Below are 133,963 nucleotides of genomic sequence, written 5' to 3'. Positions count from 1 at the left end.
CCCAGCCTCCTGTACTCCATAAGAGTCTAATCCTGACCCCCTTTCTCTTTTCCACAGCAGTAAAATCCATGGCACAGAGCCATTGTGTGTGCACCGAGTGTGCTCAGCCAGTCTCCTGTTGATGGACACCTGGTCTGTTTTCAATCTGCGTGTGATCACAAGCAATAAAATGAATAATCTTGCTAGTGCCTTTGTTCACACATCAACAAGTTACTTAAACTGTGATTCAGTTTCTCATCCATAAATGGGGATAAGCATACCTACTCAAGGGTGGTAAGAATTAAAGATCATATATACTGAAGCATTTAGTATGATGCCTGGCATCCAAGGGACTTGATAAGCTTTAGCAATTATTATTATTTGCAAGGGCAGCTATAGAGGGTTGGGGGATGAATGCCTCTTCAGTTTTGATCCACACTCCCTGAACCCAAAGTTCCCCACTGGCAATGTCTGTTCCGGCCTCTAGTCAGTTTCCCCAGCCCCCCACCCAATGGCACTGCTCTCAGCTGTTCTGTGCTCCCAGGCCTCTCCAAGGGTGTTCAGGCATTCAGTCCTGATGCTGGAGCCACACCTGCTCTGACAGCATGAATGGCCCCTAAGCAGGGCCTCTGGGTGCGGGATGGGTACATGCAGATATTTCTGTCAAACCACCATTGCTGCAGTATGCAGGCAGGTCACCTTAGTCACCACACAGATGCCTCCCCCTGGGCCCTCAAGTGACATTTCCTGGATGTCTCAACCGATTATGAGTCCTCTCATAAGAAACAAGAGAGGCTGGGACTTCCCTGGTGGTCCCGTGGTTAAGACTCTACCTTCCAATACAGGAGACGCAGGTTCCATCCCTGGCCTGGGAACTAAGAACCCACAAGCCGCAGGGCAACTGAGCCCACACAACTGCAGCTTGAGAACGTGCACCACACGGAAGACCCAGCAGAGCCAAGACTTTGGTCAGATTTCCTACTTTGAGCAGGAAGCTCTGATGCTGGGCAAGGATTCCCAGAAAAGGGTCCTCTCCTCCAGGCTGAACTACAGGGGGCTGCCCATGGCCCCTTCCCTCCAGCCATTCCTGGGAGCCCCGAGAGCCCCAAGCTATTTGCACCCCAATGCCTCCCCACTGTGGACACCCCACAGCCAGCTCACCCAGGCTGGGCTGTTCTCTCTGCCCAGCTAACAAGGATGGGAAGAGAAGGCAGCAGGCAAGCCACCTGGATCACTGTGCTGCTCCTACGCCGGGATGCATGGGGAAGCAAGGAGAGCTCCACCTGAGCACATGTGACTGACCCTCCCACCGCCCCAGCCAGGGCTGCTCTGAGCCACTCAGCTCCTCTCCATGCCCCTCCTCTCAGCCAAGGGCCCCTCAGCTCCTGCTGTCCTGCACAGGGGCCCTCTGGCAGGTGGCTGGCTGAGACCAGAAAACATGTTTATTTAAGTGAGCCTGTCTCTCTAGACTATGGATATCCAGGGCAGGGACCATAGTTAATTTCTCTTCCTGTTTTTTTTTTTTTTTTTTTTCTTTCCTCTCTTTGTTTCTGGAGTTCAGTAAACACAGACCAACCCAAGGGCTTCAGGAAGACACCGATTATGTTTTGAAAGCGAAAGTGTTGGTCACTCAGTCACATCTGACTCTTTTCTATCCCAGAGACTGTAGCTCACCAGCCTCCTCTGTCCATAGAATTCTCCAGGCAAGAATACTGGAGTGGGTTGCCATTCCCTCCTTCAGGGGATCATCCTGACCCAGGGATCAAACCTGGGTCTCCCGCATATGAGGCAGATTCTTTGCTGTTTGAGCCACCAGGGAAGCCCGATTGTGTTTTAGGATCCAAGTATCCCAGTCAGCTGCCCCAGCCCTCCCCAAACCTGAGAGCCCGAGAGGATCAGGGAGGCCCCTGCCCAGAAAACTCAAGGCTCACTGCTTCTCTGTTGGAAGTTTTATTGGTTCTGGGGAAAGGGAAGCAAGCAGCCCCCTGCCTCGGGGGAGAGCACCGCAAGCCCTCACTGTTTCCCGTTGCCGTTGATGGGCCGGTTCACGTGCTCTGGGGAGGCCAGGAAGGCCTTGAGCTTGGGCCGGGAGTTGAGGCGGGCCACGTAGGCCGAGAGCAGGGGGAAGGAGTCCAGACAGCTGGGGGCCAGGACCTGGTGAATCCGAAGCAGGTCCAGCAGGTTGTAGTCCGCAAAGGAGATCTGCAGGGCAGAGCAGGGTGGGACTCAGAGGGCGTGGGAGTTGGGGGGCAGGGCGCCCGAGGCGGTCTCCAGCTTCGCTGAACCCATGACTCCCGTGCTGTCTCTGCACGGCTGTGCCATCTGGACAGAGCAGGGTGCAGAAGGGGCGGGCAGGGCCAGCTTACCTGGTCGCCCACAATGAAGGCCTGGCCACCCTTGTTCTGAGACAGCAGGGTCTCGAAAGGCTTCAGGTGCTGGGGCAGTGCCTTCACATAGTCCTCCTTGCCCGCCTCCTGCCAGAGAGAGGCCACTGGGTATCATCCTCCTGGCCCTGGCCTGCGGCCCACCCTGTCCCCGTCCCCCGCCCCCGGGGATGAGTGGATAGCCACCCGCCCAGCCCCGCCCTCCTCTCCTCCCTCCCCACCCCAGGCTATTGCCACATCCTGTCCATTTCAGAGGCTGAGTCTTCTCTAGTCTACTCTGGTCATGATCACTCCCCAGATTTGCAAAAGCCTCACATTATCTTTCCAGATTGCACAGACACCGCCCTGCTTAGACTCCCCAAAGAGCATCTCCAAGCCAGCTGGCCAAGGCCTTCAGGAGTGGGCCTGCCGTCCCTCCAGCTCCATCCATCTCCTGACACTCTCCTTCGCACACACACAGAGGCACACCCTGCCTCTGTGTTAACTGCTCCCAAGTGCCCAGATGTGCCCTGTGCCTGCAGACTTGTTGCATCTTAAAGTACCAGCATCCCTTCCAGAACCTCCTCCTTCTACACCTGCTCCAGGAAGCCCTCCTGACCTCCCCAGGCTGAGGATCAGGGAACCACCTCTGGCTGGTTGTCTCCTGTCCTAGCACAGTTCTGCCATGGCCTGCTACCTGACCAGTCCCTCCCCCAGGCAGGGAGGCAGAAAGGTGTGTCCAGTCTACAGTGGCTCTTGATTCCCACCACCCCCTCCCCAGAACCAGAAGCAGCCCCGGGGGGGATCAGCCAGAACCACAAGAGGGGGGTGGTATAGGGTGAGAAGGAAACAAGCCCCTTTCTTTCTTCGTCCTCCGTGTCTACCCCTGTGCCTGCGCTTACGTAGTTGGTGTAAATGAGGGAGACGTATTTGCAGCGAAGGTCCTCTACGCCATCATTCACCATGTCCACCAGGGCTGCCTCCCGCTGGTCCTTCCCATACAGCCCTGGGGTGGCGGGAGAGCAGAGGGCGTGAGTGGGAGCCTGAAAGCCGCGGCAACCTGACCCCCCCACCCCTGCAGCGAGGCCACGTGGCTGCTGGTGTGCATGGCCAGGCAGGAAGGAGGGGGATGCGTAGGAAGGGGCTGAGTCCACAGGTAGAATTCAGGGGCAGGTGGCCCTGCTCTAGGGCAGGGATCTTCCCAACCCAGGGATCGAACCCAGGTCTCCAGCACTGCAGGTGGATTCTTTACCAGCTGAGCCACAAGGGAAGCCCAAGAATGGGTAGAGTGGGTAGCCTATCCCTTCTCCAGGGGATCTTCCCGACCCAGGAATCAAACTGGGGTCTCCTGCGTTACAGGTGGATTTTTTACCAACTGAGCTACCAGGGAAGCCCTAGATAACCTCTGCACACCTCGATTCCAGAGGGTGGCTAGGCGATTTGATTGACATAGAGGCTCAGCAGGTGCTCAGGAAGGCCGGCTGATGCCTGCAGACCAGGCCTGGGCTGAGCCGCCTGCAGTGCCAGGACTCACCGAGGGTGCGGCCCAGGTGTCGCAGGATGGCATTGGACTGATACAGCGTGAGGTCTCCGTCCTGGAACTTGGGGAGCTGCCCGTATAGCTGAGGGGACGCACAGCTCTGTCAGAGGTGCTGAGCTCGGCTGCCCCTGACCCAGTGTTGCACCCCCCACCCGCCCCCACAAGGCCCAGCCCCTGAGCCGGGGACGGGACAAAAGTACTCACGCAGGAGGCCTTGAGTGGGCCCTGCAGCCAGCTCTGCATGGCTACCACCTCCTCCTTCCAGCTCTGGTCCTGGTCGGCCAGCAGCATGCGCATGGCCTCGCAGCGCCCTGGGGGAGGGGAGAACGGGGCAATGAGGGTGGGCAGTGCCCTGGGCAGAGACCAAGGGGCCGGGGACTGCTCCGAGGACCCCACAGCACACGGCGGAGGGGCGGGCCAGGGCCTAGAAGCTAGAAGTACGCTAGCCCGGGCAGCTCTGGGGCCCAGGAAGGAGGCTCGAGTTAATAGCCACGGGATGCCAGGGGAAAAAACGGTGGTGTGGGCTGCAGCCCCCAACCTCTGGCTCCCCTCCCGCCCTACCCCCGCCGTCCCAGGCCCCTACCTTGAACCGGGAAGTAGACGATGGTGTAGGGCGGCACTGCAAGATGCACAAAGAAGCCAGTTAGCGGCGGGAGAGGCCTGTTCCGGGGGGGACGACACCGGCCCGTCCTCCCCGGGGTCCCATCCCTGGCTCTGGGCGCTCCAGCCCGCCCCCTCGAGAGCCCCAACTGCCCCCCAAACACCCTGGGCGCCCCCTTCGGAATCCCTGGGAGCCCCAGGCAACGGGGAACTCACTCCTGGCGACGGGGAAGTCGGTAAACGTGGCGGCGGCGGCGGCAAAACTCCAGCGCGCTCGGCGGCTGCCTGAGCCTTATAGCGGTGGGCGCGCCCCGCCCCGCCCCGGCCCGGCCGGCCGGCCCGCCCCCCGTGCTGAGTCACGGCGCTGGCCAAGAGCCGCTGCGCCGCCGCCCCCGGCCCCACCGCTTAATCTCCGTCCCCTGGGGGCCCGCAGCACCCCGGGGACCGACTGCTGAACGTCTGCCGGGCACTGATGGCCGAGGGCTTCCAGAGCCCGGAGGGTCCGCGCGGTCCGACCCCTAGTGGGGTCGCAGACCCCAGACACGCAAACCCCTGCGTGTGGACACTTGTTCCACAGACAAAAGGCAGGTGCTGCACACAAAGACGGAGACACACCCCTGCGCACCGACGCGCGCACACCCAGCTCACGCCCTAGGTTGGCTTTTCAGACCCATGGACCGTTTGGAGGCCACCGTGAGGTTCTTGTATGACTCATGTGCCCTGCTGCCCCTTCCTAACCATTTTTCTCTAAATTAATTAATTTAAAAATTAACTGGGCTTCCCAGGTGGTGCTACTGGTAAAGAACCTGCCTGCCAGTGCAGGAGGCCCTGGTTCGATCCCCGGGTCGGGAAGATCCCTTGGAGGAGGTCATGGCAACCCACTCCAGTATTCTTGCCTGGAGAGTCCCATGGATAGAGGAGCTTGACGGGCTACAGTCCAGGGGGTCACAGGGTTGGAAAAGACTGAAGCGACTGAGCACACACATAAATTAATTAATTCTAACTTCAGCTCAGATATGCCTGCAGAGGGAACCTATCTTACTCCCCTAAGTGGAAGCAAGCACCGCTTGTGACAAGCACCTCACCATAGACATGCGACCCGAGGACAAGATGGTTTTTTAAATCCCAGACAACGGGACACTGTGTGTGTGTGTGTGTGTGTGTGTGTGTGTGTGTGTGTTAGTTGCTCAGTCCTGTCCGACTCCTTGTGACCCCATGGACTGTGGCCCACCAGGTTCTGTGGTGCATTGAATTCTCCAGGCAAGAATACTGGAATGGATTGCTATTTCCTTCTCCAGGAGATCTTCCCAACCTAGAGATCAAACTCAGGTCTCCTGCACTGGAGGCATATTCTTTATGGTCTGATCTCCCTTTTCAAACAAGGTTAGGTGTTTCTGGCACAATAACACCCTGATAAGCGTCCTTCAGTTCCATCAGGATTGAGAGTGATTTTAAAGGATTCCAGGACAAGCATCCAAGCTATTTAACCCCAACTGTCCACCTGGGAGCCCCTTTCCAAGTTGTTCAGGCCCTACTCTGGGTCTCTCTGATGGCAGTGATGGAGAAAGCTTCAGAGAGGGGTGTCCAGGTGGTGTTTCATAAGGACCCCTCCCCTAGAGCTGGCTGAGCTGGCTGACGATCCAGAGGAGCCAGGCCCCAGGCAGGACACCTTAGGTTGGGCCCTGGGCAAGTTCTCCAAGCACATCCAGGTGGAAGCTTCAGGACTTGGTGACTGTGTGGGGAAGGAAGCCTTATGGGAGACGGAGAGGGGGACCCGGGAGGAGAGGCAGCCACTGGGAGGACATCGAGTCTAGGTGTTTGTGGGATTGGGGTGGCGGTCGGGGCAGAGGCAGAAAGAAAACCCAGACAGGAGTCAGGAGAAGCGCATTCCTGCCTAAGGACCAGTGCGCCTCTCCTGACCCCCTTGACATCTCCTGCACCCCCACCCTGCCCCACCCCAGCAGGGATTCTTCAGGGGCCATGCAAAGCTTGAACAATATCGTCAATATGTAACTTTCTAAGTGGATAATGAAACAATCATTTCCTTATACATCACCACGAGGTACAGGCAAGGACAGGCACTGCTCTGAGGCAGTCAGTTCTGGCCCCCGGAAGGGCTGGGCCAACCCATCACCACAGTCCTTGGGCCTTAGCACACGCTCCAGGTTCCCACCCGCCAGGGGCCAGCACTTAGGGTCTCTACTCCTCCTCTACTCACGACCCTCTTCCCTCAGGTCCCCACCAACACTGTCTTCATCCCTTAAGGCACAAAACTCTTCTTTGTCTTCTTTTTCTTCCAGAAGAGCTCCCTTTGCTTATTTGACCTGAGCTAAAAGTCACCTGAAATTTTCCTCCCTCAGTTCTTAACATCCTGTATTCAATGAGCTACAAAGAGCAAAGAAAAATATAAACAGTTGCAATTTTATGTCAAAAACAACCTTCCTGTACTGTTCTCTTCCTGCTACATTCTCGCTTTGCAGCACATTCCACAGCCCTGATGAGGACCACATGCCCCCACCTGCAAAGACACACCCACACCGGCACAACCCTTTCTCACACATCACACACACTCAGACACACCTGCACACCCCCACGCACAATGATCGGGACTAGAATCTCACCCGGCACTGCAGAGGCCCCCTCCTCTGGGCTCTCGAGGGCCTGAGAGGGACAGCCCGACCTCAGTCTTCCTGTACAGGCAGGGTCCCCTGGGGGAGGAAATGGCAACCCACCCCAGTGTTCTTGCTGCTGTTCAGTCCCTCAGTCGTGTCCGACTCTCTGCGACCCTGTGGACTGCCGCACGCCAAGCTTCCCTGTCCATCACCATCTCCCGGAACTTCCTTGAACTCATGTCCATCGAGTCGGTGATGCCATCCAACCATCTCATCCGCTGTCGCCCCCTTCCCCTCCTAGGTCTGGGCAATTGAAGTGGGGGGTTGAGGTGGAAGATGTTGGGGGGTGACTCTGGCTGGTGTTCCCCGCTGCCACCCGTCCTGCTGTGGCCCCAGCCCCAGATCTCTGTCCCTTTCCCTCAGTTCTGAGTAGACTTAACTCAACCTCCCTGATTACCCTGAGGCATACAGGAGCATTTGTCTACCCCTACCCTCCTTCCCTGTGCCATGTGAACCTTAAGAGATCTCCAGGGTTAGTTTTATTTTTTCAGGCAGGGCTTTATTGGGCCCTCTACCCAGGTTCAATCCCTGGGTCAGGAAGGTCCCCTGGGGGAGGAAATGGCAACCCACTCCAGTGTTCTTGCCTAGAGAATTCCATGGACAGAGGAACCTGGTGGGCTACAGTCTGTGGGATCCCAAAGAGTCTGACATGACTGAGCGACTAATACTTTCACTTTTACTTCCTGGTAACAGCAAGGGAGATGGAGAACAGGGCAAACAACAATCTCCCTCACTGTCCGGCGTGTAGTGGGGGCGGCGGTGGTGAGCTTGTTCCTTATATTGAGTGAGGGTAGTAGCGATGTACATGTCCAGGGGTCAGGCCGGAGGGCTGGCTTAGGTGTTTTGTCCACTCCTCTGGTGGTTCCTGGGTTCGTTTCAACTTGTCTCATCCCCCCTCTCCTCCCATGGCGCAGTCGCAGGGCCATCCTGGGCTGTCCCTGCCTGCTGGACCTCAAGGGTGTGTGTGGTGTGTGTGGAGCACGCCTGCTCCTCAGATTCTGGTCTGATGTCGCTGCTCTTCTGCTCTGGCTCCGCCCTCCCCCTTTGTGTGCATTTAGTTAGTTCCGTGTTCCTTTTATCCCCACATTCCATTCTGCTGCGTCCCAGGTATGTGAACGCTTGATTTACATATGTAGCACCAGGCTGCTGTCCCAAATGGCTGCTCCAGCCTGCCCCAAACCCCAGCTACTCTTCAGGTTCATTCCTACCGTTCAGACTCATTCCAGACCCGTGTACCCCCAACACGCAGCATCAGCAGCTTTGGAATGTTCGCCAGTCTTATTGGTATAAAGTTGTTCTAAATGGCATCCCTCTTTCCTAAGGATCTGCATCGTCTTGTCCCATGCACCTTGAATTTTGCTTTCCTCTTCTGTTTTGCCCTTCATATCTTGACCATTTTCTATTTGATTTGCTTCCTATTTCTTGCTGATTTGCAGGAGTTTATTCTAGATGCCGGGCTTCCCTGGTGGCTCAGACAGTAAAGAATCTGCCTGCAATGATGGAGGCACTGGGTTCCCATCTGGGTTGGGAAGATCCCCTGGAGAAGGGAACGGCTACTCACTCCAGTATTCTTCTTGCCTGGAGAATCCCATGGACAGAGGAGCCTGGAGGGGTATAGTCCTTGACGTCACAAACATATCAAGCATTACAAAAACCTCTGTTCAGACTGTCTCTTCCCTTTGTTCAAGATGTCTTTCACTAAACAGTGTAATCAAATTCATAGACGTGTTTTGTTAAACAGCGTAATCAAATTCATCAGGAGGGTTTTCTCTGGGGGAGTGGATTGCTTCTGTTTTGTGCTTTTGAAACTTTGTTTAGAAATCCTTTTATTTCTAAATGTTTTTATTCTGTGTTGTTTTTAGCTGTGCTGTGCGGCATGCGGGATCTTACTTCCCCAACAGGAGATGGAACCCGTGCCCTTGGCATTTGAAACATGGAGTCCTAACTGCTGAGCCACCAGGGAAGTCCTGTTACTGCTTGTTTTAACAACAGGAGAGAATGCAGGGAACGTTTATACTTGAGTAACTTATAAGAGGCAATATTCTCTAGTTAGGTCCCACAGCTTGGGGATTAATAATAAAAACAAAAACAACTTTTAAAAAAAGTCTTTAATGACGGCCCTGGATCACAATGATATGCCCTTATGTTTTCTTTTATTAACTTTGTCAAGTCGCTTTCACATTTACACCATCAGCCCATCAAGAGGCCACCTTGCCTGTACTGTCAGGGAGGAATTCGCCTCGCCAACACCATCTGCTGAACAATGTGCCGACTTATATATTGAGCTCCTGAAGCTGTCAGGCCTGCTGGGCAGTTCTGTATTCTCTTCTGTGTCTGTTCCTTGGCCAGTGCCATAATGTTTCAAAAAAATATTTATGTAGTTAATTTACTTATTTGGCTGTGCCAGGTCTTAGCTGAAGCACGTGGGATCTTTTAGTTGCAGCCTGTGGCATGCGAACACGTGTGAGCAACCCGGGATCGAACCCAGGCCTCCTGTACTGAGAGCAAGGAGTCTTAGCCGCTGGACCACCAGAGCCAGCAGCCTTTGCTGGATGATCAAGCCTGTCCCCAGACGGTGCCAGATGTCCCCTGGGGGCGCTCAATCTCCAACAATTGAAAACCACAGGTCCAGAGGGACTTTTCATCCTCTCCTTGTGCTTCAATTTTAAATGCATCCGGAGCTCCAGCAAGAGGGAGAGCTGCGGTTGCACTTTGGATGTTCTTTAGGGAGACGTTTTCTTCTTAGAAATGCTGCGATATTTTTTTTCTCTTCTCCCTCTTTATCACCATGACACCAAATTTCTGCTCCAAAGTGAAAAAACAAACACCCCTCTGCAATCAGGACCTGAGCTGCTGATCAGAGCCTGACTCTGATTCTACTCTCTCTCTCTCTCTTTTTTTTAATAGTAATTGCTCCCACTTCCTTCTGGGTAAGCGCCCACCTGGCTATGTTGTTGCAGGCTTCTGGCATCCCATTGCCATGGGGAACCCAGATCTGCACAGCTTCGCCTACTGCCAGCCCTGGCCTGCAGAGGGGCACGGCCGTGAGATGCATAGCGAGGCTGGGGCCCTCTCACCAGGGCAACCTTTACTTCTTTGGTTTATGTGGAGTTCCCAGCCTTACGCAGAATATCCAGTCCTGCGTGCCTACTTCTCTGAGCCTTATACCTGCACTTCCCTTATAGCTCAGTCGGTAAAGAATCTGCCTGCAATGCAGCAGACCTGAGTTCGATTCCTGGGCCAGGAAGATCCTCTGGAGAAGGAAATGTCAACCCATTCCAGTATTCTTGCCTGGAAAAGTCCATTGACAGAGGAGCCTGGCAGGCTACAGTCCCTGGGGTCACAAAAGTCAGACACAACTTAGCGACCTGACCCGTAACTGTACCTTCCACAATCTACCATGGCAATCCTAGCATTTCTGCCTCACTTGGTGTGGGTATTACTGCTGAGAGCCACCCTAACAGTTCTAGTGCCCCATTTCCTGGGGTCCTTGCCAGAAATTGAGTCCAATAACCCTGGGGAGTGTTCCCAGGTCAATAAACTCTCCTTGGTTCAACATCAGATTCCTTTGATCACCATCCAGCCCCTGGCACATTCTCCTGGTCCATGCCGTCTGGGTCTCTAGCTCCTTTGAAGGTGGTCTTATTCCTTCCTTATCAGCCCAGCTTGTCCCCACCTAGTCCTATGGTGATCTCACCTAGTTATTTGCACAGTGATTGGAAGAGGCTGGAGGGGAGGGAGCGCTGCATGCTGTCTTGCTTGCATCTTCTTCAAGCAAGTGGGACAGGCGTGGGGGTGAGCATTAGCCCTTAACCGAGAGTGGTGGGTCACTTCTGGCTTGAAGGTTCAGCGGAAGCTGGGGATTCAAGAATTTGGGTGGGGTTGGGGGTCAGCCCAGATGTTGCCCTGTCATATGGCAGAGTCTCCTGACCTGGGCATAGCAGATATGCCTCGATGGAAACTGTACCTTCTTTAGAGCTCAGCTGCTCTCTGGACTAAGTTCCTGGCCTGGCACTCTGCCCTCCAGCTCTGCAGGGAGGTGGAAGCCTACCTCTCTTCCTTCACACCCCTTAGTTTTTCATCCCAATTCAATGTGCTCAGCCTTTCACTGTCTTTTTTTCCAAAGCATCAATCAAGCTTAGCAGTGGACATCTGATTCCACCATCCTTGCAGGTACACCTGCCCTCCTGCTTCTCATATGCCTGATCTATCTCCACAGCTGGTACATTCCTTTCCACTGCCTCCCCCCACCCCCAGTTAAAGTATGGCAGTCATTCTGTTACCTGGGCCAGAAGCTCTCTCTGCCACCAGCATGGCCTGTCGTCACAGCCAGCTGGGTGACGAGTGACCCTGCTCCAAACTCCCATTGAGTGTCTGCTTTCTGGGTCACTTCTGTTACCAGCTGCTGTACGGGCTCCCCAGGAAGCAGAGCTCAGCCTGCGGAAGGTTTATAGGGAGAGTTCTTAGGGTCAACACCCAGGGGAGAGAAAGGAAGGAAACAGGATTGGGTGGAGGGATAAACTGAGCTGAAGTGGGGTATCCATGAAGGTCTCAGCCAACCCCATGGGAAGTGTGGAAGCTGGATGGTTCTGGAAGATTGTCCTGAGTTCAGACAAAGGTTGAGTGTTTTTACTCCTTTGTCAACCAGTCACTGGGGACTTCCTTGGTGGGTCCAGTGGCCAAAACTTGCACTCCCAATGCAGGGAGTGGGGGTTTCAATTCCTGGTCAGGGAACTAGATCGCACATGCCTCAACTAAAGATACCCCTCGCTGCAACAGAGACCGAAGCTCCTGCGCGCCGCAACTAGGACTCAGCACCGGGGCTTCCCTGGCGGCTCTGTGCTGAAGAAGCTGCCTGCCTGCCAGATCAGGAGACATGGGTTCAGTCCCTGACCCAGGAAGGTCCCACATGCCAAGGAGTGACTAGGCCTGTGGACCACAGCTATTGAGCCTGTGCTCTGGAGCCTGGGAGCCATCACGACTGAGCCCGCACACCCTGGAGGCTGTGCTCTGCAGCAAGAGAAGCCACGGCAATGAGAAGCCCAGGCTCCGCAACTCGAGAGTAGCCCACACCCGCCGCAGCTACAGAGCCCAGGCAGCAAGGAAGACCCAGCGCAGCCAAAAACAAATAAACTAGTTTTTGAAAAAAAGACTCAGCACAGCCAAATAAACAAATGAGCAGAACTTCCAGTAAAAAACAAATCAACCAGTCACTGGATGCGGGCTGGGAAGGAGGCGTGAACTCAAATGTCTTCCAAAGCAGTTCCAAAGAGGACAGACTGCCCAGGGCTGTTTGCCACCAGTGTGCCCAGGGCTGGGGAGCTGGTCCTGCCCCTCAGTTCAGAAGGGAATTCTCCTCAGCAGGCAAGTGCAGCATCTCCCCGGAGAGGAAAACTGAAACACACAAGAGAGAATTCTTAGAAGTTCAAAATGATTGCCAACACAAAAATCTAACTAAAGGGCTGCAGTATAAAGAGATGTTTTATTATTTTTTTGTTGTTGTTACTATTCAGCAGGTAAAAGAAAGACTAGCGAAAGGAAAAATGAAATCAAGAGTTTTGCCATCCAACTAACAGAGCAGAGCAAATGACATTATTGCACAGGTGGTAGCAGAGGGTTTTGTGAGCATTTGGACATGCATCTCCAGACTGAAAAACCTTAGGAATCCAGGGGAATGAAGGGGTGCGGAAAAAAAAACTGACATCTACAGGCATGGCTGAGGAGTTTCAGAATATCCAGAGTGAAAAAATCTAAACACTTCCCTGGAGGGAAAAAAGCACTGCTCACAAAAGAGTGAAATCAGACGGGCCTTAGATCCCTAGCCCCCCTCAACATCCCCCCCACCGCCTCCTCCTTACCTCAACAACCAGGGTAGAGGTAAGAGGACCTCCAGGTTGAGGTGGGGATGATTTCCAACCACGAATGTCCACTCAGCCAAATGATGGGTCAAATGGAAAGATAGACATTTCAGATATGAAGGCCTCGAAAAATCTAGCTTCCATGCCTTTCTTAGGAATCTGTGTGAAGTTTCACTGCAGCCAAATCAGAGTGTGGAGCAAGAAAGTAGACCAGGGACCTAGAGCCCCTCTCTGCTCCCCCAAACCCAACAGCACCCAGCAGCCGGGGCTGACACCTCTGTGAGCCAGGCCCTGGGAGGAGGAGGCCCAGAATGGGGAGGCTCCCCCTCAAATCGCTCTGGGCCCCTCCCGTGGTGGGTTCACCGTGACTGCCTGGCCTCTGGGGGCCCAGCCGTGGGTCTTGCTGAAAGAGGCTGACAGCAGCCCATCTTGGGAGCTCCACCTCCCATGGGAGAGCTGGTCCCCAAGAGCAGGCTGATGCCAGGGAAAGTCTACGGCCCTGGGCTGATCCAGTGCCGCTCTATGCCTGCCGACCTTCCATGGGAAGAGCGACCAAGGGCTCGGGCTCAGTCAGGCCTCAGAGGCCAAGCCAAGGGCACGAAGGGAAGATGACTTCACCCCACCGCTCCCCAGAGGGCTGAGAGGGACTGGGGCTGGATTCCTGGGGCTCCAGGGTCCTGCTCGCATCATTCGTGGTGTCCCAGCACAACCTGATAACCAGGTGAGCTCATGTAGTGGTTTAGCATTCAGAGTAATCCCCTCAAACCTCCTGGAGCAACCGGAAACCCCAGAAGGGCTTCCATCTCCGACCGTGCTGGAGCAGGGCCAGCTGATGACAGCAAGGCTCTTCCAGGGTGTGTGTCCTCTTAGCGCCAGGATGCGGGCGTCCACTGCGCTCGAGGACAGGTGAAAGCCGCAGGCACGACGCCCCCCGCACAGGCCTTGAGAAAGTAGCAGCAACAGTCCTGGGACAGCCCTGGAAGGCCAGTGGTTAGGAGTCTGTGCTTCCACTGCAGAGGGCACAGGTTCGATCCCCGGTGGGGGAACTAAGATCCTGCATGCCAAGTGGTGCAGCTAACAAATAAATAAAACAATAATAATACAGGGACTTCTCTGGTGGTCCAGGGGTTAAGAATCGGCCTGCCAATGCAGGGGGCACGGGTTGACTTCCTGGTCCAGGAAGATCCTACATGCCTGGGGGCAACTAAAGCCTGTGTACTCCAGTACTGAAGCCTGTGTGCCCATGCTCTGAGGCAAGAGGAGCCACCATAATCTAATGAGAAGCGTGTTCGCCACAACTAGAGAAAGCCAATGTGCGGCAACAAAGACCAGTACAGCCCAAAATAAATTCAAAAAAAATTTTTTTAATTTAAAAATAATAGCCCTGCCACCAGACAGACCACACCTCACCATTGCACGGCTCTCAGGGACCAGCCTGCACCCCGCCTGCTTTACTAAAACCCTGGGAAGACACAGTTAGGGTCCAGAACTGAGGAGTTATTGTTCAGTCTCTAAGTTGTGACTTTGCAACCCCATAAACTGCAGCATGCCAGGCTTCCCTGTCCTTCACTGTCTCCCAGAGTTTGCTCAGATTCATGTCCATTGAGTCGGTGATGCCATCCAACCATCTCATCCTCTGTCGCCCCCTTATCCTTCTCCCCTCTTTCCCAGCATCAGGATCTTTTCCAGTGAGTTGGCTCTTCACATCAGATGACCAAAATATTGGAGCTTCAGCATCAGCATCAGTCCTTCCAATGAATATCCAGAGTTGATTTCCCTTAGGATTGACTGGGTTTGATTTCCTTGCTGCCCAAGGGACTCTCAAGAGTCTTCTCCAATACCATAGTTTGAAAGCATAGGCCTCCACGAACTGAGCAGTCAAGGAGACAAGTCCCCTGCCCTGGTGGCACTTGGGTTGTAGTTCCCCCTCTTGGGCTTCAAGGGCAAGAGTGCACTCTTGGGGCCAAGTGGTTTGCATTATAGCTCCCCCACACTTTCAGGGACCTTGGCCTCACTCCCTAGAATTTTTCTGCCTCCCTTTCCTCACGTGCAAAGTGGAGACAAGCTGTGGGGATTTAAATGAGATGATACTGACATATAGAGGTATCATTCATACCCGGTCTGGTCCCTGCCCACTGCTCTGCACTCCAAATAGAGCCACAGATTCTTCTCTCCCACCTCCCCAGTTAGCAGAGAGAAGGTGGTCAGAACCCACTGGGCCAACTCAGGATCCAAACCTCTGGTCCTCCCCATCTATCCTGGGATAAATGCCTTTTCTGCTCTCAGGATCTCTGCTCCCTGAGACTGGCTCCAGGGAGCACACCCCACCCTAGAGCCATCCCCACACCTGCCAGGGGCTGATGAGTTCCCGCCTCGTGCGGGAGAAGCTGGTAAGGTTTTTCCTCCTGACACATATCCTGAGACACCCAGCCAGGGACCGTCAGGTGCGGGTCCTGAGCTGTGGGGAGCACCCTTCCTCTCTAGATGCCAAGGTTCTGGCACCCTCCTGAGGCACAACCAGGGAGTGCAGCAACCAGGAGGAAGGTGCAACCCAGGCAGAAACTTGGCACAGAGAGGCAGGACCAGAAGATGCTGCCCAGAAGAGCGGGACCACCCACCCCTCACACCCTCCACAGCTTTTCCTTGAACATCTGCTGAATATCAGGAGCGGGTCAAGGCACTGAGAACTCAGCAGGGGGTGAGACAGAGTCCCTGAGCCCATGGAACCTGCCTGATCCCCTCCTCCCCGTGCATTGACAGATCCTGTCAATAAACACCCATGGGACTAAATGTATCAGCCGCTCCCCTTCCCAAGGTTGGAAATACTCCCAAAAAACTTACCATAACAAGCTCCTTCTGTCTCAGGCTGGGACTCCCCAGAAGGCAGAGTCCAAGACCAGGACATGGCTTGGGGCAGGTGAGGGGCCAGGGAGACTGGGACGGGCTGGAGCTGAACCGGTGAGCCTCAAGTCAGAAGCACCGCCCTCACCCCGCGGGCTGGGTCAATCCGTTCACTTTGCTTTGAGTGAGGTGTCTGTGGCTTGCAGTCCAAATTGTTCTAACTCAAGTGGAGGAGAGAGTGTTAGGAGTGAGCCCTCCAGCCTTGTGGTGGTGGCACGTTTGTGAGCTTCAGGAGATGCTTGGTAGAATGTGACAGAATCGCTGCTGTCAAACCAGGGATGTGTTACCCTAGTCAGACAGGGGCCTGGACGGAGCCCACGGGGAGCTTCCCTGGGGGCCCGTATATGAAACAGAACTGAAATAAACCAGTTATACGGTAAGCAGCTTACCCACCCCCAACCTTGATTCCTTAAAACAACTGGTTGAATATGAATTGATCTGTGCCGCGCCGCCCCCTCCCCTGCAAAGTGTTGAAAATGGAGAGAAAAGGGACTTCTTGATAACATTGCCTCTCTTTGCTGAGGATTTTTGCAAGGCCTGTTCACTAGAAATCATTGTCAATCGAAAGTCAGAACTTCCAAACCAAATGCTGCATGGGGTCATGCTGGGTATTGGCAGCAAGTTTGCCAACTGCATGGTAAACCCCAGAAGGTGCCACCCCAGCAGGTGTGGTTCAGAGACCCCCTTCCCCTGGCTAGAACTCAGAGATGGGCCAACCGTGTAACAGAGTCAGCTGGAAGGAGCCTGGGTCTCCATCACCATGGGGAGTGGATACCAGCCCCATTCAGATGACTCTGGACTGTTAGTTGAACAAGAAAAAACTAACTTGTTTCAGCTTCTGTTATTTGAAAGCTTTGTAACCTCAGCTGAACTTATAGTCAATTAATACGCAACTGGAAGCAAGAATTCCCAGGTGGTTCAGTGGTAAAGAATCCACCTGCAATGCAGGAAACGTGGGTTCGATCCCCTTGAGAAGGGAATGCAATCCACTCCAGTATTCTTGCCTGGGAAATCCCGGGGACAGAGGAGCCTGGTGCGCTACAGTCCACGAGGCTGCAAAGAATCAGACACGACTGAGTAAAGAGTAATAACAAAGAAGCAGAAAGGTAGGCAATGGCTAGGAAGGTTTTTTCCAGCCCCCGAAAGTGAATATGTTTCTGTAAACAATCTCTTTTCTTAAAGCATATTCTATATGGCCAAACTTAATATTTAATATGTGATGACTAAATATTTAAAACATTTGGCTTGAAAGGGGAGCAGATTACTAGCCACTTGTGCCCATATTTCAGAGTCCAACTCTCATCTTTTAAAAAAAAGTGTTTGTGATTTCCCTGATGGTCCAGGGAAATGGTTAAGACGCCACACTCCCGATGCAGGGGGCCCGGGTTACATCCCTGGTCGGGCTACCAGATCTCACATGCCACAACAAAACAAATAAAGAAAATAAAGCTACTTGCTGTATACATAGGATGGATAAACAACAAGGTCCTACTGAATAGCATAAAACACTACAAACAATATCCTGTGATAAACCAAATGGAAAAGCAAATGAAAAAAATGCGTAAATGTGCACAACTGAATCACTTTGCTGTAGAGCAGAAATTAACACAACATTGTAAATTAACTATTCTTCAGTAAAATGTAAGGGGGGATAAAGAGTTTGCTGTTTGGAAATATTTTGTGTGGCAATATTACACAACCCTCAAGCATAAGAAAAGGTGTGTGACATCATTAGTCATCAAGGAAATAAAAACTGAAACCACAATGCCATTAGCTTTCCACTATACATCCACTGGTACTTCCCCGGTGCTCAAATGGTAAAGCGTCTGGCTATAATGCGGGAGACCCGGGTTCGATCCCTGGGTCGGGAAGATCCCCTGGAGAAGGAAATGGCAACCCACTCCAGTACTCTTGCCTGGAAAATCCCATGGATGGAGGAGCCTGGTAGGCTGCAGTCCATGGGGTCACAAAGAGTCGGACACGACTGAGTGACGTCACTTCACTTCACATACATCCATTAGAAAAATTGGAAGCACTGACAATTCCAAGTGTTAGCAAGGATATAGAGCAACTGGAACTTTCATGCTTTCTTGGTGGGAGTGTTAAAATGATTCAACTACTCGGAAAAATCGTATTCTCTACTAAAGCTCCACTCCTGGGTATATATTTGTGATGGTTAATTTTATGTGTTAACTTGAATAAGCCACAGTTCCCAGATGTTTGGTCAAATACTATTCTAGATGTTTCTCTGAAGGTTTTTTGTTGTTTTTTTTTTTTAGATGAGATTGACATTTAAATCAGTAGACGATGCCAGCCTACCCTTCAGATTTTGGATTTACCAAGCTTCCACAATCAAATAAGCTGATCCTTAACTCATAATAGCCCCAAACCAGACATTCAACCCAAATGTCAACCAATCAGTTATGATATGGTCACCCAAGGGAGGGCTTCCCTGGTGGCTTAGACAGTAAAGAATCTGCCTGCAAGGCAGGAGACCTGGGTTCGATCCCTTGGTCAGGAAGATCCCCTGGAGAAAGAAATGGCAAACCACTCTAGTATTCTTGTCTGGAGAATTCCATGGACAGAGGAGCCAAGAGGGCTACAGTCCATGGGATCCCAGAGTCGGGCACAGCTAAGTGACTAACACACCCAATGGAATCCCGCCACACACCACAAGGATGAAACCCACAGACATTACATTAAGCCAAAGAAGCCACACAAAATAATGCCTGGTGTACGACTCCATCTATATGAATTCAGAAACACACAGAACTAGTTCATGGCGTTAGGAGCCAGAAGGGTGTGTGGTTTGGAGGAGGGCACTAACTTTGAGGGGACTTTATGGGGTTGAGGTATTAGAAACATTCTCTCTCTCTTGATCTGGTGGTAACTGCAGAGGTCTGCATGAATATGAAAACTCACAAAATCCACTTAAAGAGAAGTGCACTTTACAGTATGTGCAATGGAGGCATAATAATGTATTTAGGGATGTGTAATACCTCAACAACAGCAAAATTTATCCCTAAAATTAAAAAACAAAATACACGTTTGGGCTTCCCTAGTGGCTCAGTGATAAAGAATCTTCCTGCCAATTCAGGAGACATAGGTTTGATCCATGATCTGGGCAGATTCCACATGCCAGGAGGCAGTTCAGCCCACGCACCACAACTGCTGAGCCTGTGATCTAGAGCCTGCGAGACATAACTGTTGCTCCCTCACACCCTATAGCCTATGCCTCAACAACAAGAGAAGGCACAGCAATGAGAAGCCCACACTCCGCAGCTAGAGAGTAGCCCCCACTCGCCTCAACTAGAGAAAAGCCTTCACAGCAATGAAGACCCAAATTAAATTAAAATTAAATAAATAAATTAACAAATTTTCTAAAAAAAAGTTGAGGTAAATTTTTCTTTTACCATTTTGCATATTGGTTTGCTTTCTATGAAGCAACGATTCTTTGTGGTACTTGTGGTTCACTGGCACGAGGACTCAGCTCCTGAAATAGTCCTTTAATCACAAACATCTAAGTTGCCTTTTTGGAAATTGGCTTTTAGCTCGCTTGGACTGTGCACAGGCAACGGACTCTACAGTTTCAACCCACTGGAATGCGCTGACATTTCTACGGAATCAATTTTGGTGTATGTGACACACGTATTGAAAAGAAAGTGTATTCTGGGGCTTCCCTGGTCCAGTGGCTAAGAATCCTCCTCGAAACGCAGAGGACACAGGTTCGATCCCTAGTCGGGGAACTAAGATCCCCAATGCAGTAGAACTAAGCCCACGCTCCTCAACTACTGAGCCAGCTCGCCATAACTAGAGAGTCCATGTGCTGCAAGGAAAGATCCTCCATGCCACAATTAAGAGCCAATGCAGCCAAAGAAATAACAAAAGCGTATTCTGTGGTTGTTTGGCTTTTCCATATTATTCTGAAGTTTTTCTCTGCCCGATCTATCAGTTACTAAGAGAAGCATGTTAAAATACCTGAATACAGACTGAAAGAAAATATCAATGAAACAAGAATGGCAAACACACACACACATGCGATGACTTCAGCTTTGTGTATGTCCCATTGCAATTTCGTCATGTTTTGCTTTATAAAGTTTGAGGCCATGATATTAGATACATAGAAACAGGATTTTTTTACTTCTGGATACACATTGAGGCTTTTCTCATTAACAAAATCCCCTCTATATATTTGTTGAAGTTTTTCATTCACGACGTATTGACTTTTGGCTTCCAAGCGCTGTTTTCTTGTTATTGGTGCGGCTACACTTTCTTTCAGGTGGTACTTGGACAGCATGCCTTTTTCATCCTTTCACTTTCAACCCCTCTGTATCCTACACTTGAAATGTGTTCTTATACATAGAATATAATTTAATGTTCTTTTGACATCCTGACATCCTGTGTCTTTTAATTAGAACCTTTATATCTATTTACTATTTTTGAGGTAAACTTTTCCTTTTGAGATAACATCTTGCAAAACTGGAGTGCTACCATCACACCCAGGATGTTAACATTGATACAATCTAACCATCTTGTGCAGATTGCCCTGGTTTCAGCTGGACTCCTTTGTGAGTGTGTGTGTCTAGTTCTATGCAATTTTATCACCTGTGAATGTTCACGCATCCACCACCACAGTCAGGACCCTGAACAGTTCCTCACCACACAATCTCTTACATCATCTTTGATAACCACACCAACCCCCACGCCCCCAGCCCCGCCCCAACACCACAACACTTCCAATCCCCTTGCCTGTCCTTAATCTCTGGCAACCACAATCTGTCCTCCATTTCTATAATTTAGTCATGACAAGAATGTTATATAAATGGAATCAAACAGTATGTAAGCTTTTGGGATCAGCTTTTTTCCCCCCACTCAGCACACTTCTCTGGATTCCGGTTGCCCTGTGTATCAGTAGTTCATTCCTCTTTTTGAAAATCAATTAATTAATTAATTTGACTGCACTGGGTCTTAGTTGCCCCACCTGTGATCTTCGGTCTTTTAGTTTCGGCATGAGGAGTCTCTCTTTTTATTTTTCTTAGTTGCAGCTTGTGGGATCTAGCTCCCCGTCCAGGGATCGAAACCCACCCCCGACTCCTGCATGGGGAGTGTGGAGTCTTAGCCCCTGCACCACTACGGATGTCTCAGTTCATTCCTTTTATTCCTGAGTCGTATTCCTTGGTTTGTTTAACCACTCACCCACTGAAGGATATCTGTGTTAGTCTGGAGGCTTCCCAGGTGGCTCAGTGGTTAAGAATCCTCCTCACAACGCAGAGGACACAGGTTTGATCCCTGGGTCAGGAAGATCCCCAGGAGAAAAAAATGGCCACCCCCTCTAGTAGTCTTGCTGGCAGAATCCCATGGACAGAGAAGCCTGGCGGGCTTACAGTTCATAGAGCTGCAAAAAGTCAGATACAACTGAAGCAATTTAGCACCTACACGCACATGCTTAAGCACACCTACCATAAATTGTGAAAATGAAAGTTGCTCAGTCGTGTCTGACTCTTTGTGACCCTTTGGATTATACAGTCCATGGAATTCTCCAGGCCAGAATACTGGAGTGGGTAGCCATTCCCTTCTCCAAGGGATCCTCCCAACCCAGGGATTGAACCCAGTCTCCCACACTGCAGGCGGATTCTTTACCGTCTGAGCCACCAGGGAAAAGTGGGAAAATGAAAGAATGCCATCTGCAGCAACAGGGATGGACCTGGAGAGTATCACACTAAGTGACCCAGTCAGACAGAGACAGACAGACATCATGCGATACTGTTTATATGTGGGATCTAAAAAAAATGATACAAATGAACTTACTTATAAAGCAGAAACAGACTTACAAACATAGAAAACAAATTTGTGGTTACCAAAGGGGAAAACGGAGAAGGCAATGGCATCCCACTCCAGCACTCTTGCCTGGAAAATCCCATGGACGGAGGAGCCTGGTGGGCTGCAGTCCATGGGGTCGATAGGAGTCGGACACGACTGAGCGACTTCACTTTCACTTTTTACTTTCATGCATTAGAGAAGGAAATGGCAACCCACTCCAGTGTCCTTGCTTGGAGCATCCCAGGGACAGGGGAGCCTGGTGGGCTGCCGTCTCTGGGGTCGCACAGAGCTGGACACGACTGAAGCGACTTAGCAGCAAAGGGGAAAGGGGTGGGAGAAGTAAATTAGGAGCTTGGGACTGGCAGATACAAATTACTATGTATAAAATAGACTCCATGTGGCTCAGGGCAACTCTGAGCTTGCGCTCTAGAGCCCATGCCTTGAGCAAGAGAAGCCATCTCAGTGAGAAGTGTGCACCACAAGTAGAGGGCAGTCCTCATGTAGCAATGAAGACCCCCCTCAAATTTTTTTTTTTAATAAAGAAAACCTTTAGCTCAATGCCTGGCCCATAATAAATGTTTGATAAATGGCTGAACACAATTTTTGTAAGAAGCCAGTTCTGCAGATATTTTCATCACCCTTACCTTCAGGGCTATCTCAACATCTTGGGAAGGTGGCATCTCTTCTTTCACCATACGTTTTGCGCAAATATGCAACTGAGCAAGAGGGGAAAGAAAGCAACTGGTAATATGTTGACCTCTAGCCAAACCTGAAGTTCGACAGTTTCAGCCAAGGCAACATTTGAGCACTTGCGTCTAGAATAAAATAAAGAAATATTACTACTTTGAGATTTCCTCTCCAAGTGAAGTTTTTTAAATCAAGTTTTCTATTATTCAATTTTTAAAATCAACATGTTATTCAAGAATAAAAGCCATCATGTTCATGTATGGCAGACTCCAATACAATAACGTAAAGCAATTATCCTTCAATTAAAAATAAATAAAAATTTTTTAAAAAGAATAAAAACCAAATGGATTGTTCTAATCACAACAGATAGAAAATTGATCTTTTCAGAGACAGCCCTCAATAGGTGAGTCTTTTTTTTTATTTTAAATTTAATTATATTATTTTTAAATGGTTATTTTTTATCTATTTGACTGCTCCAGGTCTCAGCTGCAGAGTGTGGGATCTAGTTGCCTAACCAGGGATCGAACCTGGGCTCCTGCATTGGGAGTGTGGAGTCTTAGCCATTTGACCACGAGGGAAGTATCCTATTCTTCTGTTTAAATAGTGTATTAGTCAGCGTTCTATCCAGAAACAGAAGCAGTAGGGGAGACACAGATAAAATTTTTAATGATTGCTTTGCTTATTTTTGGCTGCACTGGGTCTTTGCTGCATGGGCTTTCTCTAGTTGCGGTGAGCGGGGGCTGCTGTTCATTGCAGGGCAACGGCTTCTTGTTACAGTGGCTTCTCTTGCTGTGCAGCACAGGCTCAAGGTGTGTGGCTCAGTAGTTGCAATACATGGGCTCAGTTGCCCCACATCATGTGGGATCTTCCCTGACCAGGGATTGAACCTGTGTCCCCTGCATTGACAGGCAGATTCTTAACCACTGGAGCACCTGGAAAGTCCAGAGCTGTTTTAGATGTATTGCCTTGTTTGGGTATGGCGATCAAGATCACAGAGCAAATGAGGGGAAGGGATGGGACCTGAAGTCAAGCTCATTAGCTGCTCTTCAATGTGAATGACCTGCATGGAAAAACTAATTGTTGGAATATGCACTGGGGTGTTGGGCTGTGCTGGGTTTGCAGTCAGGAACTGAGATCATTAAAGGAAAGATTCCTGTTTGAAGAATGCACCTTTATCCCGAGCACTAACCAGCACTTGTGCCCATTGGTGTCAGAGAAGACACCAAACCTCAACCAAAGGCACTAGAAAAGTTCCTCTCTGGAAAGTGGCTCATGAAACCTCAGGGCACCTGCCTTGCTTCGTGAACCTGGAAAGTTGCTCCATGTCCATCCCATGCTGGGACCAGATGCTGCTGGCCTGGTTCCAACCCTGTATTAGTTATCTACTGCTGTCTACCAAATGACCCCAAAGTTTATTCACTTAAAATAATAAACATTTATTATCTCCTTCTCTGGCTCAGAAATTTGGGAGTGGCTTGACTTAGAGTCACTGTTTTAAATATAGGCTTTATTATTATTTAGGTCTGGCAAGGCCAACAGATCAAGAGGCATCTGCCATCGAAGAAATAGTTTCTCACAGATCCCAAGAGAACAGGGCATGCCATTCTGGGGTAGGGGTGGGGGGCGTCCACCTGAGGATGCACCAGGGGTGGTCAGGAGGCAGAGGGAGATGGGAGACTTCGGGCAGAGCCTCTACTGTGGTTTCCGTGCAAAGAAACACACAAGGCAGGGTAAGCAGGCCAAGGATTGGTGAGTTTGTATCATTGCAGTGGGCTCTGGAGCATAGGGGCCATCTCTGGTTGTCTGGTACCTGGCCCTGGGATGACTATGGCAGGTGTAAGGCCAGGGTATAAGAGCCCATTGAGGGAGGTGGGACATGGGCTCTGAATTGGTTGGTTTGCATCTGAAAGGCACACCGTCAGGCCAGTTGTTAACCATCCCCTTTGTTGTTGTTCAGTCACCAAGTGGTGGACTGCAGTACACCGGGCTCCTCTGTCCTCCACTGTCATCCAGAGTTTAGTCAAATTCACGTCCACTGAGTCAGTGATACTATCTAACCATCTCACCCTCTGCTGTCCTCTTCTTTTGCCTTCAATCTTTCCCAGCATCAGGGTCTTTTCCAATGAGAATTCGTTTACCCTGCAGGGTCAGTCAGGCCCTAGGAGTTAGAGCATCAGAATACAGAAAATCAGACTCCCTGGTGGTCCAGTGGCTAACACGCCACACTCCCAATGCAAGGGGCCACGGTTTGATCCCTGGTCAGGGACCTGGATCCCAAATGTTGCATCTAAGATGCAGCAAAGCCAAAAAAAAAACAAAAAACAAAAAAAAAAAACCCAACCAACCCAGAAACTAAAACATGTAGTTACCACAGTCTCTCAGAGGCTTCAGTCAGCATTGCGGCTGCAGCCATCCGAAGGCTCGAGTGGGGCTGGAGGAGGCCCTCCAGACGGTCTGCTCAGGTGGGTGGTGACTTCGTGCTGCCTTGGCAGGAAGCCTCCGCTCCTTATCACCTGAACCTCTCCCCAGGGCTGCTTGAGTGTCTTCCTGGTTGGCTGGCCACTGAGAGAGGGAGCCAGGAGCAAGCCAGAAAGTTTCCATGACCTAGTCCCGGACGATCTGCACCATCTCTCCCACACCTGTGAGCTGGAAACAAGTCACTAAGTCCAGCCACACGCAAGGGGTAGGAGACTGGTTCCAAATTCTGACGGGGAAAATGGGTCTGTGGACATATTTGAAAACTGTCACAGTCTCTTTCAGCTGAAATCACAGAAGCTCAGCTCCAAAAAGGAAGCATGTATGAGGTCACATGAACAAATCAGAGGAAGGACATGGCCACTGGGAGACTGGAATCGTGGCTGAAAAACTCTCTCTCTCTCTCTCTCTCTCTCTCTCTCTCACACACACACACACACACACACACACACACACGGGCTCAACTCTCTCAGCTATAACCAACCCCACAGTCTGCTCTGAAGTCACACCCTCACCGACTCTTTTTGTTCAGGGGCTGTACTGGATCTTCACTGTGGTGGGCAGGCTCAGAAGGTGTGGTGTACAGGCTTAGTTGCCCAGTGGCATGTGGAATCTTAGTTCCCTGATCAGGGATTGAACCCGTTTTGCCTGCATTGGAAGGCAGATTCTTAACCCCTGGACCACCAGGGAAGTCCCCTCACAGACTTTTGTGAAGAAAAGAAAGCTCTGGTTGCAGAGGAAGCTCCTGGTGCCTGGCCAGCACTGCCCGGCCTGGGTCGGGGGAGGACTCTGATGCGCCCAGCTCCCTGCCAGGGCTCAGCCCTTGGACCACACTGTGCCCGGGGCTAGGGCTTGGGTTTGGGTCACACGTGTCTGGAGGGCAGAGCCTGGTACCAGCAGGAGACGATGAGGGCTGGCAGAGTCAGAGGAAGAGAAGCCCACAGACATTACCAGGTTAGAGCTGAGCGACTAAGCCAGCTGTGTGTCTCAGTCTCCCGGAGCCTGATTTATGAGCCCAATTCCCAGTTGCCTTATTTTTGGTATAAGAGGAAAAAGCCACTGCTTCAAACTCTCAAAATGGTAACTTTCCACTCTCATTGTTGTTTACTCACTAGGTCATGTCTGACTCTTTGCGATCCCACGGACTGTAGCCCATCAGGCTCCTCTGTCCACGGGATTTTCCAGGCAAGAATACTGGAGCGGGTTCCTATTTCCTCCTCCAGGGGATTTTCCTGACCCAAGGATGGAACCCATGACTCCTGCATTGGCAGGTGGGTTCTTGACCACTGAGCCACCAACTTTCCCCAGATGTGGTCTGATCAGTAGGTCTAGCTGGAGACTTAAACCTACTGAGCCCAAATCTTTGAGAAACCACCATCTTCTCAAGGTTGACACACTTTTGAGCCAGAACCCAGCTGGGGATCAGCCAATGGGTGAACTAAAAGCCTTCGTTTATTTTCTCCCCTAGATGCTTCTCTTAAGATCAAGGCTCAGGCAAGTAAGTTGGAGGGATAGTAAACAGAGCTCGCAGGATCCTGGGCTATTTTCCTGACTTTGTGGAAAATCCCATCTGGAGATGTATAGGCTCCCCACCCCCACCCCAGTGGAAAGTCTTCCAAGAGGAAGATTTGGAGTTCAAGTTTTGCTGCCAAAAGCACTTCCTGGACAAACAGTTCTTGGGGGTAAACGTCTCCATAGGGTCATGAGAGGATCCTCCCAGTTGTTCGTGCTCACCCTGGTTTCATTTCCACATGTTGCAGAGTTGGTTTCCAGCCTCTCGGCCTTGAAAGCAAACTGCAAAGCAGGCCAGAGGTTGAACACGACCTATACTCTGGCTTCTAAAATTCCTGTGGCTCCCTCTTGATTGCAGTCAGGATATTTAACATTTCACTAACGTTAACATTGCAAATAACCATTCCGTTGATGGCTAGATTTGTGCAGAGCACATTTGAGAGCATTTTCTGGGGCTCTTTGGGAAAGAATGTAGGCTAGGCCATCAGTCTGCCTGGGTGCAAATGCCAGCTCTGACCTCAGTTTTCTCATCTGTAAAATGGAAGTTTTAAGACCCACCAAGTGTCTGGCACACAGAAGGTGCTTGGTAAACACTGTGGCCTTTTGTGATGCCAGAAAAGGAAACAGGCCCAGAGAGGGTATACACCTGGGGAAAGGCAGCCAGGGGTTCTAACCTCCAGGGCTGGGAAGAGTCTTCAGGTGCCTCACCAAGTGGGCTCAGGGGGAGTGGGCTGGAGGCGGGGAATGGAGCCCAAGCTAGAGGCATCCGAGACCTTGACAGAGCCGGGAGAAGGTGGTGCAGGCCAGAGGTGAGCCTGGGAAGGACTCAGCTGAAGTTCCCACAGCTTCTGGAGAGGCGGCAGAGCAGAGCCCATAGGCTGAGACCTGGACTCAAGGCCCCATAGCAGGCTGGGCTTCTACCTCTGAGGTCAGCGGTGACTCCCTGAACCCCTCACCCCCAACCTCCCTGGGCTAATACCCAGGGAGGAAGAGTATCAAGTCTCAGAGCTGCCACCAGAGGGCAAACCCTCACAGAAACTGGGATCAACCCCTTTATTCCACCTCTTCTGACCCAGCTGCAGCTGGTTGAGGACTGGGAGTGCCCACAAGGACCGGCGTTTTGAGTCCGTAATTGCTTGTCCCTCCTCCCCAGCTGGAGAGCAAATCCAATCAACAGGCTTTAAATGTTCCAGTCCCCCCCCCCATTTTTTTTTTCCCTGCAACTCTTTATTTATTTATTTTTGGTTGCACTGGGTCTTTGTTGCTGCACCCGGGCTTTCTCCAGTTGTCCGGGGTGGGGGGGGGGGTCTACTCCACTGCGGTGCACAGGCTTCTCACTGTGGTGGCTTCTCTTGTTGCAGAGCATGGGCTCTGGGTGTGTGGACATCAGTAGTTATGGCAGAGAGGCATAGCTATTCCTCAGAACGTGGAGTCTTCCTGGACCAGGGATCAATCCCATGTCCCCTTCATTCGTAGATGGATTCTTGTCCACTGTGCCACCAGGGAAGTTCCTGATTCAGCCTTTAAACTAGAACCAGTTTCACTTCCACCCCGACCCCGAAAGGCTGGAAGCCCAACCTGTTAGGGTTCCTGTCTCCATATAATTGAGGGGGGGAAGGGGTCAACAGAGTTACCAGCTCGCAGGGTACCTGGTAACTGCAGTCACCCTGGACCAGGATATAAAAAATAGTGGTTCAAGCTGAGAGAGTTGTTACAAGCACAGGTTCTGGGACCAGAGAGCCCAGGTTCGAATCCTAACTTGTGGCATGTCTTAAAGGAGGTTACAGGCTTCCCTGGTGGCTCAGATGGTAAAGAATCTGCCTGCAATGCAAGAGACCTGAGTTCACTCCCTGGTTTCAAAAGATCCTCTGGAAAAGGAAATAGCAACCCACTCCAGTATTCTTGCCTGGAGAATCCCATGGATAGAGGAGCCTGGTGGGCTAGTCCATGGGGTCGCAAAGAGCTGGACACGACTTAGTGACTAAACCACCACCACCACAGGTATTGATGTTTTCGAGTTGTGGTGCTGGAGAAGACTCTTCAGAGTACCTCAAACAGCAAGGAGATCAAACCAGTCCATCCTAAAGGAAATCAAGCCTGAATATTCACTGGAAGGATTGATGCTGAAGCTGAAACTCCAATACTCTGGCCACCTAATGAAAAGAACTGACTCACTGGAAAAGATCCTGGTGCTGGGAAAGATTGAGGGTGGAAGGAGGAGGGGACGAGAGAGGATGAGATGGTTGGATGGCATCACCGACTCAACGGACATGAGTTTGAGCAAACTGGGAGATGGTGAAGGTCAGGGAAGCCTGGAGTGCTGCAGTCCATGGGGTCGCAAAGAGTTGGACACAAATGAGCAACAACAAAGGTGAGTCAGCAGTACCTCCCTTGGGGCCGGGGGAGACGGAAATGAACTTGATCCGGTCTCTGACCTCACAGGGGGAGGGCTGGAAGGGCGACAGCTGGGCAGGCCACACCCCACAGAGTGGAGAGGCAGAAGTGCCCAGGGAACCTGGGAGAGGGCTGAGGGGTGTAACTGTGGGGGGAGGTGGGGAAAGTGGGGGAGGGTAGGTGGAGGCAGGGAAGTGGGTCATCAGCAGGACGAAGGCAGGGAGGGGCAGGAGAGGTGGGCTGTCTGGAGAGCAGAGAGCAGCTCTAAGGGTGAACCAGGTGGCTGGAAACCAGAGAATTCAGATGCAGGAAGGCCAGGCAGGCTCATCATTCTGAGGACTCTGCCTGGAGAGCAGCGAGGAGCCATGAGAGCTCTCTGTTGGGAATGCAGGCCTTCTGGAATTATCTGCCTCCACACTGTTCCAGGAGCAGCAGGAGGCCCGGGACAGGCTGAGCGGTCACAGCCTTGCAGGAAGGAGAGTTGGGCTGGGCCTGGGCAGGTGGTGGGGCGCTCCCACGGTGGGAGGGGGTGCTGACAGAGGCCCCAGGAGCTGGAGGACCTTGACTAACCCCCTCCCAGGTCCCCAAGCAGCACAGCGTGCCCAGAACTCCCAGGACTGTCTTCAGCCATAGACCTGGGCCCTGCTGGCCACCTGCCACACTGCCTGGGGGTGACCGTGGGTGACACACGAGAACGGGCAACATGGACACGCGTGTGAAACACTCGAGTGTGTGTGTCACTCCAAGTGGCGCATGTGCACAGCACCGGAGTGTGCAGAGACCCATCACACAGCTGTCAGGAACTGCACATTCCCTACACAGCGGCCCTTTTCTCAGCTGGAGATGGTTCCCAGGTTGCCGCAGCCCTGGGGAGGTCAACCCCCTCTTGCAGGTGGCCCTCCAGGGTGGGATCTTGGAGGTGTGGAATCTCACCTTCCTCTCTGGACTTGGAACTCCTCTTTGTGTCTTGGCAGCTCTGAGGGCCTGAAGCTTTTTCAAGGCCCAGCCCAGCCCTCATCCTCTTTGAGACAGTCTGAGAAGGGCTGGGGATCCCCAAGGGCCACCTGGTCCCTCAGTGACCACAGCACAGCTTTCCTCTCACTGTGTTTATTCATCTCAAGGGCAGCCCCTCTCCCAGGGGAGGCTGGGCTCATATTTTGCGGCTTCCAAAGATGGGACGGTTCACATGCTCTGGGGAGGCCAGGAAGGCCTTGAGCTTGGGCCGGGCGCTGAGGCGGGCCACGTAGGCTGAGAGCAGGGGGAAGGGGTCCAGGCAGCCAGGGACCAGCACCTGATGATTGAGCAGCAGGTCCAGCAGGTTGTAGTCAGCGAAGGAAATCTGCAGGGCAGGGGGTGGGAGGGCCTGAGTGGGATCAGGAGAGAGGGGGCACGGCTGTGGGGGCAGAACACTGGCTGCTCCAGGGAGCCAGTCACGGCCTTGCTCTGGGCCTCGGTTTGCCCATCTGAGAAATGGACCTCCGATGGCTGGACCCAGTGCTCACCTGGTCGCCCACGATGAAGGCCTGGCCCCCCTGATTCTGGGACAGCAGGGTCTCGAAAGGCTTCAGGTGCGCCGGCAGCTCCCGAACATATTGGGCTTTGTCCTCCTCCTGTGAAAGGAAGTGATGCCCGCAGCGGTCCGCGGTGGGCCTGGCCCCGGGCAGCCTCCCCGCCCCAGCCCTGAGCGCCGGCCCTGGCGGCTCACACGCTTGTGGTGGATGAGGTGGCCGCAGCGCCTGCGGAGGTCTTCCAGGCCATCGTTCACCATGTCCACCAGTGCTGCCTCCCGCTCATCTGTGCCGTAGAGCCCTGCGTCAGCGGCCGGGCAGAGGGTCAGGTTCTGTCTGGCCTGGGGTCCGGCCCGCTCAGTGCTCCCCTCTCCCCCCAAACCTGAAGGTCTCAGGTCTGGGCACCCAGGTCCCCTGCACTGAGGGGTCTGCTCTGCCCAATTCTGCCACTCCCGTCTCCACGAGCCCAAGGAACGTTCCCAGCAGGAGCCCAGGTGCTCGTCTTTGAGACCAGACCCTGGTCCCTGGGACTTGGGAACTCCCAGCCCAAGCCGCCCCTAGTTCCTCTTCCAAGCTGTCCCCCTGCAAGGGCCAGCCAGGCTCTGATCGTGCCTCCCCAGGCCTGAGGGGTGCCTGGTTGTGGGGCCTGGCCAGAACTCGGCTCTGCAGACTGGCATGTCCCTCTGAGTGCAGGACTGCATGGGGCGGGACAGTGAGAGGCAGGCTACACTAGAGGCCTCCGTCCTCTCACCCTGGCTCTCGAAGAAGTCAGGGTGGGCCTGGGACTGCCTGTTCCCACTCCCCTTCCCTGACTTCCCTGATGTGGGATCCCCTTCCCGCATCCTCTTGTACCCACCCCCCACCCCCCAAGCTGGCTGAAAAAGAGGCAGTCACCTCCCGAAGCCACATTCCTGCCACCCGTGAAACAAGGCCACAGGCCTGCTCATTGTGTGCACCAGGCTTTGCAGATTCAGGTGAGGCTAGGGCAGGAGGAGACCGGCCTTGAAGCTCCTGGTCACACCCACAGTGACTCTAGACTACAGCAGCATGTACCATGTGGTGGCCAGTGACCACCTCTGAGCTGTCACCCAGGAAGCAATGAACCCAGGAGGGCTGCCGGCCCAAGCCATGTGGTCCCTGCCCCAGGGGGACTGGAGGCCCCAGCTCTGAAACCTAGAGCCCTCCTAACCCAGGCCCTGCCCCTTCCTCTAGGGCCATCTGGCCTGGGCCCAGCCATAGGACCAGTTCCCAGGACATCTGGGGGGGACCCTTAAGGAGCTTTCCTGGACTGGGCTGCCTTCAGCCTCAGGACTCACCAAAGGAGCGGCCCAGGTGTCGCAGGATGGCATTGGACTGGTAAAGGGTGAGGTCTCCGTCCTGGAACTTGGGGAGCTGCCCATACAGCTGGGAGGGGTGGGGCACGGCTTGGTGAGGGACACTGAGCTCAGCTGCCCCCTCCTCAAGGGTTGCCCCACCTGTCTGGGCGCCATCACTCACGCAGGAGGCCTTGAGTGGGCCCTGCAGCCAGCTCTCCTTGGTGACCACCTCCTCCTTCCAGCTCTGGTCCTGGTCGGCCAACAGCATGCGCAGGGCCTCGCAGCGCCCTGGGGGAGGGGAGGATGGGGCAGTGGGGGTGGGCAGAGACCCCAGCCTCGCAGTAGCCCCCTGGGGAAGTCAGGAGTGGGTGGGAGCTGGATGTGGAGACAGGACACAGACTAGATTCTGAGCCCGCTGAGAAGATATGCAGCGGATAAAGAGTGGAGCCCCCGGCCCCCACAGCGTCTGGGCCAGGGGGACAGGGTGGGAGGCCCAGCCCACTTCGTCCCAGGGAGGGACCCGAGAGGGAGGAATAGAGCGCACCGCCCGCGGGACCCCCGCCCCCACAAACGACGCCGCGGCGGGACCCCAGTCCGCGACCCCGCCCGGCCGCCCGGGGTCCCGCCTCCGCCCCGGGGTCCCGCCTCTGCCTCGGGCTCTGTCCAGACTGCGCGTCCTGCCGGAGGCCCTTCGCCCTCCTAAAGGAGCAGCGGCCGCACCTCGGGTCGGGAAGTAGACGATGGTGTAGGGCGGCACTAGGGTAGGCAGACAGACCGGACGATGCGGGAGGAAGGACCCCCAGGGGCTGGCAGCCCGGGGGTCAGGCCGCCCGGGGAGGGGGTGGCCCGGCCGGCCCCTTCCCCCACCCGGTCCAGACCCTACTCACTGGAGGCGGCGGAGTTCAAGTGTGGCAGGAAGTGGGGAGGACCCGGAGGCCGTATATTTAAGGTCCTGCTCCACCCCCGGCGCCCCACCCCGGGAATCCGCCGAGTCACCGAGCGGATCTGGGTTGGGGCGAGGTGTGGGTGTGGTGAAGCCGGGCCGGAGGGGCCCACCGGCTCTCCGCAGCCGTGCACCTTGCCTGCTGCGCAGTGGTTTTACAAGAGGCTCCCACACTCAGCACCCGGCCGCCACTACCCGCCTCCTCACCGCACCTGAACACAGCATCCTCAGGGCCCCCAGAGGGCCAGGACTGAGTGCCCCAGCACCTGCACACAGTAGGTGCTCCATAAATGCTTTTTGCTTGAATGAATGCTATTTCAATAAACACCCATTTCCGCAGCCTCTCTCCTTTATAATAATAGCAAAAGTCCTCAGGGACTGAGGGCTGCCGCTGAGAAATTTACGCCTATTACAGCCCTAAGACTTGGTCCTGTTCAGATCCCATTTTACCAAGGAGGAAACTGAAGCACACAGTGATGTTCCCAAGGTCAGAGGGCTAGTGAATACGTCGGGTTCGATTCAGGGCATCACTTTCAACCCTCACTGTCTTCTGCAGGGCCTTGTTGTTTGACTACATCTAAGGGCTCTGTTGGAGTAGGCAATGGCAACCCACTCCAGTGCTCTTGCCTGGCAAATCCCATGGATGGAGGAGCCTGGTGGGCTGCAGTCCATGGGGTCGCTAAGAGTCAGACACGACTGAGCGACTTCACTTTCACTTTTCACTTTCATGCATTGGAGAAGGAAATGGCAACCCAGTCCAGTGTTCTTGCCTGGAGAATCCCAGGGACGGGGGAGCCTGGTGGGCTGCCATCTCTGGGGTCTCACAGAGTTGGACATGACTGTAACGGCTTAGCAGCAGCAGCAGCAAGGGCTCTGTAAGAGGCTTCGCAGGTGGCTTAGTGGTAAAGAATCCGCCTGCCAGTGCAGGAGACATGAATTCAATCCCAGGGTCAGAAGATCTCCGGGAGAAGGAAATGGCAACCCACTCCAGTATCCTTGCCTAGGAAATCCCATGGACAGAGGAGCCTGGTGGGCTACAGTCCATGGAGTTGCAGAGTCAGACACAAATCAATGACTAAACAACAACAAAGTGTTCTGTACTCTTCAAATACAGGCTGAAGGGATACAGGTGAATGGAAAGACAAATGAACTGGAGTGAGCAAGACTTTCTGGGCCTGGGAGGGCTGTGTCTTTCCAGGCGGGGCCTGTACCAGCCTCCCTACGGGCCCATCTGCACCCGGAGCCCGGTTCTCCTGGCTGCCCCTTCCTGGAGCTGGGGGTGGCGGTGGGTGGGGTCCTCCTTAGAAACTGGCGCCTGACTGAGCCTGGTTTTCCCAACAGAGCCACCCGAAAGAGGAGGCTGTCCTTCCCCAGGTGCAGAAGTACCCAGCCCGAGCATGGGAAAACCCCAGGCAAGCCCGATTAGGAGCATCCCTGAGCCTTGTGGAGCCCACAGCTGCCTGGGTCTGGGAGTGGGTGGGGGAGGTGGCCCCAGAGCTGGGATCTATCCCTGACTCACAGCTGCAGGAACATCTGCCCAGCACTTAGCAGCTTACAAAGAGCTTCTGCATAAATGGTTTCATGTTATCTCCACCGCAGCCTGGGAGGGACGGGCTCATGTTCCCATTATGCAGAAGAGGACACCAAGGCTCAGAAAGACTCAGTTACCCGCTCTGGCCTGGCACACCTGTGCTCCTTCTGTGCACAAGCATCACACACCTGGGAGCTTGGAGACACCCTGCCAGCCAGCAGGCCTCCTGCTAGCTCACACCCTAGCCGTCATGACGGGCCCACTGGGCAGGCCTTAGCACCATGCTGCAGTGTTCTGTTGACTGCTTTTACCCACAGTCCTCTGGCTCCCCCAGCCCAGCCTGTGGTCTAGCTTTGTGGCCACCCTGGGGCCTCTTCCTCTGAGGCCCAGAGCACAGCTTTTCCAGTTGCATGGGGCCGGCAGCTTCCTGTGTCCATCCCCCACCTCCAGTCCATGTATATGTCAGCTCCTGTCTTTGGTGGGGTTTAAAGTATATGTAAGAGCTTTATTGGTACACAAAATTCACCCTTGCAAAGTGTATGTTCTGTGGGGTTTGGTATATTCAGTGTTGTGTGATCATCACCACTAATTCCAGAGCATTTTCATCACTCCAAAAAGAAACCCTGGACCCATTAGCCATCACACCTCATTCCCCCTCCTGCCATCCCTGCCTGGAGAATCCCATGGATGGAGGATCATGGTGGGCTACAGTCGCAAAGAGTCAGACACGACTAAACGACTAACACGCACGCACACAATCTATTTTGTCACTATGGATTTGCCTCTTCAGGATATTTCATATAAATGAAATCATACACGATGTGGCCTTTCACGTCTGGCTGCTTTCTCTTAGTATAATGTCTTCAAGCTTCATCTATGTTGTAGGATGGTTCAGGACATCATTTCTATTTATGGCCAAATAATATTCCATTGTCTGAACATACACATTTTGTTTACCCATTTATGTATTAATGGACATGTGGGTTGCTTCATTTTTTTACTGTTATGAGTAACACCTTCCCTGATAGCTCAGTTGGTAAAGAATCTGCCTGCAATACTGGAGACCCTGGTTTGATTCCTGGGTGGGACGATCTGCTGGAAAAGGTATAGGCTACCTACTCCAGTATTCTTGGGCTTCCCTGGTGGCTCAGCTGGTAAAGAATCTGCCTGCAATGCGGGAGACCTGGGTTTGATCCCTGGGTTGGGAAGATCCCCTGGAGAAGGGAAAGGCTATCCACTTCAGTATTCTGGCCTGGAGAATTCCAGGGGTCACAAAGAGTCAGACACATCTGAGCAACTTTCACTTTATGAAAGTTGTAACAGTGCTACACACAAGTTTTTGTGTGAACTTATCAATTCCCTTGGGTATATACCTAAGTGTGAAATTGCTGAGTCATGTGGTAACTCATTTTGAGGAACTGCCAAACTCTCTTCCAAAGTGGCTGCACCATTGTATAAGCCCAGCAGCGGCCTATGAAGGTTCCAAATTCTCCACATTCTCACCAATGATTGTAACTGTCTGTCTGTTTCACTGTAGCTATCCTAGTGAGTGTGTATATGTCTTAAGTGATATCTTACCACTGACCATGCCTGGGTTTGGCTTGTGGGGAACAGGGTAAAGAAGGAACCATCATCTTTGCCTTTAGGGGAATCACAACTCAACTCAGAGTAGGAGGAGATAGACACAAGTCTTTTTTTTTTTTTAAGAGATTCTTTTTTTGTTTTTTTTTTCTGGCTGTGCTGTGAAGCATGTGGGACCTCAGTTCCCCAACCAGGGATCAAACTCCCACCCCTTGCATTGGTAGTGCAGAGTCTGAACCATTGGACCACCAGGGAAGTCCCCAAGCACAGGTCTTTATTCACACATTGATTAGTGTGTCTCAGCAATGATTGGACTGGACATAAGGGAAGACACTGAAACAAGTAAAATATGGTCTTTACCCTAGTGAACTCTTTGACTAAAGAATCTAAGACCTTCAACAGCAAGTCCATCCACCCAGCCATCTCTCTGCCTCCACTTATCTGTCTGTCCATCTATATACCCATCTACCCAGTTATTCAGTTGGTAAAGAATCCACCTGCAATGCAGGAAACCCTGGTTTGATTCCTGGATCAGGAAGATCCTCTGGAGAAGGGATAGGCTACCCACTCCAGTATTTCTTGGGCTTCCCTTGTGGCCCAGCTGGTAAAGAATCCGCCCACAATGCGGGAGACCTGGGTTCGATCCCTGGGTTGGGAAGATCCCCTGGAGAAGGGAAAGGATCCCACTCCAGTATTCTGGCCTGGAGAATTCCATGGACTGTATAGTCTACAGGGTCACAGAGTCAGACACAACTGAGCGACTTTCAGTTTCACCCAGTTATTCAGCCATTCAACAACCAAACATTAGACCAGTAGTCCATCAAAACATCTACCTGTCCATTTACCCACCATCTCATTTACCCAGCCACTACTCATTTACCTGTACAATCATCCTTTACTTGCCTGTCCCTCCATCTTTTCATTCACCCATCTGTCCATCCAACCAACCATCTGTCTGTGAAACCATTAGCTGATCAAATCATCTACCCATCCTTCCATGCAGTCACCCAACTGTCCATCCATTCATTCATCCAACTTCCCATCTGTCTACTCAACTATAAATCCCCCTGTCCATTCATTCATCCTTCCATCCATGTTTGTCTATCCATCCAGCTTCTCAATTATTCATCCTTCCCACCACCAACCATTCAAACCCATCAAATCATCTGGCAACCAGTCCAACCACTCACTTATCTACCAAACCATCCATCCATTCATTTGTCCACCACTGATCCACCTGGTCATCTTGGACCCTGGAGCCAGACATGAAGGCTTTGCTTCTTCATTGAAAATGCTTCCAGCCCACATACACTGACCAGTGATAGTCCCCACTTCTTTGGCTTATACTTTGGGACACATTTCTCAACACTTCCCCACCTTCTTAGGAGGTTATTTGGATATGGATTCTTTCATCTCATGTGACATCCACAGTTTTTTGAGCCCTTCCAACATGCCAGGAACCTGATTGGTCTTTTACCATTTAATTTTTCACAAAGGCACCATGAGGCAAATACTAGGTCAACCCCTATTTTCCAGAGAAGGAAACTTTCTTACCCACTTTCCGTAAAGAAAGTAAGACTCAGAGAGGTGAAATACCTTGTGTAGGGTCACACAGCAAATGCAGGGGAGACCCCAGGCCTGCAGGTCCATTCTAAGACCATGCAGAAAACAGGAGAATTCTCTAAGGGATGTTTGCAGTCCCGCTGGGGATGCTGTGCACACCTGGCCTCTGGGAGGAACTGTGACCCAGAGTGCAGAGAGACTGAAGGGTGCTGAAGCTGAGCCTTCAAATGGTCAACATGAATGGTCACAGTGAGCCACCCTTGACTACCGGCCGGCATCCACTGACCTCTCAACCCTGGCCTTTGCTCAGATTCACTCAGGGCTTTGTGGAGGCTGTTCCCTCTGCCTGCAAGTCCACCCACCCCCCTTCATGCGGTCACTGTCAACATCCCTCTGGTCTCGGCTCACAGGTCACTTCCCCAGCCCCTATCGCATCAAGGTCCCCACTTTCCTCCTCTGACAGCGGGTCCGGCCCTTCCCTGCGCTCACCCCTCCACAGCGGCTCTGGGTTTGCTGAAGGTGCAAACCAGGTGGGAAGTCCCAGGAAGGCGCACAGCAGGGGGTCCACAAACATTTGGTGAAATCGAGTCTCCTGGGAGTTTTCTCCTACCTCTTGCGGCCTTTGCAGGGATTACAAGCCCTTCCTCCCTCCTGAGGGCCTCCACCCACAGACCCTGCTGGATTCTAGCGCCTTGGAACACCCCATGTTCACAGCTGGTCCCTGCTAGGGACCCTGGGACTCACCCAGGTAAACATCAGTGGGCAACGCCTAGAATGCTGCCTATCCGCCCATCTCCCCCATGAAGCCTTCCTGATGCCTAGGTCCCTGCCCCAAAGCACTTGGAGACTGTCTCTTGGCCCTTTTCTGAATTAGATGTGCCTGAAAGCAGGTCCCTCAGAGCAGATGGGCTCTGTCGTGTTGGCCCGAGGCTGGGTCCCAGCAGACCTTTGGTGTTTGCAAAAGAAAGACATGAATGGATGGCCATGCTGTGGCAAGAGAGGCCAGCGCCACCAGCTCAGGTGGCAGATGCTTGGTGGGATCTGGTTCCCTTGGACAAAGGCCGGTGCGGGGGGCAGGTGAATAAATCATGAGGGGCCCGGAGCAGGGCCGGGGCAGGACAACTGACCTCATTCTGGGAGGTGAAGAGCCTGCAGCTGGGTGGTAAGTGGGCTGGGGGGCAGAACCTGGGGGGAGGGGCGCACAAGAGGCCGCTGCAGGCTGCTTGGCCCACCCCCACCCTTCTCCCCGAGAAGCAGGAAGTTGGAGGTCGGCACAGGTTAGGTGGGCGGTGTGGGCGGAAGTGAGGTGGTGGACAAGTGCAGAGATACCCCAGGGCTCTGGGTCGGGGAAAGGGGGCAGATCTGGGATGGGGCTTAGGGGGATGGTCTTTCCAGAGTCCAGGAGCCATCCTGGGAGAGGGCATCCTACGGAGAACAGGAAGAGCAAGAATGCACAGACAGAAAGAGGGACAGACCGATGTGGGAAAGCGTCTCACCCAACAGAGGGAGGAAACTGACAAAGAGATGGGCATGAGCAGGCAGAGGGACCCACAGGGACACAGCTGGGCAGATGTCAGCAGGGGGCAGGGGGCGGAGCGAGAACAGCAAGTCAGACAGACACAAAGAGACCCCCGGAGCAGAGGGGCCAGGGAGGGGCAGAGAGCAACACAGACTCAGAGGCAGTGGGGCATATGGGGAGATGGGCAGAGAGGCCGCTGGGATGCGAGGAGCCCCGGGCACGGTCTGTGGCAGCCTGAGCGCAGTGGGTGGCGAGGCAGGGTTCCAGGGAGGGGCTGTGTGAGGGGTCCAGGGGGCTAGGAAAGATGGGGCTCTTGGAGGGCCTGGGCCCACCAGCCCCTGGAGCCGGAAACAGGAAGAATAGCAGGGACCCTGCAGGGACCACCCCCACAGCTGCCCACAAGGCCACCCTCCCGCAGGCCCTGGGAAAGTGCCCCTCAGACGGCAGGAGGTGCCAAGCACTCGTCTCCATGGCTCTTCCCCGGGGCCCAGCAGATGGCAGCCTCCCCACGGGGGACCCCACCCCCTCTGAAGTCATGCCAGGGCCTAGCCGGGCCCCTGCCAGCCCAGCAGCCACCAAGCGGCGGGCACTCCTCCGGGAACTGGAGGCTCAGGTGCAGGCCGCCTACGGGCAGGTAAAGGGGGCCGGGGTGTGGGGTCATCCTCAGCTGAGGGCACCGTGAGGGAACAGCGGGGACCCCACGCCTTAGCTGGGGCCCCACAGGACAAACCCAGGGCTGAGCCCAGGGAGGGGAGCTCAGACATGCACTCTGATGAAGGGACCAGCAGCCACTCAGCTGCCCAGAGGGTGGCTGGCATCCCCCCCAACCTCTGCCATCACTGAGCCCTGTTTCCAGCCAGCAGAGCCCAGAGTCAGCTGTCCTTGGGTCCTCGCTTAAATAGTGGGGCCGGGGCAGGTCCAGGCAGGGGTGCCGAGGGCAGGCAGGCTGGGCGGATGCTCTGAGGTGACAGCAGGGGTTCAGCAGGGAGGGGCAGGTGCTTCCTGGGTCTGCCTTTCCCTGGAGAGATGACCCAGCCCACCCTGGCAATCAAGGCACCTGGCCTCCTCCTCCCAGGTCTAGGCCCTGCTTCTGAAGACATTAAATCTCTCCAGATTGGGCTGGGGGGAGAGAATGTTGGAGAAGGCGTGTCTGCAAGACCCTCAGGAGTGAGCACAGGGAAGCTGTGCCTTCCGGGCGGGGGTGGGCCTTGCGCCCCAAGTGGCCACCCTCACCAGCAGAGATGCTCAGAGATAATCCCAGATTAGGACCCAAGCCCCTGTGCCCCGGGCTCCCCGCCTGCCCACCCGCCAGCGATCTTCCCCACAAAACCCTCGGAAAATCCCCTGCAGTGATCTCAGACTCTCACTGGGAGCCGGTGGGAGCCCACAGCATCCTCTGAGGCCCAGCCTTGGGCTGCCCCTGGGACTCCAGGCCTGGCATGGTTCAAGGGCCCATGGGAAACTGTGCCAAGCGGCCCCGGCACCGGGCGCCTAAGGTAGGAGGGTTAAGGGGGAGAAGCCAAGGCCGGGAGGCTGGGCTGGACCCTGAAAGGGTCTGATGGGGTGGGCAGGGCCTGACTGGGGTTACAGGTGGGCACAGCAGGGGGATGAAGGGGTTGGCGCCCACCACTGTTGACCAAGATCTTCCCTGGCAGACCCCAGACTCTGACCCATCGTAGTCTTGGTTCCTGCAGACCTCTGGGCCTTCTGCTGCCAAGCTCGTCAGGCCCCCCAACTGCCCATTCAACTGCCCCCTTCCTGCTGCTGCCCTTGCCCTCTGGAGTGACCATGGCCCTGTGCCTTGCCCCTTTTCCGGGCCTCAGTTTGCCCCCCTGAACAGTAAGGGAGTGGACCCTTCTAGTCGAGAGTGTTGATGGTGAGGTTCCACTGTCCTGTGCTGGGTTCTAATGACGGGAGAGGCTGGCAAGTGAGGGTGGAGAGGGGTCACTGCCCCTGCTCATGGCTGGCTCTGCTGCAGGACCGCTGGCAGTGGCCTGGCTCCCCCCCAGGGGGGTCCCGCCATGGCCTAGGCCCCAGCCCCAGCCCCAGCCCCAGTCCCGAGGAGCCGGGGGCCCCTTGGCCGGGCGTCCAGGGCTACTCCGTGCTCAGCAGCGTGGTGGGGCCCGCCTGCATCTTTCTGCGGCCCAGCATCGCCGCCACCCAGCTCGTATGTACGGCCACCACCTGCCTGCCTCTAGTCCCTACCCTTGCCCCCACGTTTTGCCTCTCCTTGAGTGGGGGGGAGAGGACTGAGTGGGGATGTCAGAGCAAAGGCTCACAGATCTAGGGACGTGGGGGACAGAGAGGCGTGGAGAGACAGACAGAAGATCAATATGAGGGGGACCTGGGGAAACAGGCCAGGAAAGAGAGAAGAGGGGGGCAGGGAGTGACTCAGAGAAACGGCAGAGACAGAAGCCACCAAGGGGACAGGCAGGGAGGGGACAGGGCCCCCAAAGAGGAATAGAGAGAACAAGAGCGACACGGTGACACTGATGCCCCCATGGCCAAGCTGGAGGGTCTGCCCAACCCCAGCTCCACCTCTGGCTAATGGAGCTCCAGGAGCGGGGCACAGGGGACAGATGCCCAGCCCATCAGCATGAATGGTGGGAGAAGAGGAGTGCCTGTATGTTGTGGGGCTGAGTAGGGGCCCCAAGAGAACAAGAAAGAGGAGGTGCAGGTACCTGGGGGGTTGTGCAGGGAATTCGTAACTCTTCTGTCTTCCCTCAGGACCGGGAGCTGCGGCCAGAGGAGATTGAAGGTAAAGGGTTGGGGAAAGAGCTAGAGTTTCCAGGGTGGGGGGCACTGGGTGGGGGTCTGAGCAGTCTCCAGGAAGAACTGGGAGCAAGCGGGCTGGAGGGGATCCGAGCGGGAAGACGGGGACCAGACTGAGCAGGGTGGGGTTGAGAGAACCCCCAGCTGTCAGTCTCCTGGTTCTATTTGCCAGGCAGGACATGGTCCCCTTTTATTCATCCAGCGAACACTTCCTGGGTGCCCACTGTGGGCCTGGCCCAGTTCTGAGTACTGGGAAACGTGGCCAACCAGATAGATCTGGCCTGTATCCTCTGGAGAGAGATGTCAACAGGTCAACTGCCAGTACAAATGGTGCTATGCGCTCTCAAGGAAGTGATCAAAGGAGCCAGAGGACTGAATTGAGAGGGAAGACCTCTTTGAATAGGTGGCATAAAGACCAAGGATGTTCCAGAATGTGAGCTCCATGAGGCAAAGGATTGTTTTTCCCTCTCTCTTTCTTTCTCACCTCCTTCACGCTCTCCTTTCTTTCTCTCCTTCCTCCCTTCCTTCTTTTCTTTCTCCCTCTCTCCCCTTCTTCCCCTCCCTCTCTCTCTCCCTTATCTTTTTCTTTCTTCACTGCCACATCCCCAGTAGCTAGAGCAGTGCTTGGCACAGAGCAGATGTCCCTTAAATGGAATGAAAGGAACAGCGTATGCAAAGGCCCTAGGGTAGCAAAGAGAAACAACTGCTTAGAAAGCATGGACATGACAGGACCGAGGTGAGAAGGTCTAATCCAGGCTGGGGTCCCAGGGGACGTGCGGAAAGGACTGACCCTGCCCTGCCTGGCAGAGCTGCAGGCCGCCTTCCAGGAGTTTGACCGAGACCGAGACGGCTACATCGGCTACAGGGAGCTGGGGGCCTGCATGCGGACGCTGGGCTACATGCCCACTGAGATGGAGCTCATCGAGATCTCCCAGCAAATCAGTATGTGCCTGAGACCTGTCCCACCCCCAGTTCTCCAGAGGCCATGACCACGGTCAGGGCAGCCGGGCAGCCCAGGGAACCGAGGTGTCTACACAGGTTGGCTCCCAGAACCTGGGACTTTGGTCATTCTCACAGCAAGCTCTCTGCCTCCAGAGAATCTCACCATCCCCCGTGAGGTGGGTGGGTCAAGGGCTAGCATGCCCACTTTTTAGATGAGGGCAAAGTGGTAAAGAAACTGCCTACCAATGGAGCAGACTTAAGAGACCGGGGTTCAAACCCTAGGTTGGGAAGATCCTCTGGAGAACATAGCAACCCCACTCCAGTATTCTTGTCTGGGAAATCCCGTGGACAGAGGAGACTGGCGGGCTGTAGTCCATGGGGTCACAAAGAGCTGGACACAACTGAAGAGACTTAGCACACAGCCACAGTCTCCCGGTGACTTGCCTAAGGTCGCACAGCCAGGTCACTGGAGCCAGGAACTTGAGCCCAACTGAGCTCTTCAGGAAAATGAAGGGAAGCCGGCAGGAGACACAGCCTAGGAGACACAGAAGGAGGGAAAGGCCCATTCAGTGGGGCGGGGAGAGGGACACAGGCCAGGAGGAGAGGGCGGAGGAGGCCAGGGCTGGGCAGGGGTCTCTGATGGTTCCGGGTCTCTATGGGCGTGGCCCCCAGGTGGCGGAAAGGTGGACTTTGACGACTTTGTGGAGCTGATGGGCCCCAAGCTGCTGGCGGAGACCGCGGACATGATCGGCGTCCGGGAGCTGCGGAACGCCTTCCGGGAGGTGGGGTCCCCGGGGACGGCGCGGGCGGGGCCTGCATGTCGGCGGCGAGGGAGGGGCCGCGGGAATGAATGACTCGATCCGTGACCCGGTGTCGCCGCAGTTCGACACCAACGGGGACGGCTGCATTAGCTTGGGTGAGCTCCGGGCGGCCCTGAAGGCCCTGCTGGGAGAGCGGCTCAGCCAGCGGGAGGTGGACGAGATCCTCCGCGACATTGACCTCAACGGGGACGGCCTGGTGGACTTCGAAGGTACCGCCCACCGTTCCTCCACGCTCAGCACCGCGGACCCTGCGGGAGTTTTCACAGAGGAAGAGCCTCAAGCGCTGTGTGTGTGCCAGGCTCTGTGCTAAGCACACCTACCTCCTCTCCCGACTAACCATCAGGAGAACCTGGGAGGAAGCCAGGCTTAACCCCATAAGGAGGAAAAAGTTGGTTCTTAGGGAAGCGAGGGTGCTTAGCAAAAGAAGTGGATGGAGCCAGCATCTAGATCCAGGAAGCCTACCCCTTCCCAACAGAGGGAAAACAAGGATTAAATAACAAAAGGAAGCCAAGGAAAGTAAAGTCTTCCCTCATAGCTCAGCTGGTAAAGAATCCACCTGCAATGCAGGAGACCCCAGTTTAATTCCTGGGGTCGGGAAGATCTGCTGGAGAAGGGAAAGATTACCCACTCCAGTATTCGTGGGCTTCCGTCGTGGCTCAGCTGGTAAAGAATCCACCTACAATGCCGGAGACCTGGGTTCGATCCCTGGGTTGGGAAGATCCCCTGGAGAAGGGAAAGGCTACCCACTCCAGTATTCTGGCCTAGAGAATTCCATGGACAGTATAGTCCATGGGGTCCAAAAGAGCAGAACGCAACTGAGCGGATTTCACTTTCACAGAAAGTCAGGGCTTCCCTGGTGGCTCAAACGGTAAAGAGTCTGCATGCAGTGCAGGAGACCAGGGTTCAATCCCTGGGTCAGGAAGATCCCCTGGAGAAGGCAATGGCTACCAACTCCAGTATTCTTGCTTGGAGAATTCCATGGACAGAGGAGTCTGGCGGGTTACAGTTCATAGGGTCACAACGAGTCAGACACAACTGAGCGACTAAACACACACAAGGAAAGTCAGTGTGTAGAAATTCTCCAAGGTAGGCCCAAAAGTGCTCCCGAGCTTCATAGCAGCCAAAGCAAAGAGGAAAGTAGGTTCAGTTACAAGATTTTTTCCCTCCCATAAGACAAAGCCCCTCTTCCTGGCCTATTCTCCACCAAATCCAGGGGACTCCGTCGTAGGCCCTGCCCTTGACCACACTCCCTCCCACCTCGAAGTCAGTATCTTCGCCTCACTCTGGGGGGTCGAGGTCCAGAGAGCAGACTGAAATGTTGGCTTTGTCCTGGCAGAGTTTGTGCGAATGATGTCTCGCTGAGCCTGCACAGAAGCTGGAAGCAGCAGACAGGACTTGGGACCAGAGCCACTGGCTGCCAGTGTGTTCTTGGAGCCCCTCACCTCCAGCTGGGACCCCTCCCCCTCTCCTCCCTCCCTGGCCTGTGAGCACAGCCCTTGCCTGCAACACCCCCACCCTACTCCTCCACCAAGCCCCCTTGCCCAGCTCTGTTTCTCTGACAATAAAGCATCTTCGAGCTAGGGACACAGCTTCCACTGCTCACTTGTTCATCCTCCATATATTTGGCCCCCAAAGTGAAGTCTTCTCGATTGTGAACTTTAGGTGGGTAAGGGGCCCTCCCTGGATCCTGCAGCCAGCCCAGAACAAGTACTGGGAAATGTTCCCAGATGAGTAAACCCAACCTGCTTCTCCCAGAGCTGGGTGCATGGTGGCCCCTCACCCTGTGAAGGGCTCCTGCTGGATCCAAGGTTACAACCGAAGACCATGTGCCTAAGGGCTTCTCCCAAGCTCCTTCCCATTTCCTCTTAGAGGGGCGCAGCTCAGAGCTCCCTGCAAGAAAGAACTTGCTGGTGGGCTGCAGGGGGTGAGGGAGCTGACAGGCCCCTTCAGGATATATCTCAGCCTTTGGGCACATGCCTCACTCTTCCCTGGAGCCTGCAGCCACTGACCGAGCACACAGATGGGCTCTGTTCCGAGCTTCCCTCTAGGTTAGCCGAGGTGTGGTCAGGTCAGCCCCGAATCAGCGACTCTCTGCCCAGTCCTTCTTCATCACACTTCCTCTTTTTCACATTCCGAACTTCATCTTGGTGTTTGCCTCCCAGGGAAACCAAATAACACAGCTCCTCAGTCCAGCCCTGCCATGGTCTTCATAACCCCATTTTCCATATTGAGGGACCTGGGAGGCCAGGTCTCAGCAATGTGCGGGAGTCCTCCCAGCTCCACTGCCCTCTCCCTGCTCCCGGCCGTGCAGCACGTGCTGCCAGATTTTTCTTTCTGAAATGCCGTTTGTGTTTTGTCACACTTCTATCCAGAAACTGGCCACTGGGTCCCCCATTGCCCCCTGGGCTGATCCAGTCCCTGTGCCTGGCACTGGAAGGCTCCACGAGGATGAGGAACTGGCACACAGTCACGCACGTTAGGAAGAAGCATCAGGGAGACTTCAGCCAGGCCTGGGGACTATAGAGTCACAGTGCCAACCAGAAAGGGCGCCTTCAGGTCGGAGTGGACCCCGGACAGGCTGAGGCCTCTTCTAGCCTTGTATGACTAGGCGCCATTCCCACCTGCTGGGAGGAAGGATGAACTTGACCTTTAGGCCCAGAAAGGGGAGGAGCTTTCAGTGATTGTGCCAGCAAGATGGCCTTGAGACAGAGCAGGCAGCCTGCCACCAGCGCCTTGCTCAGTTGGATCTTGGACACCGAGGTGCCAGGGCTGGCTGCAGCAGCCTCAGCACCACTTGCCTGGCAGATCACAATTAATCCTTAATCCCCAATTAGATGATCTCTCCTGCCAATCTGGCAGGCTTGGGGATGAGGGGGGAGTTGCAGCTTGTCTGGGAGCCATGGTCCTCCCTCCCTCCCCCTACCCTCCACCGGCAAGCACAGATGGCATTGCTGCCCGAAAAGAAATCTGTCCCCTCTGCAGGGGCTGAGGAGAATGATGGACATGGGCCAGGGGAAGAGCAGACCCTGCTCAAGGTCAGCCTCCCACTGGCCCCAGCTTGGTAGGCGCTATGGTTGGAACCGGGGAGAGGGGACGGTTGGTGGGGAGGTTTTAATTGGCTGCCTTGTATCTGCTGGCATCAGCAGTGCCCACAGCTCCCCCAAATCCACCACACACCCTCCCACCCCAAAAAGGCTGTTAGCCCAGAAGTTCCAAGCAGACACAGCTGAAGCAGGGACCAGGGCTAGAAGGACCAATAAGCAGATGACAACTATGTGGAGCCAAGAACCCGTCCTCCGTCTAAAGGGGGCACCTGCCCTCCAGCTCCACTGACTGCTGCCCGTGTAGGCTAGAGCTACAGGTTCTCCTGGTTTTCCAAGAGAAGCTGTCAGTTGAGATTTTTACGTTAAGTCCACTTTATATATTTATTTATTTTTAATTTCGGCTGCACTGGGTCTTTGCAGCAGCATGTGGGGGCATCTCTCATTGCAGAGCACGGGCTCTAGAGCGTGCAGGTTCAGGAACGCAGTGCTCAGGCTTAGTTGCCCTGCAGTGTGTGGGATCTTTGTTCCCGACCAGGGATCAAGCCTATGTCCCTTGAACTGGAAGGCGGATTCTTAACCTCTGAGCCACCAGAGAAGTCTCAGTTTCACTTTAAATAGTTGGAGTATAATGTATATGCAGTAACATGGATGAATGTACAGTTCAGTGAGTTTTTGCATGCATATGCAGCCAGGTAACCATCATCCCAATAAAGATATTAATCCACTTATTTAAGAATAGTTCCCGGTTTACAGAATTATATTGAAGACAGGACAGGGAGCTCATGAATACCTCACATCCGGTTTCTCGCGTGTATTAGTCAAGGCTCTCCAGAGAAACAGAACCAATAGGAGATGTGGCAGTGAAAAAGGTATTTATTATTAAGGAATCGGCTCAGGCAGTTATGGGCACTGAGCCATCCTCAGATCTGTAGTCAGCAAGCTAGTGATATGGAGACCTGGTGATATAGTTCCAGTCCGAGCCCAAAGGCCCCCAAACCCAGAAAAGTTGATGTTGGAAGTTCCAGTCTGAGAGCAAAAGAAGCCTGATGACCCTGCTCAAAGGTCAGGCAGGCAAAACTCCCCCCTCACTCAGCCTTTTTGTTCCATTCAGATCTCACTCAGCCCACACTGGGAAGACCCATTTGCTTTACTTAGTACTCAGATGCAATGCATCTCATCCAGATGCTCCCTCAAGACCCTCCAAAATAATGTTGGACCTTTGGCTTGGGCACCCCATGACCCAGTCAGATCGACACACGGAATGAACCACGACACTCTAGTAACATCTTACATTAGAATGGTACCTCTGACACTGCTCATGAACTAATGAAGTGAAGTGAAAGTCACTCAGGCGTGTCTGATTCTTTGCAAGCCCATGGACTACACAGCCCACCAGGCTCCTCTGTCCATGGAATTCTCAAGGCAAGAACACCTGTGAAAGGGAAAGTTGCTCAGTTGTGTTCGACTCTTTGAGACTCCACTGACTATGCAGCCTGTGGAATTCTCCAGGCCAGGATACTGAGGTGGGTAGCTATTTCCTTCTCCAGGGGATCTTCCCAACCCAGGGATTGAACCTGTGTCTCCCACATTACAGGTAGATTCTTTACAGTCTGAGCCAACAGAGAAGCCCAATGAACTAATGCTGCTGCTGCTGCTAAGTCGCGTCAGTCGTGTCCGCCTCTGTGCGACCCCATAGACGGCAGCCCACCAGGCTCCACCATCGCTGGGATTCTCCAGGCAAGAACACTGGAGTGGGTTGCCATTTCCTTCTCCAACGCATGAAGGTGAAGTCGCTCAGTCATGTCTGACTCTTCGCGACCCCATGGACTGCAGTCTACCAGGCTCCGCCATCCCTGGGATTTTCCAGGCAAGAATACTGGAGTGGGTTGCCATTGCCTTCTCCAAAAGAACTAATAGTGACGCCTTATTATTAAAGACCATATTTTATGCAGATTTCATCTCTTCTTCCCTTGTTCTGTTGCAGAGTGCCTTCCAGGACACCATTTACATTAGAAATCATGTCTTTTTAGGGTTCTCTTGGTTGTAATGGTTTTACAGAATTTTCTTTTTTAATTATCTTGTCAGTTTTAAGGAATACCAGTCAGGTATTTTAGAATGTCTCTAAACTGGGATTTGTTTGTTTTTACCACAGTTAGAATGGGGTTCTTGGGACTTCCCTGGTGGTCCAGTGGCTAAGACTCTGGGCTCCCAGTGCAGGGGGCTGGGATTCAATTGCCCTGGTCAGGGAACTAGGTTCCACATGCTGCAACTAAGACAGCACAGCCAAATAAATATTTAAAAAAGAATGGCGTTCTCATCCCGACATATACTATTTATATTATCAACATGACATCATTATTGATTTTGACATTGATCATTTGGCTGAATGTAGCATTTCTGTCAGGTTTCTGTGCTGTAAAATTACTCATTTCATTTTCTTTCTCCTATCACGTCAGTCCTATTAAAGGTCCATTTGTCTTTTCTCCATTTATTTATTTGCTCACTCTTTTCTATATCAATATGGACTCATATTTATTTTATACAAGTTATAATCCAGGACTATTTTATTGATTTTCTTGTTCAAAGTGCTCAATCTTTGGCCATTGAGAGCTCTTTCATTTGGCTCCTGTGCCCCTCTGACATGCCCCCATCACTGTAGTGGCTTGAGTTTGGGAGTTTTGAGTTTTGTTTTAGCATTTTCTTACTTTCTAGCACTACTAGCTGTTCCAGAATTATCTTGCATATTTCCGGTCCCAGTCCTAGAGTCAACCATTTCTCCAAGGAACTCTGCTTCATTTTATTGGAGAATGGTATTTGAAACCAAGATCCGGATGTTAAGTTGCTTCTAGGCACTCTAAGCTAATAGAATGAGGATATATATATATATATATATGTACACTAATGTGGATATAAAAAATTTTAAGTATTTCTGCATATAACCAACTGTATTTATATCAAGCTAAACATGAGTTCCTGTTGGTATCTCCAACTCTAGTCCATTACCACATGGATCATTCTAGCATCCTCCTCCTCCTCCTTACTTACCTGTAACTTCTCATTCCGACATTGAGAATTGGTAGCCCATACTCCCATGGGAAACCACATCATCAACTAGGGTGGAGTGCTTTTTGTCTTTGTTCTTATGGGCTCCACTCATTTCCAATTTCCAGATTATGCTTTACCTATTCATTTTTACCCCTTACCAACTCCTGGCAACCATTACTTTGTTTACCTTCTGTATAAGTCTTCCTTTTCCAGAATGCCATATCATTGGAATCATACTGCATGTGTCTTTTTTCAGACTGACTTCTTTCACCTAGCAATATGTCTGTGTCTTTTTGTGGGTAGATAATTTCCTTTTATTCCTGAATAAGAGTCCATTGTATAAAAACATCTGTTTCTTTGTTGACTCACCTATTGAAAGCCCCCTCTACTGGAAGCCTTCTGTGATGTCACAAGGCTGGACCCTTACTCTGAATTCCAGAGGAATTGTCCCTCTGGAATTCCTTGTCCCAGGAATCCACACTGTTTTACTCTATTGTGTGGCTTTACTTCCCTGTCTGTCTCTCTTTGAGACTAGGATCTCCTTGAGGACAGAAACCATGACTAGTTCATTTCCATCAGTGTCCAGCACAAGGCCTGAGATGGAGTGAGACAATGTTTGTTGAATGAATAAACAATGTCCTGGGCATGAAAAAAATCTACAGAGCTGGCAGGGGGCGGGGGGGATGAGATTTTGAGGAGTCGTCGTCTCAGGAAAAAGGTTAATGTTTGGAGGAGAGTCTAAGATCCAGGTTTGTGAGGAATGAGATTTGAGGGGAGGGATCTGAATGGAGATATGGATAGGAAAAAGGAAAATGAAACAGTAGACACTTTATGAATATTCATTTAATCCCCACAACCTTATGAGTCCCTTGGACTGCAAGGAAATCCAACCAGTCCATCCTAAAGGAAATCAGTCCTGAATATTCATTGGCAGGACTGATGCTGAAGCTGAAACTCCAATACTTTGGCCACCTGATTTGAAGAACTGACTCACTGGAAAAGACCCTGATGCTGGGAAAAATTGAGGGCAAGAGGGCAGTTTAAGTGTTCAAGGTGAGCTGTTCCTGCGATTGTCATTATGAGTCACTGGCATGGGGATTTGGTGGGGTTGAGACGGGGGGATGGGGCAGGTTGAGGAGTCCTTGAAGTCTCCGTTGGACCTTACACCAACCTAGACCCGAGGTCCAGGCAATTGGAAAGGAGAGGCGCATCACCCGCTTAGGTGCAGGACCCGTTGCCATGGGAACATACGGGGAGGCCTCGGGGAGGGCGCATGCGCGAATCGGAGACAGGTTGTGGAACCGGTGAAAGGTGACGTAAAAGCGCACGGGGTGGGGCGCGGGGCTGGGAACGTCAAAGCCCTGCGTCCTCCGGCACCCAGAGCGGAGGACAGGCGCGCGCGCGCGCGCGCCGCGGCGGTGACGGCAGCGGCGGCCACAGCCCAGCCGAACCGGGACGGGGCAGCGGGACGCTGACGTACAAAGCAACGTGAGTGAGGTGCGAGGGCGGCACCCGCGCCGGGGAAGCCCAGCTCGGCGCGAACCGCGGCGGACCAGACCCAGCTCTCAGGCTGCCGAAGCCCCGCCCCTTAGGCTTGAGGACTAATCGGATTGAAAGCGCGCCGGCCCCGGGCCGCGAACTCTCCAATTGTGGAGGGTGTCGGCCACCGCCCAATCCGAAGCAGACAGGTGCGAGGTCCGGAAGGCGGAGGCCAATCAGCAGCGGTTGCGGCCTGTTGGGGCCGGTCTCTGCCAATAAGGAGGGCCGAGTGACATCTCCGCGCGCCAATCGGGAGTGAAGGATCGTTCGTGCCCGCCCGCCCTTCCGGCCCGAGCTCTATTTACTAGGGGCGTGCTGCCGGCCTGCCAATCAGAACGCGGCTCAGAGGCCAGGCAGCCAACCCGGGAGGAGCGGCCGGCCGGCGTCCGCCGCACCCAGGAGTTGGGGATGTCCTACAAGCCCATCGCCCCCGCCCCCAGCAGCACCCCCGGCTCCAGCACGCCTGGGCCCGGCACCCCGGTCCCGACAGGTGAGGACCCAGCTCCATCCCTGCTTGCCTGCCCGGGCAGTCAAGGTCTCCGAAGAGAAGACGGCCCGAGTTCTGCAGTGTGCTAGGCCCGCCGCCTGTCCTCGCCGAGCCTCAGTTTGCTGGCCTGTAAAGTGGGCGTGGTCGCGTAAGGGTTGTTGGCTGAGTGCAGCGGGAGGGGGCTTGTCCTGAAGTTTAGCGGCCTGGAATGGAGCGTGCCTTTGGAGGGAATCGGGGCGAATCTAGTCCGAGGCTTGGAGCGCCGGGAGGAGGCGCTCCTGACCCGCGCTGACCGCTTACTTGCTCCTCTTGCAGCTGGAAGTGTCCCATCACCATCGGGCTCTGTGCCGGGAGCCGCTGCCCCTTTCAGACCACTGTTTAATGACTTTGGACCTCCCTCCATGGGCTATGTGCAGGTGAGTGGAGCTGAGGGATTGCCTGTGGGATAAGGACTGGAGGTGCCCTGTTGGCCTGAACTCACTGCCCTGTTCTCTTTTGACTTAGGCAATGAAACCACCTGGCGCCCAGGGCTCCCAGAGCACTTACACCGACCTGCTATCTGTCATAGAAGAGATGGGCAAAGAGATCCGGCCCACCTATGCTGGCAGCAAGAGCGCCATGGAGCGCCTGAAGAGAGGTGAGTGAGGCCAGGAGACAAACACTGAACAACCCTTCACAAGGTAGGGAAGGAAAGACTTGGAGGCCGCCTGAGCCAAGCCTAGACGAGGGCCAGGATCACTATCCAGAGAGGCTTTGGAACTGAACTGAAATTGAGTCAGTTTCTAAGGAAGGACAGGGAATTTGTATTTCAGTCAGTCAGTTCAGCCACTCAGTTGTGTCCAACTCTTTGCGACCCCATGGATGCAGCACACCAGGCCTCCCTGTCCATCACCAACTCCCGAACTTTACTCAAACTCATGTCCATTGAGTTGGTGATGCTATCCAATGCTGTATTTCAGCGGGGTAAATTTGCTGGTTAATGTCTAAACCTCTAATGTCATTGAGTCCCTCATTAGATTATAGTCCCTTTCACTGAAAGGAAAGGGGGTGTGAGGGAGGGGTCTTCCTCTGGAGGGCAGACCTGGGACTGTGGAGGGTCGCTGAGATCCTGTATGTTACTTGCCCATGCCCACCCCAGGCATCATCCATGCCCGGGCCCTCGTCAGAGAGTGCCTGGCAGAGACAGAGCGGAACGCCCGCACGTAACAGGACTCGACTCCACCTCAGCTTCTGGACCTTTCCTGGCCACTGCAGAGCACCTGCTTCTCCCTGGCCTTCACCCCAAGTTGCACTTCCCGTCCTGGGCTTCCTGTCCTGTGTCCTTTGGTGGGTCCCCTCCAGGAACCAGTGAGGTGGCTCTTAACTCCAGTCGGCAGCACTAACTGGAAACCCCGAAAGAGTTAGCAGCGAGGTCACTGTGAGTCTCACCCATGACCTGCCAACTGTGTTGATCAACTGGAGCTGCCTCCTTTCTGTGGCCCCCACCGCTCAGCACTTACCCAGGACTTTTATCCACTTTGCCCAGACCCCTTCTCCCCAAGCAGGGCCTTCGGCCCATGGCCTCCCTGCCTTTTCTCCTGGGCCATAACAACTCTTTTCTCAGTGTGTCTTTTGCTAAATACGCCCTTTTTATATAAATAAAATATAATTTGGAGTTGTTCTCTCAGCTAGTAGTCTTCTTTATTTTATTTTATTTATTTTTATCCGTGCACTGCGGACCCATGCCCCTGCACTGGAAGCATGGCATCTTAACCACTGGCCCACCAGAGAAGCCCACACAGTTCATAGTTTCTCTGAGCCTGGTGCCTCTGCTAAGCCCGGGCGGGCCACGAAGAAAGGGAAAGAGGAGACTCGGAGGGAGATGGTTGGGTACAGTGAGTGGGAGGGAGGCCCACTAAGCCTAGCTTTGCCTTGCCTCCACAGCCCATTGACCTTGAGTGGGACCCTGCCCTTCCCTGGCCCTCGGCCTGCCAGCTGTTTGTGGAAAGAGTTGAACTCCAATAGCTGAGTGCCCTGCCCTCCTTCACAAGATGCCACCAGGGGGCAGCACAAAGCCTGGGCTGCTTCCACAGCTGGAGGGCTCTGTCTCCAGCCTGAACCTAGAGGGTTCTTTCTCTGGACTAAAGGTGCCTGGAGGGTGGAAATGCCAGTTCACTTAAGCCCCACCCTCGCATGCCTTAACACCCTAACATCCTAAGCTTGGAATCAGCCCTGGGGCTCGGAATACACCCTATCTCTGAGTCCTAAGAGGAAGGAAAAGGAGCCGAGCTGCTTCCCCACCCCTGGGACCTGAGAAACAGTCGAGAGAGAACTGGTTTCCCCAGTGTGGGTGAGACCCTGTGCGGTGCTGCCTTGCACCGACCCAGTGCCTCTAGCCAACTGGGTGCGGTCCCAAGAGCCCAGCCCTAGGCCCTGGCAGCCTTTGCCCACGATCTGGGCGCTATTGGCCAGACTTGTGAACCCGGAAGACACAGGTGGGGAAAGCTCTGGGGCCCCGTTCAGGGAGGAGCCCCAAGACTGGAAGTGAAAGTGACTGCAGCCCTCTGAATGACCTGGCGGTCTGGGACACCGGAACCCCACCGGCTAGGCCAGTGATGTCAGAGACCAGCCGCTGGCTAGACTTGGGACGGGAAGGCGTTTCCCCCACCCTGGGCCCCGGATTCCCAGGGCCCGGGAAGTTGGGGCTGAGACTCTTGTCATATTTCCATAGCACACTGGAGGGCCGGGCCAGGGTGGAGGAAGGATCCCAGAGTGTCTGGGGATCCCAAATAACACGGCCGGAGTACGCAGCGCCAGCATTTGGAGAAGGGCCTCTTCCCCCGCCGCCGTGGGGAAGGAAGGAAGGTTGAGGCCGCCCTCCGCCGCCGTGGGCGGGGCTGCCCGGACCCCGCCGGGGTGGGTAGGGCCGCGCGCCCAGGAAGGGGGCGGGGCGGCCGCAGTGACGCGGCGGGCGGCGGGGAGGGACCGGAGGGGTGCCGGCGGGCAGACCGGGAGGAAGGTCGGGGCCATGGGCCCGCGCTGCGCCTCCAGAGGGTCCGGCCACTGCTGGAATCCGCGGCCGGGGCTGGAGTCGCTCGGGGCTCCAACCCGCGGCCCGTCGGCCCCCGCCCGTACTGGGTGAGGGGCGTCCACCCTAGACTAGAGGTGAGCCGGGACGTTGGCGGGCGGGCCGATCGAGAGCACGGCGGGCGACGGGGACGCCGGGGAGCAGAGGGAAGTGGGGGCAACGGGGCCTCTCGCTTGCTCAGTGGGTGCGAGGTGGGGGTACGGCGGCAGCGAAGTCGGGGCGCAGGTGGACGGAGCAGCTTGCAGGGCGGGGGCCCGTAGGGTACTTCTAGCTTGAGCCTGAAGAGTGTGGTCAGCCCTGGAGAAGGAGGATGAGGCAGCTGCATAGACGAGTGCCGGGGGTCCAGGAACGATGCGGGGAAGGGGGAGTTGGGGACTGGGCTGCCCGCCAGGGTGGGGAAGACAGGTCTCGGGGCGAAAGTGTTATCTAGTCTTTGAAGGTAGTTTCGGGTGCAGGGGGAGGGGGGCGCCCGGGGCTGCTCCGCGGAGAGACGCGGGGGACAAGGTTCTAAGTGGACGTCCAGGAGTGGGGACACGGACCGACTCGGGGAAAGGGATGCAGGGGGCGGGCCCCGAGGGGCCGGTGGTGGAAGGCGGCCCGGAAGGAGGGGCCCCGGGGTTTCCAGGGGCGGGTCCCCAAAGGATGCTGTTCCGAGGGGCTTAGGACGCCGCCGCGGCCGGAGAGGCGAGGCTGGCCCGCCAGCCCGCCGGCCACCTCCCGCGGCTCCTGGGGGCCCGCGTCAGCGCGCGGTTGCCATGGCGATGGGCGGGCGGGGGGCGGGGGCTGCGCGGAAAAGAGGTCAGCGCTCAGCCTCTCGGCGGCTCCCGGCCCCCCGCGGCGCTGGCTGCAGAGCTGGGCTCGCCGCTGCCTGCCCTGTGGCGAGCCCGGGCATGGGGTCCCCGCGCCTGAGCCCCTCGGCCCGCGCGCAGGGCTCGGGGCCGCGCGCCGCCGCCCCGCACTGACGGCCGCGCGGTGCCCTGCGCCAGGAGCCGCGGAGGCCGCGCGCGGCCGGCCGAGCGCTTTCAGGATGCTCATCAAGGAATACCACATCCTGCTGCCCATGAGCCTGGACGAATATCAGGTGGCCCAGCTCTACATGATCCAGGTGAGGGCGGTGGCAAGTAGGAGGCCGAGGAGGGGATGGGAACATGCTTCATGTTGGGTATCCGCAGGAGTGCGCAGGCCACACCTGGGATAAGGGGCCGGGCTCAGCTCAATCCCCTGCCAGTCCAGCCCCGAGGCTTAGGAGGGCTCAGGCCAGAGCAGAAGAGAGCGCGTCCCCAGTCGGATGTGGGGGAGGGGTGGGGTGATTAAGGACCGTGCGAAGAGGGACCGAAGGGCCTGGTGGTGCCTCCCCGAGTGCCCAGCCCCTGCTGAACGCTCAACCCCTATCTGATCTCCTTTAATCCTCCTTAGAATCCGTAATCCTCAGCGGGTAGGGAGAGGAGCGCATGAGGAGTCAAGAGTGGGGGGCAGAAAGTGAGGAGGGGTCCCAGGGGGTAGAGAAAGACTAGGAGAGGTTTCCCAGAGGGTGAAGGAACCTGGCCACCCCCAACGGTCAGGGAGATGGGCTGAGGCTCAGGGCCGGAGGCTGTCAGAGGAGCAGGCAGGGACCCCAGAGGGTGAGATCTGGGCTGAGAGGAAGCATGCAGGGAGTCAGGCTTGGGAGGAGAAGCTAGAGCCAGGGCAGGTGCCCATTTCAGAGGCGTCCCCTGAAATGTGGGACCAGAATCTGAACAGGCAAGAGGGTTGGGATCTGGCCTCAGAGGGTTGGGTGGGCCATGTTCAAACTCCTGAGCTACATAAGGACAGGATCTGAGTGCTCTCCAACTAGGAGGGGTGTGGCAGGAGCTGGTATTGGGGTCCTAGAAAGGCGGGTATCCCTTTTACTCTCCTGATTCTTCCAGCCTGCCCACCCTGGCCCCTTGCTGGCAGGGCATGCAGCTTGTCCCCCTCAGGAGCTTACACGGGCTCTCTCTCTGCTTGAAACACACTCCCACCCCATATCTGCCCCGCACCCTCCTTTTCCCCCCAAGTCATCTTCAAATCATGGTCATGTTATCTTTTCAGTGAGGCCTTTCCTGACCATCCTATCAATACTGCAACCCCCAACTCTATCCACCTAACCCTAGTCTATGCTTTCTTTTTACCACAGCACTTAGGACCCTCTAAGATGCTTTTTTTCTGTTTTCTGTCTACTGTGTCTCCTTCCGCTGGAGTGTACAGTTCCACAAGGGCAGGCAGGGGTCTTTACTCTGTACATCACCAGATCGCAATGAATATAAGCCCGGACAGTGCCTGGAATAGAGCAGACAGCAAATACTTGAATGACTGAACAAGTCCTGGCTTGCAGAACCCCAGAGGGGACTGGTCAGAGGCTATAATCCTGACCCCAGTAGCTATAGGGGAGCAGGTGGAATTTCAGAGAGCTAGAAAGGCTGGGACTCAGGCCTCAGAGCTGCGCTGGGGATGAGGCCTAAGTGGGGAGCCCGTCCCAGGAATGGAGTTAGGACTGAGGTGCCTATCCTCCTCTTGCCCTGGGCTGCAGAAAAAGAGCCGAGAGGAGTCGAGTGGCGAGGGCAGTGGCGTGGAGATCCTGGCCAACCGGCCCTACACGGATGGGCCGGGTGGCAGTGGACAGTACACGCACAAGGTATACCACGTGGGCTCCCACATCCCAGGCTGGTTCCGGGCGCTGCTGCCCAAGGCCGCCCTGCAGGTGGAGGAGGAATCCTGGAATGCTTATCCCTACACCCGAACCCGGTGAGTGGGTGGGGCAGGTCAGGGGCCAGGAGGGGAAGGGCCCTGGTGGGCCCAGCAGTGACCCTTACCCCTGCCCTCTGCCCAGGTACACCTGCCCCTTTGTGGAGAAATTCTCCATTGAAATTGAGACCTATTACCTGCCCGATGGGGGGCAGCAGCCCAATGTCTTCAACCTGAGTGGGGCTGAGCGGAGACAGCGCATCTTGGGTGAGACGTACAGCCAGTAATGACCCCAAAGCCCCTCTCAGGCCACCTGCCACCTGGACAGGTGGCCTCTGACAAGTCCCAGGCTCAGTTCCTGGCCTCGGCTTTCTGTGCGTGAAAAGCTGCCCTCCCAATCCCAAGGTGGGGGAGGAGTAGCAGGGGCTGGAGGGGGCTGCTGTTGCTCAGGGCTGCCGGAACCCCCCAGATACCATCGATATCGTGCGGGATGCTGTGGCCCCAGGCGAGTACAAAGCAGAAGAGGACCCCCGGCTGTACCGCTCGGCCAAGACAGGCCGAGGACCGCTGGGTGATGACTGGGCGCGCACAGCAGCCCAGACCGGGCCCCTCATGTGCGCCTACAAGCTGTGCAAGGTCGAGTTCCGCTACTGGGGCATGCAGGCCAAGATCGAGCAGTTCATCCACGATGTCGGTGAGCACCCTGTCCTGGGAGGTTCCACTTAGCATGCACTAGGCCACATGTTTGAGCCAGGGATGCTCCCAGTCTGCCGGGGACACAGAAACATAAAGCCATCCTTTCCATTTGATAGGGTGGATGCTGGGGCAGAGGGGAGCATCGCAGCCTAGCTGGGGTTGGGGAAGCCTGTCTTGAGGTACAGGGAAGAGTCAGAAGGGCAAGAAGCTGGAAACATGATCTCTGAGGTTCATGCCGGTTCACTCAGAGATGCAGCTGCTCGTCCATTAAAATTCTAAGATGCCAATGTTCTGTGGGTCAAGCGAGGCTTAGAGACTCTCAGGAGGGTCACCAGCTGTAACTGGCAACACGCTGTGGAGTGCAGGCCGAAGCTGGGTTCTGTCAGAGTCCCTCCCACCCCAGCTCTGAGTTCCATCCTCCTGCTCTGGTCTCCAGCAAGCCCTAGGTCATACTCCTGTGGCTTAGCCCTGCCCCACCTCCCAGCTCTGACGCTGGGCTCCCCGAAGGAAGAAGGATGGGGGCCCTCAGGGGCCTGGGATCCACTCCACCACAGCTCTCATGGAATCTCCCCTCCCCAGGGAGCTGCTTCCTTAATTGTCCCTTTTGTAAATGAGGAAAAGGTTGGGCCTGATAGCAAAAGCTGATATTGATCACAAGAGCCAAATCCTCTGCTAATCACTTCCCATACAAGATATCTTTCACATCCCCCACACCCCTCAAGGTAAAGACTATTATGATTCCAGATGAGGAAATTTAGCTCAGAGAGTAGTAATACAGGTTCTTTATCCTAAATTTGGAAAAAGTCCAAAAAGCACAAATAAGAAGATTGGGGACCTCCCTGGAGGTCCAGTGGTTAAGACTCTGCACTTCCTATGCAGGAGGCGTGGGTTTGATCCCTGATCAGGGAACTAAGATCCCACATACCATTGAAGAAGGAAATGGCAACCTACTCCAGAATTCCTGCCTGGAGAATTCCATGGACAGAGGAGCCTGATGGGCTACAGTCCACGGGGTCACAAAAAGTCGGACACGACTGAGTGACTAACTTTCACTTTCACCATGTGATACAGCCAAAAAAAGAAAATGAAAATCACCCACATATAACCATTATTGAGATTCTAACGCATTTCCTTCTAGAAGTTTATAATTCAATCATTATTACTTTATTTCCTAGATACTGAGGTTTCTAACTTTATTCCTCTGCTTAAGATGAAAATATCCCAGAATGGGTATCGTGTTTTTGCTTCATTAAGTGCCAACACTTCCATTAACTATTAACACCTTCATTAACCATCAACAATTTCATTAACTGTTAACGCCTTAATTGTTGACTCCTCTGATGAAGTCAGCAGGAAGCCAGCTGAAAGAGCAAGAACAAACATTGCTCCCAGCTTCCTGAGGTGTCGGGGTGAGCTCGGAGCTAAGAGTTGGGGTGTCTGGAGGGATAAAAGAGGCTGTGGGCAGGGAGGTAGGTAGGACAGGAAGAAAAATGCCCCACTTCCCACTGCCATCTCCTGGACCGCACTCAGCCTTCCCTACTTTGTGGCTCTGGGTGGGTGGTGTGCCCAAGGGAGCCATTACCCTAATTCAAGGGAATTCAAGGGCTTGATATGCAGGGCAGGGAAACTGGGGGTGGGGAGGGCACAGCTTTGATGTCTGGGCGCCTACAGGTCTGCGCCGGGTGATGCTGCGGGCCCACCGACAGGCCTGGTGCTGGCAGGACGAGTGGACAGAGCTGAGCATGGCTGACATCCGGGCACTGGAGGAGGAGACTGCCCGCATGCTGGCACAGCGCATGGCCAAGTGCAACACAGGCAGCGAGGGCCCCGAGGCCCAGCCCCCGGGGAAGCCGGGCTCCGAGGTCCGCGCCGGGGCCAGCCACGCCGGCACCCCCGATGGGCCTGAGCCCCCCCCGGGCCCCGATGCCTCGCCCGATGCCAGCTTCAGCAAGCAGTGGTCTTCATCCTCCCGTTCCTCCTATTCGTCCCAGCATGGGGGTGAGGCTGGGGCCTGGGGACCGGTGGTGGGGTGTCAGGGAGTGCGGCCCTTGGCTGGACGCCCAGGCTGAGGCCCGTGTGGCCCTGCAGGGGGCGTATCTCCCCAGACTTTGTCTGAGTGGCGCATGCAGAACATCGCCCGGGACTCTGAGAACAGCTCCGAGGAGGAGTTCTTTGATGCCCACGGTCAGCACCCCAGCCCTGCCGGGGGCGGGGGGGCCCTGAGCAGTGCCTACCCCCCCATGACACAGTCCCTGGTCCCTTCAGAAGGCTTCTCGGACAGTGACGAAGTCTTCCCCAAGGAGATGACCAAGTGGAACTCCAATGACTTCATCGACGCCTTTGCCTCCCCCATGGAGGCTGAGGGGACACCAGGTAAGTGTCCCCTATCCCGTCACCGGCCACCCGCACCCCCTAAGTGGTGGGGACTCAGAGAACTACTCATTCCTAAATGTAATGGGGTCCTAAGATGAATGGCAACCCAGAAAGGGTGTTCTTTAAATACACAGATGAATGATGAGTGGATAATGGGTGGATGGGTGGATGGATGGATGGATGGTTGGAATGTAAAAAGACATAGAACAAAGAATGGAGGAATTCATTTGGAGGCCGGGAAGTCTTCATGCAGGAGGTGAGGTCTAAACCAGATTTTGAAGGATTAGACCAGCTCTGTCCAAAAGAACTTTCTGAGATGATGGAAGGGTACTCGTCATTAGCCACATGTGACTCTCAGGTTCTTGAAATGGGGTGAGTGTGACTGGGGGCCTGAATTTTGCACAGTAATTTAATTCACTTCAACTTAAACAGGCACATGGGACAGGGCAGGATCAGAAGGAATCTTCCAGGCAAACGGGCATTGTGGGGAGAGGCGTCTCTGGGAACAGCAGGGACTGGCTGGCCTGTGCAAAGGTCTAGAAGTGTGAAATGACCTGGGGGAGTTGGGTGAGAGGGGCAGGTCCGAGGGAGATGGGGGCAGGGGAGAGTGCCCAGGCAGACAGTGAGCGGGGGCATCTGGACTGCCAGGTGAGGGCATCCCCACAGAGCCCTCAGTCTCTCTTCCTGGCTCTCCCCCTCCCATAGACCCTGGAACCGAGGGCACCAAAGACCCAGGGGATGGGGCCCGGGCACCCAGGGACTCGGAAGTGAGTATGGCCGGCCACCTTGCGCCTCAGTTCTGCCTGGCCACCCACCAGCCACCGGTCTGATGTCGCTGGCGTCGCACTGTGCCCCCTGCAGGGCCCAGATGGAGACAGTGCCGGGGAGCTGGGGGCAGAGACGTGCGCGGTCCACGCCCTCTTCCTCGTCCTGCACAGTGGCAGCATCCTAGACTCGGGCCCGGGAGATGCCGACTCCAAGCGGGCAGATGTGCAGACGCTGAGCCTAGCCTTCGAGGCGGTCACCCGCGTCCACTTTCCCGAGGCCCTGGGCCACGTGGCGCTGCGCCTGGTGCCCTGCCCACCCATCTGCGCGGCTGCCTATGCCCTCGTCTCCAAGTACTGGTCTGGGGGGTGGAAGTGGGGGTGGGGGGTGGACACACAGGGTCCCCGAGATGTGGACAGCCACCTGGAGGCTCCTGGAACCAGAGAGGCCCCCATGGGGTGGGGGGGCGGAGAGGGAAGAGGCCAGGAAGCTAGACACCTGGGCCAGTCACCCGCCCAGCTGGCCTGTTTCTAGTCTATGGCTCCATCGCAGAGCCCTCTGGGATACTGGTGGTCCCCACAAAGCCCCCGTGGTGCTGGGACTTGCCAACAGGTCAGGGGGACTTAGAGGGGGCAGGGGCGGGCCTGGAGGCGCCCACCCATCCATTCCGCCCCTCCTCCTGCAGCCTGAGCCCCTACAGCCATGATGGTGACGGCCTGTCCCGCTCCCAGGACCACATTCCCCTGGCCGCCTTGCCGCTGCTGGCCACCTCATCCTCCCGATACCAGGGCGCCGTGGCCACGGTCATCGCCCGCACCAACCAGGCCTATGCGGCCTTCCTGCGCTCCTCTGAGGGTGCCGGCTTCTGCGGGCAGGTCAGGGGTTAGGGGTTGTCCGGGGGGAACTTGCTGGCCGAGCCTCCCCCACCCTCCTGCCCCTGCTGCAGCCCCTCCTGACCGCGCTGCCCTCTCCCCCAGGTGGTGCTGATCGGAGACGGTGTCGGCGGAATCCTGGGCTTTGATGCACTCTGCCACAGTGCCAGCGTGGGCACCGGGAGCCGGAGCAGCAGCCGCCGTGGAAGTATGGTCAGTGTGGCTGGACCCGCCTCCACCGGAGGAGGGGCAGGGAGACTCCCCTGCTCTAGTTCTCGGCCCCAGGAATCTGACCTCTCTCCAGCCTGTTCCTGCTGCCTCTGTCCATCCCCTCTGGGGCTCTGCTGGCTGGCTCTAAGTCCCTGCCCAACCCCCATTCCTCCTTCCTCACTTCCAAATAAGTAGAAATCGATTGTCTCCAGTCCTAAGGATGTTTCTGTCTCCTGCTTCTTCTAGAACAATGAGCTGCTCTCCCCTGAGGCAGGCCCAACGCGGGATCCCCTGGCAGAGGGGCCTGAGGGGCTGGGCCGGGCCAGCCCAGAAACCTCTACCCTGCCCACCCAGCGCACCCCCAGTGACATGGCTGGTCCCGAGCCTGAGGGCTCTCAAAACAGGTGACATTCCCACCCCATCAACCCCAAACTGGGCTTGTGCTGGGCTGCGGAGGCAGCAGCACTGACAGCCACCTCCGCACGCAGCCTGCAGGCAGCACCCCCAGCCACCTCCTCCGGGGAGCCCCGGCGGGCGAGCACAGCCTCCTGCCCACCCACTGCCACCTCTGAGGCTCCTGACGGTGCCCCCTGTGCCGCCCGCCTTGACTTCAAGGTCTCCGGCTTCTTCCTCTTTGGCTCCCCGCTCGGCCTGGTGCTGGCTCTGCGCAAAACTGTGATGCCCACGTTGGAGGGTGAGCCCTTGGGGTGCAAGTCGGGGCATGCCTCCTCCTCCATCTGCCCCTCCTCTTAGCTCCTCCAACCTCTCCCTATCACCGGAAATTCGAGCATTTATGCCATTCCCCACTGTAAAAATTAAGTTTCTTGGCTAGAGAAGGGGAACCTGAGGCCCAGAAAGAAGGGACTTGCCAAGGCCACGTTTCCCAGCATGCACCAGGAGGAACTCGTACGCCCAGATGCCCAGGGTCCAACAGGCCTAGGGAACACTTCATCCCGAGCATCAGCAAATCGAAGGCTCTGATCCCTTGTTAGCCAAGAGACCTGTTTCACTTTTAAGCAGGACCCCGGGGACCTCCCAGGGAGTACAGTCTGGGAAGCGCTGTTTCAGGGTCACCCAGCAGGTCAGGGAGCTGCTCCACACCACCCCTACCTCCCAGGATGCCCAGCTGAACCCCCTCTCTCCTTTATCTTCTGGGTACCAGTGGCCCAGATGCGGCCAGCCTGCGAGCAGATCTACAACCTCTTCCACGCGGCCGACCCCTGCGCCTCCCGCCTTGAGCCCCTGCTGGTCCCCAAGTTCCAGGCCATCGCTCCCCTGGCGGTGCCCCGCTACCAGAAGTTCCCTCTGGGAGATGGCTCGTCTCTGCTGCTGGGTACGCACCCAACCAAGATACAGGGAAGAGGAGGAGAAGGGCCCCAACAGTGAGGGATGGAGATAGACCCCGCTCCCCCAACCAAGAGGCAGTTCCCGCATCATTGGTACTCTCTCAGGTCACCACTCCCAGGACCAGGAGCCGTTGCCTGTCCTCTTGGGCAGTCTGGATCCCCAAGACCCTCTGCCCAGAAGCTGGGGGCAGTGGTGGTGACTGGGTTAAAGAAGGGAGGCAGTGACATAGAAAGCAGCAACTCGCCACTGGGATGGGGGGTGACGGGGTGCTGTATCCGTGTCTAGGGATGCACTGTGTCTCCATGGACACTTGAGTTCACATCCTGTTGTGGGTTGTGTACACATGCATGTAAGTGAGTACCCATCTGGCCCCATGAGACAAGCGGGCCTGGATTGGGGTGATGGTGGCAGGCATTCTGGCAGGAATGCTGCTAACAGGGGAGAATGCCCCCACCCTTCGTGTCCACCCACATGTTGGGGCAGTTCAGCCTCAGCCAAGACCTGACTAGGGAAGGCTGGCAGCAGAGATGGGGGAGGTGTGGGGCGGAGCAGTCCTGGAACCCCAGTGGGAAGACAGGAGGATGGCCTGGCCCAGCCCACCACTGAGGCTGCCCTCCACCCACAGCCGATACTCTGCAGACCCACTCAGGCCTCTTTCTGGAGGAGCTGGAGATGTTGGTGCCCTCAACACCCACGTCTGCCAGTGGTGCTTTCTGGAAGGGCAGTGAGTTGGGCGGTGACCCACCAGCCCAGCCAACTGCCCCCAGCACCACTAGTGAGGTGGTTAAGAGTAAGTCTGGCCAGCCGCCCCACCTGGGGGTGGGGGGCGGTAGTCCTGGTGCGGATACTTGTTCCACCGCTGAAGCCCAGCAGAAACACCCTTGCCCCAGAGCCTTTGCTCTGGAAGGAGAGGGCCCCAGCACCCAACTCTGGACTCGGCAAAGAGCAGGGCTGTGGAAGAGAGGGAGGGAAGAGCCCTAGAGGCCAGACAGTTGGGCCTGGGGTGAGAGGCCACCCCTGACTCACTGCCCACCGCGGTCGAGCAGTCCTGGAGCGCTGGTGGGGGACCAAGCGGATTGACTACTCGCTGTACTGCCCGGAGGCGCTCACCGCCTTCCCCACCGTCACGCTGCCCCACCTCTTCCACGCCAGCTACTGGGAATCGGCCGACGTGGTGGCCTTCATCCTGCGACAGGTGGGCCCAGGGATGCGGTGGGGGTGGGGGTAGGGGGGTGGAAGAGGCCAAGGATAAGGAGCAGCCGGAGCTGGGGGAGGGGCAGCCCCAGGGACCCTTCCCCTACCCCCCCACTTCATGTGGCCTCGCTGGGGCCCATCCCGCGCAGGTGATCGAGAAGGAGCGGCCACACCTGACCGAGTGCGAGGAGCCGTCCATCTACAGCCCGGCCTTCCCCAGGGAGAAGTGGCAGCGCAAACGCACCCAAGTCAAGATTCGGGTACGTGCCCTGCCCCTAGCGACCTCAAGTCTCCCTGGGATCCCCGCCCCTAAGCCCCTCCCAGGTCCCACCTCCTCCTGCCTTGGCCCCGCCCCCGGGTACCACCAAGTCTCCTCCCCTCCCTCTTCCCCGCCCCCTCCGCCAAGTCAGGTCTCGGATTGGCGCTCGCCTCGCCCCTCTCAGCCTCTGCACCGGGTCTATATTGCCTCCGCCCCTTGGATCCACAGTCCGCACAGAGGACCCCCAGGACCTCTGATCGGGGTCAGCAGAAGCGCCCACTCCTCGGGCCTCGCCCCTCTCTCGGAGCGAGCTGGCCCGCCTCCTCCAGGCAGCGCGCACACACGTCTGGGCGCGGGTCCCCCTCACCAGCTCTTCCCGCCTCCCTGTCATCTCCTGGCCGCGGGCTCACACTGTCTCCTCCCGCCAGAACGTCACCTCCAACCACCGGGCGAGCGACACGGTGGTGTGCGAGGGCCGCCCCCAGGTGCTGAACGGGCGCTTCATGTACGGACCCTTGGATGTGGTCACGCTCACGGGAGAGAAGGTTAGGACACAGAGGCCTCAGTCCCAGGTAGACCAGCCCCCTCCTCGGGCTGACCTGGCCCCAAGCGGGAGCTCCCGGGTCCCGCCTCCTGTTCCCTGGACAGCTCCGGGTCCTGCCAGGTTGAGCCCCCAACCCCGTCCTCCTTCCCCCACCTCAGCCCTCTTCCGCGCAGCTCCACAACGCTCAGGGGTCCGCCGTTCTTCCGCTCCGCTCAGGGGGACCCTCTGGCCCTCTCTCCCTGCTAGGTGGACATCTACATCATGACGCAGCCGCTGTCGGGCAAGTGGATCCACTTTGGCACCGAGGTCACCAACAGCTCGGGCCGTCTCACCTTCCCGGTGCCCCTAGAGCGTGCGCTGGGCGTCGGCGTTTACCCGGTGCGCATGGTGGTAAGGTGAGCGCGGGGCGGGCCCGGCCTCTGCAGGGCGGGGCTCCTGTGGGCCCCGCCCCCACGCCGCTCACACTGCAACCCCCCCCACCCCCGCCCCGGCCGTAGGGGCGACCACACGTACGCTGAATGCTGCCTAACGGTGGTGGCCCGCGGCACTGAGGCCGTGGTCTTCAGTATCGACGGCTCCTTCACCGCCAGTGTGTCCATCATGGGCAGCGACCCCAAGGTGCGCGCCGGCGCCGTGGACGTGGTCAGGTAGGAGCGGCTGCCGCTTCCCTTTCCCGGCTCGCTGTGAGGACTGGTCCCCACCCCTGGCTCTCGGGGCTGACCGCCGCCGCTCCCTGCAGGCACTGGCAGGACGCGGGCTACCTGATCGTGTACGTGACGGGCCGTCCTGATATGCAGAAGCACCGCGTGGTAGCCTGGCTGTCGCAGCACAACTTCCCCCACGGCGTCGTCTCCTTCTGTGATGGCCTCACTCACGACCCGCTGCGCCAGAAGGCGATGTTCCTCCAGAGCCTGGTGCAGGAGGTGTGGTGGCTGGGGAGAGCCCCCCGAACCCCGCGATTGCCCCGGGAGGAGGCCCGTTTGTTACCACCTACATGGCCCCGGCTCCTAGCCTAACAGACTGCACATCCCCGCAAGGGTCTCTAGAGTCCTTGGAGCCAACTAGGGAGATCCGGCTGGTCCCACCCCCAGCCAGACCTGGTGATGGAGACTAAGCGGCCCCGCCCCTAACCCTTCGGTGCAGATCGCCCACCAGACCCCACCCTCTGTCTCCCGCCTCCCCCACCCCGGGGGGGCTGCTGATTGGCCTCTCCGGCCACAGGTGGAACTGAACTTCGTGGCCGGCTACGGGTCCCCCAAAGACGTGGCCGTGTATGCGGCGCTGGGCCTGCCCCCCAGCCAGACCTACATCGTGGGCCGCGCCGTGCGGAAGCTGCAGGCGCAGTGTCAGGTGAGGGCCGAGTGAAGGTGGGGCTGCGAGCCCGCTGGAGCTTGGGAGCCTGAGGCTGGGCCCTGAGGACCGCTCGTGTGTTAAGAACCTAGGACGGAGGCTGTGAACAGGCTGGCCGGCTTCGGGGAACTTGGGCTTCTCATGGGATTGGGGAGGTCACGAGCAGCTAGAAGCTGCCGGACAGGCCAGAATGGGTAACTCAAGCTGGAGTATGAGCAAGACCTTGGGTGCTCGTTCCACGCTGGCATGGTTCTGGGCACAAGCCTTGACCTTTCTGAGCCTCACTTTCCTGTCTGTAAAATGGAAAGGATAAACCCACGCAGATCTCCGTGGCTGTCAGGAAGAGCCCATGATTTACTGCATGTCAGCTGAGCACTGGGCTGGGCACAGAGCAAGTGCCTGCTAAATGTTAGCTGCTGTTACTTCCTTCCAAAACCCCATTGTACAGATGAGGAAACTCAGGATGAGGCCCAGAGAGGGGCAGGCTCCCTGGCGGGGTTTGGTCAGGCTGTGCCAGCCTGGTACTGCAGCCAGCACTGCCCAGAGCCTGGGAAGGACAGGTGAGGACAGTGTGTGAGCCTGAGACCAGCCATCCCCTCACCCTGCCCACCTCTGCCCGCAGTTCCTGTCCGATGGCTACGTGGCCCACCTGGGCCAGCTGGAGGCCGGCTCCCACCCTCATGCCACCGCGGGACCCTCAAGGGCCGCCCTGGCCAAGAGCAGCTATGGTGGGGCTGCCCCTGTGGACTTTCTCCGGAAGCAGAGCCAGCTGCTCCGCTCAAGGGGCCCCAGCCAGGTGGAACGGGAGGGCCCAGGGACTCCACCCACCACCCTGGCACGTGGCAAGGCGCGGAGCATCAGCCTCAAGCTGGACAGCGAAGAGTGAAGCCCCAACTGTGGCTGGGCTTGGGTTATTTATTCATACACTTGTGGAGCCCCAGGGGCCGCCTGTGGAAGGCTGGGCCCACGCCTGCATCCGTTTGCCCTCAGGGTTAGTTCCCTTTCATGCTGGGGGACCCAGCCCTGGGGGCTGGAGGAGGGAGCAGCAAAGGTCCAGAGGCTTTTCCAGCGTGTGTAACTCCATGGAAATAAACACCACCTGCATCCCGCCTGACTGCCCACCGGCATGGCATCACAGGGCAGCCCAGCTCACGGTTTCTAGTTCAGCAGAGATGCTGAAGGGCAAAGAGGAGCTGGGATGTGCCCAGGGTCAGGCAGCAAGTCAGAGGGCAGGGCCAAGATTGGGACCTGGAGAACCAGCCTCCCCCACCCTCCTTCCCCTCCCCACCTGAGCCAGCCTTTCAGTTCCCAGGGGCCCAGACTTGGCTTCTCACTGGAACCACTGCCTGCCTGAGCTGAGACCGTGAGATTGGGGGTTGGGAGGGGGGCGATGGGGAGGGCTGCGCTGGGAGCCCACCTCACCTGGGCACTAAGCCTCCTGGCTTGCAGTTGCTTCATCTCCCCCTTAAGACTGAGGGCTCCCAGGCACCTCGGCCCTGGCCGGCAAGAAACACTCCCCTTGTGACAGAGACCATCTTCGTTTCTCTGTCAGGCACACGGAGGCCCAAAGAGGTCTCAGAGCTGACAAACGGGGAGCTGGGATTAGAACCCAACTGTTTGCCTCCCCAAACCACCGAAGTACCAGGAAATGAGGGGCAATGACCCCAGCTTTCCCAGTGGGTCAGCTCAGCAGGCCGAGAGAGAGACAGATAAATAAGGCCTTTATATACAGAGAAGCATTATATAGTGGGGGGTGGAGGGGGTGGGTGGGGTGGCAGCGTAGGCGGCGGCAGCAGCGGGCGGGGCAGCCGGGCCAGCGGGGCCCCATCAGTGGGAGAAGATGCCCCGGAAGCGGGCCTTGTCCTCCTCATCCTTCTGGCGGATCCGTGCCTCCAGGGCCCGCAGCTCACGGCTCACCACAGGCGCCAGGGCTGGGTCCAGCTGCAACACCTTGGCGAAGTCAGCCTGGGCCTCCTGGGCGTTCCACACTGCCGCGTGGGCCTTGCCGCGCTTGAAGTAGGCCTTGACATTGTCTGCAGGGGGCACCAGTGGGCGGCAAGCACACAAGGGCATGAGAAAGGGGCGCCAGCCAGCACCCCACCTTGACTGCTGGCACCAGGGGCCCGGCGAGGATGGAGCCCTCCTGCCCTGAGGATGCCAACCCCGCCCCCAAGCCCCATTCCTATCTCACTGGCACAGCACAGCCCACGGCCCCACTGGGTGGGAGCTACTGGGTCAGGCTCCCATGGGAGTTCAGAATGGGGGTGATATTGAAGGCCCAGAGGTGATGGAGGAGGCTGCTGCCCTGCCCTGGCCACCCAGCACCCAGTGCTCACCATCATACTTATTGAGGATGGAGGAGCAGTGATCCAGCACTTCATAATACTCTTCGGCCACCAGCTTGCACTGACAGTAGTTGAGCAGCAGTGGGGTGATCTGCTGATCTAGCTGGATCCAGTCGGGCGACCCAGGCTGTTCCTGGGGACACGGAGGCAGGGAGGGGGCAAAAGACGCTGAAACCTGGGCCCCCTGGGGCCCTCCTGACCCCTCCCCTCACCCACTGCAGCCTCCAGGCAGCACCTTCATCTGAAGGTTCTTGAGGCAGGCGATGGCATCATAGTACTTGGCAGCGGCCTCCTTCACGTGGCCCTCACGGTATAACCGGTTGCCCTCCTGGTGGATAACTGGCACTGCCTTTGCCTTCTCCTCATCCGTCATTGCCCACGGGTCCTGCTGGTACGTGCCAGGGTTCTCCACCTGCCGGGGCATAGGCCAGGTCAGGGCCCGGGGTCAGCCCCTGGGCTGGCTGGGCCTGGGACACCGGGTACCAGAAGCAGTCACTTCTTCATCCACTGACCATTCAGCAAACGTGTGCAGCATCTCCTGCGTGCCCAGCACTGTGCTGGGGTCCAGAAACAGAGCAGTGAGCAAGATGGCAAAAAGCCCTGTCTTGGCAGAGACCTGAGGGAGCAGGGAGGGGCCCCAGGAGGGAGGGCACTGCCAGGTGTCCTTATGCCTGTCCCACCCCAGCCCCTGAACAGTCAGGGAGGCCACCAGCTCTGGGCAGGCGGGCAGAGCCGGCACCCACTCTGAAGCTGGGCAGTAGGGGGTTGGCCTGGTGGTCCCTCACCTTCAGCATCTCGATGTCGAAGATGAGAGGCTGGGGGTTCTGCTGCAGGGCGTCCAGGTCGGCGTGGCCCAGGGAGTTGTGCTCGTGCATCTGGGCGATGCCACAGCAGTGCCGCTGGCCCTCCAGGGGGTCCTTGCCGGCTGCGATGTTGCGTAGACTCTTGGCCACCAGTGGGTACAGCACCACGTGCTGCAGAGGGTGAGTGGGCAGGGGGGCTCTGTCAGCACATGCTGGCTGGTCATAGGCTCAAGAGGCCCCGCTCCTTGCCCCATCACCATCTGAGAAAGGGCACTGAGGCCCAGGAGGACTTTTCCTTCCCGACTCCTCCGGCCTCCCAGCCTTCCATCACTTTCAGGCCAAACGCCCACGCTTCTCGCCCCACAACACACAAACACACACTCCCACTGCCGGCCTGTCTCCCAAGACCTGACAAACCCAGGGGAATTCTCACCTCTCACCTGTCTTCCTCCCAGGCTTGCAGCCCACAAGCTGGGCTCCTCATCATTCCGGGGGCCCTTCCATACTCTGTTCCCAGCATCTCTTCTCTCTGGCCCCACCCCCACCCCTTTCGGGGCCCATCTCTGAGTTGGGATTAGGGCAGCAACTTCAAAATCCTCACGGGGGACCCTCAGGCATTGGAGACCTAGCTTTTTTATGGTTGGTTTTTTTTTTTTTTTTTTTTTTTAGTGTTGGCCTACTTTAATTTTTTTAACTTTTTGGCCACGTGACATGTAGGATCATAGTTCCCCAACCAGGGATCCAACCCATGCCCCCTGCATTGGAAGTGCAGAGTATTAACCACTGATCACCAGGGAAGTCCCAGGGACCTAGCTTTTGACCTTTCACTAGGGACACTTGCTGGGATGGCAGAAGCCAGACCATCCTCATGCCTAACCAGCTCTTCTCAATGACCCTGTCACTCGGGGCTGACTGCTCAGCTAATGTTCATCCAGTCAGCAGATATGTTCTGAGTCCTGGCTCTGGGCTGGCCCACACTAGGCACTTTCAAGGTAAACAGGCCTAATCCCTGCCCTGAAGTAGCCTAAATGCAGACAAAGGACCATATCCTGGCCATGCAGAGTATGAGAGGTGGAGAACCCAGAGGAGGGGTTCAAGTCAAGCACCAGTAGTCAGGGAAGGCTTCATGGGGGTGGTGACCCAGGAATTAGTTTGAAGTAGGAAGCAGGATGTTGGCTAAGGAGGAGATAGGAACACAGGGAGGTGAGTAGGAGGGAGACCCTGCAGGGGCCACGTGGGCATCTATGGCTTGTGCTTCAGCTTGACAGTGACCAGGAGCAGAGGGGATTGAAGCAAGGAGCTGTAGCGGTTATTGCACTTGATAGCCAGTTCCTGGCTGCAGTCTGGCTAAAGGAGAGGAAAAGGCAGACTAGGGGCCAGGAGGCCAGTGTCCTGGCGGTGCAGTGCCCTGGAGGGAGTCGGTGGTGGCCTGGCCAGGGCAGAGGATGGGGAATCGGGTGTGGCCAGACAGACGCAGGCAGGCGTGGGCCATGGGGTACCTTGACATCGCAGCAGAACTGGGCGATCTCGCCCTCCCGCATGGTGCGCACGATGGTCTCCCACACAGGCAGCTTGAACTTCTTGCCAATGATGAGCTCCATGGGCTTGCCGCGCACCCGGCTGTCGTCCAGCACGGCACCCTCCTCGTCACTGCGCAGAGTGCGGTAATGGAACGTGGCCTGCGGGCCGCAAATGGGATCAGACAAGGGCACGGCCTTCCCACAACCACAAGAACTAGGCCAGCTCACAGCCTGCAGGTGGCACAGGGACAGGGCTCATCCAGGGGTCACCACCTGACCTTTACCGCACCCCCAGGAGGGAAGGGGTCCAAGTCACATGACGAGTGGGTGGATGGGCTGGGACAAGAGCCCAAGGGGTCTAGCTTTAGTCGTTCTTTCAACAAATATCGACAGAGGATGAGATGGTTGGATGGCATCACCGACTCAATGGACATGAGTTTGCACAAGCTCCAGGAGATGGTAAAGGACAGGGAAGCCAGGCGTGCTGCAGTCCATGGGGTCGCAAAGAGTTGGACATGACTTAGCCATTGAACAACAACTACATGCCTGAGCTCTATGCTAGGCCTGGCAGTTGACAAAACAGACAAAAGCCCCTGCCCCTGTGGAGCTCACAGGGAACTTCTACAGGAAAGAGACGGGCCTCAAACAAAACACGCTCTGTGAGGTGGAGTGAAGTGCTATGGAACAGACATCTAAACGCAGCAGGGTAAGGCACAGCGAGTTCAGGGAGCCGGAGTCACTGAAGGAACTCCCTGGCAGTTCAGTGATTAGGAGATGACAGTTTCACTACTGGGGCTCAGGTTCAATCCCTGGTCAGGGAACTAGGATCCTGCAAGCAGCACTGTGTGGCCCCGCCCCCCTCCAAAAAAAACAGAGAGAAAGCAAAGACTTGAAGGAGAAGCAAGCCAGACAGATGCTGAGGTAGGAAGGGGTGGGAAATTTCTTGGCCAAAGAACAGCAGGTGCAAAGGCCTTGCAGAGGGGCAGTGCGTGGTGTGTTCACAAAGCGGCAGGCCAGTGCAGCAGCAGCAGCAGACTGAACCAGGGGATGGCGTGGTACCTCACGGGGTCATCAGGTCAGCAGGGAGGGACCCCACAGAGCCTAAAGCCCATGGTGAGGACTTTGGTTTTTCACTCTCAAATGGAAGCCACCGGTTGGCTCCAAGCAGAGGAGGGACATTATCTGATGCTGGTTCTGCTGCTGCAGGGATGAGACAGGTGGGAGAGCCGGGAAGACAGAAGCAGGAGGCGAGTTAAGACGTTACTGGAATAACCCAGGGGAGAGACGAAGGTGGCCTGGACCACGGTGGGAGTGGTAGAAATGGTCAGATCCTGAGTGTATCTTGAGGATCTTCTGGGGGGAGTGTATGAGAGGAGGCATGGAGACTGGGAGGTTTTTGGCCTGAGCAACCAAAAGGCTGGAGGGGCCCTACCCTGAGATGAGAGGGTCGAGGGGAGCAGGTTAAGTTGCCAATGAGATGTCCAGGTGGAAACGGTGAGTAGGGAACTGGATATCAACTTTAAGGGGGAGGGAAGGCTAGACACAGACATTTGGGAGTGGTCCAGGCATGCGTGGAGAGTTTCTTAAAAGACACAAACCTGGATGAGATCATCTCAGGGTGAGTGAAGAGAAGTCTCGAGACTGAACCCTCCACAGGATATGGTTAGAGGAACCCACATTCTTTCCCACCCCTAGCCAGCCCTCTGAACTCTGTTTCCGCATCAGTAAAATGGAGTTAGCAACAGTACTCACCTTACCACATGAGAATGAAAGCAAATAAACCTGTGAAGCACTGAGCACCATGCTCTTGTGAACCCTCAATCAATGCCGGTGATTGTTTATTTTGGTTTAATTTATTTGTCCCTATTCTTTCAGTGTCATTGTTCACAGATCATTACTATTTTTGGTGTTTTCTCCAACTGGTGTCTGTTCCATCCAAGATCTCCCTTGCCAAGACCTTCAAGGCCACCACCACCCCCCTACCCCCGCCCCAGCCCATGGGGAACTTCATCCTCATTCCTTCCCTCATCTCCAGAAGCATCCCTCTATGTATCACTGGTCACTAGGGGTACACAGCTCTGCCTCAGGGCCCTCCTGCGAGCCAGGCTAGGAGCTTCACCCTCACCATCTCTGCACAGCTCTTGTCAGCACAGTAGCTCTTACTTTGGGTGTCCCCAGCATGTCTCACATGTTCAGCTGTTCTAGTCGCTTCATTGTGTCGCTTCATTTTCAGGGCCAGGATCTTTACTCATTTGCTCAATATGCACGTCCTGAGTGACTGCTCTGCTGGGCACAGGGGCTGCCCCCAGGAAGCCCTTACTCTACAAACAAGTGGCAACTGGGAAAGGCCCTCCAGAAGAAGGAACTGCATGAGCAGGAGGTAAGCCTGGACACGTACATTATTAGGGTGGGGAGGGGTGGAAGAGGCTGGAGCTAGGGGCCTGGATGGGAGGCTCTTTATTTTTTAGCCCGACCCAATGCCACGAAGAGCAGTAGGAAAGCTGTCAAAAGGGTTCTCGTCTGGTAGACCCGACCTCCTGACCTGTTCTCTGGGTTTGCGCGTCCCAGGGCCTCAGTTTTACCATCTAAGCAATGGGAGCTGGTCTACGTTTTCACAAGGCCCTACCATCCATAGAAGACCTTGAACCTTGCAATCCAGGGGCTCCTCCCAGAGCCCAGCTTTCTCATCTGGGGTCCTCTCCAGCGCTGGGTCTGGGCAAGCAATGGGGTCAACCCCCTCACCTCCCGCAAAATGTTTACTGATAACTGACGGCCTCCCTGACCTATGTAGCCACTCGGCCAAGGCAGGGGGCGGAGCTCAAGCATCCGAATTCACCCTCTACTTAAATCCAGGCCAATCAGCGTCGAGCTCGGCATGTGAGCAGTAGGGGCACCGACCACTGCTGTCTGGGCATGCGCAATCTATCGCCTAAGGCCTCCTCCCGCCTCGCATGCGCACCGCGCCACCGACGGATTAAGGGGAAGCGGGTCGACACGAACCTTGGTTCCATCCTGAAAGTCAGGGAGCGCTCCTCGGCCCTCCTGTATCACACGCTTTTGGATCCCGTCTTCCCGGAGTCTTGCGATGATATCCGCCATCCTCCTTCCCCGCTGCTCTCTTTCGGCAACTTCCGGACTCGCTCGGCAGCTTCCGGACCTGCTTCGGCAACTTCTAGAACTTCGGCAACTTCCGAGCTGGCGCCATTTTGGCTAAGGGCAGACGCCTAAAAGAGCCCGAACATAGAAACGGGCTGTGATTGGTTCTCTGCTCCGCGGCTGAGCGCGCGGGTCAGGCCAGGGGCCGGGCCTGAGACTGGCCAGGGGCGGGACCAGAGAGGCGGGGCGGGGCCGGGGGCGTCCCTAGGAACTGTGTCCTTGAACTGATTTGGTTTGGGCCGTCCCAAGTGGCCGTGTGCCACGCTATTTAAAGTTGTAAAAGTAGCACGACAGCACTACAGAAGTGGGGGGAGGGAAGGTCGGCATCCGTAAGGCCACCTCCTAAAACTATTTATGTGTATCCCTTTTTATTTTTTCTTTTAGCTTGCCTAGCGCAATACTCGTTGTTTTCCATCCTGAATTTTTCTCATTAATCAGTCAATCTGGGTGTAAGAAGGAGGGGAAGGAGGCTTTCTGTATTCCCGTGGAAACTCTAAGCTCCCCAAGAGACTGACAGCCCAGTAGGTGCCCAGCGAATATTCGGGAATACAGGAATGATAGAAATGAGGCACTTCAGAGGCTAAAACATTTCTCTCCGCCTCTGGAAACTAGTCGTGAAGAATAGTTCTAAGCGTCTTCTCCCACTTTGGAGGTTTCAGTTCAGTTCAGTTCACTGGCTCAGTCATGTCCGACTCTGCGACCCCCATGGACTGCAGCACGTCAGGCTTGCCTGTCCATCACCAACTCCCAGAACTTACTCAAACTCATGTCCATTGTGTCAGTGATGCCATCCAACCATCTCATCTTCTGTCATCCTCTTCTCCTCTAGCCTTCAATCTTTCCCGCATCACGGTCTTTGCCAATGTGTCAGCTCTTTGCATCAGGTAGCCAAAGTGTTGGGGTTTCAGCTTCAGCATCAGTCCTTCCAAAGGCTATTCAGTACTGATTTCCTTTAGGGTGCACTGGTTGGATCTCCTTGCAGCCCAAGGTTTAGGTAACTGAATAAAGGGATGTCTTCAGGCCTGTGCACTGTCTGCACTCCATCTTCATAACTGGGAAGAATTACTGTCTGTCCCCTTTGCCCCACGTGCTGAGGGCTTCAGATATTTATGTTGGTTCATTTCCCCGAGAAGTCCCCTGAGAGAGGTGGAACCTCTGCAGCGAAAGGGAAACATGTTTTGTTTTTAGCTTTTGTTTTTTACTCACACGGGAAGTTTTACAGGCAAGTTCTGCCAAATTCTGAAGCAACGAGTTGTCTGTACTGTTACACAGATTGTTCCAGAAAATGGAAAAAGTGGGAAAGTCAACCAACATATTTTATGAGACTAGTTTAATCTTGATTCTGAAAAAGATACTTAAACCATAAGGCAAGACAAGTCTACATCAATTTTACTAATAAATATAGATATGAAGGATTCCCAGTTGGCGCAGGGGTAAAGAATCTGCCTGCCAATGCAGGAGACACAAGTGAGTCAGGTTTGATCCCTGGGTCGGGTAGCTCCCCAGGAGTAGGAAATTACAACCCTCTCCAGTATTCTTGCCTGGGAAATGGAGAGGAAATGGAGACTCCTCCTGGGAGAGGAGTCTGGAGGGCTACAGTTCTTGGGGTGGCAAAGAGTCTGACATGACTATGCGTGCATCCACACATACATAGATATGAAAAATCCTAAATGAATCCACTAGTATATATAACTTTCATGCATTGGAGAAGGCAATGGCAAATCCCAGAGACAGAGGAGCCGAGTGGGCTGCCGTCTATGGGGTCGCACAGAGTCGGACATGACTGAAGTGACAGCAGCAGCAGCAGAATATATAAAAACGCTCAGTGTGCTAAATGAGTGCCATTCACAAAAAGACAAATATTATTAATACATTATTCCATTTATATGAGGTACCTAGTCAGATTCACGGAGACAAAATTAAATGGTAGTTGAGTGGGGGGAGGGAAGGAATAAGGAGTTGTTTAATGGGTATGGTTTAGTTTTGCAAGATGAAAAGATCCTGGAGGTTGGTTATACAGCAATGTGAACATAGTTTTTTGTTGTTGTGTTTTTGCTTTTTTGCCACATGGCTTTCAGGATCTCAGTTTTCCAAACTGGGTTTGAACCCAGGCCGTGGCAACAAAAACCTAGAATCCTAACCGCTAGGCCGCTAGGGAATTCCTGTGAATATATTCGATAGCACCAGCGCACCACTACAAGCACTATTACAATATACAGCAAGGCTCTATATTGTCCCCCTGCTTATGTAACTTATATGCAGAGCACATCATGAGAAACGCTGGGCCGGATGAAGCTCAAGCTGGAATCAGGATTGCCAGCAGAAATATCAACAACCTCAGATACACAGATGACACCACCCTAATGGCAGAAAGTGAGGAGGAACTAAAGAGCCTCTTGATGAAGGTGAAAGAAAAGAGTGAGAAAGCTGGCTTAAAGCTCAACATTCAAAAAACGAAGATCATGGCATCCAGTCCGATCACTTCATGGCAAATAGATGGGGAAACAATGGAAACAGCGGCAGATTTTACTTTCTTGGGCTCCAAAATCACTGTGGATAGTGACTGCAGCCATGAAATTTAAGACACTTGCTGCTTGGAAGAAAAGCTATGAAACCTAGACAGTGTATTTAAAAGCAGAGACATCATTTTGCTGACAAAGGTCCTTATGGTCAAAGCTATGGTCTTTCCAGTGGTCATGTATGAATGTGAGAATTGGACCATAAAGAAGGCTGAGTATTGAAGAATTGATGCTTCCCAACTGTGGTGCTGGAGAAGACTCTTGAGAGTCCCTTGGACTTCAAGGAGATCAAACTAGTTAATCCTAAAGGAAATCAACCTTGAATATTCACTAGAAGGACTGATGCTGAAGCTGAAGCTTCAAAATACGCTGAAGCGGAAGCTTTGGCCACCTGATGTGAAGAGCTGACTCGCAGGAAAAGGCCCTGATGCTGGGAAAGATTGAGAGCAGAAGGAGAAGGGGGTGACAGAGAATGAGATGGTTGGATGGCATCATTGACTCAATGGACATGAGTTTGAGATATTGAAGGAAGCTCCTGGAGATATTGAAGGAAAGGGAAGCCTGGCCTGCTGCAGTCCATGGGGTCACAAAGAGCCGGACATGACTTAGCAACTGAACAACAAAGAATTACTGAACTTTGCACTTTAAAATGTTTAAGATAATAAATTTCATGTGTATTACCCACAATTAAAATTTTAAAATGCTTTCTCAAAAGAAAAAAAGGGGGGAGGGGGGACTTCCCAGTGGTTCAGTGGTTAAGAATCTGCCTTTCAATGCAGGGGAAGTGGATTCAATCCCTGGCTGGGCAACTAAGACCCCACATGCCATGGGAAACTGAGCCCGAACGCCGAAACTATTGAGCTTGTGTGCTTAGAGCCCACCTCAGCTAAGATCCCACACAGCCAAATAAATAACTTTTTAAAAACAGAAAAAAAAAAAGATCAAGTAGGGCTTATTCCAAGAATGTATGAATGGTTTAACATTAGAAACATCCATCACTGAACTTCCCTGGTGGTCCACTGGTTAAAGCCACACTTCTAGTGCAGGAGGCTCAGTTACTCCCTGGTTAGGGAACTAAGATCCCACATGCCACGTCCTTTAGCCAAAAAAAAAGAAATCCATAATTATAATTCATCAGATCAGTGAATTAAAGGAGAAAACTCATATATTTATTTCAAAATATACAGAAAAAGTATTTGATTAAATTTGCTTTGATGACTATGATAAAAACTCATAGGGGAAAAGAGAAACTTTATCAGAATGACACAAGCCATATGCAATTAATATGATGGATAAATACTCACATTCCCTTCAAGATCAGGAACAAAGTAAGGAATGCTCCCTATCAATGATGTTGTTTAGCAAAGTATTGGAAGTCCTGGCCAAAGCAATAAACCAAGAAAAAGAAATGAGTGATTATATCTACATAGAATATCCAACAGAATCTACAGATAATTTTAATAAATTAGAGTCAGCAATGTTACAAAATTAATACCGCTCTTAACATTATCAATCAGTTCAGTTCAGTCACTCAGTCAAGTCCAACTCTTTGCGACCCCATGAATCACAGCACGCCAGGCCTCCCTGTCCATCACCAACTCCCGGAGTTCACTCAAACTCATGTCCATTGAGTCGGTGATGCCATCCAGCCATCTCATCCTCTGTCATCCCCTTCTCCTCCTGCCCCCAATCCCTCCCAGCATCAGAGTCTTTTCCAATGAGTCAACTCTTCGCATGAGGTGGTCAAAGTATTGGAGTTTCAGCTTCAGCATCAGTCCTTCCAATGAACACCCAGGACTGATCTCCTTTAGGATGAATTGGTTGGACCTCCTTGCAGTCCAAGGGACTCTCAAGAGTCCTCTCCAACACCACAGTTCAAAAGCATCAGTTCTTCGGCGCTCAGCTTTCTTCACAGTCTAACTCTCACATCCACACATGACCACTGGAAAAACCATAGCCTTGACTAGTCGGACCTTTGTTGGCAAAGTAATATCTCTGCTTTTGAATATGCTATCTAGGTTGGTCACAACTTTCCTTCCAAGGAGTAAGCGTCTTTTAATTTCATGGCTGCAATCACCATCTGCAGTGATTTTGGAGCCCAAAAAATAAAGTCTGACACTGTTTCCACTGTTTCCCCTTCTATTTCCCGTGAAGTGACGGAACCGGATGCCATGATCTTCGTTTTCTGAATGTTGAGCTTTAAGCTAAAACTTAACTAAAAAAAGCTAAACTTTTTCACTCTCCACTTTCACTTTCATCAGGAGGCTTTTTAGTTCCTCTTCACTTTCTGCCATAAGGGTGGTGTCCTCTGTATATCTGAGGTGATTGATATTTCTCCCGGCAATCTTGATTCCAGCTTGTGTTTCTTCCAGTCCAGCGTTTCTCGTGATATACTCTGCATATAAGTTAACTAAGCAGGGTGACAATATACAGCCTTGACGTACTCCTTTTCCTGTTTGGAACCAGTCTGTTGTTCCATGTCCAGTTCTAACTGTTGCTTCCTGACCTGCATACAGATTTCTCAAGAGGCAGGTCAGGTGGTCTGTATTCCCATCTCTTTCAGAATTTTCCACAGTTTATTGTGATCCACACAGTCAAGGGCTTGGCATAGTCAATAAAGCAGAAATAGATGTTTTTCTGGAACTCTCTTGCTTTTTCGATGATCCAGCGGATGTTGGCAATTTGATCTCTGGTTCCTCTGCCTTTTCTAAATCCAGCTTGAACATCTGGAAGTTCACAGTTCACGTACTGCTGAAGCCTAGCTTGGAGAATTTTGAGCATTACTTTACTCGCATGTGAGATGAGTGCAATTGTGCGGTAGTTTGAGCATTCTTTGGCATTGCCTTTCTTTGGCATTATCAATAACCCACCCAAAAATGTAGTAGAAAATAAACAGCAATACAAATCAGAAAGCATTTAGGAAATAACGCAGCCCAGAGCTTTTTGGAGAAAAAAAATTTTAAGAGCATAAAAGAAAATACAAATAACTGAAATGGCATACCTTGTTAATGACTAGAACAGCTTAACATTTAAAGCTGTGATTTCTTCTGAAATTAATCTAAAAATTAAGTGAAATCCCAGTGATAATTTGGAGGATATTTATAGAAGATTTTTGTAATACTTTTGTAGGAGAATAAAAGTTTGTGAAAAGCTAGATCAAATTTGAAAAAGCTGACCAAAGCAGGGGACTTTCCCTGCCATATTAAACTGCAGGGCAAACCATAGGAATAAAAAGCACATGGTACTGGCTGAGAATTAGTCAAGCGAACCCAAGGAACCAAAATCAGACCTTAAAATAGATATATACGTTAGCAACAACATACTTGATGTCTGATAAAAATGGCACCTTTCAGAAGGAGAAAGAACTGATGGTTTCAGCAGATAGTGCTGAGGAAACAAACTCACTGCACACTGAAATAAATCTGGATGTCTTCTTGTTCTACCCCGTGCAAAGATAGAAACTATAGGGTTAAGGATCTCATGAATTGCTTTAATCCTTAACGCTGATCAAGTATTGACACATGCCAGACACTGTGTTATGCTGCTGGTTGTGTACTAATTTAATCTTAAATTAATGTCCTGAGAAGGAAACACACTGTTATTAGCCCCATCTGACAATGAAGGAAACTGAGGCACAGAGAGGTCATGTAACTTGCCCAAAGCAAGGTCATGACCAGGGTACAGTGGGTCATGTAAGATCTAATCCCATTTTTATTCAAAATTTTGATATTTTGTTCATCGTTCAAAAATTTTGATATTTTTACCTCCAATTTTATTTTATTTTTTAAAAATAATGCATTAAGGACTTCCCTCATGGTCCAGTGGTGAAGAATCTGCCTTGCAATGCAGGGGACAGGTTTGATCCCTGGTCAGGGAGCTAAGGTCCTACGTGCAGTTAAACCCGAGCTTCACAACTATTTGGCCCTGGATCTCTGGAGCCCACACACAGTGAAAAGATTCCACATCCCACAGTGAAGACCCTGTACGCACAACTGAGACATGGCACAGTTGAACAAACAAATATTTAAAAGTAATGTATTAAAATATTGTTGATCTTGCTTACTGAGTTTTTTGGTGTCACCCAAGATGAGTGCCTCACTCCCCTCCACCTAGTCCTGACCCTCCGAGATCCCAGAGCTAGCCCAGAGAAGGCTGGAATTCCAGTGCGACAAACCTGATGGATTTGACTATACAAAAATGAGGATGGTTCTTTAAGGGCAACTTAGACAAAGTAAGGAGACAAAGACAAACAGGAAAGAGAGATATGCAACAAAAACCAGCAAGGAATTAATAATTAGATATGTACAGACCTGCAACGCAGCAGGAAAAAGGCTTGAAACACAACAGGAAAAAATGGATGAAGGGTAGGGACAGACAATTCGCAGAAGAGGAACCACCATGAACTGACATGTGCCTGAAGAGCTGTTCAATTCTCCTGTTCCATTCATCCATGCTTCCATTGCAGGGGGCCTGGTCAGGGTACAAAGATCCCAGGTGCCTCTGGGTGCAGCTCCCTCAAAAAATCTAGCTTAATCGGCTATTACAAAGTTGGAATACTGAGGGCCTAGAGAAAACCGGAACCTGTATGGTGAGAGCGCAAATGTGCACAGCTGCTCAAGAGCCCATCCGTGATACTTTGTGAAGTCAGTGGTGCATGTACCCTATGGCCTGGGAGTTCTATTTCAAGAGGGGTTTTTCCACTCTTCATAAGAGGACATTGTGAAGATGTTTCCAACAGCGACTTATGTGATGGGGGCACTGAGGCCAAGCTATGCATATATCATTGAAGGCTGTGGTGGATAATAAAAGTGCTGAATGCTCAACATGGTATGCTGAATGCAGTTAGTAGAAGCAAAAAGGTGGAAGGTGGAAAACGTTAATGCTGAGTATAAAAACGTGAACAACAGAATGAGTATTATACACAATACTATGTAAATTGCAAACACACCCGTGTAGGAGCCAACGCCACGTGGAGCAGAGGCCCAAGCAGGATTCAAAGCAGCGGACTGAGCACACTGATGTGGGGGTCCCAAGGAAGGCAGGAGGGAAAACAGGAGCGAAGGAAGGAAAACAACTCAAGACGAGTTCAATACTTCGTAACGCAAGACGGGCCTTGTTCATAGTGATGGTGTGTCACAAACCGTGCAGGATTGACTCAGCTCTGTACACGGAGTCACAGGATGAACGAGGGTGGGTGGATGGAGGAGCATGAGCCCCCCTAGCCTGCATTCGAATCCCACTCCTACTACTCGCAAGCATGTGGGAACTGGGGGTGAAGCCCTCGTTCATGTTGTCCACAAATATTTATTGAGGATCTGTTCAGTGCCAAACACTGTTCTGGGCACAGTGGACACAGTGTTGAATAAGACAGTGTCAAACAACATAATTTCAGGTAAGTGCTGTGTGATATGAAACTGGCTTTAGATTGCATAGTTGGCCACGGCTTCTCTGAGAGGCGACATTAGAGCAGAGACACACATGATGAAAAAAATCCCCCCACCCCCACCCCGGTGAAAGAGCAAGGTTAAGTGCTTTCCTGGCATAGAAAAAAGCGTGTGCAAAGGCCCTGAGGTGGAAGGAGCTTGGCCTGTGTGGCTGAATGAGGTGAAAGAGGGGCAGAGGGGGACTTGATGAGATTGGGAGAGATAGGCAGCAACCGTTCAGAGCTCTGTGTGGGCTTTAGTCAAGAGTTCAGGTATTATTCTAATCACAGTGGAAAACCAAGGGATGGCAGAGGAGTGACTTGACAGCATATTTAAAAAACAAAAAAGTTTTATTGAAGACTAACACAGAAAAGGACCAGATATGTTTTAAAAGACCACTTTGCCTGCTGCGTGGAAGCCAGTGCAAGCCACATAAGCTCTCTTTTCCCACATCGGCACCTAGACAGCATATTAAAAAGCAGAGACATTACTTTGCCGACAAAACTCCATCTAGTCAAAGCTATGGTTTTTCCTGTAGTCATGTATGGATGTGAGAGTTGGACTATAAAGCAAGCTGAGTGCTGAAGAATTGATGCTTTTGAACTGTGGTGCTGGAGAAGACTCTTGATAGAGTTCCTTGGACTGCAAGGAGGTCCAACCAGTCCATCCTAAAGGAAATCAGCCCTGAATATTCATTGGAAGGACTGATGCTGAAGTTGAAACTCCAATACTCTGGCCACCTGATGCGAAGAACTGATTCATTTGAAAGGACCCTGATGCTGGGAGAGATTGACGGCAGGAGGAGAAGGGGACGACAGAGGATGAAATGGTTGGATGGCATCAGCGACACGATGGACATGAGTTTTAGTAAGATCCGGGAGTTGGTGATGGACAGGGAGGCCTGGCGTGCCGCAGTCCATGGGATCACAAAGAGTCGGACACGACTGAGCGACTGGACTGAACTGAACTGCACGGTGGTGACAATCCCTCTCCCGAGCAGGACCGTGGTGAGTAAGGGTGGGAAAACAGTCCTCAGGAGTCTCCTCGGCACTCAAGGAGAGGGCTGGGACGCAGACGGCTCTGTCGCAGGCTTGGAAGGCTGGCGCGTGGCAGCCCCTCCAAGACCCTCGTATACACCCAGGGATTGCTTCCGAGAGTGGTGTTTGGGGCGGCCGCTAGGCGGCGCGGCGAGCCCAGCTCGTTCCGGACGAGGGCCCAGTCCATCGGTCTGCTCGGCGCTCGGCAGCTCTGGCCTGCTGAAGGCGGACGGGGGCGGGGCCGTCATGTGAGGGCGGGGCCTCGGCCAGGGCCCCGGACCGTCGAGCAACCTAGACGACGGCACGGGGGCGGGGCCTGCGCGCGGGGGCGGGGCCTGCGGGCGCAGAAGGCGACCGCGCAGCGCGCCTGAGCGGGCCGGGGCCATGAGTGCCTCCCGGCCCCAGTTCAGCATCGATGACGCCTTCGAGCTGTCCTTGGAGGACGCGGGCCCTGGGCTCGAGCCCAGCGGGGTCGCCCGCTTCGGGCCGCTGCACTTCGAGCGCCGGGCCCGGTTCGAGGTGGCCGACGAGGACAAGCAGTCCCGGCTGCGCTACCAGGTGAATCGCCCGGCCCACCTCACCCAGCCCTCGCCTGAGTCTGGGCGGACCCCAGGCCGGACCCCGGAGAACCCCAACTCGAGGATCTGCCTAGAGGCCTCGGCCAGAGCGGGAGACCGCCCACGGGAGGTGGCCGCTGGTCCAAATTCCTGCCCAGACCCTCTCCGCTCTGATTTCAGCCCCCAGCCACTATTGGAGAGCTCACACCTAGGAGCTCGCCCCACCCCAGCTGGAGACCCCAACCTTGAGTCCCCATTCATCCTGGCTACTGACCCTCCCTCTCCTTACCCCATAGGAATGGGGAACTCTTCTGTACTTGAACCAAACTTTGTCCGTACTCAGAAGCAGCCCTGAGAGCCCCAGGCCAGATAATCCAACGGGAACCAGCACCCCCTGTTCTGTTCTGGAAGTCCCCACCCCATCCTTTCCTCCAGAGCTGAAGGCCCTGACTCACACGATGAGTGAGTCCTTGCCTGTGCCATGGCTCCCACTAAACTGGAAATCCCCCTTTTTCCAGAGGACCTCCACCATCTCTAGACTCCTTGTCTTGGGAACCTGAACAAGATTCCTGTTCCCCAAACCTAGAAAGGATTGGCCTGTCCTTCCCTGGCCTCCCAAATCCAGGGCCTCCATACTGGGCCCCCGAAATACCATCCTGACACCTCCACCCTGACCCCCAAAGCTTGGGAGATCTCCTGGCCCCTGCTGGCTCCTCCTGCCAAAGCCCCCAGCACATACTCCTACCTGGGTTTCAGTTTCTGTGAATCACCAAACCCGTTTGGCGGGGAGGGCGGAGGGAGCAGCTGTCAGGCGGCCAGGCAAACAGCTGTGTGGGCTCCCTTTCTTCCTCTCCACCAGAGGGGAGTGAGGAAGGGCCTGAGCCCAGTAACCCCTCTGAGCCCTGTGTTCTGGAATAGAATCTGGAGAACGATGAGGATGGAGCCCAGGCCTCTCCGGAGCCAGATGGGGGAGTCAGCACCAGGTCAGGGCCAGGTGGGGACCCACCCCGTACTCCTAGCCCCATGCTTCTGGCTCCCGTCCCCAGGCCCTGCTCAGTCGTGCACCTCACCTCGCTCAGCTCTCTCATGTCCTGTCCTAAAGAGACCCCTGCGTGGGGTCCCTGTCCTGCACCCTACCCTAGTGCCAACCTTGCCCGCCCACCTCACCAGGCTCTTTATCCTGCAGAAACCCCCGGCCTGGGCTGCCCCTGTCTTCTCACAGGTGACTTGTCCTGCAGAAACCCCCAGCCCTTGAATTCCTCTTCACCCTGGTGCTCTCTCAGTGTCCCTTCTGGAGGAACACCCGGCCCCAGTCTCCACACTATCCCCCACAACGTTATGATTCCTGTCCCAAAGGGTCCCTTTCCTCACCTCCCCTGTCCCCTCACTGGGCCCACTTGTCCTGTAGGGATTCTGGCCGAACATCCATCCGCAGCTCCCAATGGTCCTTTAGCAGCATCAGCAGCAGCACTCAGCGCTCCTACAATGCGTGCTGCAGGTGAGACTCTGCCCTGATCCCACCACCAGTGGCCCCTGCCCCCACACAGGCAGCGCCGGCTACTCCCCCGCGGTCCTCCGGGCAGGGGAGGGTGCACACCGGAGGAGGTGGGCCTCCTGTCACCATGTCCACACTCTTCTTGCTCTGCTGCCATCCAGCTGGACTCAGCACCCTTTGATCCAGAAGAACCACCGGGTAGTGCTGGCCTCCTTCCTGCTTCTCCTGCTGGGGCTGGGTGAGTGCCCTGCCTACCCCCATCAGGGCTCCACCCTCCTTTTGCTCAGGTTCTGCATCCCTCGTGAACCACCCAGCACCCTGAGGAGGCAGCTGGCTCTCATGACCCCACCCCCATTTTACAGATGAGGAAGCTGAGGCCTTGGGAGGGGCAGGTGCAGCCTCCTGGTCACACAGCCAAGAAATCACACATAGTTGAAAATGGAACCTGGTTCCATGCTCCAAACTTTTCCTTTTTTTTTTTTTTTTTTTCAGTCTGTTTAATCCATTAGGGAAGAGAAAGTAACAGCTACTATTTATTCTGTGTCTACTTTAAACCAGATGCAGGGCAGGCTTCCTTACCGAGGTCACACAGCAAGTGAGAGGTAGGGCCATGACTCAGAACCTAAATGTAGGGGCAGGTGAGCAAGGATACGCCTGGCCCAGTGGCCAGGACTGCGGACTACCCTGCCAGCCCGATCCACAGGGTACCTGTCAGTTCCCTTCCTCTGGAGTCTGAGAGCTGACAAGGACCTCTCCCCTGTACCCATTACTCAGATGGGGAAACTGAGGCCCAGAGCAGGGAGAAACCAGAGCCAGATGTTTTGACTTCTTTTCTCCTCATTCTGTGGGGCTGAGCAATCAGGGTCCCCGTGAAAGAATCTAGGGTGGGGATCAAGAGGAGCCCATAACGTGGGCCCAACTGTGGCAGCCGCTCTCTGTCCTCCAGGAAGGTCAGAGCACCCTAGCAGGAAAGCTGGGCAGCATCCTTGTTTCAGCTCTGGGTGAGTGCAGGGGAGGGAGCTGCCACCTTCCCAACACTTGCAAGTCACACTGGCTACCTGCCTTACCTCATTTTATCCTCATCACCCAACAGGGCAAACATTATTACTATCCCAGTTCAAAAATAAGGACACAGGTGAAAGGTCACAGCTGGGAGGTAGATGAGCTGGGATTTAAACCCACATAAGTGACATTGCCAGGCCTGTGGGCCGCCAGAACCCATAAATTAGAAAGAGGAATTAGAAAAAGATGCCTCTTCTGAGTGGGCAGAGCCCACAGCCATGAGCCAGGACACTGAGAGTGAGTTTCAGCCGCATCTCGTCCTTTTTGAGGTGTTCTGTGCAGGACACAAACCACACAGCAGTCCATGGTGGTCCTTCAAGCCTCTGCTGTACCCCTCCCATTTTCAGGGATGCAGAGCCCAGCTCCCCATCTCCGTGCCTATCCCATCCTATAACTGGGGACCCCGGACTCTCAGCATCTGAAAAATTGATCCAGCCGTGATCTCAGCTTCCCCAGTGCCCACTGTCATTAACCAAAGTCCACATCCCTCTCCAGGGCCTACAGGCCCTGCCAAACTCCTGAAACCTGGACCCTGCCTCTCCAGTCTCCCCAAAAGCTGGAAGTGCCTGGAAAGTTCCTCCAGACTCTGGGCCTTTGCCAGGCTGTTCCCCCATCTGGAACATTGCTCTCCCTTTCTGCGTGTGGGATGCCCAGAACAAAGCCTCTTAAGTCAGATTACCTCCACCCTCCCAATAACAGCCAGGGACAAGTTCCTCCGCCCCCCCCCCCAAACTCTGTGCCTCAGTTTCCTCTTCTTCGCAATGGGGACGATAATACCTATCTCATTCAATCAAGGTGACAATTAAATAAGGCACTGCATGTAACACCGTTAGCCCAGTGCCTGGTATCACCAGGTAAAAGATGACTAAATGGTGACTGCTACTGCTACCCCTGCTCAGCTTAGATGCCACTGCCTCCAAGGAGCCCTCTCTGATTCCCCAGGCTCCTGAGCTGCCTGATCACAGGGGTTGTAGCTTGGAGGTTCTTGTTGGTTGCTCCACTCTGGAAGGGCCTGGAGGCAGAGACCTCATCTGCCATTCCCTATGGGATTCCCAGTATCAGGCACTCAGCAGTTAAATTCCATAAGTGTTTGCTGACTGACTGAAGGAGCCACACCAAGGAGCAGACAAAAATGTTCTTTCACGGACATTTCCCAGGGCCTGCCAGGTGTCCTGCCCTGAAAACACAGCTTGGTGAGCTTCCCCTGGAGGTTCTCTACCCAGGGGGCCTTCAGCTTAGGTGCGGGACACCATTCCTCAGACCTAAGCCTTGTGGGAGATTGCGGGTGGAGGTCCCCACCTTGCCACCAGCTTCTGCCTCCTGTGGCGCCTGCTCTCACCCTCGCGCCTCCATTTGTGTGCAGTGCTGATCCTGACCGGCGTGGGACTGGAGGTGGCCCCCTCGCCAGGTGAGCGGCCCCTCCGACCCCCCGCAGGCAGCGCTCACTCCCCTCCTGCGCCCAGGGGTCCTTGGCAAGCCCTTCCACTTCCTCCAGCGGTCAGCACCCTCCCGGCAGGAAACGGCCCCTGTGACCTCGGAGAGGGAGACTTGCCCAAACACTGAGCCAGCCCGGGAGCCTCCCTGCCCAGACCCGACCCCTCCTCCCCTCCTGCAGGTGTCTCCAGCGCCATCTTCTTTGTGCCGGGCTTCCTGTTGCTGGTCCCAGGAGGTGCGAGTGGGCGGTGGGCAAGGGCGGGATAGGGGCGGGGCGGGGCGGGGCGGGGCCCTGGGCAGGCTGTGGACGGGACGGGCCGTGGGCGGGGCCCGCCACTGACAGGCCCCGCCCTGCAGTCTACCACGTGATCTTCATCTACTGCGCCGTCAAGGGTCACCGGGGCTTCCAGTTCTTCTACCTGCCCTACTTCGAGAAGTGAGCAACCGGCGGTAGACGGCGGGATCCAGCGTCAGCGCCGAGAGGCCCCAGTGTGTGCGGCCTCCTCGCATCCCTAGAGGGGCACTCCCGGCGTCTGCGCCCGGCTTCGGTTCCCTCATCTCGAGGGAAAAGCCCCGCCGGGACCCGCAAGCCCCCTAGTCCTCTCGGGAGTTTGCTCAGGAAGTTTGGGGCATGTGGGTCTCGGGCCACTACCTGAGCCTGGGAAAGTCGCCCCTTCCCTCTCTGTGCCTTAACTTATTCTCGGGCCCTGGAGTTGCTGGGTTGGTGATATTTTGTGCTAATAAAAGCGGTGCTTAATTTCAGCCCACAGTTGGCTTTTTGCTTGCCACCAGCCCACCGGGCTGGCCACAGCCTCCTCCCAGAAAGGCCAAGAGAAGGACGGACCATGGGCTTGAAGGGCTCTGAGCCTGTTCCTCCCTATGGTACACATACAGCTCTGACGCTCCGAGACTTGCCCAAGGTCACACAGCTCGTTAGCAGCAAAGCTGGGCCTGAGCTCTTCTGCCCTGCAAGCCTGGTGAAGGCTCTCCCCGCCCTTAGCTGAGTTGGTCCTGCTGGGTCTCCACTCAGAGGGGCAGCACTGGTGCCTTCCTCATCCCCCCACCCACTCCCCCCAGCCCTGGCCAGGGGCAATCTGGTGACGCAGGCCTGGGGCCTGGAGGCTGGTATCCTGGTTCCAGCCTGGCTCTGGGGCCCTGGGCTGCCAGGGCCAGCTCCTAATGTGGGCCACCAGGAGGAGCTGCCCAGACTCCTCCACCCACTGCCCTACTTCCCAGGCCCAGGGGTTGGGAAAAGCAGGGGCAAAGGACATAGGAAGCAGGGCCCGTATGACAGAAAGCCTCAATGATCAAAGACTCTTAGAATTACAGAACATTGGAAACAGACCATGGCAGAATTCTGGAAGGACCAAGCATCTCTGGATCTCAATAACCAGGAAACAATCTGAGCACCCTGGAATCTGAGCTCATAATAGCTGCCATTTATCAGACTCTTAAGAAGGCACCAGGTTGTGTGCTAAGCACTTAACACAGGTTATTTCTGGTCATCCTCCAAGAAAACCGAGGCCCAGAGAGACTGGGTCAGCCAAGGGCAGAGTTAGGAACATAACCCAGGGCTTCTGTGACTTGAGCGGGAGGGGTGTCAGCAAGCCGGTATGGTCCCCAGCTAACCAACTGGCCGAATGAGTGTGGGCCAAGTAGACCCTGTTCGTATTATGTGTTCACAGTCTTCCACCCCCAGTAAAACATGAGTGCCATAAGATGGTGTTTGGTCTGATGTGGCCTCTACTGTGTCTGCAGCAGCCAGGATGGTACCTTTAGATTTCTGTGATTTTGTTGAATGAACACCAAGGCCCCTGCTCTCACACCTGATCTGGCCAACCCAGACTTCCCACTCTCAGCCACCAATCAAGGCACTTTAAGGGGCACCAGTTAGATGCAGGAACTCCTAAATGAGTGATTCTCAAGTTAGCTGGAGGAAAAGGACCAGTTTTCATTTCTAATGTATTGTGGACCAATGCTTTAGTAAGATAAAAGCCCACAGTTTGTATTAGCAGACTAATCAGAAAATTATTACATTTCAATAGATACGATCCGAACAAACATGGAAAAAAAAGAAAAGTTCTAAAAACCATTCATTGAAAGTGGGCAAATTAGCAATTAACATAGAGCTGTTGCCATGCCCATCATTTTTTGTCACTTCACAGTCTTAAGTGATTCTGTTAGAAGTTTTTCTCTAACCAGAAGTGATTCTCCATAAGACTACCTCAGAGATTTCTCTGGTGGTCCACTGGTTAAGAACGCACCTTCTAGTGCAGGGGATGCGGATTTGATCAGGGAACTAAGATCCCACATGCTTCAGGGCAACTACGCTGGTGCGCCACAACTAGACAGAAGGCCATGCCGTGTAGGAAACAGCCACCGTGCTGGCACAGCCAAAAATAATTTTTTAAAAAAAAGACTATTTCAGGGATCTGCAAGCTATACCTTACATGCCTGATATAGCCCCCAACTAAGAATGGTTTTCACATTTTTGTAATGGCTGGGAAAGAAGCCAAAGGATAATAAACTTTTGTGACACAAAGAAGTTTATGAAATTCAAATTTTGGTGTCAGTAAGTTGCATTCAATTAATTATTATTTGTCAAATTCCCTACACAGCCACACTTGTATATTGACTTTGGCTGCTCAGCCATACAAACTACTATAAAGAGCAACAGAAATCACATGGTCCGCAAAGCCTAAACTCAACTATCTGGCCCTTCACGGACAAAGGATGCCAGCCCTTAGTTCATATGAACGTGTCGACAGAACACCGAATCGCAAGGTTTAAAGTTTTAATGTGACCAATGCGCTTGATCTTTGCTAGTTAGTTTACGTAATCCAAGTTGGACTGACAGCAACACCATCCTCAGGAAATAATGAATCTCCAAACTCTAAATATGATTTCTTTTTAGTTGGAAAGTGCATTAATAGTTGCACGCAGCTTAAGAACATTAGATTTCCTTAGTGGATTGTAACTCCATTTACCCCTGACACTTTTTCCCCCCATAGTCCACTTGGTAGTCACACTAGCTTTCTTTTGGTTAATTCTCTCCTGCCGCTGCTGCTGCTAAGTCACTTCAGTCGTGTCCGACTCTGTGTGACCCCGTAGACAGCAGCCCACCAGGCTCCTCCATCCCTGGGATTCTCCAGGCAAGAACACTAGTCAATCTTTTTTCCAAGCTGTCACTTTCAGCCTTTCAGTTGGCATTACGCTTTGAATGTGTCTCTTATATGTGCACTCAGCTGTGGGGAAGAGCCTGGGTATCTGCCTTTTGAGATCTGCTCTCTGCCCTTGTAGTAGAAGAACCTCTGGTTTCTAGCTGGGCACAAGGTCCCCCAAAATAAAGACTGCATTTCCCAGCATCCTTTGCAACCAGCTGTCCCAGATGCAGAGCCCTGGGGATATAAGTGGTTCAGGTTGATTGCTCCCTTTCTTCTTTGTTTCTGCTCCCATTTTGTCCCGTGGGAAACCAACAAATGTGGCTACACCCTCAGAATGGCAGAGCAGCCAGTAGAAGAAGCCTAAGTGCCTGAAGACCATACAGCTGGATTTCAACTAAGACTCTTCCTGTGAGGGAGATAAATGTCCATCCAGTTTGAAGTGAAGTGAAGTCGCTCAGTCGTGTCCGACTCTTTGCGATCCCATGGACTATAGCCTACCAGGCTTCTCCATCCATGGGATTTTCCAGGCAAGAATACTGGAGTGGGTTGCTATAAGGTATTGCTATTTGGGGTCTCCATCACTGACAGGGACCCTAGTCTAATACTGATGTTTTCTTCTGGGACTGAAACTCCAACTTTTAACCAAAAAAACACTTAACTTTCTTTTACTTATTGTAATTTTTTAAAGAATTATTTCTACCTTCTGTTTTAATGTTTTCTGTAGATTTTTCTAGCTTTTCTTCCTCTTTCCCAGACTTCTACTAGCTTAGTCAAGAATTCTTCACTTTCTCCGTTTTCCTCCTCTATTGATTAAACTGTTGAGAATGGAACATTCTACCTCTATTTCTGTTATATTGGTCGTTACCCTTACATCATTAACAAAATCTCAGTGAATCTTTCTACTCTAGGAAAAACAAGAAAAAGGTTTCAGCATATCTAAAATATTCTTTCCTATCTTCCATTTTATTTTTGTCTAATTTTTAGTCCCTCCTTGTTTTAAAATCCCCCAAATTATTTTTTTTTATAGTTAATGCTTCTTTAGAGCTACCAGTACGTTTACTGGTTTCTTTCCTGACTATTATTTAGTACACACTCTGCCTTGAATTTTCTTCTTACTGAAGCCATCCCTTCAACAAGAGTTTGGGGGTGAGAAACCCTTTCTGCCTTGTGTTGTTGAAAAAAGTTTATAGTTCATCTTCACTCTTGAATAAGATGAGCTAAGTGTAGGCTTCTCAGCAGGCACTTCTTTTTCTTCTACACACTGAACAATTTATTCCATTTTCCTCTTGTGCATCTACTGTTGTCAATGAAAAAAAGGTCTTTGGAGAGTCTGGTTGCTAATCCTTGGTAAGTAATCTGACTTCTCTCTCGAGTTGTTTACAAGATTTTCCTTTTGTATTCTGCAGTTTCACTGGGATGCATCTAGATATACATTTCTTTTTATTTATCCTTCTCTGGCTCCAATGTGCTCCTTCAGCCTGGGCCCTTGTCTTTGTGGAAGTCTTTATGGAAAATTTTTAACCATCATCTCTTTGAATATCGCCTCATGCCCATTTTCTACATTTTCATCTTCTGGGACTCCTAATGACTGTGGTGGTTGTTGTTCGGTAGCTAAGCCGTGTCTGACTCTTTGCAACCCCATGGACTGCACTTCCTGTCCTCCACCCCAGGCTTCCCTGTCCTTCACTGTCTCCTGGGGTCTGCTCAAACTCATGTCCACTGAGTCAGCGACACCATCCAAACATCTCATCTTCTGTTACCCCCTTTTCTTCTTGCCCTCAATTTTTCCCAGCATCAGGGTCTTTTCCAGTGAGCCAACTCTTCACATCAGGTGGCCAAAGTATTGGAGCTTCAGCTTCAGCATCAGTCCTTCCAGTGAATATTCAAGGTTGATTTCCTTTAGGATTAACTGGTTGGATCTCCTTGCTGTCCAAGGGACTCTCAAGAGTCTTCTCCAGCCCCACAGTTCAAAAGCATCAATTCTTTGGTGCTCAGTCTTCTTTATGGTCCAGCTCTCACATTCGTACATGACGACTGGAAAGACCATAGCTTTGACCATAGACTTTTGTCGGCAAAGTGATGTCTCTGCTTTTTAATACAATGTCTGGGTTTGTCATAGCTTTTCTTCCAAGGAGCAAGTGTCTTTTAATTTCATGACTGCAGTCACCATCCACAGTGATTTTGGAGCCCAAGAAAATAAAATCTGCCACTGTTTCCATTTTTGCCCCATCTATTTGCATGAAATGATGGGACTGGATGCCACGATCTTTGTTTTCTGAATGTTGAGTTTTAAGCCAGCTTTTTCACTCTACTCTTTCACCTAACTTTTAACTGCTCTTTAATATTTTCTGTCATTCATCCCTCAATGCTACCTATGGGAGATTTCTCAGATATAGCTTCCAGTTCATTAATCTTTTCTTAAGTTGTGTCCAATCTGTTTGATTTAGCCCTTGATTTTTTTTTTCATTCCAATGGCCATATCCTCTATTTTTAGACGTTTTATTGGGTTATTTTTGTTTTAATCTTTCTATTCAGTTTTCATACCATGCTGTTACGGATAAGGGTCTCTCTTGTTGATTTTGCCCCGGTTTTGTTTGCTTTTGCGTTTGCTTCGTGCTCTCTTTTAGAGTGTTTCATATCTCCACTTTGGAGCGCTGACTCTCCTGTTTCCTGCATCTGCTGCGTCTCCCTCATGGTGACTTGCTTCCTTTTGTGACTTGTCATCCTTTGTCATGAGTTCATCTTCAGACATGACAGGGGTGTTTGGGTTTTTTTTAAAAGGCTTACGTGCCCTGGGTTGAAAGAGTGTCTTTCTCAGCAATTTTTTTTTGTTTTGTTTTTCCTATTTCTTCTGCTTTTCACACCACAGAGATAGACCACACTCCTGCTTGACATGCAGACCTGAGTTTCAGGTTCAGGTTCACTGGGGTAACTTTTTCCACTCAAGGTTGAACATCTGCATCTTGTCACTTTCTCAGGCTTGTGGGTAGCGGTATATTTTGGCCCCCTTTTCAAGAACAGGGTAGCCTGTTGAGACCCTGGAATGTACGAAGGTCATGTCCTGCTCCCCAGCCTCTCACAGGTCCCTCTTGGGTGTCTGAGCCCAGACTCCTGAACACCTGAAGCCCCCACAGCCTCTGATTCCTCCCATCACTCAGCTTTGGATTTTCTCTTTGTCTCTGGTACCTGGGATCATCCCTGTCTTTCAAGTTCAGCTTAAAAAATTTTTTCCCACGTATAAGGAGTGAGAGGAGCCCAGCCACCTTTCTCAGTTCCCCATTTTACCAGAACCACCCACTACACTGCCCCATCTCTGAATGCTGCTGATGGTAGGGAGCTCCCTACCTCCCAAGGGGCTGGAGAGAGTCAAACCTTGTCACACTAGGGAATGACAGGCAGTTGAGGGCAGGTTTCCTCCAGGCCACTCCGGTGGAAGGGAGGCCAGGATGAGGGTGGGCAGGTGACATCACAAGCCAGCTCTCCAGCCAGAGGTTATCAGAGCAGAAGCCCAGGGGCTGCTCGGTCTCTTTCATCCTGGGGCCTCCCAGGGAGGACGTGCATCATGAACCTTGCTGGTGTGTCTGGGGCCAGAGGCGCCTTAGTGGCGGGACAGCATCATCACGAACTCTGCAGGAGAGAAGGGGCGGGGTTTGAGCTGGTCCAGGTCAGCGATCCCAGGAGGCACTGGGCTCGGCCCGGGAGCCAGAAGGATCGGGCTTGGTCTGGGAGGAGGCTCACCGTCAAAGTCCACGGTGCCGTCCCCATTGAGATCCACTTCTTGGAGCATCTCATCCAACTCAGGACCCACCAGTGGCTCCCCCAGGAGAGCCGGTGCTGCCTCCCGCAGCTCTGCCACCGTGATCCGCCCATCCCTGTCCCTGTCAAACTGCGATTCCGGCAGGACTCAGCCCTCCTACCCTCTTCCTGCGCCCACTGCCACCTTGCCTGGACACCCCCACTTCCTCCATCCAAACCCTCCTCCTCCTCCCAGACTGAGGCCGTGAACCCCCTGGCCCCGGGAAAGTCCTCCTAGGTTACCCCTCAGCCGGGAGTGACTTAAACCCTCTCCGACCCCATTCCCAGTCCTAGTCCCATCAGCTGCAGGGCTCGGGGCCTCCAGAGGCTGAGGCTCCCAATCTCCCCTGAGGCCAGGAAGGATGCCATCCGGCACCCACCCACCCACCGGCCCCCCAGGGGGCCCCACACCTCGAGGAAGGCAATTCGCAGCTCTCGCAGCCCCAGCATGTGCGCCGTCTCCTCCCTCAGCTTCGGGCCCATCATCTCCACGAATTCCTCAAAGTCCACGCGGCCACCCACTGCAGACCCAGGCAGAGGGTCACAGTGGTGGGGACTGGGGCCCAAGGAGGGACCCCAGCCCCTCACCCGCTCCGTGTCCAGGAAGGATACCAACTTCCATGTCCCCAGGGGTAGGAGGCTGCAGCCCGGGGCTCTGCTGGGGGCAAGATGCTCAAGGGCTGTCAGTGAAGCACCAGATGTGGGGGACTGAGACTAGGCTGGAGAACCAGACAGCCCCGGGTTCAAAGCCTGGCTGTCCCACTAATGCTGTGACCTCGGATGACTCACTGGACTTGCCTCCCCATTGAAGGACAGGGTGCTATTGCGGTTGGAGTTCATGACTGTAAAGTGCCGGAACCGCACAGGTAGCAGTAAAAACACCTTAGAAGCATACACCGGTAGTCCCTGGATTCTAAGAGGCCATCAATTATAAAAAGTACCAATGGTCCATGAATAGCTTCGGGAGAAAGAAAGAGGCATGACACTAAATATTCACATCAATTGTAAATCACATCCCATTTTGGGAACTGTAAGGGAAAAAAAATTTGCTGGTGTCCTGGGATGAAAGGAACCTGATATTTGATAAATCAGCTGCGGTGTTGGAGAAGACTCATGAGAGTCCTTTGGACTGCAAGGAGATCCAACCAGTCCGGAAATCAGTCCTGAATATTCGTTGGAAGGACTGATGCTGAAGCTGAAGCTCCAATACTTTGGCCACCTGATGCAAAGAGCTAACTCATTGGAAAAGACCCTGATGCTGGGAAAGATTAAAGGCAGGAGGAGAAGGGGACAACAGAGGATGAGATGGTTGGATGGCATCACCGATGTGATGGACATGAGTTTGAATAAGCTCCAGGAGTTGGTGATGGACAAGGAAGCCTGGTGTGCTGCAGTTCATGGGGTCGCAAAGAGTCGGACGCGACTGAGCAACTGAATTGAACTGATACACAAGGGCTGCCCATCAGACATTTAATCGCAAAGAGTGGCCAGGGTTCTGTCCCGCTTGGCCTCACCAACAAACCTTAAGAGACTTTTCAGGATGATCAAAGAGAGGCAGAGACAGCCCAGGTGGCTGGTACCAGCACAGACAGTTTTATCTCAGTCAGAGATGGAGGTCCCCAACCTGAGTCCCGTGGGTCTCTTGTGGATCACCCGGTGCCTTCCTAGTCCCCCTACCCTCCGTGTCCTGGGGCCAGTGTCATCAAACTGTCCTGGAAACTGCCACCCGACCCCCCTCACTCCACCATTACCCCTGTCTGATTGCCAGAGCCACGGCGCAACACCCTTCCGTTCTGGGAACCTTAAGGCTGGAAAAGGACCCTGGCGGCAAAGCCAGGTGGCTCCGCCCACCAGCCCCGCCCCGCCCCACCCCAGGGAGACGGGGTCAAGCACTGACTCCGCATCTTGACATGCTGGGAGACCTCGATGAGCTCCATCTCAGTGGGCATATAGCCCAGCGTCCGCATGCACTCGCCCAGGCTCCGGTAGCCGATATAACCGTCGTGGTCCGTGTCAAACTCCTCGAAGGCGGCCTGAAGCTCTGCAGGGGAGGGGGGTCAGGCTCAGGCAGCCAGCCAGCCAGACTCTGGGACATCTCCCACCCGCCGCTCCCAGCGGGGGCCACTCACCATCCAGCTCCTCGGGGCCCAACTCTCGGTCCTGCAGGGGCATAGACCAGCATGTTCCCGGGGCCAGTCGGGGCTCTGGCCAGCCTTCCTCCTCCAGCCCCAGGCCACGGTGGCCTGGGCAGGGCCCGTCCCACAAGGGCAGGAGAAAGCAGCTGAAGTCCCAGGAGAAGAGTTGACCCCCTTCATGCTCCTGGGGGCCCTGAGCTGCCACAGACCCCTGGGTTAGTGGTCTAGCTCCACCTATTACCCAGGCTGCCCCTCAACTGCAGAAACCCTGCCCCCACAGTCCAGCTCTTGAGTCTGGAGCAGAAACTGGAGGAGGCCTGAGTATCAGGGGAAGGGTGGGCTGAACCTGAGCCCATGAGTCCCAACCCCACCCCCAGGCCCCCCAACCCTGGCCCGGGCCCACCTGACCTTCCCGAAGATGCGGTTGAGCAGGGGCCCGTATGTCTTCTGAGCAGCATCGTGCTGGGGGCCAGGACGGTGCCGGTGGGACTGGCGACGAGGGGCCGGCCCAGGGGCCGAAGGGACGGGCCCCTCCTGCCCTTCTCTGGTCCTGGAGGGGTCCTTGCTGCTCCCCAGGGCCTCAGGGCCCTGCATGGGGGTCTGCTCCCCAGAGCTGCTGGGGCCCTTCCGGGACCCTCGGAGCCCCTTCTCTTTCTTGCTGCTTCTCTTCCTCATCAAGGGGGGACCCTCAGCGCCGCTACTGGAAGCCAGGACCCCCACGGGGGGCTTCTGTGGTCCGGGGGCCGGGTCTGGGCCATGGCGCCCCCTCCCCTGCTCTTCGGCCATGTGGAGGAGGGTGACAGGACTCAGAGAAGCGGCACCAGGGAGCACCCCTGCTTCTCAGGACCCATAAAGCTGCTTATACTCTGCCACCCCAAGGGCTGATGACCAGGGATCGGGCCCTGAGGGGGATTAGGGTAAGTGAGTCAGGCAGCCCAGGCCCTAATCCCACCCTCTGCCTTCGGGTGTCCAGATAGGCAGAGCCGATCAGTCAAGGGAACCATCCTCAGCAACATGGGTGCCAGGACAGAGTGGCTGCAGTGAGCTTCAGACTCCAGCTCTGCCACTCACGAGCTGGGAGACCCAGCAAACTCACCTCTCTAAGTCTCAGCTACCTCATCTATAAAATGGGAGCAGTGATGCTGAAGCGTCAGAGAGCCCAGTTTTCTGACATGAGCAGGACTCAGCTACCGCAGGACATGGGGAAGCATCTCAGGCAGGAGGAAGAGTGTGTACAAAGGTGGGAGGTGGGAGAGAGGGCAACATCCCCACCGGAGCAGGGGTGTGTGAAAGGAAGGAAGAGAGGCCAGATCATAGGGGCTTGGAATCACGGGTGATTGAGGGTCGCAGGGGTGACATCAGAGGAGGCGCACCCTGGGGGACCCAGAGCCTGCTCAGAGCTGGAAGGGCCCAGGCCGAGGGCTTTCGGCCATCTGGCCCTGTCAAGGATAGGGGGCCCTGGCTGGTCACTTGGCCCACTGGGCTGGGGTTAGGGTTTCCCCAGCGAGCAGCCCCATGAAAGATTGATGTCCTCTCAGCTTGGGTTTCATGCCAGCAGCCTTAGTGCCGCCGGGCACCATGCAGCAGGCCCCAGCGTGGGGCTGTGTGGACGACTGGACCTCTGGGCAGGCAGACACCTCTGCTCCTTCCAGCCAGTGGCCTGCACCTCACAGGTAAGCCAGGCCTTGCCAGTTGGAGCCTCAGGGGGTGCCCTGGGCTCTGATTCAGTAAGGACTGGAGCTTGCAGAATGGGGTCTGCCTGAGTAAGGGCCCTGGGGGTGGGGAGACCACAGACTAAAGGTCAAATGGCTTGAGCTATGAGCCACAGGCAGGACCCAGGCTTTCCAGGACATCTGGTTTTTCCGCCTCAAAGGGAGCCTGCCTCCCCCCACTAAGGAGGTAGGGTGAGGGCAGCAGGCTTCTTGGGACTCAGCCACCCTCATCCTCATCACGCCGCTGAGCCCCTTACCCTCTTTTCTAATGAGTAACCCCAGGGGGCAAGGGAGCCCCCCCCCCCCGCTCCGGCCCCAGACCCCCTGTCCACTCTTGGGCCCAGGGGACCCTAAGCCTTTCCCTTTGGAATCCTTGTTTCGGCTGCACCACATGGCTTGCAGAATCTTAGTTCCCCTACGAGGTATTGAACCCCTGTCCCCTGCAATGAAAGCATGGATCTTTAACCACTGGACCACCAAGGAACTCTCAATCTCAAACTCTTGAACCCAGGATACTGACAAAAAGGGAGCCTGCGATGCTTTGACCATTTGGGGTTGTTTTGTTTGGGCCGCACCATGCAGCTGGAGGGATCTCAGTCCCCCCACCAGGGACTGAACCCAGGCCCACAGCAGGGAAAGGCCAGGTCCTAACCAGTGGACCACTAGGGATTTCCCAAGCGGTTTTTAAACTGTGTTCCCTGGAGTTCTAAGGGTGCTCTCCCTCCTTTAACCTGAGCACACCCTTTTAGTTTACATAGGAGTTCTGCTATAGTATCTTATTGAAATGAATTTGAAAGCCTCTGGCTTGGTCTGCGTGGATGCAGCGGGATTCTGGGCAGCAACATAATTAGAGTCCTGGTGCCCACATTCCTATCTCAGACCTTGCATAAGTCACCTTCCTCTGCACCTTTCTCTGCTTACCTGTAGGATGGATTGCAGGAAGACTAGGTAAGGTAATCTCTTTAAAGTCTCTGGCAAAGGCTAACCACCCCAAAGTTGATGATGATGGCCCAGAGAGGGACAGCGACTTTCACAGAGATGCTCAGCATCCTCTCTCTCCTGTTCAGTCATTCATGCCTTCATTGATTCACCAGGTGCCCACTCCATGTCCAGTCAGACACTGGGGACCCCAGATAGACACTGCTATGGAAGCCAGCCTGGGTGCCCCCGGCCACTGGCCCCGCACAGAGCTCGACGACGAGGACTACCCCCAGGGCGGCTGGGACACGGTCTTCCTGGTGGCCCTGCTGCTCCTGGGGCTGCCGGCCAATGGGCTCATGGCGTGGCTGGCTGGCTCACAGGCCCGGCAGGGCGCGGGCACCCGGCTCGCTCTGCTCCTGCTCAGCCTGGCTCTCTCTGACTTCCTGTTCCTGGCAGCAGCAGCCTTCCAGATCATGGAGATCCAGCATGGCGGGCACTGGCCACTGGGGACGGCTGCCTGCCGCTTCTACTATTTCCTCTGGGGGGTGTCCTACTCCTCTGGCCTCTTCCTGCTGGCCACCCTCAGCCTGGACCGCTGCCTGCTGGCGCTGTGCCCTCGCTGGTACCCTGGGCGCCGCCCAGCCCGCCTGCCCCTCTGGGTCTGTGCTGGGGTCTGGGTGCTGGCCACCCTCTTCAGTGTGCCCTGGCTGGTCTTCCCCGAGGCCGCCGTCTGGTGGTATGACCTGGTCATCTGCCTGGACTTCTGGGACAGCGAGGAGCTGCCACTGCGGATGCTGGAGATCCTGGGGGGCTTCCTTCCTTTCCTCGTGCTGCTCATCTGCCACCTGCTCACCCAGGCCGCCGCCTGCCGGCCCTGCCGCCGCCACCAGCCTGGGGCCCCGGCCTGCTGCGGCTTCGCCCGCGTGGCCAAGACCATTCTGTCAGCCTACGTGGTCCTGCGGCTGCCCTACCAGCTGGCACAGCTGCTGTACCTGGCCTTCCTGTGGGACTTCTACCCCGGCTACCTGCTCTGGGAGGCCCTGGTCTACTCTGACTACCTGATCCTGCTCAACAGCTGCCTCAGTCCCTTCCTCTGCCTCCTGGCCAGCGCCGACCTCCGGGCCCTGCTGCACACCGTGCTCGCCTCCTTTGCAGCCGCTCTCTGTGAAGAGAGGCCGGGCAGCTTCATGCCAGCTGAGCCACAGACGCAAGTGGACTCTGAGGATCAGATGGTACCAGGGCCAGTGGCTGAGGCCCAGCCACAAGTGAACCCCACAGCCCAGCCACAAGTGAACCCCGAGGCCAAGCAGCAGGCGAACCCCGAGGCCAAGCAGCAGACGAACCCCGCGGCCCAGCCACGGGACGACAACGAGGGCCCACCCCAGCTGGATTCTGGGGCCCAGTCACAGGCAAGCCCCAAGGCCCAGCCCCCCGGGCCCACTACCAGCTCAGCCCCCAGTGCCTGCGAGGAAGCTTCCTCCACCCCAGCCATGGATTCCACCCTAGAGGTCCCCGTGAACCTGGCCACACCTGCTGCCTCTGAGGGAGGAGGCCCCAGCAGCGCTCCCCAAGAAGAGGCCCCGGGCGCGGGCCCCACATGAGGGCTCAAGAAAGTCCAGGCCCGCCAGGACAGCAGAAGAGCCGGGGGAGACAGAGGAACCAGCCCGTCAGAGAGGAGGACGGGTACCATGGGGGAAGTTCGCGTGGAAAACCCCTACTGAGTCCCTTGGGCCTGGCAGACGAGGCTTGGAGGACGTGAACATGAAGCAGCCAAAATCCTGTACGGTTTGTTGAACGTCATGTCCCTGGTCCCAGCAAGCTCTTGCAGACTTGGCCCCCACACAGTGGCCCAGCACCGCCCCCCAAGCTACCACAGGTGATGGTGTCCTGTGGGTTCGGCTCTCCAGTGCCCCCCAGACCCCACGGACAGCCTCCTCCTTAGCCTCGGTCCTGCAGGAGAAAGACCCTGCAGGAGAAAGACGGGCAGGGCTACTTCCCCAGGCTTGATCCGACCTTCCCTCGATCCTTCCCTCCCTGCCCTCCTCCCTATCCCGACCTCTCACCTGGATACAAGGAGCCCAGGAGGAAGTTCCTACAGTGAAGGGAGGCATGTGGGAGCCATTGGGAGCCCGGGGCCTTAACGGCCCACAAGCGGACTCGGCAGCCTTATCCTCCAGTCCCCTACCCCATAGGCAGTGAGGCTGGGGCCGGACTTCCTTCAGCAAGGTTGTGAGCACAGAGGCGAGAGCGGGCAAGACTGGATTCCAATCTGGCTCCGAGTGACTCTAGACAAGCTGCTTCACCCTCCGAGCTCCTGTTGCATCTGGCATCGTGAGGATTAAATGAGAAGGTGTGTGAAGTGCTGGCAGGAACTGGCACACAGAAGGGGCTCAGTGAACAGATGCTTCGTAGACATCCAGGGATGCAGGGGCTGGGGATGATGAAAGGAGGGGACACCTGGCCGGAGCACCTGGGATCCTGTGAGCTTCCGGGCAGATGAGCGCGCCCATGACCAGCTCTGGGCTGCAGACGGCCAGGCGGCCTGAGAGAGCTTGGGGCCACCTCTGTGCCTTGGGCAGCTCCAGGGGACTTCAAGGTCTGCTACGTTTGAGGGTTCAATGAGTGGTCCCCTGCCCAGCCCCCACCACGGAGGAGGCACAGAGTGCCCTGGTCCTGCCTCTGCCTCAGCCCCTTCCATACTCTCAGCCCAGATGCAGAGATGGGAAGATGTCCCAGCAGAGAACTCTGGGAACCAGTGGCTCCAGGGACAGCACAGGCCCCTTGGAGGTCACACGGTGTCTCCAAGCAGAGCCAGCCTTCTTCCGTCTCCAGCTACAGACCCTGCAAGAAAAACTAGGAAGTGCTGAAGTTCTATTTTCTCCCCCACCCCACTTCCTTTTCATACACATCACTCTCTTCTGGCGCTCACTCCACCCAGCTTTCTCTCAGTCCCTGGTTCTAAAACCATGAACTCTTTCTCCTTTCACCAACCCCCCCGCCTCCACCGCCCCACAACCCTTTCCCTCAAGCTCAGCACTGTGACCTTTAGAAGCTGAGGGGTGCTCTTACCAGTAGGTGTAAAGGACAATGACATTTTAAGTGCTACCCTTCCCAGCTTGCTACAAAGGCAGGCTGAAGTGGTTCAGTGAGATCTGGGTTCTGGTTCCCAGGCCTGTCTTTGCCTCAGTTTTCTCCTCTGTAAAATGGAGTGATAATGTTCTCTTCGCAAATTTGGCTGTTGTGATCATTAAGCCAAACCCAGGGCTGGAAGCCGGCTGGGTGCTGGTGGTGGTGATATGAGCAGCATAACCATAGCGCTTCCTGGAATTCTGGCCACCGAAGCTGGTGGGAGAGAGGTTTCTGGACAGGCACAAATTTGTTGAACTCATTCGTTCAGCAAATATTTATCAAGCACTTGTCAAGTGCTTTTCCAGCCAGCCTTCCATTTTGAATGGGATTAGGGCATGACCTCCAATGCCCCTCAGAGGTTGTTTGAATCCTGGTTCTCCACGACTCACCAGGGGTATGATCCTCAGCAAGGCTCTTGGCCTTTTTGAGACTCAGCTTCCTCATCTGTAAAATGGGGATCATATTAATGGTTCCATTTTCTGAGTGTTAATCCCTGTGAAGTTCAAAGGTCCTTGCCTGGCACAGAGTAACTGCTTCATAATTGTTAGCCGTTAGTCTGATTATGCCAGTGGGCATCACCGGGCCTCACTCAGGCCCAGGATAGTGCAGACCCACCACAGCCCATGTGGTGGCATCCTGCCCACCAGGCATTGCCCCCACCACCACGCAGCCTCCTCCTCCACTTTCCAAATGTTTTCACACTCCCACCCCACTGGACTTGTACACTTCCTGAGGGCAGAGTCTGTGCTGTGGCTCCCTTGCAGAGTGCCCCTCCTCCTTCTCCCAGGTAGGGATCCTAAAGCCTTTCCATACGACAGGCAGATCAGGGATTAAATCCTCAGTGCCAGCCACCTGGCTTCAACTCTGGTCCATCCTCCTAACCCCACCTCTTGGAGAGTCCCTCCTTCAAGGTCCCAGGAGGGACCCCCCTCACACACACACTCATAATGGGTACTTGCTATCCAGGAGAAAGAGCAGCATCATGAAGGGTTTTGTGAGATAAAGAGGAGTTCTCCTGCTAGCCCACAAAGGAGGGCTTTGTGTTGGAGGAACATGCACCCCCAAGGCCAGAGGGGATGAAAGGAGGCCTATCCCCCACATTCCACAGCCCCTCCACCTTACGCCTAACACACTTGATGGGGTTGAACTCCTGTGGCCCACTGGAAGACTCATGCCTTCTACAGGTGAGAGACACACTTCCCTCTCCTTCACAGGGGCCAGACATGGACTCTGAGAGCTGTGAATATGAACATTTTTTAATTATGCATTCAGAGCTGCTGTTCATTCATTCATTCAATATACATTAATTGAACACAGACTGTGTGCTAGGTCTTGTTCTAGGTACCGGGGATCCAGAGAGAAAGAAGGCCAAGTGTGGTCCTCAATTTGCTGACATCTTAGTGGGACGAGGCAGACAAACAGCAAAAACACAGATAATTAGGGAATTCCCTGGCAGTCCAGTGGCTAGGACTCTCATTTTCACTGCTGACGGTGCGGATTTGATTCCTTATCAGGGAACTAAGATCCCACAAGCTTCTCAGTGTGGCCAAAAATAAAAAATAAATGAAAGCAAATATACAATAGTTATATAATATAACACAATGCAGTGATTAAGAACATACGGGGGGAACAAGTAAGGACGAGAGAGTGATGGGTGAGGGGGATGGTCAGGGAGGGCCCTCAGAGGCGAAGACATTTGAGCTGAGACCTGGAGGAAGTGAGAGATGGAGCCTTTTCAAGTTGGGAGGGTGGGGAGAATTTCCAGATGGAAGGAACAGGATGTGCCAAGGCCCTGGAGTGGGAAGGAAGGTGGTATATTGCAGGGGTAGGAGGGTCAGTGTCACTGGACCACGTGCGCATGCAGGATGGAGGATGGTAACAGGTGGAGGAGGGGCAATGACTGTGGGGTTTGCATCAGGTGGTGAGGAAGGGCAGGGTGAGGGGCCGGGGATCTGGTATAGGCTTTAGTCAGACCCCTGGCTATTGCCTGGGGGGACATGATGGAGAAGGAAGTTTCGTGACTGCCTTCCCTCTTCCAAGCCTCCCACACTCTGTCCTGGGCTGGAAGGACTGGACTGTCCTAGGAGTTATGGAGCAGTGGGAAAGGCAAGGGCTTTGGCATCAAACAGAGACTGAATACCCGATTGGAGGGTGCAGATCCTGCCTGTGGGACTTACAGGGACGCCTAAGCCTCCCACTGGAAAAGATTCTGATGCTGGCAAAGATTGAAGGCAGGAGGAGAAGGGGACGACAGAGGATGAGATGGTTGGATGGCATCACTGACTCGATGGATATGAGTTTGAGTAAACTCCGGGAGTTGCCGATGGACAGGGAGGCCTGGCGTGCTGCAGTCCACGAGTTCACAAAGAGTCGGACACGACTGAGCGACTGAACTGAAGCCTCCTAGGGTGGGAGAGGGATGGGTAGATCGGGGAGGCCAGTCTCAAGAGCTGGCCAGGAGGAGGGAGGTGTCTGTGCCTAAACTTCCAGGTTTCGCAGGGAGGCGGTTGGGGAGAGCAAGGAAAGTGTGAGGGGTCTGGAGGTCATAGCACTGTTTCTCTTTTTAATAAGGAGGCTGGGCAGGACCCAAAGGTGTGCACCAGGAAGAATGGGAGGGCTGGGCCTTCCATAAAACACCTTCATAAAACACCGCTGTTTTATTTACATTGTACCAAGAGTAGGTACCTTTGTAACTTAAGAGGCACACGAATATGTTGTCCTTCAGTCACGAAGTCTCTGGCTTTGCCACCCCATGGCCTGCAGCACGCCAGGCTTCCCTGTCCTTCACCAGCTCCCGAGTCATCTCGCGTTTGCTCAAACTCATGTCCATTGAGTCGGTGATGCCATCCAATCGTCTCATCCTCTGTCGCCCCTCCTCCTCCTGCCCTCAATCTTTCCCAGCATCGGGGTATATTTTGGAGTTAACGTGGACTCCATCGGGAAGTACTCACTGAGGTGGGGGACTGGGAGGGCGGGGCTGCACCCGACCCTGACGGCTCCTGAGGAGGCCGACAAGAGGAGCAAGACGGGAAACCGGCTCGAGTCTGCAGCCAGGCTGCACCACACCGGCCCCATCTTCATCCCGGCCCCTGCCCCTCTGCCCTAGAGGGACCCAAGGGTCCGAGGGGCGGGGCTCGTCCAGGCCCCGCCCCCGTGCCCCTGCAGTCTTCGGACCCGCGCTCCTCGTGCTCCTGGCCATCAGGCTCCTGCCTGCAGCCTCTAGCCCCGCCCTTCCACGCGTGACCTCGGCCCCGCCCCCGTGAGCCCCGCCCCGCCCCCTGTCCCCCGCCTCTTGCTTCTCTGTCACTTCCTGATTCCCGCTTCCTGCTTCCCAGAGACTGGGATCCGGAGCCACCCTAGGACGAGGACGGTGCTGCAGCCTCTGGGCGTCCCTGGTGAGCACGATGGATTGGGGCTGGGGGCGCGGGCGTAGGGGTTGGGCGGGACTTCGGGGGCAGATCGCGCGGAGCTGCGATGGGGGTCGCAAGTCTGAGGAGCACTCCCCCTCCGCGGTGCCCCACCGTCAGTCCCAACTCCCCTTGGCTGCTCAGTCTCCCCCACAGGAGCCAGAATCCTTGAAGTTAGACTTCTGCTTCACCTTGGACCCCTTTCCGAGCTGAGCTCCGAGGCTCCGTGGCTGGGAGCGGCGCCCTGACCCCGCCCAGTCCTGCCAGACCCCCTGGACCGGCCTGGGGCTCCCTGCACATTCCTGCAGGCACTGCACATTCCGTGGGACCCAGCACTGTGGCTTAACGCAGCGCCCCAGCGGAGATCATTCCTGCCTCCTCTGTCCTCCGCATCACCCTGCTACCAAATCCTGGGGGGAAAGGGCCCTGCTGGCGACTGAGACCCACCAAGAAGCTAGGCTTGCACTGGCTGGGCACCTCCCACCTCCCTCACACATACCAGAGCCTGGGAGAGGCCCCCCAAACCCCTCAGGTCTCAGCAGTGGCTTTGCTGGAGGTCAATGCATTTCCACCTTCAGATCCCCATTGAAGAGAAGCAGCCAGACCTGCACTGTGACCCTATTTTGTTTGTAACTGGGGAAACTGAGAGCCGGGCAGGTTATAAGGACCAAATCGCTGGCTGCATCCTCCCCACCACCCCTCGTGCAGCCCTGGGAGGGTTAGGGGTTGTCGGGATGGGCAAAGACTGACCTATGCTTCTCCACCCTGCAGTCATGTTTCGCAAAGTGGTCCGGCAGAGCAAATTCCGACATGTGTTTGGGCAGCCTGTCAAGAATGACCAGTGCTATGAGGACATCCGAGTGTCCCGTGTCACCTGGGACAGCACCTTCTGCGCCGTCAACCCCAAGTTCCTGGCAGTGATTGTGGAGGCCAGCGGGGGTGGTGCCTTCCTGGTGCTCCCCCTAAGCAAGGTGGGCCCCGTCGCAGCTGGGGAGAGACTGGAGGCAGCTTGGTCTCATCTGCCAGGTCTCCGCTCACTTCACAGCCCGTAAAGTGCCCATCCCCACGCTGCTGGGCAGGTGTTAGAATCCAGATTTACTGCCCAGGAAGTGCTAACACACATGGAGAAGGTAGTTTTTTTTTTGTTTTTTTTTTTATTGCCAAGGAATCAGGGTCAGAGGCAACTTTTCCTGCTCACCCGGTGACACCTGTGAGGAGGAGGTGGGTCAGGAGCAGGCAGAGCGAGAGTCACACCTGGGCACCTCTGTGCCAGGAGGGACCACATCACCATCATTCCCCATCCACGGAGGGGAGGACTCAGCTCTGGGAGGGACGGAGCCTGAGTTTCCTGGGGCCCCCTTGACTGGCCCCCCTCATGCCTGCAGACCGGTCGCATTGACAAGGCCTACCCAACAGTGTGTGGACACACAGGGCCTGTCCTGGACATCGACTGGTGCCCCCACAATGACGAAGTCATCGCCAGCGGCTCAGAGGATTGCACGGTCATGGTGAGGCGTGGGACGGTGGCGGGCCGGGAGTCTCGAGTATGATTCAAGCTTCCTGGCGGCAGGGCCGAACATGGGCTTCCGATGACCTCCCCGCTTCCCCCACCCCACCCCCGCGCCCCGACAGGTATGGCAGATCCCGGAGAACGGGCTGGTCTCCCCGCTGACAGAGCCGGTGGTGGTGCTTGAGGGGCACACCAAGAGAGTGGGCATCGTCAGCTGGCACCCAACTGCCCGCAACGTGCTGCTTAGCGCAGGTCTGCACCGTGGCCCCTGGCCCCGCCCCTCACCACACCCTCTCCAAGCCCCCTCACACGTGAAAGCTGAGGCCTACGGAGGTCGAAACGCGGGTTCTGGTCCCCAAAGGGCGGTCAGAGCTGATAGCGCCCCCTCCCGGCAGGCTGCGACAACATGGTGCTCATCTGGAACGTGGGCACGGCGGAGGAGCTGTACCGCCTGGACAGCCTGCACCCCGACCTCATCTACAACGTCAGCTGGAACCGCAATGGCAGCCTCTTCTGCACCGCGTGCAAGGACAAGAGCGTGCGCGTCATCGACCCCCGCCGGGGGACCCTGGTGGCGGTATGCGGCCCCAGAGGGTGAGGACAACCGCGGACTGGCCAAGGGGCTCTCTGGGTGCACCGCACAGATCAGTCCCTCCGTCTCCTCCGCAGGAGCGGGAGAAGGCTCACGAGGGAGCCCGGCCCATGAGGGCCATCTTCCTGGCCGACGGCAAGGTGTTCACCACGGGCTTCAGCCGCATGAGCGAACGGCAGCTGGCGCTCTGGGATCCAGTGAGTGGCTGTGGCCGTCCTGAGGGGCGGACGCAGGACAGGCTCCACCCTGGGCAAGCAGGGCGGAAGTCACCCAGAGAGGCTTGTCCCTCCCAGGTTGTCAGCCTGGCCCCTGAGGCACCCAGGACCCCAGCCCTGCCGGCCTCTTCTCTCCCTGTCCCTGCCCTCTGGCCTCCCCCACCTGCGTACACATCTGCCCGCAGCAGCATTCTTGGCCCCTGAAAGGCCCCTGCCTCCTTTGCTTGTCTGTTTCCACTCTGGCTGTCCTTGGAGCCCCAGTGCAGAGGCCTCCTCCTCCAGAAAGCCTCCCAGCCCTTCCTCTGAAGTGCTCTGTCCCCCAGCCTTATCCTGTAAGTGACCTCCAGGGGCCCCTCAGGGAAGGGGCTAGTGCTACCCTGCAGCCTGGCTCCCAAAGTGTGGGGACTTTCTCAGCACCTGGTTGGTGGCCTGGGAGTCATCTGAAGGCCTGGAATAGGCAGGGAAAAATGGGACTGTGGAGTGGAGGGGAGCCAGTGAGGCCCAATGGGGCACAATGTGTGGCTAGAGGGTGAGAGTGTTAGGGGCAGTGCCGGCCAGTCTTGAAGCAGGGCTGGAATGATGAGGGGAGGAAGCAGGTTCTGACCTGGCCCAATTATCCCTCAACCCACATACCAGGAAAACTTCGGGGAGCCCATGGCCCTGCAGGAGTTGGACTCTAGCAATGGAGCTCTGTTGCCCTTCTACGACCCTGATACCAACGTGGTCTACGTCTGTGGCAAGGTGGGGCTGGGCAGGGTCGGGGTGGGGTAGTAGAGAAGACAGAGGTGGGCCCTTGTGCTGACCCCTGCCCCTCCCACCCTCTAGGGCGACTCCAGCATCCGGTACTTTGAGATCACAGACGAGCCCCCCTACATCCACTTCCTGAATACATTCACCAGCAAAGAGCCCCAGAGGGGCATGGGGAGCATGCCCAAGAGGGGCTTGGAGGTCAGCAAGTGTGAGATTGCCCGGTAAGAAGGGCTGCTGAGGTGGGAGGGGGGGTTCATGTTTGGGAACGCATGTAAGAATTAAAGATTTTAAAATTTAAAAAATAAAAAACTAAAAAAAAAAAAAAAAAGAAGGGCTGCTGAGGAGGCTGGCTGTAGGGGGGTGGGGGGGGGGCGGGAGCTGGACCCTACACACCCAGGGTGAAAGGTCAGATCACAAGAGGCTGCTCAGAAACAGTTACTGGCCCACTGAGGCTCTGGAGTCAGGGTCAGCCCATGGGAGGGCTCAGGGGAAGGACTGGATACGGAGAGCAGAGGGAGCCGGGAGAGCTGGTAGAGGGGCAGGTTCCACCCATGGGTCCTCCCTCCACCCCCTTCCCCAGGTTCTACAAACTGCACGAGCGAAAGTGTGAGCCCATTGTCATGACTGTGCCAAGAAAGGTGAGGCCGCCTTGTTCCCTGCCCACTTGCTCCCTTCTCTATCAGAGAGACCACATGGGGGTGACCGAGGTGAGGCCTGTGAGTGGGACATGGCTAAGTGCGAGTATAATCAGTGGGCCGCATGGACGCCAGCGTGCCCTGCTGGGGCAAGCAGCAATGAGACACAGGGTGAGCTGAGTCCTTGCTCTGGATGGACGCGGGGCAGCCTTTAGAGGTCTGCCCTGTAGGAGGCATGGCAAGACCCACCTCCCGGCTGGGGTAGGATCTCCATGAGGGGTGGGTAATAAGCCAGGCGAAGGCACGGAGGTGGGAGCGGTGAGAGCCAGGGAGTCTGGCTGCAATGGAGGCTCCCAGGAGGCGAGGATTCAGCCATGTGTGGCTTGGCCTCGGGGCCCCAGCTGAGAGCCTTGAACAAGCTCCGTTTCTCTACAGCCAGCATTAACTGAGTGCCATGTATGTAGCGTGCCAAGCCCGTCCAGGGAGCAGGGCCTGCCCCAGTTCACAATCCACAGGGCACAGACGTGGCTCCCGGAGTCCCACAAAGCACATAGCTGGCCCCTGCTTGGGGAGGTGGGAGGAGTCTTCAGAGGGAGCTGTTGGTGGCATCCAGAAGGGAAGTGAAAGGACAGATTGGAGCTTTAGAAAGGTCACTAGGGGTCAGGCCATTGGAAGACCGGTTGACGGGCTGCCAGCCTGGAGGTCAGAAGAGTGGCGAGGAGGTGGCTGCTCAGGGTCCAGATGAGAGGACCCTGCAGGTGGGCCCCCAGCTGACCCGGGCCTCCCTCCGCCGCCCCCCCGGGGCAGTCGGACCTCTTCCAGGATGATCTGTATCCTGACACGGCCGGGCCCGAGGCAGCCCTGGAGGCAGAGGAGTGGGTGAGCGGGCGGGATGCCAGCCCCATCCTCATCTCCCTGCGGGAGGCCTACGTGCCCAGCAAACAGCGGGATCTGAAGGTCAGCCGGCGCAATGTGTTGTCGGACAGCCGGCCCGCCGCAGCCCCTGGTGCCCCCCGCCCGGGACCCTCCATGCCTGCGGCTTCCACCAACATCGCTGGGCTCAGTGGCAGCCTCGCCGGAGCTGGGGTATGTGCCTCACAGCTCAGAGTGGTGTTGCCCAGGTCTGCTGTGCCCGCCCGAACAGTTCACTGCCCTCTCCTCACCCCAGGCCCCTGCCCGATGGTAGATTTGGGGAGGGCTGTGGCTCCGCAACTCTTGCTGGTGTCTCTGCAGGAGGCCGGGAAGCTGGAGGAGGTGATGCAGGAGCTGCAGGCGCTGAGAGCGCTGGTCCAGGAGCAGGGCGAGCGCATTGGCCGCCTGGAGGAGCAGCTCAGCCGCATGGAGAATGGAGATGCCTAGGTCCCCAGCCTGCGGACGCGGCCTGCGGACGCTGCTCCCTGTCACCTCCTTCCCCCCACCCCTTTCTCACTCAGCCTCTGTCACACCGACTGCAGGCTGGCTACCCTCCTGCCCCCTGCTGAGGGTTTCTGGGGCAGGTTTGGGGGAGGTGGGGGGCGGGGGGAGCCCTCCCTCGGGCCCAGGCTGGAGCCACCGCTAGGCTTTGGGCTTTGGTCTTTGTTACTGTTGGAGGATTTTTGTACCAAGGAGCACTTATATTGTGAGGGACCACCTCCCCCGCCCCCCCGCCAGCCAAGCAGGAGGGTTGGGCTCTATATTTTCATTCCAAATAAAATGCTCTTTCTAAAAAGCCAGGCTGGCCCTTCTGCTGCAAGGGTAGGGCTGGGAAAGGAAGTCTGGGCACCTGGGGACACGGGATACCCCCAAGGCTCACAAATGTGAGAGAGGGGGCCCTGAGCATGCCCCCCAGTCTTCCCTGACTTCTGTCAGGTAGGAGATCAGAGGCAGAAGCCCTGTGGACGCCTCCAGGGCCTGCCCTGCTTTGAGCCGGGTGCCCAGTTCCTTCTCTCGGAGGCCAGGCCACAGGCCCCATGGCCCCAGCCTGGCCGGGGAAGAGGCCGCTGAGGATCTGCTGTGGATCAGGGTGGTCCTGAGAGACCCTAGGGGCCCACCAGGGTCCCGTGGTGGGAGGGCTGGGCAGGGTGTTCTGGGCAGGAAGCGGAAGTGCCGATGAACAGCAGCTGCCGTTGAGAGCGAGAGCTCTCATTTCACACTCGACCCAGCCAGAGCTGGAGGTGGGAACCCAGCGCTGAGAGGCGACGAACCGATGGTGAGCATGGAGCTGACTGGGTCCTGGGGGCAAGGGCTGCAGGAAGTCAGGGCTGGAATGTTTGGGCACCCTGGGAGCTAGGGAAGGACCCCCCACAGGCCTGGGGACACTGAGCAGTCAGGTAGGGTTGGTCGTGGGCAGAGGTGGGAGACCCGGGTGGGACAAACACCGGGCAGAGATTGGGCCTTTCTCTCTAACCCTAACCCTAGCCCCTCCCCAAGATCCCCCAGAGGTACCTGGGTGGGACAAACACAGGGCAGAGATTGGGCCTTTCTCTCACCTCACCTTAGACCTGGGCCTCCCTGGGATTCAGGAGGTGGCCCTCAGCACCCCACTCTGTGTCCCCGGCCCCTCCCCAAGACCCCCCCCCCCCCCCAGAGGGACTCTCACCTGCTCTGCTCCGGAGCCTGGAACACGCGCACCGTCTCGACTAGCTTGCGTCCCTGGAGCCAGGCAGGCAGCCCGGGTAGGGAAAGGCCTGCCAGCACCTCGGCACCCCTCCCCCCTCACACCCCCCACCTGCCTTGTCTGCCTTGTTCCGACCGCAGGCTTCCTCCGGCAGCTGCACTCGCCTCCCCAGCCCCTGGCCCTGAAAGCCTGAGGCCCCCTGGGACCCAGTCGAACGGAAACGCTGCAGCTGGGGCGGTCCCACAGCTGGGAGGATGGGGGGCGGGGGTCTCAGTGACCCCCGTCCTGGGACTTGGCCAAATGGAAGGAAAGAGTCGCCTCGGGGTTGGGTGCCTCCCTCCTGAGCCTCAGGAAGAGCCAGCCTTGCCTTCTTTCCCTTCCATCCCCCCGCCTCCTGGGGCTGGGGGCAGAGTCTTAACACACTCAGCCAATATTTCTTGAGCCCCTACTCTGGGCTAGGAGTTGTTTAGGTGCTTAAGCCAAAAAGATCCTTATCTTCCTGGTGGGAAGATAAAACGATAAGCATGGCACACAAGCAGCGCGATCCCTGTGTTGGGGAGGGGTGGGTGAACAGGGCTGGCCGCAGGGGTGAATGTCAAGGCAGGCATCCACCCAGGTGAGGCCTCACCGAGGGCGCCCCGAGCCAGGGCGAGCAGGGAGCCGGGGAGCACTTGGGGACGGAGCATTCCCGACAGAAGGCGCAGGCAGGGTGCAGGCCCCAGGCAGGAGCAGGCTTCTGTGGTGCAGTGGGGGTGGGGGGGGGCGGTCATGGGTGGCCGGCTATCACAGACCCAGGACAGGCCTTCGTGACTGAGTAACCACTTGGGCTTTTCTGCTGGACTGTCCCAAACTTGCCCAAGAGACAACCAACCCAAGCAGTGAGCCTCTGCCTGTCTCCCCACAGGATCTGCCCTGTGCCCTAGGGCTCTGGACACTGCTGGCCCTGCCCGGGGCCCTGGGCTCGGACAACAGGGGCAAGGGCTCCAACTCCTCGGTCACTGTTGTCCTGCTGCTCCTGCTGCTCCTGCTGCTGGTTGCTGGCCTGGCGCTGGCCTGGCGCCGCCTTAGCCGGGACTCAGGGGGCTACTACCACCCGGCCCGCCTGGGAGCTGCGCTCTGGGGCCGCACTCGTCGCCTGCTCTGGGCCAGCCCACCGGGCCGATGGCTCCGGGCAGAGCTGGGCTCACCAGATGAGGACCCGGAGCGGCAGGAGGACGAGCCGGACGTGGAAGACGACTACGATCTGCTCAGTGGCCAAGAGGAGCGCAGATCCCAGGAAGAGGAGCGGCGGGGAGAGGGGCCCAGCCCACCGCAGGCCCCCGAGCTAGCCGGGGAAGTGCGCGACGATGACACGGAGGGCGGCCTGGGCCTCAGCTGCCAGGGGCCGGCAGGCTCAGGGGGCAGTGCTGAGGCCCTGCTGAGTGACCTGCACGCCTTCGCTGGGAGCGCAGCCTGGGACGACAGCTCCCGGGCAGCCAGCGGCCAGGGCCTTCATGTCACCGCGCTGTAGGCACAGGCCCTGTGACCACACCCCAGCCACCGTCCCTCTGCTTCTGAGCTGCCACAGCTGGACACAGCTGCCCTGGACTCAGGTCACCCCCGCTTGGAGAGCCTTGGACTGTCACACTCGCCCCAGTCCCCCCCAGTAGTTCTGTCCCCAAGTCTGCGTATCTCCGGCCCCTCCAGCAAGGCCATCCGTCCCCAGGTGCTCTGGGGAATCAACGGAAATAAAATCCGTCCAACTCCATGGATCTGTGGTCCTGTCATAATCCTTCCCATCCCTGAGCTGGGATTCGTTCACCCATGGCACCACCTCTACCCTGGAAGCCAAGGAAGAGCCAGGTCGGTGCCATGATTCAATCCTTTTAATTCTCCAAGGGCACGGCTCAACTGCAGGAAGCCAGGTGGCTGCCCCCTCCACCAGCAGCCATAGCCTACAGCCCTTGGTGGTCATGATTCTGGGGTATGGCCTGACTCACACCAGTCACTCCTGCACTCCTAGGCACGGCCCCGGCTCTCTGGAACTGGCCCAGGGTCCCGCCGCCCACATCTCCACCCGTTCTCTTAGCGCCCAGGGCGCCCACGGCCCCTCTTGGACTTTTTGGTCCCTGAGGGGGGTCGGATGGGGAGGGGGGCGGTGCTGGAGGGCGGTGGTGGTGGCGGCGGTGGCAGCAGAGGAGGTAGCGGGGCCTCCACGAGCTCCTGTGGGCCGGGGCTGGGCCGGAACCCCTCGAAGGGCGAGAACTTCAGGGGGCTGCAGGGGAAATCAAAGCCAAATCAGCATCTTCTTGGCCTGGGGCCAGGAGGGGCGACTCTCCCCACTCCCCGTCCCCACGTCTGGGGTTCAGGCCGTGTGGTCACGTGCCCACCCACAGGAGTCCCTCAGGAGACGAAGAAGCGGAGGCTGAGGCTGGTCACAAGACGGCCAAGGCAGCCCCGGGGTTGGCAGCAGGGCCACAGCTGGAGCCGGCCGCACCCCCACGGTACCTGACAGGGGTCCGGGGGCTGCTGTTGAGGCGCCTGGGCGAGCGCAGCTTGGGCTGGAAGGAGAAGGCCTCCTTGATGCTGTCTAGGACGGAGGGTGCCACGTACGTGAAGCCCTGGGGGCAGAGGCCGGGCCGGGCGACAGTTGGGGTCAGTGGCTCCTCGGCCCTGGCCCCGGCCCCAGCCCCCACCGCTCAGTCCCCCGACCTCACCAGGAAGGCCTGGTTGGCACTCTCACTGAGCGTTGTGTCATCTGGACTGTCCACTGGTGTCTGCCTTGTGAAGTGGGAGTCAAACTGGCTCACGTCCTCCTCCGATTGCTGTGGGCGCCCGGGAGGGAGGGTCAGAGGCATCCAGGAAGGGGGCCCCACCCGACCCCACCTGCCCCTTGGCCAAGGGCCTCCACTCACCAGGGAAGGCCGGAAAGGGGGGTCCACACGGCGGGCCAGGAGGTCATCCCAATTAACGTGCCGGAAGAAGGGGTGCCTCTGTGAGTAGAGTGCCCAGCAACATGCCAACATTTCAAACCCTGGCTCCCTTAGAAACACCCTCTGCCCTGAGGCCCCACCCACTGCATCCAAGCACCCTGGGAGCTCAGCCTGCCCCCTCACGATGGTTTCACCTGCACATCAGCAGCATCCCCGGGGCCCCCTCCAATCCGCTGGTTAGGATTCCGCTTCAAGAACTGCAGGACAAGGGCAGAGGGTCAGGGTCTCAGGCAGAGTTACAGACCGAGTGTTCAGAAAGGGGGTGGAGAAAAGTGACATGGGGGTTGGGGGTTGTGGTGGGGGCTCTGGAGTGTGGTCTCCCCCTGCTGACACCCTCAAGATTTCCAAGGTTTGGTCCAAAGGCACCCCCTTCTCCACGAATCCTTTGCAAAGGTGTCTGGTTGCTGGCATCGCCCCAAGGACAAATTCATGGGGGTACAACTTGCAATCTGGATAGGGCGCCTGCCCTCCCAACCTCAATCCCCAAAGATCGCCTTTTTGAGGAGAGCAGCGCGTCTCACTGATTAGGACTCGGGCATGGCAACCCACTCCAGTGTTCTTGCCTGGAGAATCCCGCAGACAGAGGAGCCTGGCAGGCTACAGTCCATGGGGTCGCAAAGAGTCGGAGATGACCAAAGCGACTTAGCACGCAGGCGCAGAGACTTCCCCAGGATCGGCAGCTGGTCTGCATCACAGCTGACGTCTCAGACCCCAAAAAAGTGAGCAAGTGCTCACTTTCCAAATGTACAGTGATGTGTGTGTCAGCAGGGTAGGGGGTCCAGCAACCCCGACCCAGGGGGATTCAGGCACACATGCAGGGCCTGGGAGAGAAGACGGGGCAGGACCAAGTGCAAGAGGGAACCCACCTTTTTGACGAGATCCCGGGCATCCGGGGTGAGGTAGGGGGGCAGCTCCAGCTTCCCTCTGATGATCTTGTCCATGGTTTTCTTCCGGTTCTCTGCAGTGAAGGGCGGCTGGAGAAGGCAGAGGGTGAGAGGCGCCTTGCAGGCCGCCCACGGGCCGCCCCTGCCCCGGGGGGGTCCCCCCCTCCCGCCCCGACGCCCGCCCTCCCGAGGAGGCGGGACTTGCCGATCCAGTGAGCATGTCGTACATCAGGGCCCCCAAGCTCCACCAGTCCACCGCCCGGTTGTGGCCACTGCGCACCAGAATCTCAGGCGCCCTGGGGGCCAGATGGAACCGCCAGTGAGACCAAGCCCTGCCTGACGGTGCTGCCCGCCCCTGGGCCCAGCCGGCTGCCACTTACATGTACTCGATGGTGCCGCAGAAGGTGTGGGTCACAGCGCCCTCGTGGATCGACTCCTTGCAGAGGCCAAAGTCCGTCAGTTTAATGTGGCCTGAGGGAGAATGTTAGAGGGTCAGGGCCCAGCCCCCTGCCCTCCACGGGGCTCAGCCCTCCCCATGCTGGCGCACCCTGGCTGTTGAGCATGATGTTTTCAGGTTTGAGGTCCCGGTAGATGATGCCTTGGGAGTGGAGATGGCCCAGGGCCAGTGTGATCTCTGACAGGTAGAAACTGCAGGGACAGGACAAAGTGGAGGCCAGGGCGGGGCTGGAGCCAGGCCTAGGCCCTGGACCCGCTCAGGAGGGAGGCAAGAGGTAACACCCACCAGGCCGTGTCTTCTAGGAAGATGCCTTCTCGCTCCAGGTGCGTGAAAAGCTCACCACCTGTGACACAAACACGTTAGCAGCTGCGTGCTGGGACCAAGCTCCTCTGCTCGCCGAGTCTCGGTTTGTTCTCGGGGAGAGTGGGGCTCGGAATTCCCGCCCTACCTGCCTCCCAGAGCTGCCGTGGGGATTCAATTCAATTCAGCAAACATCTACCGACGCCTACTCGGTGCCTGGCCCTGTGTGGGGTGAAGCTGGGGACAGAGATGAAGAGACCCAGCCATGGCCCTCAGGACGCTCAGTCTAATGGGGAGACGGACGCACACGGACGCTCGGATACGCCAGCCTGAGGCTACAGCTCCAAGAGCCTAACCCCAAAACCCTCACAGAGGGGACAGGCGGACACAATCCACCCCCACGTGAGCGGACAGAGAAAGTCCATGGCAGTGGTGAGACTTGAGGGCGTGAAGAGATGGCATGCAGGGAATGAAGCCCCTGGGGTTCGTGGGTACAGCTGGGGTCAGCGAGAAGAACAGGCCCCGATCACTTCCGGGCCCGAGGAGGCCATCCAGGCAGGTACGGGGAGGCATGGAGCTGTGAGCAGGAGGGCGGGGACAATCCCATGCTCTGAGATGCCAGCCCTGGGAGACCCTGGGAGTTCGTGGAGGAGACACTAGGAAGGGAGTGAGCTGGAGCCTTCGAGGCCAGTGAAGAAAGCGCTGGGACTCCTCCCCTTCCCCAGAGAGCAGAGAGGATGGAGGGCACCATAGAGAATAAGCCACCTGGACTAGGGTCTACCTGGATGCAGGAAACGCAGGAGAGAGGACCAGGATGTGACCGAGTCGCAGTGGAAACAGACAGAACAACCCTCTGGACGTCTCTACCAACTCCCACCATTCCCATCCACCCCAACACAGGGGAGGAACACAAGAGGCGCTGGACAGACGTTTGCTGAATGAATGAATGTAGGCATGCATGAATGGACGGATGGAAGGATGGGTGAGGTGGGGGACCCCCGCCATTCTGCTCCCCACATCTCTCCCGGCTCCCCCGCCAGAGCTCCCTGCGCTGGTTCCCTGGCTTTGCCCACCCCCGGGCTGCGTCCCCGTTCGTACCACTGAGGCACTCGAGGATGAGGTAAAGTTTGCCGCCAGTCTGGAAGGCATAGGCCAGTTCCACAATGAAAGGGTGCTTCACCGACTCCAGAATGTTCCGCTCAGCCCGCGTGTGTGCCGTGTCCTTGGCGTTGCGCACAATTTTGGCCTGCAGAGGCAGGGATGGGTTAGAAGGTGGGTGCCCAGGACTCCCTCAGCCCCCCTGCAGTCATGACCCTCCCTGGCCGGCCTCTAGCACCCCGCTACATTTCTCCACAGTCTACCGCTATCAGCAACCAGCCTTTCCAGGGACTGGTTTATCCTAGTAGCATGGCTATCTGATGCGAAGAGCCAACTCATTGGAAAAGACCTTGATGCTCAAAAGAGTTTGAGCAGACTCTGGGAGACAGTGGAAGACAGAGGAGCCCAGTGTGCTGCAGTCCATGGGGTCACAGAGTCAGACATGACTTCGGTTCAGTTCAGTTGCTCAGTCGTGTCCTACTCTTTGCAACCCCATGCACACCAGGCTTTCCAGTCCATCACCAACTCCTGAATCTTGCTCAAACTCATGTCCATCAAGTCGGTGATGCCATCCAACCATCTCATCCTCTGTCGTCCCCTTCTCCTCCTGCCTTCGATCTTTCCCAGCATCAGGGTCTTTTCCAGTGAGTCAGTTCTTCACAGAAGCAGAACCCATACAGACACGACTTAGCGACTGAACAACATGGTGTTTCTCAACCTCCACTCTCATGATGTTTGGGGCAGACGGTTCTTTGTGGTGGGGGGCTATCTTTGCACTGCAGGATCTTTAGCAGAATCCCTGGCCTCAACCCACTGGGTACCAGTAGCATTCCCCCCTCTAGTCATGACTCAAAAATGTACACAGACACTGCTGAATGATCCCTGGGAGGCAATAGGGTCCACAGCTGAGAAGTCCAGCAAAACAACATAATCGAAATTGACGATAAACAAGCAAATGTTCAAGACAGTGACCATCTCCTCTCGCACGTTCACTCCTGTCCCCGAAAAGCCCGGCTCAGTGCACTGGCAATGGCAGTCACTCGGTGATGAGCTGTTGGCAAAATGAATGACTCACCTTCCTCAGGACTTTCATGGCATATATTTTGCCCAGATTGCTGCCCTGTACCTTTCGCACCTGGAACACCTGTAGGGCAGGGGAGACAGGATCAACCTCCCTCTCCATATCTATCTTCAAAAAGCTCCACCCTGAAGCTCTGGTACTGGGACCAAGAAGCCTAGGCCCACCCAGGGGTGGGGCAGTAAAGATTTCAAGTCTAATTCTGAGAGGATTTGCTTTTCCTTCCTTCCCTCTGAGTTCAGTCAGAGGCTCTGCTGGTTTACAAGTCTAATTTTATTTTATTTTTTAAATTTTTTGGCAGCTCCACAGGTGGGATCTTAGTTTCCCGGCTAGGGACTGAACCTGCACCCCTGTACTGGAAATGCAGAGTCTTAACCAATGGACCACCAGGGTAGTCCCTACAAGTCTAATTAGTTCTGAAACACTTTGATGCAGCAAAACTTAGGCTCTGAGGCCAGTCAGGAAGGAGGAGAGCCAATACCTTGCCATAGTTCCCCTTGCCCAGCACACGCAGCAGCTCAAAGCAGTGGGGACCGATGCGCTCGGGGCCCGGGTTCACACTGCTCTCAGTCAGCTCCACCTCCTCATAGTGTCCCACAGGCCTGCAGGCACAGGAGGTTAACGGGGGCAATGTGCTCCTGCGCTTCGCAGGTCCCCTTCCCCAGCCCATTCCCTCCTCCCTCCCCCAACACGACCCTCACTCACTCCAGGCCAGCCGGCCTCAACTCCGCGAGGGGACACGCGTCCTGCGAGAAACCGAGGGGTAAGAGCCAAGGGAGGTGCCAGGCTCCCTCTCCCCAAAGCTGGACTGCTTAGCCCAGAAGAGAGGGTCAGGAATGGGAGCTGGTAGGCGATGGACCAGGACTGGGGAGGAGAGGCGAGGGCAGGATAGGGAAACGCAGGGGAAGGGCTGGGAGCGTGCAGGATAGATCGGGGTGTGGGGAGGGTCAGATCTCAACAGTGACTGGGATCTGAGACAAACCAGCGTCTGCGGGACCCGAGTCCTCACTGCTAGGAGGTGCCCGGGCGATCCCACCGCCTGGACGACGGGATCGAGCCGGGATCAAGCGGCGCCCGGGCGGACCACTCACCGCGGGGCTGAGCTCTGGCTCGCCCTCGCCTTCGCTGCCTTCCTCTGTCTCCAGGTCCAGGTCAAACACCGCAGCCATGGCTGCGCCGGCCCAGCGGGCCCACCGGCGAGTACACAGGTGTGCTCTGACTGACAGTCCGGGAGCCCGGGGCCTTACGTCATCACTCCGCGACAGCTTCGCGCACCTATGACACAAGAGACTGCCCCGCCCTCGAGTCGGCGGCGGGAATAAGGCATCTCGGGAATGGTAGTTCCAGAGTGCTGAGGTGCCGAATCCAGCCGGACCCAGGCTTCGGCCGGCCGCTCAGTCTTCCCAACACAGCTCCCCGGGGGTGGCACCGGACCAGAGCCTCCTGGAAGGCGACTGTTTTGGTTCTGGGGCGAGTTTGAGCATGGATGGGACATAGTCGGAAGTGCATGCAGGTTTGAACGTAAACACAATTCCCAGCCCCGTTGGAGCTCTGCGCTGCCGGGTTGTCTGGGTGGCGGCGAGAAGGCAGGTACCGTATCTCTGTTCGACGCTGAAAGGGAGCCGGCGGCTGCAGCACGGCTTCCCTAATGTGCCTCTCGGCTGGAAGACTTGAAAGTCAGAGCATTTACTGCTCCGTATTCAACTCACTGCTGGGCTTTGTTGCCAGTGAAAGTGTTAGTCGCTCAGTTCTGTCCAGCTCTTTGCAAGCCAACGGGACTGTAGCCCACCAGGGCCCTCTGTGCATAGAATTCTCCAGGCAAAGATACTGCAGTGGGTTGCCATGCCCTCCTCCAGGGGATCTTCCCGATCCAGGGATTGAACCTGAGTCTCCCACACTGCAGGCAGATTCTTTACTGTCTGAGCCACAGGTTCCTCCCCAAAAGGGTTCATTCCTTCAAGTCTCATCAACCCACCCATAAATACAGGCTTGGCCTGTGCATCAGGCACAATAACTTGTATTTGGCAACACTACAATAATGAACATGCCAAACCCGGCCTGTCAGTTTAGATGTGGGCACGGATTCTTGTTGGATGGGGTTTTGGGGGTGGGAATTGGGCCAGACCAGACCTTGGATGATTTCCAACAGTTTGGAAGCTGTCTGGATGTGCATTCCAGTTGGACCGTGGGGGCTAGATATGAACTCAAATGGACAGAATTCAGAGTCTCCAGCCTGGAGGAGGGTTATCTGGTTGGGGTTGGCCCTTGCTGTAATTCCATCTTTAGGAAACCCTCCGGTTTGGGTCCTGGTGTGGGTGCCCTTGGCACGCCCCTTGCCAGTGGTGAACCCAGAGGCCTGACAGTGTAGCAGTTTCTCCTTCCCTGGTGGCCCAGATGGTAAAGAATCTGCCTGCGAAGCAGGAGACCCAGGTTCAATCCTCTGGGTTGGGAAGATCCCCTGGAGAAGGAAATGGCAACCCACTCCAGTAGTCTTGCCTGGAGAATTCCATGGACAGAGGGGCCTGGCAGACTACAGAGCGACTAGCACTTTCACTTTTTAGATGCTACAGGTAGCCCTTAACTACCTCTCCTTCCCCCTCCCACATCCCCTGTCTACCTATGCTTGAGAAGTGTTGTCCCAGTGGCAAAAACCTGGCCCAGACTCTGCACATGTTGCTAGTCCATAACCCTTTATTCGGAGAGGGATGCTTGCGGAGCTGTCCAAGCTCCTGTGCTGCACGGAAAGAGTCCTTAGGGCAGCCTCCCCTGAAGGAGGACAGGAGTGTCGTCTCCTCTGCCAATGCAAATTAGATGTGCCTGAGGCCAAAGCACCAGAGCTAGGTGGATAAGGTGCAGAGTGCATGGGAGGGGTGTTCACATGTCTCAGGAACACCTGAGGGTAAGGAGGTGGGCAGGCCCCAGAAGCTGAGTGGGGGTGTATGGCTCAGTAAAAGCGGAAATCTGGATGGTGCATCTTATCCTCAACCCTTCAATCACAGTGGCAAGACACTGAAGCAGTGGCTGCTCCTCTCCGAGCCTGTTTCCTTATCTGTAGAATGGTGCAATAGTGTCTGCCTGGAGGGGAGCTGGTTACTGCTGACTCCAGGTCACCTGCTTCTACTGCTCAGGCCAAATGGGGCAGACGGGGCACTGCCAAAAGTTGTCAGCAGGCTCTAGAACTATCTAGAATGTATTAAATGAGGGGGTGAGAGTACGAGGATGAGGGGTTTAGTCTCAGGTTTTCTTGGGATTTGTTCAAGGCAAGGGGCCAGCCAAGCTCTCTTCTGTAGGCAGCAGGAAGAGAAACAGACCTGTCGGGGTGGGAAGGATGGGCTGGGTTTGGGCCTACTCCCACCAACCTGGGGGTAGGGTGTGTGTGTGTGTCTGTGTGTGCAGGTGCTGCTTCTCCACAGCTAGAGTCCTGGACAGCCGTGGGGCTGGACGGAGGCCTTGGAGAAGGCAAGAAGGCCCCGCGGCGGCTCACCAGATACTTTCTTTTGTGGCCCTCAAATCCAGGAGGCCTTGGTGTCGAAAGAGCCCTGGGCTCTGGAAAGACCTGGGGCCTTGGAGTGGACCAGCCCAGGATGGGGCGGGGCCGTAGGAAGAGAAGCAGGGAGAGCTCCAGGGAGCAGAGGGTACCACAGCGCCCCCTCCAGCACTTTGCCCCTGCCCTCTGGCCCCAGCGCTATTTGAAGTGGGACAAGAAGTAGGCAACGGGGTAGTGGGGCCCATCAATGCCCAGACCCTGGCAGAGGCCCAGCAGGCGGTGACGGGCCTCAGCCGGGCTGGACCCAGCACAGGCCACACTGCAGTAGGGCTCCTCGTATTCACCAGGCACCAGGGCCTCCTCCAGCAGATTGAGGCGCAGCAGGCCCTGGTCGTGAAGAGCCTGCAGGGTCTCGGGGCTGGCGGTGGAACTCAGTGCCTTCAAGTGCTGGGACACCAGGCACATGACACCCACCAGGTGGCCCCGGGCACGGGGGTGGGCGGGCAGGGCAGGTCGCAGGCCACAGGCCACCATAGCCGCAGCCAGCAGCAGGTCCACACCATAAAGCTCCAGGATCCAGTCTCGCAGGTAGAAGCCACCCATGCGGGGGTTGATCTCTATGAGCCGCGGCCCAGCCCCGGTCAGCTTGAGCTCCACGTTGAAGACCCCGTCCAGCAGCCCGCAGCCCAGGCAACAGCGGAAGGCGGCCTGCACCAGCTGCGCCTCCTGCTCCGGGGCCAGCCCAGTGGGCATGCAGGCTGCGGTCTCAGTGAAGCCAGGCAACCGCGTGGGGCCATTGTCAGAGACGAAGGCAGCCAGCAGCCGCCCGCCAAACAACACCAGATCCACATCATGTTCCGTGCCCTCGATGAACTCCATCAGCAGCATAGCATTACCCCAGCCCAGCCCAATGCCCGGGTGGTCAGCCTCGCCCTGCAAGTCTCGGGCGATCCGGGAAAAGTGCTCGCGGCACTGTGAGGCATCCTTCACCAGCCGCACACCCACCGCGCCGGCCCCAAACTCCAGCTTCATGACGCCTGGTAGGGGCACCTGGCGGACAGCCCTGTCCACATCAGCCTCACTCTCCAGTGGACAGCAGGGCACGGCATAGAGGGAGGGCGCGGGCCAGGGTGGGCCACGGCGGCACAACAGGTGCAGCTGGGTGCGGCTCTTCTGCTTGGCCAGGCGCATGGCGGCCGGCGGGCTGCAGGGCAGGCCCAGCTCCTGGCAGAGCAAGGCTGTGAGCACCAGGCAGTCATCCCAGTAGGAAAAGCAGCCATCGAGCTGCAGGCCGCGTGCCCGCACCAGCTCCGCCAGCGCCCGGGCATTCTCCTCATCCCGCCGGTGCTCCGTGACGTCGAAGTGGATGAAGGTCTGCACCAGCTGGGACGCAAAGTGGTTTGGGTCTGACTCCACTAGGTGCAGCTGCAGAAAGCACAGGATGGCGACAGGCCGAGATCAGCTTGTGTGGGGCACTGGGCAGGGGGATGGGGCCTGGAATATGGTCCTAGCCCTTGAGGGAGAAGGGTTCACCAGCGCCAGGCGCTCCAAGCGTGTTTGATGGAGATTGAGTGAAAAGTGCAGAGGTGAACCGCCTAAAGGGGAGGGAAGGCAACCTAGAGGAGGCAGTGCTTAAACTGGGAGCTGGATAAGATTTGCTGTGTGCTTAGTCGCTCAGACGTATCTGACTCTGTGCGACCCTAGGGACTGTAGCCCACCAGCTCCTCTGTCCGTGGGATTCTCCAGGCAAGAGCACTGGAGTGGGCTGCCATGCCCTCCTCCAGGGGATCTTCCCAACCCAGGGATTGAATCTAGGCCTCCTGCATTGCAGATGGATTCTTTACCGTCTGAGCCTCCAGGGAAGCCCGATAAGATTTAGCCCAGGGAAAGATAGTTGCAGGAGGGAGGTGGTTGGGGGTAGTGATCTAGGTGGGAGAGGGTGTCAGAAAGGGTTGGTCGACTCCTACTGGCAGGCACAGTCTGGCCTGGGTTTGTAGGGAAACCAACAGGGTTAGGGCTTGGGACTGGTGGCCTGGTGGCCCAAGAGAGGGGGCCTTTACTCCCGGCGGGAACAAAATTCAGCTAGGGGCCAAAAAAAAAAGTTGAGACTTCTAACCTGGGCGGGGCGATAGGCCGTTGCCCCTACGCTGAGGCTCTGTGCTAAATCGGTTCAGCCGTGTCAGACTCTTCGAGACCCTATGGACCCTAGCCTGCCAGGCTCCCCTGTCTGTGGGGGTTGTCCAGGCGAGAATACTGGAGTGGGTACCGTGCCCTCCTCCAGGGGACCTTCCCGACCCAGGGATCGGAACCCTGGTTTCTTAACATCTCTTGCATCGGCAGGCGGGTTCTTTAAGCACTAGCTCGACCTGGGAAGCCCAAGCTGGACCGCCCTGCATAGGCCCCGCCCCGAGGCCAACACCTCCCGGGCCCCGCCTTCGCCACGCCCACCGGGACTCAAAGCCCCGCCCACCTTGAGCCCGTAGTCGCGCGCCGCCTCCCACACGAACTTCTTGCTGACGCCGCCGGCGCCGAGCAGCAGCAGCTGCTTTCCCTCCATGAGGCAGCGGGCCGAGCGCCGCAGCATCGTTTCCACCAGCGGCGCAGCCGCCGCCTCCTCGGCCGCCAGGCCTGGGCGCTGCGCGGCCCACAGCCCCTCGAGAGCGCCGCACGCTTCCAGACACAGGCCTCCGTTCAGCGCCAGGGCCACGGGGGTCAGCGCACGACCGGCCACCGTCAGGGCGAAGTCCACCCCTGGGCCGGGCAGGAGGGCGCGCGGGCTCAGTGCAGGCCGCCTTCGGGCCTCCGGGGAGGTCCCCCCCCCCAACCTCCGCCCGTCTTCATCCCCGGAGGCCCCGCACTCACCGAGGAAGTCAGTGCGGACCTGGCGTCCGCCGCGCTGCTCAGCGCTCAGGCCGGCCTCCAGGGTCAGCACGGCGGCTAGCGCGGCCTCGGCCGCCGCCTTGACGCGCTGCCGCACGATTGCCACCTGCGAGGCCTCCCCCAGGCCGCACTGGGCCAACGCCGCCTCCAGGGTCCGGGGCAAGGAGCTCTGGTGTCGCAGAAGCCGGTCCCCACGGCCCACGCTGCATACTACCTGCGCAGGGAGGAGACTTCAGGGGGCTGGTCCCTCCGGGGACCATCCCCGGCCCCCAGCACACCTCCCCCATGCCACGATCCCGGCCACACTCCTCCCTGGACATTCAACAAGTCCTGTCCTCCAGTGTGACTTAAACTGCACAAACCACCCTCCCCTGTCACTGCTCATCTGGTCCACCTGTGGGGATTCTCTCCAGGGGTCCAGGCCCAGGTGGGGGTCTCTGTTCCCTAAGGGAGCCAAGTATGCTTGCTCCTAGGTCCTCAGCTCCTGTGCTGGGGGATGGGGGGGGGGGTGCTGTGCCAGCCTGGTGGGCCCAATCCTAAAGCTCCCTGAGGGCAAGGCTGAACCTCTCCTTCTCAGTTTGGCCCAGAGCTGTGTACCTAGGAGGATCCCTAAGCCTCCCTGATATCCCCAGCTTGGAGACCCCTCCTGAAGCATATTGGGGACCCTGGGTCAGTCTCTTCTGTGGGCAAGAGCTCCAGGGGAAGAGGATTCAGCCCTAGGCCCTGGTAGCCAGCATGGCATACGAGATAAGGCTCCTGTAGTGGGAGGGGTACCTAATGGGTGGGAGAGGAGAGAAGGGTGTCAGACCAGGAGGCTTTCCAGAGGCAATCAAAGTCCCCACCCCCAAGATTTTGTCCTCCCTGCCCAGGGGTCCTCGGAAGCTCCGTGGAAATAAGCTGGGGTGCGGCAGCAGGACCGTGACTTGAATCCGAGCCAGGCTCACCTTGCTCAGCAGGGGCCTGTCACCCTGTGTCCGACACACCACCGCACAGATCCGCAGGGCCAGCTCAGGGCCGGGGGGAGGGCTGCCTGGGGAGAGGCAGTGAGGCCTGAGCACAGAGCAGCCGGGAGGCCAAGCCAAGTTCCACCCTGGGCTGGCCCAGGCGGCCCTCACCTGGGAAGGGGAGCCGGGCAGGTGGGCAGACAGCCTCCACCAGGACACTCTCCTCTTCTTCCAGTTTCTCCAGCAATGCCAGCACTGTGTCCACCACTGGGTCCTGCTCAGCTCGTGGATACAGACGCAAGGCCTGCCGCCCCCGCCAGCGCCACCCACTTAGCTTCACGGCCACCTGCAACAGGGAGGAGAAGGCGGCTCCCTCACTACCCAGGCCTCTGCAGGGTGGGACACTCATACCATAAGAGCCAGTGAGGACACAGAGGTAACAAGGCAGGCGGTTATCACAGAGATGGGGCAGTGGTGGGGGCTCAAAGCTGGAGACGGCTTCCCGGCATGACCTGTAACCATTCAGGGGGGTCCCCTCCCATTGGCATCTGCACAGGCTCAGGGGCAAGAGTTGGTTACCTGCAGGGCATCACCCAGGGCCTCGGAATGCAGAAAGGCCCCCACTTCCTCCTTCACCAGTGTCTCCTGGCCCTCTTTGCCATTCAGCTCCACCATCCGTAGTCCCGGGCTGGTATCCCCTCCCCGCAGCAGTGCCGGTGGCTTGTAGGTGAAAGCCAGGGTAGCTGGCACGGCCACGTTGCCCTGCTGAGCCAGCAGCCGCCTTGTCAGCAGCCGGTCCTCCAGCAGCCGGGCCAGCTCGGCTGAGGCTCCAGTGGGGCAGGTCAGGTCGCGGGCGAGCTCAGCCGCCTCTCGACCCCAGCCAGGCCCCAGCCCCAGGCCAGCCAGGAAGTAGGTGGCCCGACGAGGGGGGACAAAGTCATCCAGGAATGTCAGGCCCCCCGGGTGGAAGCTCACGGCCTTGGAGACCAGCAGGGCCGCCTCACCCGGCTGCCCTGGGGCTGGCACCTTTGTCAGCCAAGCAGGGGACAGGCAAAGGAGCATGTTTCCTGTGGGCAGAGAGGGGAGGGTTGCTGGCTAGGGAAGGCTTGATGCCCCCATGCCCTCCACCTCCCACCTGAGCCCTGGGTTGTAGGGGGCAGCTGCTCTCAGAACACCCCCCCCCCACCCCGCCTCCGGAGCAGGGCAGCTGGTCCAGTGGAATGCAGGCTGTTGCCAGGGTCGGCGGGTATTTTGGGATGTGGCCGGGCCAGGGCAGGGCTGCCCTTTCCATAGGAGGGGGTGGGGGAACTTGGGCACGCACTCACCCGGGCTTTGGACCCCAGCCTCCAGCAGCACGGACAGAAAGGTGCTGGGGGACCCCAGAATGCACAAGGTCACCTCTGCCCCAGGGCAGCCTTGAGAGAGAAGAAAATGACGCCCAGCTCACCAGGGCTCCCCTTGCTGTCTTTCTGCCCACCTTTCCCTGCTCCCATGCCCCTGGCCTCACCCTTGGGCCCCCCAGGTCCTTCCCAGTTATCGGATAAGAACAGTAACGGGGACAGAGGAGGCTGGAGAGGGAAGGGGAGGCTGCCTGCCCACCCCCGCTCTGTGAGGTTGCCCTTCCCTCCGCAGCTGGTCCAGAAGACGCTGGAGGTTGGGTGCCTAGAGACCTGGGTTCTATCCTGAGCTCTACCACTTTCTGTGCGGCCCTTGGTCCCTGTGCAGCGGGGTGAGGAGTCGCTGCACCCGTTTCCCAGTGTGTTACACTGAGACCAAGTCTGTGATGTTCACCAATTCTAGCTGTAAAGTCTCTGTCCACAGACTCTTCTGTGGCTGCCTGATACAGAAAACAGATAAAACAAGGGAGAAGTCCTGGGTCCCAACTGCTAGCTGCCTCCACGGCAACTCCCGAGACACTTCGACAGAAGCGCTGGCTCCACTGAACGTGGATTGCAAATCCCAGGGCTGGATCTTCTGGGGGTGGGAGGGAAGCCTTGATCTCTGACATGACTGGTGCCAATTGCCCTTTGAAACGCCTGCCTGCCGGAGTTTGACTGACCTCACCTCCCTGGCTTCAGACTGAGCCCGAGCCTGGGGGGAAGGGGCTGACCTTGACAGAGATGGAAAGCAGGCTGGGCTGAGGGTGCCCCCCTCCCCCCAGGTTGCCCCCCACCTCCCTGGAGCCCTCGGGCACCTGTGCGGGGCACCTGGCTGCGGTCCTGGGTCTCCGGGAGGCCCGCTTGCTGCAGACAGCTCTGCAGGAGGCTGTAGTAGTACACAGTCCAGGCCTGGGCGTCCGCCCCCTCGGGGGCGCCCTTGCAGTCCAGGCCCACGTCGTGGCGCCAGGAACCAGGGAAGCAGCCCGGGGGCGGCAGGCCAGAGCCCCCGCCCCACGGGCCCTCCTCTTCCTCCAGGTCCTTGGAGCCCAGGGGGCAGTCCCACTCGGGACCCAGCGGATCCAGGGAGAGCTGAGGGGGGCAGAAGTGGTGGGTCTTGGGCAGGGTGGGCAAGGGCCACATTAAGTCACCCAAGGGTCTAAGCCCCCCAGTCTCCTAACCTTGGGCAGACCTGGGCCTGGGAAGCAAAGAGGATGGAGTTGGATTGGAGGGTGAAGGCCTGTCAGCAGGGACATGCAGGTGGAAGCACTTTGCAAGCTGTATGTGCGGTGCCCCAAGGGGTGGGGGCAGAAGGCAACACGCTCCCCTGTCAGCCCACGCGCAGGTCTACCCCAGCGTGGCTCACAGGGGCAGAGGTTTTTGCCTGTTTTGTTTATCAAGGCAGCCCTGGCACACTGTCGTGCTGCTGAGTGTTTGATGACTGAAGAATAAATGAGCGAATAGACCAAGTGATCACTCTTGGGCTGTTTTCTTCTCTCTGGCCACAGTGACCCACAGACCATTATGGAGTTCTGCTGAGACCAAAATACGTAGGTGAACCTGGCCCAGCATCTTCCCCAAGTAGGCCTGAGGATCTGCTATGCGGCCAGTCTTGGGCCAGGCACCAGTAAGGAAAAAGCTGGTGTCCTTCTTTTCAGATGTTCTGAGTCATGGAAATGCGCTCTTTGCATGAAATCTTATACCCTGCCCCTCTGAGGCTGGCTGACTCCTGACTCCTGCTCAGAGGCTCAGGGTGAACAGGTGGGGGCACAGGTGGGCCTGTCCTCTGGGAAAAGGCTGGGCCTCCCTGGACAAGTCATGAGGTTTCCTTGGGCCTTGGGGTTGCTTGGTGCCCTCCCTGTCCACCCCCAGGGTCCTGATATGGCTTGGACCCAGAGAATCCCCTCGGTCATCGGGAGACAGCCTGTTGCAGGCAGCCGGGAGGGCAGAGGTCTGGGCCTCTAACCTGGACTCGAATCCCGGTTTCCTGGTGCCAAATTCTGAGCCTCGGTGCCTCCTCTTGCAAGTTGCGTTCCCTGAGAGCCCACACTGGGTTCACTGCTGTGTCCCCAAACTTAGAATAGGGCAGGGCACACGGCAATCATGAACATGGCAGAATAAATGAATGCCAAAGGGCACGGAGCGTGCCCACCTCCCGGGGCTGATGGGGGAGAGACGGAGTGCCTGGCACCCCAGCAGCTGCTTGTCCCATGGCGCATGGTGGGGAGTCAAGGGGTGTGGGCGCAGCTGATCTCGGGGCTGAGCTGCCTGCACAGGCCGTGCCAGGGCTAGCTGCTGCCCTCTGGGCCCTCCCTCTGGTTAGGGTCTCAGGCTTTGTGGGGAGGGAGGAGAGGAGACTCACCATGGTACAAGTGGAGAGGCTGAGACTGATGGGAGAGGCTGAGGGAGAGAGACAGAGGGGGAGTCAGGGCAGCCAGGGTCTCCACCTGGCCTCCAGCCAGTAAGACTCCGGGTGGAGAGGTGGCAGCCACCGTGCCTCTCCTGCCTGAGCTCCGAGGCTTCCAAGGCTGCCCCACCCCCACTTCAAGGAAACAGAGGGATTTCTGACGCCAGGACCCCAAGGGGGCGCACCCAGAGCTCACACATCCCAAGTCGCACGCGGCAGCGCTGGGGGTCCTGGCACTCAGCCCTTCCAGCGGCAGGGCGCACCGGGTCCCCCGTGTGTGCACGCGCTGTCTGGGAGAGGCGGGGTGGCAGGGTGCAGGTAGTGTCGCGGGTCCCCCCGGGGGTCGCGGGCGCTCATGGTACTGTCCCCGCGGCCCCTGCCCTGCAGCCCCCTCCCTGGCTCTCCCCGGGGCGCGGGCAGCAGCCGGGGTACCTGGAGCGCAGTAGCGGCTCTGCGGGGCCGTGCGGACCCGGCGGGACTCGGCGGCGGCGGCGGCACAGCGCCCGGCCCAGGCGGCGCCGCTTTATATAGAAGCGACCGGGGCATGCCCAGTGCCGGGCGGGGGCGGCGCGGGGCGCAGGGGCCAGGCCCCGCAGGCCTCCGGCCAGGGAACCCGCCCCACCCCTCCCGCCAAAACCTCCGCCTCCCATCCCAACCTGGGGTCCTGGGGGGCGGGGGTGGGCGCGGCCGACCTGGTCAGAGGTAGGGCACCGGGCAGGCCAGGGAGAGACAGAGTGACAGACAGGGGGACAGACAGGAGACATTTAGAGCCACAGTAAGTCGAAGAGAGGGCCAGGTTCTAACGGACAGCAAGCATCCGAGGCAGTCACAGGTTTAGGGGCTACAGTAAAGACAGAGGACAGAGGGGGATAAACAGAGACCCCCAGTGGAAGAGATCGAGGGGGAGGAAGGGGACGGGAGGGAAAGCTGGCAGAGACTGGTACCAGGGCTTGCCCCCAGGGGTGGAGTGCCCAGGAGAGCTGGTGGGGCTCACAGTCTGGTGCCTCGCCCTTGGATGGAGTCCTGAACTCCCCAAGCACCCCCAACCACAGCTGTCTGCCAAGGAGCACCCTGCCCTATAGCAGATGGCATGCCCAGAAAGGCTCTCTGGAACAGGGGTCCCTGTACATCCCCAGAGTCCCTTCTCACCTCTCTGGACCCTCCAGAGTAGTGACCACTGGGTAAGATGGCCCCATGAGGGCAGTCGCAGTTCCCTGGGACGCCCTCTGCCCTCGTGGGGGCCAGGAGGGAAGGGGGTGGCCAGGCTGGGAGTTCCCGTGGGTCTGAGCACAGGAAAGGAAAGGAAAGGGGGCGTCTACACAATCTGCCCTCCTATCAGCACTCAGGTCCGCTGGACACCCACAGTTATACCCACTATCTCCCCAAGACACACATCCTTACCCCCAGACACACCCATCCAAACAGCCACAGAAGCACACTGCAAGAGTGTGGCTCACACTCACATGTTCACCCCCAGAAAACACACCCAGAGATTCACACTGTCCTCAGGCGTGTCCGCCTAGGTGAACTCCCCCTCAATCCAGCTGCAGGACCTTGGCATCTCCCCTTTCATCTCCTCCTCCTATGATGTGTGTTTCCGCCTCCCAGGACTGGGTGGAAATGATCACAGCTCCCTGTGCTGGGCGCCCAGGACAGGGAGGCCATTGTTACAGGTCTTCCCCCACAGACCCTCTCTCCAGAGACCCCCTGGTGGATCCCTAGAGCCTCCCGGGGTTGGAGGGGAAGGACTAATGACCCCGTGGCACTTGTGGGGGCAAAGATGGCTGCCTCGAGCCCTTTTTACAGCTAGAGGCAGAGCAGCCTGTGAGGACCACCCCCAACTACCAAAGCAGGGACTGAGGGGAGAAGTGACTTATCTGGAGCCCCCCACCCAGCTTTCCAGGGCTGCTCTGGGCCCCCCTGCTCCAGATCTACACTCTGCTCCTCCCCGTGGCTGGCCCAGGCTCCTGGAATGAGGCATGGCCACCCTAGAAGATCCATCCTCTTGCTGCATGAGTACCCTGAGCTCCACGGAGATCCATGGAAGGGATGAGGGATGAGGGCATGGACATCACCAAAGAGCGTGAGTGTTGACATAACACGTATTAAAAACCAAAATTCAGCAGAGCACATTTTAAAGATCTTGTCAGCGTTATCCAACGGGTCATGAATCGGGCTAACAGAAAGGAGCTCCAAGGAGTCGTACAAAATGAAAAACTTTTATAGGCAGAAGGGAGCAGACTCTAAAGTTATACTTAGGCAAAAAAGTGGGTTGGTTATTGCAAGGTCACTCTCTCCTCCTTATTCTTTTGTCCTTGCCCTCAGCAGTGAGAGTGCCGAGTCCTAACCACTGGACTGCTGAGGAATTCCCTGCAAAGTCACTTTGTTTCGGGTGTGTGTGTGTGGGGGGGGGGGCGGTCAGCAGGAGTGTATCAGGTACATGACCTCCCTAGGGCTGGTCAGGTGATTCCTGATTGACTGCTTTAAAAGAGAGACTTTCCAGGAGAGCTGGAACTGTATTGGTGGTGGTGGTTTAGTTGCTAAGTCGTGTTCGTCTCTTTCAACCCCATGGACTGTGTAACCTGCCAGGCTCCTCTGTCCACAGGATTTCCCAGGCAAGAATACTGGAGTGGGTTGCCATTTCCTTCTCTAGGGGATCTTCCTGACTCAGGGATTGAGCCCTGGTCTCCCGCATTGCAGGTGGTTTCTTTACCAACAGAGCCAGTAATTAAGTTGTCTCAGTTGGGTGATGGAGGGCTTAGTATCAGTGACTGCTGATACTGCGCCTGCTGTCTTGTTCTTGTTTTTTAACATTTTTTTATTTGCCTCCACCAGGTCTTGGTTGCGGCATGTGGGATCTAGTTCCCTGACCAGGGATCAAACCTGGGCCCCCTGCACTGGGATCATAGAGTCTTAGCCACTGGACCACCTGGGAAGTTCCTGATGTCTTGTTGTTAACACAAGAAGCGCAGCATCCGTTTTCTCATCCTTAAATGGGGATTATGATGCCTCCTTTAGCCCAGGCTTGGCTGGGCATGGGGCGCCTGGCAGAAGGCAATAGTGTTAGCAAGTGTTTTGTGACTTGTCCTAGGCACTACGGAGTGCTTTGTGTTCCGTATCTCACTTAACCCTACCCCATAACAGTTGTGATTCTCTGCCTTTTATAAATGAGGCAATCAAGGCTCAGAGAGGTGATGTGATTTGCCGAGGGTCACAGTTGGTGAGCGGCAGAGCTGGGGTCTTCCCTCTGCCGGAGCATATGCACACAGAGCAGCGTGGTTCTGTGCCCACCCCCAGACTGCCCTGGCTGGGCACCAGCTACAATGGCATCTGCCTTTGGACACAGAGAGGAAAATCAGGGTCGAGCTGCGGCAGC

General features: G+C 56.0%; 12 protein-coding genes and 2 long non-coding RNA genes across 23 annotated transcripts; 8 read left to right on the top strand and 6 right to left on the bottom strand.

Moving 5' to 3' along the window:
* Positions 1-1,913: 1,913 nt before the first annotated feature.
* On the bottom strand, positions 1,914-4,778 carry LOC105607169 (glutathione S-transferase P). Its single transcript, XM_027959472.2, has 7 exons — positions 4,699-4,778; positions 4,466-4,501; positions 4,087-4,193; positions 3,877-3,964; positions 3,245-3,348; positions 2,346-2,453; positions 1,914-2,181 (listed from the first exon to the last, which is right to left on the bottom strand). Coding segments are annotated over exons 1-7 (633 nt in total). The 5' UTR covers positions 4,700-4,778; the 3' UTR covers positions 1,914-1,992.
* A 15,378-nt stretch (positions 4,779-20,156) lies between these two features.
* On the bottom strand, positions 20,157-25,936 carry LOC132658378 (uncharacterized). The gene is made up of 2 exons (XR_009597951.1): positions 24,790-25,936; positions 20,157-24,578 (listed from the first exon to the last, which is right to left on the bottom strand). It is a non-coding gene; the product is annotated as an uncharacterized LOC132658378 (long non-coding RNA).
* Positions 25,937-29,892: 3,956 nt separating this feature from the next.
* LOC101120874 (glutathione S-transferase P) lies at positions 29,893-32,545 on the bottom strand. Its single transcript, XM_027959471.2, has 7 exons — positions 32,513-32,545; positions 32,346-32,381; positions 31,807-31,913; positions 31,626-31,713; positions 30,507-30,610; positions 30,304-30,411; positions 29,893-30,140 (listed from the first exon to the last, which is right to left on the bottom strand). Coding segments are annotated over exons 1-7 (633 nt in total). The 5' UTR covers positions 32,514-32,545; the 3' UTR covers positions 29,893-29,951.
* A 7,563-nt stretch (positions 32,546-40,108) lies between these two features.
* CABP2 (calcium binding protein 2) lies at positions 40,109-44,879 on the top strand. Its single transcript, XM_060404327.1, has 6 exons — positions 40,109-40,258; positions 41,490-41,520; positions 42,342-42,476; positions 43,149-43,258; positions 43,359-43,506; positions 44,634-44,879. The coding sequence occupies exons 1-6, from the start codon at positions 40,202-40,204 to the stop codon at positions 44,657-44,659; spliced, it is 507 nt and encodes a 168-aa protein (XP_060260310.1). The 5' UTR covers positions 40,109-40,201; the 3' UTR covers positions 44,660-44,879.
* Positions 44,880-50,749: 5,870 nt separating this feature from the next.
* CDK2AP2 (cyclin dependent kinase 2 associated protein 2) lies at positions 50,750-53,078 on the top strand. 2 transcript variants are annotated; one of them, XM_015103216.4, is made up of 4 exons: positions 50,750-51,415; positions 51,728-51,828; positions 51,917-52,049; positions 52,551-53,078. In XM_015103216.4, the coding sequence occupies exons 1-4, from the start codon at positions 51,334-51,336 to the stop codon at positions 52,616-52,618; spliced, it is 384 nt and encodes a 127-aa protein (XP_014958702.2). In that variant the 5' UTR covers positions 50,750-51,333; the 3' UTR covers positions 52,619-53,078. The 2 variants fall into 2 exon arrangements, with proteins under 2 accessions (XP_014958702.2, XP_011957577.1); XM_012102187.3 differs by having other exon boundaries at positions 51,254-51,560.
* A 1,300-nt stretch (positions 53,079-54,378) lies between these two features.
* Positions 54,379-67,903, top strand: PITPNM1 (phosphatidylinositol transfer protein membrane associated 1). Of its 2 annotated transcripts, XM_042238094.1 has the most exons (25): positions 54,379-54,556; positions 55,466-55,584; positions 57,028-57,242; positions 57,328-57,449; positions 57,652-57,876; positions 59,550-59,876; positions 59,967-60,062; positions 60,144-60,251; positions 60,684-60,785; positions 60,957-61,018; positions 61,113-61,369; positions 61,702-61,891; positions 61,994-62,101; positions 62,345-62,502; positions 62,587-62,792; positions 63,261-63,431; positions 64,071-64,235; positions 64,492-64,640; positions 64,789-64,899; positions 65,327-65,443; positions 65,689-65,837; positions 65,940-66,089; positions 66,182-66,365; positions 66,664-66,792; positions 67,415-67,903. In XM_042238094.1, the coding sequence occupies exons 2-25, from the start codon at positions 55,507-55,509 to the stop codon at positions 67,676-67,678; spliced, it is 3,843 nt and encodes a 1,280-aa protein (XP_042094028.1). In that variant the 5' UTR covers positions 54,379-54,556; positions 55,466-55,506; the 3' UTR covers positions 67,679-67,903. The 2 variants fall into 2 exon arrangements, with proteins under 2 accessions (XP_042094028.1, XP_027815880.2); XM_027960079.2 differs by lacking the exon at positions 60,684-60,785.
* A 671-nt stretch (positions 67,904-68,574) lies between these two features.
* On the top strand, positions 68,575-79,778 carry LOC132658377 (uncharacterized). The gene is made up of 2 exons (XR_009597950.1): positions 68,575-73,840; positions 74,314-79,778. It is a non-coding gene; the product is annotated as an uncharacterized LOC132658377 (long non-coding RNA).
* Positions 79,779-83,938: 4,160 nt separating this feature from the next.
* TMEM134 (transmembrane protein 134) lies at positions 83,939-88,905 on the top strand. 4 transcript variants are annotated; one of them, XM_027959617.3, is made up of 7 exons: positions 83,939-84,153; positions 85,071-85,135; positions 85,561-85,650; positions 85,809-85,885; positions 88,073-88,117; positions 88,325-88,378; positions 88,501-88,905. In XM_027959617.3, exons 1-7 carry the CDS (start codon positions 83,980-83,982, stop codon positions 88,581-88,583), a joined length of 588 nt encoding a protein of 195 aa, XP_027815418.1. In that variant the 5' UTR covers positions 83,939-83,979; the 3' UTR covers positions 88,584-88,905. The 4 variants fall into 4 exon arrangements, with proteins under 4 accessions (XP_027815418.1, XP_027815419.1, XP_042093998.1 ...); XM_027959618.3 differs by lacking the exon at positions 85,071-85,135; XM_042238064.2 differs by lacking the exon at positions 85,809-85,885.
* A 2,018-nt stretch (positions 88,906-90,923) lies between these two features.
* CABP4 (calcium binding protein 4) lies at positions 90,924-98,836 on the bottom strand. Its single transcript, XM_060404326.1, has 6 exons — positions 97,646-98,836; positions 97,232-97,262; positions 97,000-97,143; positions 95,514-95,623; positions 95,046-95,193; positions 90,924-94,934 (listed from the first exon to the last, which is right to left on the bottom strand). The coding sequence occupies exons 1-6, from the start codon at positions 98,021-98,023 to the stop codon at positions 94,906-94,908; spliced, it is 840 nt and encodes a 279-aa protein (XP_060260309.1). The 5' UTR covers positions 98,024-98,836; the 3' UTR covers positions 90,924-94,905.
* Positions 98,837-99,856: 1,020 nt separating this feature from the next.
* Positions 99,857-102,993, top strand: GPR152 (G protein-coupled receptor 152). The gene has a single exon (XM_042238063.1). The coding sequence runs from the start codon at positions 100,023-100,025 to the stop codon at positions 101,469-101,471; it is 1,449 nt and encodes a 482-aa protein (XP_042093997.1). The 5' UTR covers positions 99,857-100,022; the 3' UTR covers positions 101,472-102,993.
* A 3,330-nt stretch (positions 102,994-106,323) lies between these two features.
* On the top strand, positions 106,324-111,820 carry CORO1B (coronin 1B). Of its 2 annotated transcripts, XM_027960092.3 has the most exons (12): positions 106,324-106,394; positions 106,551-106,714; positions 107,178-107,377; positions 107,792-107,914; positions 108,039-108,168; positions 108,312-108,493; positions 108,586-108,705; positions 109,360-109,464; positions 109,549-109,694; positions 110,054-110,111; positions 110,916-111,194; positions 111,342-111,820. In XM_027960092.3, the coding sequence occupies exons 3-12, from the start codon at positions 107,180-107,182 to the stop codon at positions 111,465-111,467; spliced, it is 1,467 nt and encodes a 488-aa protein (XP_027815893.1). In that variant the 5' UTR covers positions 106,324-106,394; positions 106,551-106,714; positions 107,178-107,179; the 3' UTR covers positions 111,468-111,820. The 2 variants fall into 2 exon arrangements, with proteins under 2 accessions (XP_027815893.1, XP_027815892.1); XM_027960091.3 differs by lacking the exon at positions 106,551-106,714.
* Positions 111,821-112,231: 411 nt separating this feature from the next.
* On the top strand, positions 112,232-114,451 carry PTPRCAP (protein tyrosine phosphatase receptor type C associated protein). Its single transcript, XM_004019718.4, has 2 exons — positions 112,232-112,296; positions 113,609-114,451. Exons 1-2 carry the CDS (start codon positions 112,294-112,296, stop codon positions 114,212-114,214), a joined length of 609 nt encoding a protein of 202 aa, XP_004019767.1. The 5' UTR covers positions 112,232-112,293; the 3' UTR covers positions 114,215-114,451.
* Positions 114,452-114,551: 100 nt separating this feature from the next.
* On the bottom strand, positions 114,552-120,746 carry RPS6KB2 (ribosomal protein S6 kinase B2). The gene is made up of 15 exons (XM_027960093.2): positions 120,585-120,746; positions 120,199-120,239; positions 119,975-120,095; positions 119,491-119,559; positions 118,416-118,563; positions 117,303-117,360; positions 117,108-117,208; positions 116,941-117,031; positions 116,766-116,856; positions 116,543-116,650; positions 115,811-115,873; positions 115,599-115,676; positions 115,401-115,508; positions 115,192-115,304; positions 114,552-114,958 (listed from the first exon to the last, which is right to left on the bottom strand). Exons 1-15 carry the CDS (start codon positions 120,660-120,662, stop codon positions 114,769-114,771), a joined length of 1,458 nt encoding a protein of 485 aa, XP_027815894.1. The 5' UTR covers positions 120,663-120,746; the 3' UTR covers positions 114,552-114,768.
* Positions 120,747-122,164: 1,418 nt separating this feature from the next.
* CARNS1 (carnosine synthase 1) lies at positions 122,165-131,872 on the bottom strand. Of its 4 annotated transcripts, none has more exons than XM_042238059.2 (10): positions 131,737-131,872; positions 130,543-130,580; positions 128,999-129,272; positions 128,130-128,219; positions 127,384-127,871; positions 126,976-127,150; positions 126,805-126,890; positions 125,843-126,074; positions 125,451-125,731; positions 122,165-124,405 (listed from the first exon to the last, which is right to left on the bottom strand). In XM_042238059.2, exons 2-10 carry the CDS (start codon positions 130,543-130,545, stop codon positions 123,179-123,181), a joined length of 2,856 nt encoding a protein of 951 aa, XP_042093993.1. In that variant the 5' UTR covers positions 130,546-130,580; positions 131,737-131,872; the 3' UTR covers positions 122,165-123,178. The 4 variants fall into 4 exon arrangements, with proteins under 4 accessions (XP_042093993.1, XP_027815413.1, XP_042093994.1 ...); XM_027959612.3 differs by lacking the exon at positions 131,737-131,872 and adding an exon at positions 131,020-131,116; XM_042238060.2 differs by lacking the exon at positions 128,999-129,272.
* Positions 131,873-133,963: the final 2,091 nt, after the last annotated feature.

The sequence above is a fragment of the Ovis aries genome, chromosome 21 (assembly GCF_016772045.2).
Source record: "Ovis aries strain OAR_USU_Benz2616 breed Rambouillet chromosome 21, ARS-UI_Ramb_v3.0, whole genome shotgun sequence".
NCBI lineage: Eukaryota > Metazoa > Chordata > Mammalia > Artiodactyla > Bovidae > Ovis > Ovis aries.
The sequence above is the reverse complement of the archived record's forward strand: the minus strand, read 5'-3'. Positions and strand labels throughout refer to the sequence as shown.

Excerpts from the sequence above, each read along its gene's own strand:
- LOC105607169 (XM_027959472.2), bottom strand. Across the intron at positions 4,194-4,465 it reads CGTCTACTTCCCGGTTCAAG|GGCGCTGCGAGGCCATGCGC; the intron begins GTAGGGGCCTGG and ends CCCCTCCCCCAG. Across the intron at positions 3,965-4,086 it reads GCCCACTCAAGGCCTCCTGC|CTATACGGGCAGCTCCCCAA; the intron begins GTGAGTACTTTT and ends GCGTCCCCTCAG.
- LOC101120874 (XM_027959471.2), bottom strand. Across the intron at positions 31,714-31,806 it reads GCCCACTCAAGGCCTCCTGC|CTGTATGGGCAGCTCCCCAA; the intron begins GTGAGTGATGGC and ends CACCCCTCCCAG. Across the intron at positions 30,141-30,303 it reads CCTTCATCGTGGGCGACCAG|ATTTCCTTCGCTGACTACAA; the intron begins GTGAGCACTGGG and ends CCTGCCCTGCAG.
- CABP2 (XM_060404327.1), top strand. The coding sequence starts at position 40,202 with ATGGTTCAAGGGCCCATGGGAAACTGTGCCAAGCGGCCCCGGCACCGG. Across the intron at positions 42,477-43,148 it reads CGAGATCTCCCAGCAAATCA|GTGGCGGAAAGGTGGACTTT; the intron begins GTATGTGCCTGA and ends CGTGGCCCCCAG. Across the intron at positions 43,507-44,633 it reads CGGCCTGGTGGACTTCGAAG|AGTTTGTGCGAATGATGTCT; the intron begins GTACCGCCCACC and ends TTGTCCTGGCAG.
- CDK2AP2 (XM_015103216.4), top strand. The coding sequence starts at position 51,334 with ATGTCCTACAAGCCCATCGCCCCCGCCCCCAGCAGCACCCCCGGCTCC. Across the intron at positions 51,416-51,727 it reads CGGCACCCCGGTCCCGACAG|CTGGAAGTGTCCCATCACCA; the intron begins GTGAGGACCCAG and ends CTCCTCTTGCAG. Across the intron at positions 51,829-51,916 it reads CCTCCATGGGCTATGTGCAG|GCAATGAAACCACCTGGCGC; the intron begins GTGAGTGGAGCT and ends CTTTTGACTTAG.
- PITPNM1 (XM_042238094.1), top strand. The coding sequence starts at position 55,507 with ATGCTCATCAAGGAATACCACATCCTGCTGCCCATGAGCCTGGACGAA. Across the intron at positions 61,370-61,701 it reads GCCTATGCCCTCGTCTCCAA|CCTGAGCCCCTACAGCCATG; the intron begins GTACTGGTCTGG and ends CTCCTCCTGCAG. Across the intron at positions 64,236-64,491 it reads CACTAGTGAGGTGGTTAAGA|TCCTGGAGCGCTGGTGGGGG; the intron begins GTAAGTCTGGCC and ends GCGGTCGAGCAG.
- TMEM134 (XM_027959617.3), top strand. The coding sequence starts at position 83,980 with ATGAGTGCCTCCCGGCCCCAGTTCAGCATCGATGACGCCTTCGAGCTG. Across the intron at positions 85,136-85,560 it reads GATGGGGGAGTCAGCACCAG|GGATTCTGGCCGAACATCCA; the intron begins GTCAGGGCCAGG and ends CTTGTCCTGTAG. Across the intron at positions 85,886-88,072 it reads GCTTCTCCTGCTGGGGCTGG|TGCTGATCCTGACCGGCGTG; the intron begins GTGAGTGCCCTG and ends ATTTGTGTGCAG.
- CABP4 (XM_060404326.1), bottom strand. The coding sequence starts at position 98,023 with ATGGCCGAAGAGCAGGGGAGGGGGCGCCATGGCCCAGACCCGGCCCCC. Across the intron at positions 97,144-97,231 it reads GGGCCCCGAGGAGCTGGATG|AGCTTCAGGCCGCCTTCGAG; the intron begins GTGAGTGGCCCC and ends CCTCCCCTGCAG. Across the intron at positions 95,194-95,513 it reads TGCGAATTGCCTTCCTCGAG|TTTGACAGGGACAGGGATGG; the intron begins GTGTGGGGCCCC and ends CCGGAATCGCAG.
- GPR152 (XM_042238063.1), top strand. The coding sequence starts at position 100,023 with ATGCCTTCATTGATTCACCAGGTGCCCACTCCATGTCCAGTCAGACAC.
- CORO1B (XM_027960091.3), top strand. The coding sequence starts at position 107,180 with ATGTTTCGCAAAGTGGTCCGGCAGAGCAAATTCCGACATGTGTTTGGG. Across the intron at positions 108,706-109,359 it reads AGCTGGCGCTCTGGGATCCA|GAAAACTTCGGGGAGCCCAT; the intron begins GTGAGTGGCTGT and ends CCCACATACCAG. Across the intron at positions 111,195-111,341 it reads GCAGCCTCGCCGGAGCTGGG|GAGGCCGGGAAGCTGGAGGA; the intron begins GTATGTGCCTCA and ends GTGTCTCTGCAG.
- RPS6KB2 (XM_027960093.2), bottom strand. The coding sequence starts at position 120,662 with ATGGCTGCGGTGTTTGACCTGGACCTGGAGACAGAGGAAGGCAGCGAA. Across the intron at positions 118,564-119,490 it reads CCATGAAAGTCCTGAGGAAG|GCCAAAATTGTGCGCAACGC; the intron begins GTGAGTCATTCA and ends CTGCCTCTGCAG. Across the intron at positions 115,874-116,542 it reads CCCGGGATCTCGTCAAAAAG|TTCTTGAAGCGGAATCCTAA; the intron begins GTGGGTTCCCTC and ends CTTGTCCTGCAG.
- CARNS1 (XM_042238059.2), bottom strand. Across the intron at positions 128,220-128,998 it reads CAGCCAGGTGCCCCGCACAG|GCTGCCCTGGGGCAGAGGTG; the intron begins GTGCCCGAGGGC and ends TTCTCTCTCAAG. Across the intron at positions 127,151-127,383 it reads CCCTGGGTGATGCCCTGCAG|GTGGCCGTGAAGCTAAGTGG; the intron begins GTAACCAACTCT and ends TCCCTGTTGCAG.